At 47.0% G+C, this 136,448-nt stretch overlaps 3 protein-coding genes across 5 annotated transcripts; 2 read left to right on the plus strand and 1 right to left on the minus strand.

The window, feature by feature from the left end:
• Positions 1-27,280: 27,280 nt before the first annotated feature.
• On the plus strand, positions 27,281-100,535 carry LIN9 (lin-9 DREAM MuvB core complex component; the record flags this gene model as incomplete). 3 transcript variants are annotated; one of them, XM_080651138.1, is made up of 15 exons in its annotated part: positions 27,281-27,359; positions 34,265-34,297; positions 36,024-36,118; positions 37,722-37,826; positions 47,965-48,098; positions 49,507-49,632; positions 69,775-69,932; positions 73,277-73,410; positions 76,172-76,291; positions 77,524-77,625; positions 81,772-81,852; positions 89,520-89,645; positions 96,774-96,953; positions 97,106-97,203; positions 99,111-100,535. In XM_080651138.1, 15 exons carry the CDS (start codon positions 27,281-27,283, stop codon positions 99,214-99,216), a joined length of 1,677 nt encoding a protein of 558 aa, XP_080507264.1. In that variant the 3' UTR covers positions 99,217-100,535. The 3 variants fall into 3 exon arrangements, with proteins under 3 accessions (XP_080507264.1, XP_080507265.1, XP_080507266.1); XM_080651139.1 differs by lacking the exon at positions 27,281-27,359 and adding an exon at positions 29,340-29,453; XM_080651140.1 differs by lacking the exons at positions 27,281-27,359; positions 34,265-34,297 and adding an exon at positions 37,041-37,091 and having other exon boundaries at positions 36,081-36,118.
• On the plus strand, positions 56,084-56,585 carry LOC308238733 (U6 snRNA-associated Sm-like protein LSm4; the record flags this gene model as incomplete). Its single annotated transcript, XM_080651056.1, has 1 exon — positions 56,084-56,585. Exon 1 carries the CDS (start codon positions 56,166-56,168, stop codon positions 56,583-56,585), a length of 420 nt encoding a protein of 139 aa, XP_080507182.1. The 5' UTR covers positions 56,084-56,165.
• A 6,124-nt stretch (positions 100,536-106,659) lies between the features above and the next one.
• On the minus strand, positions 106,660-108,380 carry MIXL1 (Mix paired-like homeobox; the record flags this gene model as incomplete). Its single annotated transcript, XM_080651047.1, has 2 exons — positions 106,660-106,947; positions 107,976-108,380. The coding sequence occupies 2 exons, from the start codon at positions 108,378-108,380 to the stop codon at positions 106,660-106,662; spliced, it is 693 nt and encodes a 230-aa protein (XP_080507173.1).
• Between the last annotated feature and the right edge of the window lie 28,068 nt (positions 108,381-136,448).

The raw sequence follows: 136,448 nt of genomic DNA on the forward strand, positions 1-136,448 counted from the left end.
TCAGATGCGCTGGGTGACAGACCACGTCAGCACACGGTTCTGTGGAGGCTGCTTTACACGCGTGCACCAGGTGGCCTCATGCTACGACTGTACATCTGACAACAGCACTTAAAAATGCTCACCCTTACGTCCTTGAAAGCCTGGGTGGTACCTTCTGGCACTTTCGACCTTTTACAGAAAGGGAGTGTGGGCCTAAGGGTGGAGTCACAGGGTGAGAAGGCCGCAGTGTGAGCTGTGGTCTCGAACCCCAAAGCTGCCCTGGACTTGTTTGCACGGGAGACAAGGACATACTGTTCCAGACAGCGAAGGAGAAGCAGTTCCACTTTCTCTGAACTGAGCTTTATGTACTAGTGAGTGAGGATAACAGCGGCCATTTCTGAACTGGGGCTCTGTGGGGAGCTGAGTCTGGCCACGTGCAGTTAGTACGCAGGCCGTGCAAACCAGGTGAGGTGCTCGGTCTCAGATGCAAACACAGCAATCAGCTTGAACACAGTGGAGTTCTTATGTCGTCAGCGTCCTCGGTGTTTATGGACCCTTAGCACCTTTGACCTGAGACACACACACACACACCCCAAAATCAGCCATTCAGCAAGGCTCTCAGGCTCCCTGGATCCCGAATATTCTGTATCCTTTGCCCTTTTTATCAGCACAGAGAGGCAGTTGCCCTCACAGCACCCGATTAAACGGCCTTTAGGGTGGAGTGATCGCTTAAAGGGTTCCCTGTCATCAAAACTGATTTCAAAGAGATTCTCGTTTCTCTTTGCTTCTAAACGTGGGAGTTGCCACATCATGTTCCAGTATTCACACGTTGAAACTTGACACCTTAAAAAACTTCGAGGCCTGCCCGGCCGCCATGGCTCAGTGGTTGAGCGTCACCCTATGAACCAGCAGGTCACAGTTCGATCCCCAGTGTGGGGCGTGCAGGAGGCAGCTGATCAATGATTCTCATCATTGATGTTTCTCCGGCTCCCTTCCTCTCTGAAATCAGTAAGAGTATTTTTTAAAAAAGAAAATAGCTGCTCCTTTAGCATCCCAGAGCCGTGGAGGCTGCAGCAGAGAGCTGAGTGTGGGGTGACCCTCAGCACAGCCTAGGCAGTCCCAGAGGGAAGGCCAGTGGCAGCCTGGCCCGTGTGTTAGCACAGTGTTCACGTAGTGTGTGCGAGCTCTGTGAAGTATTCACACTGAAAGCCTACAGTGCACTGGCCTTTGGTTGGTTGGTTACTGATTTTAGAGAGAGGAAGGGGGGCAGAGAGACACATTGATCAGTGTGGGAGGCACTCCGGCTGGGGCTCGAACTGCAGCCTTTTGGTGTACGGGCAGCACTCCAACAACCGCCGGCCAGGGTGTGCGCCGGCCGCGTGTCCTCTCACTGTGCAGGTCTGAGTGTCTGGAATGGTTTATCTTCGACCTGCTGGGCTGGCTTTTCTTGTTTTTGTTTTATAAATTTATTTATTCTTACTCCTCACCTACGGATATTTTTCCATGGATTTTTAGGGAGAGTGGAAGAGAGAGGGAAAGCTCGAGAGAGAAACATCGATGTGAGAGAAACATATGGATTGGTTGCCTCCTGCATGAGCCCTGATCAGGGCCCAGGCCAGGGAGGAGCCTGCAACCAAGGTATGTGCCCTTGACCGGAATCAAACCTGGGACCCTTTGGTTGGCATGCCGACACTCTATCCACATGGCCAAACTGGCTAGGGCTGGCTGGTTTTATTTCACTCCAATATCCCCCACATATGTTAAGGATTTCACATTTCCCAAAATGGTGTTCCTTCCTTTCCCTTAAATTCTGTGTTTCAGTTCCCAGAAGATTGGGATTGATTTATTTACTAGAGGCCTGGTGCATGAATTCATGCATGGGTGGGGTCCCTAGGCCTGGCTGGCCATCGGGGCTGATGAGGGTGGGGGGGTAGGGAAGGACAGACAGCCGACGGAGGGGAGGGGCTGCGGGAGTTTGGCCAGCTGTGGGAGCACACTGACCACCAGGGGTCAGCTCCTGCATTGCGCATCTGACCCCTGGTGGTCTGTGCATCATAGCAACCCGTTGATAGGTCGCTCGGTCGCTTAGGCTTTTATAGAGAGAGGTTCTTTTCATTTTAAGGAATGGTGTCTTCACCCTTCTGCCAAGGGCCCTTCACACTGTGCCTCGTTTAGGGCTAAAGCTGGTTCAGGGGTCTGGTGCAGTGATAGCACCCCACTGCCTCCTGGCTTCTGCTGGTGACTGCCTGGAAGATGAGACAGCAGCCTCTGTTTGCCCCTTTTTCTGGCTTACGAGAGCAGGGCCAGCTTTCTCCGTTTCCTAGTCTCTCAGTGGTCACTATGGGGGTGCTGCTGCCTGCCTCCACTCCCCAGCCCTCCAGAGCCAGTTATGGGCTCAGCTGGTAGGCAAAGGCTGGGCCCCTAAGGGATAATCCTGTATTCCTGGTCGTCTGAGCCAGGGCTCCCACCATCACACCCTTTCAGCCAAGCCTCTCTGACTGCGGGAAGATGAACCAAGCCATTGGGAGTCCCTGAAACCTTGGGTACCTAGCCTACCTCTGCGTGGTGTGGAGGATGAGTGCTAACCCCGTGAAGTTCTTCGCACTGTTCCTGGCCTCAGTGACCCCTCAGTAGTTCTCAGCCATTATTACTAAAACCCCAGGGGGGGTGTTGATAGTGTAGGAGTCTCCAGGTAAAAAGGAGAAACCAGGGACCAGGACAAGAAACAGTCCTGTGAGTCGCAGGGAGCTGCTGGGCAGTCGTGGAGAAAGCCCAACGCTGGCTCAGCGAGAGATCTGCCCCCTTTTAACTTCCTGGGAAACGGCACAGTGACACTGGCCTCAGCGCGGCTTCCTCCCGGTCCCCCCATCACCCATGTTGACTGAAGGGACCAAACTCTCCAACACTGTCCCCAGGCCCAGCCCCACTGGTTGGCAGGCCTGTGGGGCTCAGAATAGCGCTGCTGCAGCAGGTGCGGGGCTAACTTTAGCCACGCGGTCCCCTCCCGGGCCAGGCCGGGCTGCTTGGATTTGAATGAGCTCGTGTGCAGCATTGATTAGGAGCCAGTAACAAGGCTGCGTTGTGATCTGTGTCTGCCTAGGACTTCCAGGCATTCCATAAATAGTGTTTAAAGAGAATTTTGTTTCTGTGAATCCACAAGAGCCCAAACTATAGAGCCAGCAGGCAGCCAGGCCCGTGGGGTGCTGAGGACAGCCAGAGGCAGCACTGGTGGAGGCCGGGAGAAGCAGATGGCGATCCCAGCTCCCGCCTGGCCCTTGCTGATAGCGGGCAGGTGGCCATCCTCGTATCCTGGGCACTGACCTCTCACTGCTCTTCAGCAACACGAAGGAAGAGAGCCAGCCCTGAGCTCCTGGTCCAGCCTCTGAGCCACTCCAGCAGGAGCGGCTGTGTCTCGATGCTGTGGAGGAACTGTGAGCAGGAAGAAACTGACCACATGCCAGTCAGGACCTCCTGGCCCCTTCTGTGGACACAAGCTCAGAGGAGACTGTCCAGGTCCCAGCACAGCTGCAATTGAGCAGGGTAAGGACCCGTATTTCCTAGAATGATGTTCGTTCCCCGTCACTCCCAGACAGGAAATTCCCCCAGAAAGACAGCCCCTGGGGGCCGGGAGATCTGTGCCCCAACCGCCTGTGCCGTTCTCCACGCTGATGACTAGTCACTGAAGGAAGCTGAGGACCAGAGAAGACATTAGTAGAATGAGGAGACCAGACGCAAGTTCTCCGCCTCCTAAGCTGGGCCGTGAACGCATAGAAGATGCTCGGTGGTCATTGGGGAATCTGCCACAGGAAAGGAAAACCCGACAACAGCAGCTCCAACAGGAAGGACACACGTGACCCCTTGCCAAGAAGTGGACGGTGGCAGGATTGGCTCATCAGCTGGTTTTCCTCTTGGTCCTCCCTCCGCAGTTGCCAGGTGGCACCTGGACTCCTGGCATCAGCATCCAAAGGCAGGAGCGGGGGAGGGAGCTACCTGCTCATCCTGCCATTTGTACCAGAAAAGCACTCCATTGTCCCCTGGACCCAGCTCGGTGAGGGCTGGGACAGGCCAGTGGCCCGGCTGCAGGGCGCTTGGGCGTGGAATGCCTGGTATTTTAGCCTGTTGGGGGGAGGTGGGCTCTGCCTTTAGGACCCGGAGGGTCAGGGAAGGCTGAGTGCATGACTTCCTGGAGGTGAGGGCAGCTTCCCACGGGCACTCCGTCTGGGCTGGGCGCTGGGTCCATAGCCCTCAGGTCCTCGGTGGCTGAGTGCGAGGACTTGCAGAAACACTGTAGAGTCCCTCCCTCCTGTAGAAAGATGTCAATCACCCCAGGAATAGGCACAGTTGCCCAGAATAGTCTGGCGGTATCGAGTGCTGACCTCAGATGGGGTTCAGCGACACCCTGCGGCTGGCGCCGGACACCCCTGGGACAGGCCGCTCAGCCTTTCCTCCTCCGCGGTTTGTTGTGAACCCGTGTCCTTGCCCAGAGGACGGTCCTGCTCTGCTTGCCTGGAGTCGAAAGCCTTTGCCTGATTCCATTCCTTGGGGTGTTGCCCAGAACACCGGGAAGCAGCGCCAACTGGCTGTGCCCCGCTCAGGTCTCCCGGGGCCGCAGCCAGGTCGTGGGCACCTCCCGCAGCTTCCCCAGGGCAGGACCTGTGCCAGGCAGGCCCTGCTCATGACAGCAACGGAGGAAACCTCGAACGCCCCTGCCAAGCTAACGGGCGCTTGACAAAACACGTCTACCTCCATTATGTTGAACAAGCACAGCTTGGGATCAGAACCATTGATCTTTCTCCCACTGCCCTTTACAGATTGCTCAGTGAGACTCCTGTCACTGGTGAAAGCTCAGGCCCTGCCTTCCCCTCTGTGACTCCAAGATTCATACAGTTTCAGCTCAGCAACCGGAACGCCCGGGGCAAGATAACAGTCCTGTCTGAGCTTGTAGCCTTACCATGGCCCTCCCTCCCTCGGCTCCGTTGGACCTGCTTCAGGCTGGAGAAAGGGAGGAAAGGGAGGCAGTTGCTCTCTATTTCTCAGCCTCTCGACTTCCTGTCCAAGTTCCTAGCCCATTTCAGGGCCCCGGGGAAGTGGGGGGGGGGCGGGCAAAGGCTGGGGAATAGGAGCCTGGAGCCTGGAGCCTGGCCCTGGCAGGCACGTGACACTGGCTCTTGGGATACTCTCATCAGCGTTTCAGGGGTCCCCCTGGGCTCCTCGAACCTGGCAGGTGTGTGTGTGTTGTGGTCACCTGTGCAAATCTTAACACCCAGGCATTTGCCCACAGCTTCGTGCTTCCAGGCCCCCCTGGTCACCCACGTCCCTTGCCCGGACCATGTCTAGGAGGTGGCCAATCCGCGTCCTGGAGCTCCTCAGACCCCTTGCAACACACACTGCGTTTTGAAGTCTCCGTCAGCTTTCCCCTTGACAGACCTGGGTGCACTCAGCCCAACACAAGCGCTGGCCAGCCCAGGCACCGGGCGGCTTTCTGCTGGCGCCTCCCACGGCCTTCCTCTGCGGCCGCTCCCGCACCTCAGCCAGGCCGGCTGCCACCCCCAGCCGCTGGGCCTTCACTTCCAGAACCGGAGACACAGGGCGGCCTGCCTTTCTGACTGGGAAGTTGGGTTTTAAGATAAAATGGTGGACCCCAAGGGGAGGGAATCTGTGCGCCCTGCGGGCTGGTTAAGGGGAAGAGGGAAACGGGGGACAGGTCCCCACTGGGAGACCATGGTGAGGCCCTGGAGCCTTGGAACAGCTCCACGTTGGCCCCAGCTGCCGAGAGTGGCTGCTCGCACAGCGATGAGCTGGAAGACTTGAAATGAAAAGGGGCCGATCTGTCGTTAACAGCAGGAAAGGGGAAGCAAGGGAGCCGGCCCACGCCCAGCCCTCCAGGGGGTGGAGGAGTAGGGGCCGCTCGAAGGCCCCCCGGAGCAGAAGCCGCTGGGGCCTGCAGGGGGCCGGGGCCGGGCCGCGCAGTGGGAAGTGCAGGATGGCTTCCCAGCGAAACTCCCTTCGCTTAAATCCGTGGCCTCAGCGCCCTGAGAGGCTGGCGAGCACCGAGGGCCTCTCCCTGTGGGGCGCTGTGTGCTCTTCCTGGCCCGGCCGGGATGGCGTGCCCGTGCCAGGAGCGGTGGGGGGGGGGGGGGGGGGACCCCCCTGGGAGGATGGGGCTTCCTGGTGGGAGGTGAGGGGTGGTGGCGGTATCTGCCTCCCAACCGTTGGCCACGGTCCCTTCTCCGCAGTGTCTTCATCCGCAGACGGTCCGCTCCCATCCGGCCCGTGAGGGAGGCCCCGCGGACAGATGCCGCTTCCAGCATAAAACGGGCCTCAGGAAGCCACGCGGTGCGGGGCGGGCCCGAGTCCTCCTCAGCCCTGCGTGCTCCAAAGGTGACAGACTGAACCCAGCCTCTCCGGGTCAGGAACACTCCTGGGCCCTGGGCCGGAAGCGGAAGCCCCGCTCTGTCAGGATTTGAACCCAGCCTCTCCGGGTCAGGAACACGCCTGGGCCCTGGGCCGGAAGCGGAAGCCCCGCTCTGTCAGGATTTGAACCCAGCCTCTCCGGGTCAGGAACACTCCTGGGCCCTGGGCCGGAAGCGGAAGCCCCGCTCTGTCAGGATTTGAACCCAGCCTCTCCGGGTCAGGAACACTCCTGGGCCCTGGGCCGGAAGCGGAAGCCCCGCTCTGTCAGGATTTGAACCCAGCCTCTCCGGGTCAGGAACACTCCTGGGCTCTGGGCCGGAAGCGGAAGCCCCGCTCTGTCAGGATTTGAACCCAGCCTCTCCGGGTCAGGAACACTCCTGGGCCCTGGGCCGGAAGCGGAAGCCCCGCTCTGTCAGGATTTTGCCTCAAGCGCTCAGCCAAGTGCCATAGTTTCCCCCTGGAACCCATCAAAGCGCGGAGTGAGAGCCATTTACACCCAGAGCTGCAAATGCTTTCCTCTCCAGTTCGAAAACAAAACCACCAAGAAATGATTTGGGAGAAAATCTTGAAAACCAAGCAAAAAAATTAAATCGGCTTTTTCTTATTCCACGGAACCCTCTTGGAATTACTGTTATAGAAATGATTCCTATTTAATAGAAAGCAAGCAAGTTAATGGGCACGTGCCCTAAGGTGCCAGGGACTCAGGAACTGAATCTGAGCACCCGTCTTCCCCAGCTGCCCTTCATTTCTCTGCCGAGACAGTAACAACGGCCTGTGCTTGTAGCACAACCGTCCCACTGGCATTAAGTCCCATGGCGAGAGAGGTCTTGAACCCTCAGCCAATTTTCCTCATGAAATAGGGTCTCAGCTCCCCAATCTGTAAACGTCAGGGCCTCCGCACCTCGGCTCCCCTTTAGAATGAAATACCTGACCCAGTGAGTTGCAGAGACCGGGGATGGAAAGCCAGGAGGAATGGGAAGATACAATGCGAATCGAGAGCGTGAACTGTGGCGTCTCAGGTTCTTGTTGCCTGGCCAGTGTTTCCTGCCCTGGCATTTTTCCTCATCACGGGTTACTGGGTTGTAGCTGGAAGCAACTTGGAGCTATTTAACTAGGGGTTCCACAAAGGGGCTCTGGAATCTATGAAACCTCAACTTTTTTTTAACCCTCACCCAGGGTATTTTTTTGATTGATTTTTAGAGATAGTGGAAGGAAGGGAGAGGGAGAGAGAGAGAAGATCACCAATGTGAGGAGACGCATTGTTTGGTTACCTCCCCCACGCGCCCTGTCGGGAGCCAGGGATCGAACCTGCAGCGCAGGTACGTGCCCTTGACTGGTAATCGAACCTGAGACCCTTTAGTGCACGGGTCAGCACTAACCACTGAGCACACGGCCGGGGCGTGAAGGGCTTAAAGATTTCCTCAGTGGGAAGTTCAGTGACTCTGGGTGTGTTTTCCCATCAAAGGAATCGCAGCAACATGTGCGGAGCAGTGCAACGGAACAGGAGGGCAGAGGAGGGCAGGGACCTAAAGAGCCAGGAGCTGAAGTTAGACAAAACTTCGTGCACGTCGTTTGGGAGGACAGCATGCCGTAGGAGAGGAATCAGGACGACCCGGGAAGAAATTAAGTAAGAGAAGGTGCTAAACCACTTTGAGAAGGTAAAAATGCTAATGATTAATGAGATGTAATGTAATCTGAACACAAAGGCCCACGGAAGGGTTGGAATGAAGAACTAAGGGAGTAGGAGACAGGCAGGTGCCAGCGCGGGAGTGCGGGCCAGGAAACGCACAGACGGGATTAAATGCCTGCTGTGTCCGCTCGTGCAGGTGGCACGATAAATCCAAGAACACTTGTGACCAAGGTCCAGGGCTTGCTTTCAAAGGCCATTGGTGAGCGCTCCGTCCTGCCGAGGATGCACGTGAATGTTGGTTGAATCAACTAGCAAACTGGTTGATTGAGAAGCAAATTGTGGGGTCAGGACTATCGGGTCTGGAGGGTGGAGACAGGGGGCCGGCACAGTGGCTGGAGGGGCTGGGTCCTGACAGTCACAGAGCATTTATTTGGTCACAGGAAGTGGGAGAGATTTGGACCTGGTGGGTGAATTCTCCATGAGAGAAGCCTGGCAGTGGCTTCAGGCCATACTTCCTATTGTTATGCTCCAAAGACAAGTACATGACTGACTGCAGTGGAATTTGGTGTGTGACTAAGTGTTTAATTTGAAAAATGCAAAATATTCCATTCACATAGAAAAGTATGTGCGCTTGAGAGTGCCTAATACTAGTGTAATCCTTGCGCCATTCATTTCAATGTTAAAGTATTACATGTCTCCTTTTCCCCTGATTGACACCCCCCGCCACTCCCTCCCCAGTGAGCAGTTTTTGTCTTTTTAAATTAATGAATGGGCACCATCTAGAAGCCTTACTGAAGGCCTTTGAGCTTAGTGCTCTGGCTGTTGAGAAGTCAGAGTTGTCAATAATTACCAAATCATAATCTAATAATCAGAGCTAGCTACTAGTAATATTTTGACATGTTTCTTTCCAGTCTCGTTTTTATATAAAATGTTTAGGTTGTAACTTTACTGTATGTTTTGCAATTTACTTTTCTAGAAGGAGTTTTTAAAAATCCACCACCTTCAATTCACTCTACAGTATATTTTGAGGTCTGTCCAGGTTCAGTCTTCTGAGCTTTCTTGTTGCTAACACTTTGGTTTTTGGAACTGCCCATGCTTTGGGACTCTGAAGTGTCAGCATTAATGCTCTTTGTTCTGTGATTCATGATGGCAGTGCGCACCACCTGACTCAACCTTACACTCTGAGCTCCAAACAAGCAAATGACATCAGGGCAGCACCAAGGAAATATTGGCTGAATAGATGAGTGAATGGATGAGTACCTGGGTTAACAGGGATGTTGATTGCTTGAGGCTCACTAAGGAGACCGTTTTAAGGTCAGCCAGCTTTGTTCAAAATTAGATATTCTTTCTCTCCCCTCTCCTCCCCTCTTCCTGCCCCTCCCTCTCTCTCATGGTTATGCACACGTGGCCAAACAGAATCATATCTACATTATGACTCTCATTTTCACATGACCTTGATTCTTCTCTCAAAAATGGACTTTCTGGGCACTCACCTCCTAGAAACCAGAAGGCCTGACTTGGCACCCAGGCCAGCTCTTAGGAGCCTCTTTCCCTCTGCACTGACTAGCTAGGTCACCCATAAGACTCAGTTCAAGCATCGTCCTGCCAGAAGGGCTTCCTGACCCCGCATGCAGCCTGTACCCTGCACCCTGCACTGCGCAGTGCATCCGGTGCGCGTCACATTCTGCCGTTGGCTTAGGCCTCCCTCACTAGCCTGGACCCGCTAGCTGCAGGGACTTTGTCCTCCGTGCCTCGTACTTAGGAGATGCCCGTAAATGTTCCATGGATGAAAACGGAGGTGATCTTGGGCAAGTCACTAACCTTTCTGCGCCTCAGTCCCTTCCTCTGTGAAATGCTGGTGATAGTGAGGTGACGAGGGGGTGGAATGAACGTAGAATATGAAGCGGCTTGTGAAGCGTGAGCACCAAAGGGCGGTCTCCCGCAGCAGCATTTACGGAGGGCAGGCGTGTCAGGAGGCTGCCTGACACAGGTGAGACCACAGAGGAGTCTTGGATGTTGAGTACTGTCACCAGCCGCCTAGTACATGGTGCAAGGCAGGCACTGCGTGAGGTGCCTCATGTATCTGATTCTTCTGCTCTCATTACATCCTGATAACGTGGGTTCAATTACAATCATGCTTTCGCACGAGGAACAGGCACGTAGCTGTAAAGTCACCCATTGAGGTCACCGTGGTGGTCTGTTGTGTCGATGCCCCGTGTGCCATGCCTCCCAGTGTGCATGCTCCTTCATCTTGCGTTAATGACTTGGGCTCACTTTACCCAGAGGATGTGGCAGAAGTGAGCGCTGGGCCGTGCCCAGGCCTGAGCTCGAGGCCAGGGAGCTGCTGTCTCTTGCTCTTGGAAGCCCTGAGGCACCACATACGGAATCTGGCTACTCTGAGGAGCGGCGGAGACCCCAGGCCTGCATGGAGAGAGAGAAGGGGGCTCACGATTTGATCATCAGATGCATTACAATATAGTTGTGTTTATTTCTAATAGAAACGTCCACTGAAGAGCCTCAGTTCTGACCACAAAGAAACACAGATGGAAAGCCGTCATTTTACCGCGTCAACAAGCAGCTGAGCTACCTGCTCACTTGGAAGCAGGTGTATCTGCTCACCTCAGCGACAGCGAATAACCGACATGGTCAGTTGCTTATTCAAAGATGAATCTGATTACCCCAAAGTGAAACAGATCGACACATTTTGGAAGGCAATCTCCAAGAAAACAAGTGGTGTCCACTTGTGTTGTCTCTTTTGTGCTGTTCCCTCATCGAGCATTAAAAAGAGCCGAAGGAAGGGAGGCGGCATCAACGGGGCATGTTAGTGCATGAAATGTCCAAGATCTTTTCTGAGGGGACTTCTGTTTCCTGTCATGACAGGGACCATGCATGCTCTCCAGCTATAAGGAAACTGAGCAACACAGAAGAAACAAAAGTTCTTCTACATTGTACTGTCAGCAACAAAAACCCGTATCCTTGAGAAGGAAAAGGAATGAAACGAGCCTCGGGCCACCGAGGCTTTCTGCCTGGAGACAGCTCCCCGATCGCTGTGGTGCAGGAAGAGAGGAGCAGGCAGCTCCCATCGTGGCAGCTTCACCGCGTGGAAGGACGGAAACTGCTTCCAGGAGGCTGGAAACGAATGTGCGAGGCAGAGCAGCGGAGAAAGGAGCGTGGAGAAAGGGCCCAGGAAGTCTGCACTGGGAACCTTTGAGTCTTGTGCCGTGTATCTAACATGACACCCTACAGAGCCAGGCAAAAGTCATTAGGGGAGATGTTGGGCAGTTCCCAGAGCTCACACTGTCCTGAGAGATATGTGAGTTCTATCTTAGGATGGCCATGCTGCTCTAATAAAACACCACAGACTGGGGGGCTCACAAACAACAGAGATTTAGTCTTCACAGTTCTGGAAGCTGAGAAGTCCAGTATCAAGGTGCCAAGATTTGGTGTGCGGCCAGGGCCTGCTTCCTGGTTCACAATGCCTACCTTCTCTGTGTTCTCATGGCAGGGGGCAGAGGGGCGCTCCAGGTTTCCTCTCCAGGACCCTCTCCAGTGCCGTTCGTTCACAAGGCTCCACCACCAAATGCCATCCCATGGAAGACCCCGTGTCAACATCAGGATTGTGGCGAGTTACAACCATTTAGTCAATGGCAAGTTCCAACCAATCAGAGAAAAGGAAATAACACAGAGGTATAGTCAATAAGTCAATAGAGAAGAAAAAAAATGGAATCATAAAAAATAATCAAAAGAAAGCAAAAACACTAAAAAACAAAGAATAGATGAGACATACAGAAAACAATCAAATGGCAAACTAAAATTCAACCATATGATAATTACCCTATTTAATAAAAAGCTAATATGCAAATTGTCCCCTTGGGAGTTCAATCAGGACACCAGGAGTTCGATCGCTTGCTATGACATGTGCTGACCACCAGGGGCAGCGCGGAACACAGCAGTGGGGCACAGAGGGAGCAAGGGAAGGAGGAGGTGGGGAGGCCAGGGGGCGGGGAACCTGATCCGTCCTGATCGCTGGCCAGGCCTAGGGACCCTACCTGTGCACGAATTTCATGCACCGGGCCTCTAGTGTTAAATATAAATGATCTAAACATTTCAACTGAAGTCAGAGATTGTCAGGCTGATTAAAAGAGCAAGACCAAACTGTGCACTAAGGAAGTGTACTTTGAATACGGACACAGAGTTTCATCCATTTAAAAAGATAAACAGTAGTTTTGCTTCCCACAGTTTCAGTTACGAGTGTCAACTGCAGTCTGAAAATATTACATGGAAAATTCCAGAAATAATTCAAAAGTTTTACATTGCCCACTGTTTTGAGCAGCATGATGAATCTTGAGCCATCCAGCTCTGACTTGCCTGGGAGGCGAATCATCCCTTTGTCCAGCCTGTCCCGCCCAGTAGTCACGTAGCAGCCACCTCAGCTACCAGGTCAGCTGTTGCAATATACAGTGCTGGTTTCCAGTAACCTTATTTCACTCAATAATGCCCTAAAGTGCAAGAGGAGTGATCTGGAAATTTGGAATGCCGAAGAGAAGCCATAAAATACTTTGAGTGGAAAGGTATGTAAGTGTAGGGAAAAAGAAAGCATCGTATGTGTAGAATTGGTACTCTCTGCACTTCCAGGCATCCACTGGGGGGTCTTGAAATATATCCCCTGCAGATAAGGGAGGACTTCTGTACTATGCAGACACTAATCATAAGCAATCTAAGTTAATACCAGATAAAGTAAACTTAAGGAATACTACCAGAGATTTTTAAAAAATCATTTTATAATGACAAAAGGGGCCATTCATCAGATAAGAGCCCTAAACATGTATTTTCTGATAACAGAAGTTCAAATTATAGGCAGCAAAAACTGGCAGAACCGAAAGGAGAAATAGACAAACTCACCATTACAGATGCATATTTCAACAATCACCTCTCAGTAATTGATAGAACAAGTAGAGAGAAAATCAATAGGCCAAGATTTGAACATGATCCATCAACTTGACCTAACTGATTGCAAAATACACATTCATTTCAAGTGCAAAGGTAACATTCACCAAGATGGTCCATATCCTGGGCATAAAATAAGTCTCACATTTAAAAGGACAGAAACAGCCCTGGCCAGTTTGGCTCAGTAGATAGAGTGTTGGCCTGTGGGCCAAAGGGTCCCAGGTTCGATCCCAGTCAAGGGCACGTACCTTGGTTGCAAGCTCCTCCCCGGCCCGGGTTCTGGCCAGGGTGCGTGCAGGAGGCAACCAATCGATGTGTTTCTCTCACATTAATGTTTCTCTGTGTCTTTCCCTCTCTATTCCACTCTCTCTGAAAATCAATGGGAAAATATCCTCGGGTGAGGATTAAAAATAAATAAATAAATAAATAAATAAATAAATAAATAAATAAATAAATAAGTAAATGGACAGAAACAATATTGAGTATGTTCTCTGACCACAAAAGTATCTAGAAATATCACTACACATCTGTCAGAATGGCAAACAAACAAAAAATGATAGTACTACTTGCTGATTAAGATACAGAGCAACTGGAGCTCTTGGACATTGCTGATAGGAGCAGCAAATGGCAGGCTCACTCTGGAAAACTATTCGGTAGGTTCTGATAAAGTTAAACATACACCGACCATATGACCTAGACATCTCACTCCTAGGCTTTTAACCAAGTGAAATGAAAACACATAATCACAAAAAGACTTGTACACACATGTTATTCCTGGCAGCGTTATTCAGAATGCACCAACACTGGACACAATCCACACGTGCACCACACACAAGTACCTAACCAAATTGTGGTATGTCCATGCAGGGGAAAACTAGTCAGCAATGAAAAGGGTTAAACTGGTACCGGTGACTACATGGATAAATTTCAAAGATATATTGCTGAGCTAAAGCATCAAGATCCCCAAAGGAAAGAAAACAGATCTGTCCACCCAGCCTGGCTCAGTGGTTGAGTGTCGACCTATGAACCAGAAGGTCACAGTTCAATTCCTGGTTGGGGTACATGCCCAGGTTGTGGGCTGGATCCCCAGTGTGGGTGTGCAGAAGGCAGCTGATTGATGGTTCTCTCTCATCAGTGATGTTTCTATCTCGCTCATTTCCTCTCTGAAATCAATAAAAATATATTTAAAAAAAAGAAAAAAGAAAGAAAGCAGCTCAGTGGCTGTCCAGCACTGGGAGGGTTGGGATTGTTTGCAGAGGAGAATAAGTGAAACATTTTTGGTGATGGAAATGTATGGTGATGAATACATACTAGTAGGTGTCAAAATTCACCAAACTACACTTAAAAGTGCACATTTTATAACTATAACTTTTACCTCAATTAAGTTGGTTTTGTTGTTATTGTTTTTTTTTTTTTTATTTTTTTATTTCAGAGATGAAATGAGAAGGAGAGAGAATTAGAAACATCAATGTTGAGAGAGAATCACTGACCAGCTGCCTCCTGCACCCCAATCAGGGACAGAGCCCGCAACTGAGCATGTGCCATGACTGGGAATTGAAACATGACCTCCTGGTTCATAGGTCAACGCTCAACCTCTGAGCCACACCAGCTGGGCAAGTTGATTTTTTTAAAATTGCCAAGATTTTACTTATTTAAGACTTATGCACGTTACTAATATATGTTATGCTTCAATTTAAAAATTCTTAAAATTGATTGTGGTACCAACTATTTGTAGAAATAAATAAGACCAACATTCACCCACATTCCCGCCTCCTAAGTAAACTGAGCTGTTCTAACCTTCCTTCCTGGCCCCCACCCTTTGCACCTATGCAGGTTAGTTGAACCACAGCATAGAAATACAGGTTAGTGAGGCCTCGGGCTCCAAGGAACCCGGGCAGCCAGGCCCCAGGAAGGCGGGGAGTGAAACCAGGTGGCCTCCTCCTCTCCCAGCACCCCTCCCCTGTGAGGCCACCCCTTTCTCTTCCTTGTGGACTGGCTTCTTCTGCTTTTTCTAGCCCCAGAGCAGGAAACATGGGAAGAGGAAAGGACAATTTCTGCCTTATTTTGTAGTTGCCTGGAAAGTGACCCCATTCTACAGTCCCTACCGGAGAGGCGCGGTGGCGTGGCCCCTCTCCTGCACTGTCATCGGTAGCCGAGTGTGAGGAAGGAAATGTGGGGCGGCCCCAGGGAGAGGCATTGTAAGCCCGCAGCATTGGCTGGGTGCTTGCTGTCTGATGGGCCATGCGACCCTCCGCTGCAGCCAGCTCATGGGCATTTAGGACCCAACAGACTCGAGTTAACATTTCTTTTTTTTTTTTTTTTTAATGTATTTTATTGATTTTTTACAGAAAGGAAGGGAGAGGGATAGAGAGTTAGAAACATCGAAGAGAGAGAAACATCGATCAGCTGCCTCCTGCACACTCCCTACTGGGTATATGCCTGCAACCAAGGTACATGCCCTTGACTGGAACCGAACCTGGGACCCTTGAGTCTGCAGGCCGACACTCTATCCACTGAGCCCAACCAGTTAGGGCTCTTGTTAACATTTCTGAAATAACTGCTGACAACTGTGATGTGCAACAGGTTTCTATCTCTACCTCTCCCTTCCTCTCTGAAATTAATAAAAATATATTTTTTTAAAAAAGATACATCAGTGATGAGAGAGAATCATTGATCGGCTGCCTCCTGCATGCCCCTTACTGGAAATCGAGTTGCAACCCCAGGCTCGTGCCCTGACCAAATCGAACTGTGACCTCCTGGTTCACAGGTCAATGCTCAACCACTGAGCCATATCAGCCAGGCACAACATCCTTTAATGGTGGCACTAACCTTTACTATCCCCACTCCCAGGATTTGACTTTGTTGTTTATTTAATACTAGAGGCCCATTGCATGAAGATTCGTGCAATAGGCCTTCTTTCCCCTGGCTGCCGGCACCGGTTTTCCACCCGCACCCAGGACCCAGGCCTTCACTCCAGCCGCAGCGGAGAAGCCAAGCCTCTTCAGTCTTCAGTCGTCTTCAGTCTCCAGTCTTCACTGTGTGTGTGCGTATGCAAATCAACCCTCCATCTTGTTGGGTTAATTTGCATACTCACTCCTGATTGGCTGGTGGTTGTTGCAGAGGTACAGTGAATTTGCATATTTCTCTTTATTAGTGTAGACTAGTGGCCTGGTGCATGAAATTCGTGCATGGGAGGTCCCTCAGTCTGGCCTGCACCCTCTCCAATCTGGGATCCCTATCGCAATCCAGAACCACTGGCTCCTAAGTGCTCACCTGCCTGCCTGATGCCCCTAACTCAGTGGTCAGCAAACTCATTAGTCAACAGAGCCAAATATCAACAGTACAATGAATGAAATTTCTTTTGAGAGCCAAATTTTTTAAACTTAAACTTCTAACGCCACTTCTTCAAAACAGACTCGCCCAGGCCGTGGTATTTTGTGGAAGAGCCACACTCAAGGGGCCAAGGAGCCTCATGTGGCTCGCAAGCCATGGTTTGCTGACCACTGCCCTAACTGCTCCCCTGCTGGCCTGATGGCCCTAACTGCCCTTCCCTCTTTGTCTGATCCCCCTAACTGCCTATCTGCTCTCGCCTCCTGGCCTGATCCCCCTAACTGCCTATCTGCTCTCCTCTCCTGGCCTAACCCCCCTAACTGCCTATGTGCTCTCCCTTCCTCTCTGCGCCTTCAGACCCTGGAGCAGGAGTGCTGAGAGCTCTCTGCCAAGGCCCCACCCCCATCCTGACGCCCCCCCTCCAGCCTCATGTCCTGGTGGCGCAAATCCCCACCCCTGTCCTCACCCACCGGCTCCTGTGTGCGTGCACCTTTGGCCGGTTGTGACTGGGACACTGTTAAGACCAATTAGCATATTACCTCTTTATATATATAGATTTTATGGGGAAGGCAGAATGGAGTTTCAGAGGCTCCACTTACCCTTTTCCCTTTCCCCATTACAGTAGCTCTTACCGCACAGTCCAAGGACTCAATGAGGGGGCTTACTCCAAATGCCAGGTTCTAGTCTCAGAGCCTGGAGAAATGACCATCACGTGTGTCCCACAGACCCCTGGACCGCCTAAGCCAGACATCAATCAGGACTCCATTGGTTACCTCCTGTCTCCACCCCATCTTTAAAGGGGGGATTTGATGACGAGGCGGGTGGCTATCAATGTCAACTCAGACTCTGTGTTCAGTCCTTAGCATGTCTGGGCCTTACCTTCGCTCTGTCAGGTACCAAAGAAACAGGTTCCTGGAAGGATGCGGGATCATCGCAGTGCACTGGCCTGGGACCTGGGACCTGCTGGCTCTTCACTCCATGCCTGCCGGAGTGGCACACTTCCTACAATCAACAAACCTGCACTGACTCGTCATGATCACACAAAGCCCAGGACTTGCGTTAGGGTCCACTCAGCACAGAACAGCTTTTCACAGGCTTAGGGTTCAGTACTCACAGCAGGAGAAGCGATGCAGTAACAAGGGCCAGGGGACTCGGGCGCAGGCTTCTGTGTCCTCCCACTGCTGGGCCACGCAGGATGCTTTTGTCTCCAGCTCTCAAACCATCATTGGCATGCGTACAGGAAGTCCAGACGGACTTCCCTTAGCGTGAGCCCATCATGCAGGCAGAGTCCAGCTCCATGGCCAGCCTCATTGTTGTAATCCCTGAGACTCCACTGAAAGCGACAGCCACTAAACGATGCTGACAAGCTGGTAGGTCCGGCTCTGCAGAGAATCGCAGGTCAGACTGTCACAGAACCTCATCTCACGTTTCCTCCAGCCCGGCCGAGGCTCGCCATCGCGCTCCAGTATGCAGGACCCCAGAGCAAAGAGTGCCCGTTACAGGAGCCCCGCGCTGGTGGGAGTGGCCTGGGAGAGCAGCTCTGCCATGCGCAGCCGGTGCCTAGGAGCAGCCCGGGAGAGTTGGCATTGGCACGAACGCTGTGTCAGATCTTAGGGCGCAGCAGCTGGAGGTTGTCAGCCAACCACACTCCTCACAGCGGGAGGTCTGAGCCATATCTCCATAGCTACCAAAACCCACCTCAGGAAAAGTTTTTAAAAGCTCCCCCAACTTTTGTGTGGCCCTGTTTCTCTCTCTAGGCTTCCCTCTTGCCACATCTTAAACGCTCCAGCCACCTCGAACTACTTAACGCTCCTGGAATAAGAGTTATGTCCTTTCTCACCTTGGGCTTTTGCCCGTGACCCTCTGCCAATAATATTACTTTCTTCTCCCAGTTCCTTTTCCTAACTTCTCCTCAGTCTCAGGTCTCAGTCAGAGACCATACGTCCCTGAGAAACCTTCTTGCTCCCTCCACTCACTCTGCTCCTACAGCATCCTGTCCTCAACCCTATGATAGTACTCCTCACACTAACTGTAATCCTATGTAATAAAAGGCTAATATGCAAATAGACTGAATGGCGGAATGACCGGTTGCTATGACGTGCACTGACCACCAGGGGGCAGACGCTCAATGCAGGAGCTGCCCCCTGGTGGTCAGTGCACTCCCACAGGGGAAGCACTGCTCAGCCAGAAGCTGGGCTCATGGCTGGTGAGTGCAGCAGCAGTGGCGGGAGTTCTCTGGCCTCCATGGCAGCGCTAAGGATGTCTGACTGCTGGCTTCAGGCCTAAGCTGTCAGTTGGACATCCCCCAAGGGCTCCCGGACTGCGAGAGGGCACAGGCTGGGCTGAGGGACCCCCTCCCCCAGTGCACAAATTTTGTGCACCAGGCCTCTAGTTACTTACAGAAGTTGTGTCTTCCATTAGATGATGAAATCACAATGTTGCATTGAATTTTACCTAGCCCCTGCCATAGACTAGGTAAATATTTGCTGACCAACTACTGGGTAATTCTACCCTATTAAATTGCTTAGAATACTGGGGGTTAAGAAGAGAAAGCAAAGTCAATTATTATCTGGCTGTTAATGTTTCCTTACATCCCATTGGCACATACATGTTCGGAAGGAACAATCTTTCTGTTCTCAAAGATTATTGGCATGTGTACCAAGAAGTCCAAAACGGACTTGGGGTGGGCTCTCTTAGAGTGAGCTGATCATGTAGGCACATTCCAGCTCTTTCTGGGTTAGAATCCACAAATCCACTGTGTTGAGCCATGTCATCTTTCTGGTTTGGGCAGCTCTGATGACAAGGCTCTTTGGGGATCCTGTTTGCATGTGCTCCCTAGTTGATACTCCCATTCATTTAGAAAATTCTGGACAGTGATTGAGTGTGTTCCTGTATGGGGAAATATGTCTCTCCACTTCCCTTCCATGGGATAACCATAATTTTTTCATATTTTATTACACAAGGTATCTGATGAAAGAGGTTGCTATTATTCCCTAACAGAGGTGGCGGTCTTCCTTAACGTTGGCTCCATTTTGCAGATTGAAAAACAGAGACCTCCACAAGTATCCTGAGATACACTGATAAGTTTTGCCAAGCATAGTATCTTTATTTTATCTATCTATCTATCTATCTATCTATCTATCTATCTACCTATCTATCACCTATCTATTTATATTTCAGAGAGGAAAGGAGAAGGAGATAGAAACATCAATGATGAGAGAGAATCATTGATCAGCTGCCTCCTGCATGCCCCACACTGGGGATCGAGCCTGCAACCCTGGCATGTGCCCTGACCATGACCTCCTGGTTCATAGGTTGACACTCAACCACTGAGCCACGCTGACTGGGCATAAGCATAGTATCTTTAAAGGCTGTGTCTTAGGAATACAATTAACAGCATTGAGTTATGGGTACCATTTAGGGAAATAGGATATAGGAAAGAGTGGCAGGGAGCTGGTGTTTATGTGTTTGTGTGTTTTTTTTTTTTAGGGGGGCGGGATCTGGGTCAAGTATTTTACATAAGTGATCTCATTTAATTTTCACTACCATCTCAGGAAATAGGTGTAAGGGTCCCTCCTCTGTTTTTTTTTTTTTTTTTTTAGATCCAATGATGCTTTTACCTGGATTCCAGGAGAAACAGGTATTTGATGCCCCTACTAGGGGTTGGGCTATTCTAAAGAAACAGGATCTCTTGCCCTGGCCTCTGTGGCAAGGTTGGTTGTGTGGTAGTCAATCAATGTTTAGCTCCCACACTGATGTGTCTCTTTCTCTCCTCTCCCTTCCTCTCTCTCTAAAAACCAATTTTTAAAGAAGAAAGAAACAGGATCTCCCAAGAATGCAATTTGCATCTTGGGTCCACAGGAAGAGCAGAGGCTCCTTCTAGCATAGTTTGCAGAATAGTAAGTAGAATGTTTAGCAGAAAAGACAGAATAGGAAGGAAAGCAGTTTGATATTGTTTATAGCTATTGTTTAAAGTGGCCCAGCAAAGTGTCTCTGACTTTGCAACTTCATTACATGCCTTAGAAAAGTGCTTACCAAAAATTATAGATAAAAACATATCTTATTTTCATATTTTAAGATTTTTCTTGTAACAGCTTTATTAAGATACTAGAGGCCTGATGCACGAAATTTGTGCAAGAATAGGCCTTCTTTCCCCGGGTTGCTGGCACCGGCTTTCTTCCGGCACGTGGACCCAGGCTTCCCTCGCAGCCCTGGCTTCGTTCAGTAGGATGTTGATCTAATTAGCATATTACACTTTTATTATCATGTAATTGACATACCACACAATTCACCTATTTAAAATGTATAATTCAATGGTTTTTAGTATATGTAGAGTTGTGCAGCCACTAATCTACTTTCTATTTCTATGGATTTGCCTATTCTGGACATTTCATATCAATGAAATCAGACAATATGTGGTGTTTTGTGACTTCTTTCACTTAGCATACTGTGTTCTTCAAGGTCCACCTATGTTGTACTATGTATTAGTACTTCATCTCTTTTTTTTAAATAAATCTTTATTCAGATTATTTCAGTTGTTCCTCTTCCCCCCCCCCCATAGCTTCCCTCCACCTGGTTCCCACCCCACCCCATGCCCTTACCCGCCCCCCCACTGTCCTCATCCATAGGTGTACGATTTTTGTCCAGTCTCTTCCTGCACCCCCCACACCCCTTTCCCCCCGAGAATTTTCAGTCCACTCCCTATCTATGCCCCTGATTCTATTATATTCACCAGTTTATTCTGTTCATCAGATTTTTTATTCACTTGATTTTTAGATTCACTTGTTGATAGATATGTATTTGTTGTTCGTAATTTTTATCTTTACCTTTTTCTTCTTCTTCCTCTTCTTAAAGAATACCTTTCAGCATTTCATATAATACTGGTTTGGCGGTGATGAACTCCTTTAGCTTTTTCTTATCTGTGAAGCTCTTTATCTGACCTTCAATTCTGAATGATAGCTTTGCTGGGTAGAGTAATCTTGGTTGTAGGTTCTTGCTATTCATCACTTTGAATATTTCTTGCCACTCCCGTCTGGCCTGCATAGTTTCTGTTGAGAAATCAGCTGACAATCGTATGGGTGCTCCCTTGTAGGTAACTAACAGTTTTTCTCTTGTTGCTTTTAATATTCTCTCTTTGTCTTTTGCTCTTGGCATTTTAATTATGATGTGTCTTGGTGTGGTCCTCTTTGGATTCCTTTTGTTTGGGGTTCTCTGCACTTCCTGGACTTGTAAGTCTATTTCTTACACCAGGTGGGGGAAGTTTTCTGTCATTATTTCTTCAAATAGGTTTTCAGTATCTTGCTCTCTCTCTTCTTTTGGCACCCCCATAATTCTGATGTTGGTACGCTTTAAGTTGTCCCAGAGGCTCCTTACACTATCTTCATATTTTTGGATTATTTTTTATTTTTGCTTTTCCGGTTGGGTGTTTTTTGCTTCTTTGTATTTCAAATCTTTGACTTGATCCTTGAGATCTTCTAGTCTGCTGTTGGTTCTCTGTATATTATTCTTTATTTCAGTCAGTGTATGCTTAATTTCTAGTTGGTCCTTTTTCATATCCTCGAGAGTCTCACTAAATTTATTGACCTTTTCTAGAAAATTCTTGAAAAACCTTATAACCATGGTTTTGAACTATTTATCCTCCATTTCTTTCATTTGTGACCTGTTTCTTTGTCTCTGCATTTTGGCTGCTTCCCTGTGTTGATAGAGTGGCTTTGTGTGCTAGGTGTCCTATAGGGCCCAGTGGCTCAGGCTCCCCAGTTACCTGAGGTGGACACTCTTGGTACACCCTGTTGTGGGCTGTGTGCACAGTCTCGTTGTAGTTAAGCCTTGATTGTTGTTGGTATCACTGGGAGGATTTGACCTCCAGGCCAACTGGCTGTGAGAATCAGCTGTGTCTACAATGGGAGAACTTCTGTACTGGAGACACCCTTATGAGGCAAGACTTGTTTCAGTGGGGCTTTGGTGCTCACTGAGTCTGCCCCCTGAGTGTGTCCCTTATGGATCTGAGGAGTTGTAATCTGGATGGTCCCACTCTGATCACTGGGTACACTGGCTTTTGGATCTCCAAGGAGGTGCTAATTTAGCCTCTGCCTGAGGCCACCCAGCAGGAGCTACAGAGAGATCTGCAGATTCCTCTTCTTTATTTGAGGTTTGGAGGTGCCCAGATGAGGCCCAGCTGTGAGGCAATGCAAGCTGCTGCGGGGCCTTGGGCCTTCTTTTGGATGTTCTGGGTCTGTCTGACCCAGCTGCAGTTTGCTAGGTAATTTTAGATTTCAAGGGACCAGGCCATTCATATGCAAAAGCCTCTGCACACACTTGGGTGGGGAGGGGCCTCAGGGCGGAGCAAACAGCAATGGCTTCCCGTCAGCCCTGCCCTAAGAAGCCTCAGGTCTCAGTGTCCCTCGGTAATCGCTGCAGGCACCTCTGAGAGAAAGCTGCCCTCGAATTCCACCCGATGCCAGACAGTTCAGTTTCTCCCCTTATGAGTCTGGGTTTCTAGAGTCTCGCCTGGAACTGGAGTTCAGAGCAGCAGTCGGGAGCTTGTGTCTCCCTCCGAACTGAAAAATCCAGCCGCATACTCAGTTGCCAGTGCTTTCCGCATGCACACCTCCGTACCTCTGCACTTTACTTCCACAACTCCTCTGAGTCTCAGTGTGCTTTTCTCTTTCCTTCTAGTTGTAGAATTTCCACTCAGCCAGCCTTCCTGTGGTTCTGGATGATGTCCATTTTCTCTTTTAGTTGTAATTTTGAAGTAGTTGTGCGAGGCAGCAAGTTCAGGTGTTTACCTATGCCGCCATGTTGGTTTCTCTCCTCACTTCTTCTTATGGCCCAATATTCCATTATATGAATATACATTTTTCAATAGGTGCTTTTATTATAAAAGTAGTAAGAATGTTACTGTAGAAAAGTGATAAATACAGATATAAAGAAAATAAAACCACTCATAATCCTATCATCCAGGGCTAGCCACAACTGGCTATCTTTCCTTCTGGATTTTTAAAATATGTTTTTATTGATTTTACAGAGGAAGGGAGAGGGAGAAACATCACTTGCTCAGCTGCCTCCTGGACGCCTCCTACTGGGGATACAGCCTGCGAACCAAGCACTGCCCTGACCAGGAATGGAACTGGGACCTCTTGGTGCATGGCAGGATGCTCAGCCAATTGAGCCACACTGGCCAGGGCTCATTCTGGACTTTAATCATGGGTGTATATTTATAACTGGGATCATATTGTAAGTACTGCCTGTGCAAAAGAGAATTTTTTGTGATAAAATATACATAAAATTTTAACCATTTTTAAGTGTACAGTTTATTTGCATTATGTATATTCACGTGGCTATGCAACCACAACCACCTCCCATCTCCAGAACTTTCCCATCTTCCTGAACTGAAACTCCATACCACTAAAGAGTAATTCCCCACTTCTCCCTCACCCGTTACCTAAGGTGGACACCCTGGGTGCACCCCTTTGTGGCCTGTGTGCGGCCCCAGGTAACCACGTCTTCTTCTTGCCTCTGTGATGTTGACCACTCTGTGGCCTCATGTAAGTGGAATCATAGAGTATTGGTCTTCTGGTGGCTGCCTTATCTCCCTTAGTATGATATCCTCAAGGTTCATCCGTGTTGTAGCGTGTGTCCGTTTCCTTCTTTTTAAGGCTGAATAATATTCCATTGTATGTGTATCCGCATTTTGTTTATCCATTCATCCACTCAGGGACACGTGAGTTACTTCCACCTCTTGACTGCTGTGAATAATGCTATGAACAAGGGTGTTCGAGTATCTCACAACCATGCTTTCAATTCTGTTGATATATACAGGCATACCTCGTTTTATTGTGCTTCGCAGATGTGTTTTTTTTTTTTTTTTTTTTTTTTGTACAAATTGAAGGCCAGCTCCTCCAAGCAGTAAGATGGCCTGGAACTGAACCCACAATATCTCCAACATATGTCCATATTCAGAAGTGAAATTACTAGATCAGATGGTAATTCTATGTTTAATTTTTTGAGTAACTACTACAGTGGCTGCACCATTTTACATTCCCACAAGCTGTGGACAAGTTTCAATTTCTCCACAACTTTGCCAACACTTGTTACTGTCTCTCTGATTATAGCCACCTCAGTGGGTGTAAAGTGCTATCTCATTGTGGTTTAGATTAGTACTTCCCTAATGACTAATGATGTTGAGCATCTTTTCATGTGCATATTGGTTTACTGTATCTTCTTTTGAGCCTTTCCCCATTTTTGAATTGGATTATTTTGGATATAATTCCCTTATATATTTTAGGTATACTACTAGTAAGTCCCTTATGAGATATATGATTTGCAAGTATTTCCTCCCATTCTGAAAGTTGTCTCTTTGCATTCTTTTTAAAAATATATATATTTTATTGATTTTTTTACAGAGAGGAAGGGAGAGGGATAGAAAGTTAGAAACATCAATGAGAGAGAAACATCCATCAGCTGCCTCCTGCACAACCCCCACTGGAGATGTGCTCAAAACCAAGGTACATGCCTTGACTGGAATCGAACCTGGGACCCTTAAGTCCGCAGGCCGATGCTCTATCCACTGAGCCAAACCGATCAGGGCTCTCTTTGCATTCTTGATAATGTCCTTTGGGGCACACAAGTTTACACAGAAATAACTCAATATTTGATAAATTGGCCACAGGACAGGAAATGATCAAACCTGATATGCCTAAAATGTAGCTGCTTTTTTTATGGTGTACTTTTATATAGATTTTTCATGGCTTAGTGTCCTCGTCCAGTTTTTTTTTTCTTCTTAAGCAATGACTCTTATGCAGACATGTCATTGGAAACTGGAATACAAAATTTAATATTTAACAGCCCTGTGATGGATGTTATCCTAACATCACAGAGGGAGAAAATGAAGCGAGGAAAAGTGGGCCAGATTCCTGATTCTATCACCTGGTGGATGTTGTCCTTGAACAAGAAACCAGGTTTTGGGGAGAATCAAGTAAGGCGATGATTTTAAAACCCCTCTCATAAAAATCCAATAAAGAACCTCTTTGAGAATAATAGCTAAGGGCCTTGTTGCAGTGGCACAGGTAATAAGTGGTAGGCCTGCTGCTGGGATATAACTTCAGGCCTGAGTGTGAAAACCCACTGAGGAGGGTGTTTGTCTAAAATACAAATTACCGGGAGTGGCCTGAAAATACTTTAGACAGCAGACCTGCTATTGTGTGTGAAACCTGCCTTAGGATTAGCCTTGGTTTAATGATACCTCGCCCATGGGTTACATTCAAACTTTTACTTCCACTCCCCTAACCGACTTTGCTTTTGTTTCTATTTTTTCATTTTCAGAGGGTTGACCTTTTCTTGTCTTCAGCTCCAATTGATAGTATCCTACTTCCTCCCCACCTCACCCACTACGCCCACCCCAGGGGCCGACAATAGGGGTCAATGGATTTTACATTCTTAGAAAGGAGATCAGAATGTGTTGGGTAACATTTAATTTTTAAACCTCTGCTCACATCCTGCCTCCCCGCCACCCGCCAGGAGCACCCAGTTACCCAAGGCACAAAGTTGGCATCACTAATAACATCCCCTATTCGGAAGCGGGTAGCAATAGCTAACATTTGAGGCAGAATGGCTGCTAGAAACTATTACATAAGGTTTTTTTTCACCCATCAACTCATTTAATCCTCAAGACAACCCTGTTATTGTCTGCATTTCACACACGAGAAACTGAGGAATTAACAAACCTGAGGTTATACAACCAGCAGCCAGAATCCCAGCCAGGCCTCGGACCCAGGCCCCGCCTGCCCCTCACGCCTCCTCCTGGAGGCCTCCAGGCTCTCCTCTCGTCTCACCCGACCCATCCCGCACGGTTCCGTTCTACTCACACGTGGGCACGTGCACCGCCTCGTGAAAACCCGACCCCCGGTCTCGGGCTCCGACAAGCGCCCCTCCCTGCTCGCGGGCCGGGCCGGGCCCCGCAGCCCCGCCTCAGGCCCCGACCCGGGGACGTGGCCCTCGGTACCGCCTGACGGCACCCCGTCCCCACCCCGCAGACCCCAGGAGAGAAGGGGACTCAGCAACCGCGGCGGCGGGAGTCGTGGGGAGGCGGCAGGGCTCGTTTCCCGACAGCGGGACCGAGGGACGGCGCGTCTCTCCGGCTTCTGCAGACCTGGCTGGGTCCTCGCCGGCGCCCACCCCGTGTGGTCGGGGTTCCTGGGCCCCGCGCGGCGACGGACAGTCCGAGTCCTCCCCGCGGGACCTCCGCACCGGCCCGGCCCCCCCGGCTCCGCAAGCGCTTCCCGCGCCCCGGCGCGAGTGGACGCCAGGCTGAGCGAGGCGGCCCGGAGCTGCCCCTCGCCTGCGGAGCCGCGACCTGTCCAGGTCTCTCTTCCAGGCGCGGGTCCACACTGGGAAGCGGGTGTCCCGACCGGAACCCCGAGTCCTGGACGGACCCGCGGCGGGCTGCGGCCTGAGCCCTCCCCCGCCTTTCCGGAGAAAGGGGGGCGGCGACGCCGGAGGAGCGTGGGTTTGGGGACCCGTGGAAACGGACTCCGAGCTGCTTTCCCTCGGGTGCCGCCCCGGCTCCAGGGGCTCCCCGCCGCCGGCCCACAGGTGCCGCCCCGCCCCGCGCCCCCTCCCACCGGCGCTCCCTTCCCCTCGGAGCATACAGCCCGCAGCTCCCGCAGCTGCAGCGCCGGCCGCGAACGGCGCGCCGGGAGCGAGCCCGGGGCGGGGGCAGGGGGGCGGCGGGACTCAAGAGCTCGCGCGGCGACCCCCGCGCTCCAGCTCCCGCGGCGCGGCCTCCCCTCCGGCCGGGCCGGGCGCAGGGGCAAGGCTGCTCCACCCGCGGCGCCCCCTCCGCAGCGGCGGGGCCCGGCCCTCAGCGCCCTCGGCCGGCGCGGCGGGAGCGGGGAGCGGGGAGCGGCGGGCGGCGGACGGCGGGCGGCGGCGCTGCGGCCGCGCTCGCATTCGAACCTCCCTCGCAGCAGCCTCCGCCCCACAATGCACCGCGGCGGGCAGCCTTTGAAAAAGCGGCGCGGCTCGTTCAAGATGGCGGAGCTCGACCAGTTGCCGGACGAGAGTGAGTAGCACCGCAGAGCACCCCCTCCTCCCGCCGGCCGCCTGCCCGCGGGCGGCCCCGGCCGCGACGGGCGCCCGTGCCCTCCGCCCGGCAGGTGGGCGGCCCCCAGCCCCGCCGCGGTTCCCCGTCCTCCCCCCGGCGGCCGCCGCGTCGCCGCCTTTGTTATGGTGTCTGTGTGTGGGTTTCTGGGGTTGCGGGAACGCCAGGGCCGGAAACCGAGAGCCCGGGGCCCAGCCCGTGCGGGGCGGAGGCGGGGGCTGTCAGGCTCGGGGGCGGGCCGAGGCGGGAAGGGGGCCCCTGGCCGGGGACTGTCCTCCCGTCAGCCCCTCGCCCGGCGCGGAGGGACGCGGCGGGTTATGTAACTCGCTGTCCCGGGCGGAGGGCTCGGCGGAGGGGTCCCAGCCCCCGCGCCGCCGCCGCCGCCGCCGAGCGCCTGTCGCATCCTGCCCCCAGGCCCTGCGGTCCCCGCCGCCGCACCCGGTGTCCACCGGGAAGTGTTTCCGTGTCAGAGGCTGGCCTCCCCGGGACCACAGGTGGCCGCCCTCCCCCGGGGCGCCAGGGCCCGGCGGCCCCTCCCCGCGGCCCGTCCCGCCGGCTGCTCTGGGCGACGGCGGCTTCAGAGTCGCGGGGACCTTTCCCCACGGACGTGACCCGCGCGCGGGGGCGCTTCCCGACCCCACCCGCCTCACGGCGCCCACCTGCCCGGACCTGCGCGCTCGCTCGCGTCGAGCAAGTAAACAAGGCGAACCCCCGCGCGCTGTGGACTCGGTGGTGCGTGTAATGCGCGTGTTGTGTGCAGCGTGGGAAGGGCAACCGCCTCAGGTCATCACTAGGAGGTCCTGCCCCACTCACTGCCCCGTTATGGGCTCTGTCAGTCCTGAGAGTTGGCAGGAAAGGGCCAGTCACTGCTAGGTCTTACCTGTGCCGGAGGCAGGTGCCACTGAGGACGAGAGCCACGCTGCTTCCGTGTGATGTGCGCTCACCTGCTCCCAGGTTAAAGGTCGGTGCCGGGCGTGTGCTCGGACCCGGGCTGAGCCGCAGGACGGACATGTTTCCCGTGGCCAGGGCGGCTGTGGAGCCCTTCAGACGTGGCTGGAGTGACAGGAGCTGAATTTTCAATTTTATGTAATTTTCGTTCTGTTGAATTTCAGATAGTCACACGTGGCTAGCGGCCACTGGGCCGGGCAGGGCGCAGCTGTGGGCACCCAGGAGCTTTACGGCGTGGCCAGCACGGTTGATGGTGATGTAGGACGTTCCCCAGTGCCGAGGGGCCCACGAGCGCCGTGGGCTGTCATCTGAGGTCCTCGCCATCTTGGCCGTAAAGATTCTTTATCACCTCTTAGAAGTGGCAACCACGAGAGCCGTTATCTTGGTTACTGTAGTCATTCTGTTAAAATGAGAGGTGTTTTAAGTGGTTTCCTTACAACTGTCATTGGAATATTTGCGCCTCAGCGGTGTTACTTCACTTGTTACTTTGTGACATCGCGGGCCACGGGGTGGGGTGGGGCGGGCGTGTGTGTGGTAGATCTTGTTTAGCCAGCCCACAGCTTCCGGAAAGCAGGGATTGCCTTACCTGGCTTGTCACTCTAACTTAAATTCACATGCTTGTCACAAATCAGTCCACAGAAATACTTCATTTAAATGGAGTTGAATGTAGGGAAAGAGGCATTATTAGTAAAATGAGCTGAAACTTGAGAAGGGACACAGGGAATAGTGATAGGTCCCTTTGCCAGTTTTAGTCAAGGGTACTAGCTAATAAACTAGCCAGTAGCCGGTCTAGCATCATCAATGCCAAAAGCAAACCAGCTGCTGGGTGCATTTGCTCATTTAACCCTCATTTCAGTTGCGGTAAGTACTCTTCCTCGTTTGATTTTATGTTTGAGGAAACTGAGGCTATCTGCAGCCCAGGTCTTCCCTTGGGAGCTCCTGTTCTTGATATCTCTTGCCTGTTTCACATCTCCTCTTAGATGCCTGAGGCCCCTCAAACTTCACGGGTTCAAGATCCACCTCATAATCCCATCCCAGGAGAGAGACCCTTCCAGAGGTTCCTGTCTTAATGAATGGCTTCACTATGCGTTCAGCTGAAACCTAGAGGTTATATTTGGAACTTCCCCCTTTTTTACTTTCCCTATTTAAGCCTTTACTAAGTCTTGTAACTTTTGCCTTAAAAAAAATTCTGTCTACTTCTCACCACACCCCCGTCCACGCTGTCAGCATTCATTCCTTGCACTAATGATTTCAGCCTCTCAAAATCTTCAGACCCACCCCTGCCATCCCACCTCAACCTGCACACATTAGAGTGACGGAATAGATAGGTATATGCCACCCTGCTGCCTAAAACACCTCCATGATCTGCCCCCCCTCCCCCTTGCCCCCCCCCCCCCCCCCGGCTTTATTTGATAGCACTGTCCTCTCGTTCTGATCTTCTTCATTCCCTACACTCACCAGGCAGGGCCTTTGCGCCTGCTCTTCCCTCCACTTGGCATGCTCTTCCTTCCCGTCACTTCCGGGTCACTGCTGCTTACCCTTTAGGTCCCTTTTTACGTGTCTTCAGATGCTTTTCCTCTCCTCCCTGACAAAGATGACATCTTCTTATCCAATCTTTTCATACCGCTATGTCACTTCTGAGTGGCAGCTGTCACAGTTGCAGCTTTACATCGGTCAGTGTGGTGGTTAACTCTGGTTAGAAGTTGCACTAGAGAAGGTGCCATTACAGTTTGCTTCATTCCAGTCCCATGCATAGCACCTGGCTGGCTTCTCTGACTTTTTTCATACCATGCCCCTTGCTAGCTACTCCTCTAACTTGGCCTCCCTCCCTCCCTCCCTCCCTCCCTTGAATATGCTAGACTTTCTACCTCAGGTTGTTTTTTTTTTTTACCTGCTGTTCTACCAAACTCTGGTTTGACTTCCTGCTCTCGCATGATTGGTCCCTTTCAGATCTTCCCTCCTCCGAGAACCCTTCCCTGACTGCCCTGTGTAAAGTCACTCCCCACACTCAGCTCACCTCCTTGGTTTCCTTTATAACAACTGCCCAAATGTGATTATCATTCTGTGTGGTGGCCTACTGTGTGTCTCCTCCCACTGTGTGCTTGCCTACTGTGTGTGCAGGCTCCCGAGAGCAGAAGCGTTGCTTATCTTTTCCTTCCTGGAACCCAGCCCTTAGAATAGTGCTGTCACTCAGCGAGTATTTGTTGAATGAATGAATGAACATATCCAGTTAGAGCAGGATTCTAACTTAAATTCACATGCCTGTAAAACCTATGTTCTTAACCTAATAGTTGTGTGTTTTTTTATTGACAAAAGTCATACTAACAGCATGATAGAAGAATTGGCCATGTACTATGGGCATTGTTCTCTAAATACTTTTCCGTGTATTAACTCGTGTAATCCCCATTTTACAAATGATGAATCAGCTGCACAGAGAGCTTAAGTGACTTGCTTAAGGCAACAGAGCAAGAATGTGGAAGAGCCACGATTCAAATACAGCTAGTCTCAATCTGCTCTCAGCCACTCTGCAACGCTTTTTCTCAAAAAAGGTAAAAGGTGAAAGGAGATAGGTCAGAACCCCCAGATAGAGTTCCTGCCTTCATGGAGCTGGAATGGCTATCCTTGCTGCTCACACCTCTCCTTCAGATCTCTGCTCAAATACCATCTTTAGAGAAGCTAATCATGAGCATTTTATAGAAAAATAGTCTTCCCTCCTCGCCCACTCCACATTCCCTGTTCATGTCGTCCTGCATTATTTGGCTCAGGTGGTGTTTGCCTCCCCTCACTAGAATGTAAATTCTGTGAGAGCCGGGGCTCCAGCTGCTTTTCATGCTGTCCTGCCCCGTGTTCCTATAAGCAGGGACGGGTGCAGCTGGCAGTCCATACATACTCCCAAATGAGTGCAAGACCACTTCTTGTTCTCAAATGAGCCGTATTTCTCATGGTAGCCACGCTGCGTGGGTGTGTCCTGCCCACCACCACTGTTTCTGTTGTGTTGTGTTGTTTGAGGTTTCTTAGCAAGACTTGACAGCATTTCTCCCCAACTTCTCCCCCACAGCTTCACTGCCTTTGGTCATTAAACTTCAATTTGCCACACAGAAGCTGTGAAGTTGTCCTGTTAACCATTCTCCACATCTGGGCAAGAGGGTAGAGTGAAAGCAACAGTGGCTTTGATGTTATGGGTTGTCTATTCTACTGCCCAGTGGAGGAAAAGTCAGTTGAGGTTTAAGGATCTGAGATGCATCAAAATGTTTCATAGCCAGAACGGCAATACTGTATCTGTTGCTTCTCAGTTAAGGTCTGTTTGTTTATGAGTCGTAACTCACTGCTACTTTTGTTAAACACCGAGAATCTTTCTTCACTGATTTCTGTACTAAGTTCATGTTCTTTCTTTATCCCCTGAGATTATCTTTTATTTATCAGTGTTTATATGTGTAGTGGCTCCTTAAAGATGTTTACACACATTTTGAACATGCCATTTAAAAAATTGTCCTTTCTCAATGCAAATCACTGACCACATTTCAAATGACTTCACTGCTGTCTGACTTAGATTGTAGTCTTACAAATATAAATGGATGTCATAGTAACTGAGATGAGAAAGTAGCTGGTTATGAAATAAAACAAAATTGAAAACTAGGAATGATGAATAATTTGACTAGTAAAAGAAAATAATAGGGGTTCTAAACAGAAGATTTGTTCATCTATAATTCTATGAATAACTTCAGTTTGGAGCATAGAAAGGGTGTTTTTCCCTCTGTTAATTTCTTTTTATAATTGATGTAACATTGTATTGTTTTAGGTGTACAACATAATGATTTGATATATATAAATGTATGTGTGTATATATATACACATATATATACTAGAGGCCCGGTGCACAAAATTTGTGCAGGGGGCTTGGCCCCGCCGCTGCTGCGGTAGCCCCCTTCTCTGCCTCGGCCTCAGCCCCGCTGCGGCAACTTCGTCCAGAAGGACATCCGATCTAATTAGCATATTACGCTTTTATTATTATAGATATACTAGAGGCCCGGTGCACGAAATTTGTGCATGGGAGGGTGGTGCCCTCAGCCCAGCCTGCACCCTCTCCAATCCAGGACCCCTTGGGGGATGTCTGACTGCCGGTTTAGGCCCGATCCCTGGGATCGGGCCTAAACCGGCAGTCGGACATCGCTCTCAATCCTGGACCGCTGGCTCCTAATTGCTCACCTGTCTGCCTGCCTGGTCACCCCTTACTGCCCCCTTGCCAGCCTGGTTGCCCCCAACTGCCCCCCTCTGCTGGCCTGGTTGCTCCTAACTGTCCCCCCCCACCAGCCTGGCCACCTCTTACTCCCCTCCCCACCGGCCTAGTTGCCCCAGTGCTGGCCTGGTCGCCCCTAACTGTCCCCCCCGATGGCCTGGTTTTCCCCAACTGCCCCCCCTGCTGGCCTGGTCACCCCCAACTGACCCCCCCTGCCGGCTTGATCGCCCCTCACAGCCCCCCTGCCAGCCTGGTCGCCCCATGCAGCCTGCTGTTCAGTCGTTTGGTTGTCCCTCACTAACCCCCCTGCTAGCCTGGTCGTAGGTAGCCATCTTGTAAGGGCTTGAGGGTCAATTTGCATATTACCTCTTTATTATATAGAGCAAAAGTTATTACCACAGTAAGTCTTGCTAACACCCATTTATACCCATTGTTACAAGTTTTTTCCTTGTGATGAGAACTTTTAAGATCTGTTCTAGCAACTTTCAGATACAGAACATAGTATTGTTAACTATAGTCACCATGCTGTACATCACATCCCCAGGATGTGTTTGTCTTATAACTGGAAGTCTGTACTTTTCACCTATTTCCCCCATCCTGGCAGCCATCAGTCTCTTCTCTGTACCTGTGTGAGTTTGTTGGTTTGTTTGATGCCACATATAAGTGACAGAGATCACCCTTCATTATTTTTCAGATGACTTAGACTTCTTTGCAGCTCACACGTTCAATTCAGAGATTTTCAATTTAGTGCTCTCCCTTTTTCATAAAAATCCTATCCTTTATTCACACCAGAAGCTCACTGTTTCTCAGTGAGCCTGTGGTTACCTGCACCAGAATCCCCTAGTGCAGTAGTCGGCAAACTGCGGCTCGCGAGCCACATGCGGCTCTTTGACCCCTTGAGTGTGGCTCTTCCACAAAATACCACGGCCTGGGCAAGTCTATTTTGAAGAAGTGGCATTAGAAGAAGTTTAAGTTTAAAAAATTTGGCTCTCAAAAGAAATTTCAATCGTTGTACTGTTGATGTTTGGCTCTGTTGACTAATGAGTTTGCTGACCACTGCCCTAGCGACCTTTATTATCGCACAGGCTCTTTGTGTTGGAGGAGCGTCCTGATTATTCTAATACTCACTAAAGTTTGTGTTAGCCAGTGAACCCTCCACCTCTAAGCTAGTCCCCCTTGCCTTTCCTGAACCCCTTTGCAGCCTGGATCTTGAAGTGCGGCACATCCCAGCATTCTGCATGTCCAAGGGACTTGCTGCCTGCTGCGACAGTGCCGGGGTCATTTTGGTTTTTCCCACTGTATTGCCACTCTGATCTTTGCCTCAGTAAATGTCAGTTCCCTTCTCTTTTCCTTCTCCAACACCAGCACACTTCTAGATGAAGATGCAAAATAGTGTCTGTCCTTAAGTCGTCTTCATTCCCCTCTTTCTACATATTCTCCCTAGGAAAGGTCTCCACTTCTCACAACTTCTGTAAGACTCCCAGATGTCTCTCTCCAGTTCTTCCTTACCTTCTGAGTTCAGGTCTATAGCTTGAATTGTCTACTAGTTATTTCTAATTGCACACCCACCATCACTTCAAACTCAACATCGCTAAAACTAAATGGATTGCTTTTACCCCCAAATCAAGTTCTTTTTCTCTCACTTTGATTATGAAATAATAGTGATTTGTTTTAATTGCAGGCTCTTCAGCAAAAGCCCTTGTCAGTTTAAAAGGTAAGGGTCCCACCATGATTCTGTAGGTATGGCATAAGCTAGAGGTTTAATTCATTGAATGAATGTGGGTTAGTGTTTCTCTCTTCTAAGTTATGATTCATTATAGCTTTTCAATACTGGTTTCCACTGTTGACAATTTTACATTCATATGCCGTTATAAATTGGTCCTTGGATGTTAGAAATTACTAAGAATTTTTTTCCCCCTAGAATTATTGATTAAAGAACTTTCTTATTAGATTTAAAACATTTATTTTTTAAACATTCATTAAACAATTATGCTAAGCTGTATTTTTTAAAAATATATTTTATGGATTTTTTACAGAGGAAGGGAGAGGGAGAGAGAGTTAGAAACATTGTTGAGAGAGAAACATCAAGCAGCTGCCTCCTGCACACCCCCTACCGGGAATGTGCCTGCAACCAAGGTACATGCCCTTGACCGGAATCAAACCTGGGACCCTTGAGTCCACAGGCCGATGCTCTGTCCACTGAGCCAAACCGGTTAGGGTGCTAAGCTGTATTTTCGCATAATAGCTTATTTTTTAAGAATCTTGCCTTTAAGTAATAATGCAAATCTTTTAAAAATAAAAGAACAATTATAATTTCCTTTTCTGAGAAAAAAAGATAATGTTCCTTGGTCTTGCTATTTTTTTCTGTAAGTAGTACATTAGACCAACCTTCTTAATATAGCTCATTTTGAAATTTTACCTTTTGAACAAGATTCTACTAGGTAAGTACATTTGTAACTAAGCTAGATATTCTAAGGTTCATCAGTCCTTTTAATTTTTAAAACTACTGTGTTGTGCTTTGAATTGGTGATTTACCAAATTAAATCTGGCTTGAGAACACTTACCTTCCAGAGTTACCCTAATTTATTTGCCTACCAAGATCAACCCCATCCTACCTTTTTTCTTTTGTACTTATTAAAAAAGTATTTCATTATTATAAAATACTTAGTACTTAATAAAAGTGTTTCATATTCTTCCTCAATATTAAAATCACTTTTCTTTAAAAAATACATGTATCCATACACACACACACACACACACACGATAAAGTTTCTTATAGAAAAAAATTAGAAAATGCTGATGAGCAGCTGGAAGGAAATGAAGCTAACTGCATTTGGTATATCCATCCCAGGGTTCTGTGTTTCTCTCTGTATAAAGATATCCTTTTTATAAAAGTTAAACTCATCCTTCTTTTCATAGTATGTCTAGTCAGCCACTTGATTGAATCTCTCTGGTTGCATACAACTCAAGAATTAAGGAAAACAGAAACACCACACATTTCCTTTTTTGAATATCAAGGTTCATATATTGAAGTAGAAAACATTTAGAAATATGCTCTAAATTCAAGGTTAGAAGAAGTTTTTTTCTTTGCCTGCTTTCGATTAGATTGCATTTATGAGATAGTTCTTGGAAAATTAGAGTAGAGGGATTACTAAAAACCAAGAAGAAAGAAACCACACATATTTTAATAAGAAAATTTAATATTTTCAAGATGCATTGCCTTGCCAAGTTACTTAGAGTTTGACAAAAAAAAAACCAAAACACAACAAAAACACAGATGAGACCTTTCATTTGTAATAAACTAAAGTTATGATCAGTGTATTTTTTTTTCATCTTGGTAAATATTTCAGTTATATTGCTATTATTAAAAAGGCAATGTTCATAGTATGAAATCCTTTGAACTAAACTTAAATCTTATTAGTAATAATTATTTATTACAGAGGGAAGCTTATCTAACACATGGAATGAAAAGTTCAGTTCTTTACAAAAAACACCTGTTTGGAAAGGCAGGAATACAGGCTCTGCTGTGGAAATGGTAAGGAATTAGTTTTTAGAATATGATAGCTAAATTGTTTGTATTATTGTCATGTGCAAGTTCTTACAGCACAGTAAAAATTTTCCAAGGTTTCCCCCCACCTTTAAGCATTTGAGGTTTGGTGTTTTTTTTTAATTCATTGATTTGAGAGAAAGAGAGAAACATCAATTTGTTGTTCCACTAATTTATGCATTCATTAGTTGCTTCCTGTATGTGCCCTAACTGGGGCGGAGGGTGGGGGGGACCGAACCCACAACCTTAGCATATCAGGAAGGCACTCTAACCAACTGAACTACCCCACTAGGGCAAGCATTTGAGTCTTTCAGTGCCATTGAGCAGTATATGATCATATGTAAGTAAATAACCTGTAGTCGGTGATAACCTGGTCATTATGAAGCATTTGTTAAATAGGCAAAAACAAACAAACTCCAACTACCCAAACTCGTGCTTTTGTTAGCTAGTAAACTGTGCATGGCTCCGGTCCCTACAAAAAGGTACATAGGTAAGTGGTAAAAGAGTAACATCTTGTGTAGGGCAAGGCTGCGCTTAGGGGTGGCAAGTAGAGGTGAGCATGTAGTTGGCATGACTCATGGTTTGGAGGACCTCTGCTCCTCCCCTGCCTAGGAGGCTTTAGGGGTCAGTCCTGAAACCAGCCTGGAGCTGGGACACACAGCAGTGGTCACACTACCTGGACAGGTGACCACAGTGAGTGTGCAGGGCTTCCTACACTCCCGTCCGGTCTGTCACCATCATTCTCTTCCTCCTCTTGGGAGGAAGCAGGGGAGAAGGGCTTCCAGTCAAGGGCTATGGAGTGTTGAGACTCTCAGTGGATTTAATTTCAAGATCCTAACCTCTAACCTTGACCCGATTGGATGCTGCCCATATGTTGCTAGCTCTCTGTACCTCCCTCCCTTCTAAATAGGCATGAAGCTCTGTCTTGAATAGTGGAAGAAGGATTTGAAAAAGGATGCAGGTACTATGGGATATTATTTCTGTTCTTTTAATGAGACCTCTGAACCTAGAATGGACTGTAAAATTTTTCATATTATACACCCTTAAATATATGATGTACTTTGGGCACTTCAGTTTTTTTTTAGTTCTACAGGCATTTATCAGGTATCTGTTATAGGTATCTCATATTTTTATCTATAAATGGAAATTCAGTTGACAATTTTTGATCTCAGATCTAGTGTATTATATACATTTAGATTTACCCTCTAGAGTGGCCTAGTAACTGCCCTAGCCCAGCCCTATGCAGCAGCATATGTGATACACCTGGCTGGCGTTAACCCAGACACCAACAGAATAAGAACTGGAATTTCCAGAACTTATTTTCCGGTTTTCATTCAGAGCTGCTAGTGCACTAATGAGATTTGGGGTCTAACTTAATCATCAGCTAGGTGTTTGATTTGTAAACATTTCACATAAATATGTATCTCACTACTGTCTAAATCTGAGATCATTTGTACTTCGTATTACCTATAACTTATCCTTCTGTGCTGATAATCTGGAGTTAGCTGTACTTTCCAATATAGAATTATATTTTGGGACAGAAATGGGAAGTGTTGAGTCTTTTCATGAAATAAAATAATTTATATCATAGCCTTTCAGAAATTCAAAGCGAAGTCGATTCTTTTCTGATGAAGATGACAGACAAATAAATACAAGATCACCTAAAAGAAACCAGAGGGTTGCAATGGTTCCACAGGTATGTGTGTGCTAAAATTTCGTTTCATGTGATAGGAAGTGAGCAATTGCTCAGTGTAATAAGTTTATATTTATAGTACATTTTGAGTAACAAGTTCTTTTCTTTAAATCAGTGCTCCAACTCAACTATTGTAGTTACCTAGAAAATGCCATTATTTTATTGATGGACTTGAAACCAGAGTAGAAAGCCAGTCCTCAGTCTTACAAATACACACTTTCTTATAAGAATGGAGATAGTGGACATTAAGCAAATGGGTTTGGCAATATGGAATCAGTTTGGAATTTGGCATGGAGATGAGAGAGAATTTTACTTTATCACTGAGGGAAGCATGTTGAAGAAAGACTTCCTTTATCCAAAAGAGGAACATATATACCATGAAATAATATCTCCTTTTCACTTTGGCATTTTTTATTTGTATTTTTTAAATTATTATTATTTTTTAAATATACTTTTTTTTTCAAATTTTTATTAAGGTATTATATGTGTACATATCTTACCATTGCCCCCCCCCCACCCCACTCCCATACATGCCCTCACCCCCCAATGTTTTGCATCCGTTGGTTACTCTTATATGCATGCATACAAGTCCTTCAGTTGATCTCTTATTTCCCCCACCTCTCCCTAACCTTACCGCTGTAATTTGACAGTCTGTTTGATGCTTTACTGCCTCTGTAACTATCTTTTTGTTCATCAGTTTATAATGTTTTTCATTATCCCCAAATGAGTGGGATCATGTGGTATTTTTCTTTCATTGACTGGCTTATTTCACTTAGCATAATGTTCTCTAATTCCATCCAAGTGCCTACAAATGGTAGTAATTCCTTCTTTTTTATGGCAGCATAGTATTCCATTGTGTAGATGTACCATAGTTTTCTGATCCAGTCATCTGCTGACGGGCACCTAGGCTGTTTCCACATCTTAGCTATTGTAAATTGTGCTGCTATGAACATAGGGGTGCATATATCCTTTCTGATTGGTGTTTCTGGTTTCTTAGGATATATTCCTAGGAGTGGGATTACTGGGTCAAATGGGAGTTCCATTTTCAGTTTTTTGAGGAAACTCCATACTGTTCTCCACAGTGGCTGCACCAGTCTGCATTCCCTAAATATAATTTTATTGATTTCAGAGAGGAAGGGAGAGGGAGAGAGAGAGAGAAACATCAATGATGAGAGAGAAGCATTGATCAGCTGTCTCCTGCAGGCCCCCTCTCCACTGGGAAACGAGCCCACAACCCGGGCATGTGCCCTTGACTGGAATCGAACCTGGGACCTTACAGTCCACAGGCCGATGCTTTATCCACTGAGCCAGACTGGCTAGGTCTGGCATCTTTTAAAAAGTCATGGTGGACATGTAAGAATCAAAGCAATGAATGAAAATTGGGTAAGGAAATATTAACTTCAAGAATAATGTGGCCCAAGCCGGTTTGGCTCAGCGGATAGAGTGTCAGCCTACGGACTGAAGGGTCCCAGGATCGATTCCAGTCAAGAGCACATGTCCAGTTGTGGGCTTGAACCCCAATAGGGGGCATGTAGGAGGCAGCCAATCAATGATTCTCTCTCATCATTGATGTTTCTATCTCTCTTTCCCTCTTTCTTCCTCTCTGAAATCAATAAAAATATATTTAAAAAAAAGAATAACGTGATTTTTCCCCCTATCAAATTTTTAATTTTTGAAAGTCATTCCCTACTTCCCTGTCATTTTTGTTTGTTTGTTTTGTTAATCCTTACCCAAGGATATTTTGCCATTGATTTTAGATAGAGTGGAAGGAATGGAGGGAAGGAGAATGGGAGGAGGAGGAGGGGAGGGAAGGAGGAAGGGAGGGGGGGGAGAGGGGAGAGAGAGAGAGAGAGAGAGAGAGAGAGAGAGAGAGAGAGAGAGAGAGAGAGGGAGGGAGGGAGGGAGGAACATCAATGTGAGAGAGACATATCAATTGGTTGCCTCCTGCACGAGCCCCTACAGGGTGGGTATCAAACCTGCCACCCAGTTATGTGCCCATGACTGGGAATCGAACCACTGAACGAACACCACCGGCCAGGGCTCATTTCCCCCCAAAAGGGTTAAAGGCTTTTCAGAATGGTGGGTCATAGTAAAGGTGATTCTTCTCAGCCAGGGATTGGCATCAAAGGAATTAAAGGAGTGAACAGCAATATGCCCTACCACACACATAAAACAGCCTACATTCCTTTATGATAATCTCAAACAGTAAAAATGTTTATGTTCTGTAAAAGGAACAAAAAGGTATTTTGAAAAATGTTTAATGACAATAACAAATGTACATAAGCATCTAAAATTCAGTTTAAAAAACGGAAATAATACTAAATGTGCATAGTTTGACTCAGTAGATGTTGGATACAAGGTTGAATGAATATAAGAAATAGTTAAATAACTTTTCCTTGTATTGACTTTAGGAGAGGTGTGCTATTAGGATAATTTGAATAACAACTCTCTAAATGTGGATTGTTTTAAAACTTCTGTTTTTCCTGTAGCTATTTCTTAGGAAAATTTCCAAGCATTCAGAAAACGTGAGTCTTTGTGACTATAAAGCCATCCTGCTCAACTCATCCACTGCCTTCCTCCCAGGCACATCGTTCCTTCTAGGACGACCTTACAGAGGCCTTTGTGCCTCTGAGCATGAGACTTCTGCATCTGTCGTTTCTAGCCTTAACATGCCTAGTTCTTTCAAGTTTTATTTACATGACATGACTTGTTCCTTTATCCTCCTCTAAATTCTTGTATTCTGTCTCTGTGTTGTTGTTTTTTGTTGTTGTTGTTGTTAATCCTTATTTGAGGATAGTTTTTCCATTGATTTTTGAGAGAGTGGAAGGGAGAAGGGAGGAGAAGAGACAGAGAAGAAAACATTGATGTGAGAGAGCCACATCAAGTGGTTGCCTCCCACACACCCCCCAACCAGAGCGGGGAACAGGCAACCTAGGGACCTGCCCTTGACCAGAGAGCCCTCGACCCTTGGGTTCTCTGACTGACACTAACCACTGAGCACACTGGCTGGGGCATATCCCTTGATTTGTTTTTTAAGTTTGCCTTTATTATTGAGAGTATTACAGGTGCCCCCCATTGCCCCTCTCCTCCCACTCCTACCCCTCCCCAGCATGTGTGTTATGTTGATTCGATCTTTAGCAGTCCTGATGAGATAGGTTACTATATCATCTCCCATTTTTCAGATGAGAAAACATACACTGAAGTATCTTGCTCAGGGCCACAAGCTAGGAAGTGAAGGCTGCTACTAAAGTGGCAGACATCCTGTCTCCAGAGCCCTGCTTTTTTATGTTTCAGCAGTTTTATTGAGATAGAATTCCCATATCATACCACTCACCTATTTAAAGTGACACGCAATGGTTTTAATATAGGCACAATTGAGCAAGCATCACGGCCAGTTTTAGAATGTTTTCATCACACCAAAGAACCCTGTACCCTGCACAGTCACTTCACTTTCCATGTGTTGAATAAAACGTGTAATTGCTACAACAAGGGTATTAACATTGAAGCTTTATTTATTTATTTATTTTTTATTATTATTTTTTTAAAATATATTTTATTGATTTTTTACAGAGAGGAAGAGAGAGGGATAGAGAGTTAGAAACATCGATGAGAAAGAAACATCGATCAGCTGCCTCCTGCACACCCCCTACTGGGGATGTGCCCGCAACCAAGGCACATGCCCTTCACCGGAATCGAACCCGGGACCCTCCAGTCCGCAGGCCGACGCTCTATCCACTGAGCCAAACCGGTTTCGGCTAACATTGAAGCTTTAGAAGATAGTGCCAAAAAAGTCAATTCATAAAAGTTGGAATAATTTTTATTGCCACTAATAGTTTGAATATATTTTCCTATACTCAACAAGGGATCTTTAATACAGTTTTACTATATCCAGTGAGCCATTTAAAAATCTGGGTCAGTAACTCAAAGGAAAGAAAAATAACACTTTTTCTGATAATAATAATTTATAGTAAATTGGTTATTATTTATGCTTAACAACTCCTAACATATATAGATAGAAACATCAGTGATGAGAGAGAATCATTGATTGGCTGCCTCCTGCACACTTCCTACTGGGGATTGAACTTGCAACCTGGGCATGTGCCCTGACTGGGAATCGAACTGGTGACCTCTGGGTGGATGCTCAGCTGCTGAGCCATACCCGGCTGGGCGGGCATTTTCTTACTAGTTTGTAAGAATTTTGTATATATTAAGAATGTTAGCCTTTGGGCTGCTTATATTGGCTGTACTTTTCTTCAGAGTTTGTAGGATTTTTTTTTTTTTTAGTTTTTTTTTTTTTCACTTTGTTTCTGTATTTTTCACCATGCAGGATTGAATAAAAATTTTAAAAGTCAGATATAACTATCTTTCCTTTTTATGATTTGCTGAGTTTATGCTCAGAAAGACCTTCCCTAGTATAAAATTTATAGTTCTAGAATTCTCTCAAATTTCTGTTTTTAATCTTCATAGTTGAAAGTATTACATATGTCCCTCTTTTCCCCCTTTGACCCATTCTAGCCCACCCCCACTTCTCATATTTCTTATATAATTTTATTTTTTAAATGTTTAAATATTCGGTCCATCTGGAATTTATTTTGGAGTAAGGAATGGGGTAAGACTGCAACCTGATTTTTCCCAGAGGACCACTTGTCCTGGTCACATTTCCTGAGTAACCCGTCATTTACACATTGGGTTAGTGTGCTGCCTGCAACACGAGGCAGACTTCTGTATGTATTTGGGATTATTTCTAGGCTTTCTCTGTGTCTCCTGTCTCTGTGTGCTAGTATCAAATTGTTTTAATATTGCTTTATATTTTCGTTAAATGTCTACAAGGCATTATTGCTTATTCTGTTTTTAGATTTTCCTAAATATTCTTGTACATTTTTTTCCATGTAAACTTTAGATTCAACCCGACTAGGAAAAACATCTTGATCGAAGTTTTGTTGGTATTACACTAATATTATAAATTTATGGGGTTTGACATATGTTACATTGAGACTGCCTATCCACGAACTGGTTGTAGTTCCACCTATTTAAAAACCATAATGTCCCTAGTTTTAGAATGTTTTAGCAGACTTCAAATTTTTTTTCCATGACAATCTTGCACATTTCTTAAGTGTATTCCCAGGTATTTAATACTTTTGTTCTTGTCGTTTTTGCTGTCATAAATAGGATATTTCTTCTGTTTTATTATCTAACCAGTTCTTATTTATATATTGAAAAGATAGTGACTTTTTAAAGATATTTTTATATCAAGTTGTATTCACCCACATTATTAAATTATCTTATTATTTTTAACAGTTATAGTTAATATTCTTGAGTTTTCTGGGTCAGTCATATTATCTACAAATAATGGTAGTTTTATCTTCTCTTGACAATTTTCTTATCTAATTGGCTAATTCCATCAAAACAAAGTTAAAAAGTGGTGACAGTCAACATCTTTGACATATTTCTCACTTTAATGAGAATGCTTTTAATATTTAAATACTGAATACTGACTGACCTTTGTATTGGAATGGAGAGAAATGTGTTGTATAGGTTAAGAAAGTACCTGTTTTTATTATCTTGGTCAGTCTAGGTAAAGGTTTGTCAATTTTTTCTTTAATTCTCACTTGAGGATATGCTTTCATTGATTTCAAGAGAGAGTGTGGCAAAGAGGGAGGGAGAGAGACAGAGAGAGAAAGGGAAACATCGATGCATAGCAACCTGACCTGGATATGTGCCCTGACTGGGAATGGAACCTGTGACCCTTTGGTGCACGGGTCAATGCTCCAACCAACCAAGCCACACTGGCCAGGGCTGTCAATCCATTTTATTTTATTGATTTGAGAGAGAGAAACATGGATTTGTTGTTCCACTTATTTATGCATTCATTGGTTGCTTCTTAGTATGTGCCCTGACGGGGGATCGTACTCTCAATCTTGGTGTAGGAGAATGCTCTGACCAGCTGAGCTACCTAGCCAGGATAGGTTTGTCAATTTTGTTGATCTTTTTAAAGAACTTTTGATTTCATCAAATTTTTTTTCTATTGTTTTTCTGTTTTTTATTTCATTTATTTCTGTTCTAATCTTGATTATTTTTTTTCTTCTGCTTGGTTTGGGTATTATTTGTTCTTTTCTAGTTTCTTGAAGTGGAAAGGTAGGTTGTATATTTGAGATCTTTCTTCTTTTCTAATATAGGCATTTACCCTATAGATTTTCCTCCAAGCATTACTTTAGGTGTTTCATTTAACTTTTAGCTTATTGTGTTTTTTCAGTCGTTTCCTCTATTTCTATTCTATTAAGAACTATTTTAATGGATATTGAATTTTGTCAATGTCTTTAGCATCAGTGAAAGTGATCATAAGAGTTTTATTGATTTATTAATAATGGCAAGTTATATTAACAGTTTTTTAATACTGGACTCTCCTTGCATTTTGTTTTGCGTGTTTATTTATAATCATTGCATTTTTGACATAAATTTCAGTTGGTTGTGCTGTATTCTTTTGATGTTCTGATGGTGTTTATCTGGTAACATTCTTTTAAGCTTTTTAAAAATTGAGATATAATGATGTAAATATTATATTACTTTCAGGAGTACAATATAATGATTGATATTTGTATATATTGCAAAATCATTGCCACAATAAGTCTGGTTAACATTTGTCACCACAGTAACAAATATTTTTTCTTATTTTGAGACCTTTTAAAATCTCTTAGCAACTTTTAAATATGCAATACTGTATTAACTATAGTCATCATACTTTGTATCCCATCCCTATGACTTACTAATTTTGTAATTGGAAGTTTCTACCTTTTGACCTATTTGGCCCATTTCCCACCTCCTACCTGTGGCAACCAATCTGTTCTCTGTATCTGTGAATATGGACTTGTTTTTCTTTGTTCGGTTTAGATTATACATATAAGTGAGATCATATGGTATTTGTCTTTCTCTGTCTAATATATTTCACTTAACATAATACTCTCAAGGTCCATCCATGTTGCCGCAAATAGCAAGAGTTCGTTCTTTTTTATAGCTGAATAATATTTATGTGTGTGTGTGTGTGTGTGTGTGTGTGTGTGTATGTATCTGTGTATCACATTTTCTTTATTCTTTTATCCATTGTTGGACACTTAGGTTGCTTCCTTGTCTTGGCTATTGTAAATAATACTACAGTGAACATGGGGTATATCTTTTCTTTTTATTATTACATTTATTGGGGTGACATTGGTTAATGAAAAGAGGGGGTATATATCTTTTCAAGTAGTGTTTCATTTTCATCTGATAAATGGCCAGCAATGGAATTACTAGATCATATGGTAGTTCTGTTATTATTTGAGGAACCTCCATACTATTTTCCATAGTGGCTGCACCAATTTACGTTCCCACCAATGGTACACAATGATTCCCTTTTCTCCATGTCCTCACCAACACTTGTTATTTCTTTAACAATAACCGTTCTAACAGGTATAAGGTGAGATTTCATTGTGCTTTATTTTACATATATATTTTTATTGATTTCAGAGAGGAAGGGAGAGAGAGATAGAAATATCAATGATGAGAGAGAATCATCGATTGGCTGCCTCCTGCGCACCCCCTACTGCGGATAGAACCCGCAAGCTGGGCATGTGCCCTTGACTGGAATCGAACCAGGGACCCTTCAGTCCGAAGGCCGACGCTCTATCCACTGAGCCAAACGGGCTGGGCTCATTGTGCTTTTGGTTTGTATTTCCCTGATGGTTAGTGATGTGGAGCATCTTTTCGGGCACCTGTCAGCCATCCGTACGTCTTTGGAAAAATGTCTATGTAGATCCTGTGCTCATTTTTTAAAAAAATATATACTTTATTGATTTTTTTACAGAGAGGAAGGGAGAGGGCTAGAGAGTTAGAAACATCGATGAGAGAGAAACATTGATCAGCTGCCTCCTGCACACTCCCTACTGGGGATGTGCCTGCAACCAAGGTACATGCCCTTGCCCACAATCGAATCTGAGACCCTTGAGTCCACAGGCAGACACTCTATCCACTGAGTCAAACCTGTTATGGCCTGTGCCCATTTTTTAGTTGATTGCTAATTTTTTTGCTGTTGAGTTTTAGAAGTTCTTTTTTTTAAATTTATATATGCTTTTATTGGTTTCAGAGAGTAAGGGAGAGGGAAAGAGGTAGAAACAATGATGAGAGAGAATCGTTGATCGGTGGCCTCCTGCACACATCCTACTGGGGATGGAGCCTGCAACCTGGGCATGTGCCCTGACTGGGAATTGAATCATGACCTGGTTCATGGGACTACGCTCAACCAACTGAGCCACACTGGCTGGGCTCAATGCCTTTGCTTTTGATGTCAAACCCAAAAAGTCATCACTTAGACCAGTGGTCGGCAAACTCATTAGTCAACAGAGCGGCAAACCGCGGCTTGTGAGCCGCGGTTTGCTGACCACTGACTTAGACCAATGTCAAGGAGCTTGTTGCCTATGTTTTCTTCTAGAAAGAATTTCAAGTTTTACATTCAGCTTTTAAATACATTTTGAGTTAGTTTTATGTGTGCATAAGATAGTAATTCAGTTTCATTCTTTTGCATGTATTTTTCCAGTTTTCCAACACCGTTTTTGGAAGAGACTGTCCTTTCCCCATTAAATATTCTTGGCTCCTTTGAATTAATTTAGCATATGTATGCGTTTATATCTGGGCTTTTCTCCATTCCATTGATCTATGTGTCTGTATTTTTTTGCCAGTAGCATACTGTTTTGATTATTGTAGCTTTGTAATATAGTTTGAAATCAGGGGGCATGATGCCTCCAGCTTTGTTCTTCTTTCTCAAGATTGCTTTGGGGATTTGTGGTCTTTGTGGTTCCATACAAATTTTAGGATTGCTTGTTCTACTTCTGTGAAAAATGCTATTGGAATTTTTTTTAAAATATATATTTTATTGCCCTAACCGGTTTGGCTCAGTGGATAGAACGTCGGCCTGCGGACTGAAGGGTCCCCGGTTCGATTCTGGTCAGGGGCATGTACCTTGGTTGCGGGCACATCCCCAGTGGGGGGTGTGCAAGAGGCAGCTGATCGATGTTTCTAACTCTCTATCCCTCTCCCTTCCTCTCTGTAAAAAATCAATAAAATATATTTTTAAAAAATACATATATTTTATTGATTTTTTTTTTACAGAGAGGAAGGGAGAGGGATAGAAAGTTAGAAACATCGATGAGAGAGAAATATCGATCAGCTGCCTCCTGCACACCTCCTACCGGGGATGTGCCCGCAACCAAGGTACATGCCCTTCACTGGAATCGAACCTGGGACCTTTCAGTCCACAGGCCGACGCTCTATCCACTGAGCCAAACCGGTTAGGGCGCTATCGGAATTTTAATAGGTATTGTATTGAATCGCTAGATTGTTTGGGTAATATGGACATTTTAATAATACAGGGTGGGACAAAAGTAGGTTTACAGTTGTGTGTACATGAAACAATTCTTCGTATGTGAAACAGTTTATTCTTGTATTATTTATTAATTATTGTATTATTTTCCATACGAACAACTGTAAATCTACTTTTGCCCCGCTCTGTATTAATTTTTGCAGCCCATGAACACAGAATATCTTTCCAAGCATTTTTAAATTTCACAGAAATAAGTGATGTTTTCTGAGGTTTACTTTTATTATACGTGGGCAGATTTCATTATTTATGTACATTGTCTTTATTTTTTTCTTCTTCAGTGATTTGAAACAATTTAATAGCATTGGAGCCCTGGTTTAATAAGAATTCACTGGAAACCATCTGGGCCTCGTGCTTGCTTGTATGTTTTCTCTGTGACTCTCAAGAGCGGCAAAGTTCTCTTACTGGTCTTTTCTGGCCCGAGAACTCTAGAACTATTTCTCACAAGCGTCTTTTTCCTGCTTGCCTTAATTGAAATTGTACTGTAGTGCAAACATGTTGGGGACCCATAGTTCACCTACTTTGTCAGAATGTTATGAAACCAGAGGCTTTAATTAACTTTGTTAGAATTCATTAGAATGCTTATTAAATAATAACAAAAATTTCATGTTGGATATTGTTGAGTCTTTTTGAGTACTTAACTACAATTTACCTTTTTACAAATGTATTCAATGTTATAGATGCTCATTTTTACTTAATGGAAATGTAATTGATCTCTGTTTCTTTATTGTATAGAAATTTACAGCAACAATGTCAACACCAGATAAGAAAGCCTCACAAAAGATTGGTTTTCGATTACGTAACCTACTCAAGCTTCCCAAAGCACATAAATGGTGCATATACGAGTGGTTCTACTCAAATATAGATAAGTGAGTATCATGAATTAGATCATGAATATTACTGGAACCAAAAATTTAAGTTTTTCAAATGTTATAAGCTATAACCTTTCCTGTAGGTCCATTTTGATCCTATTTTGTCCTAAATTCCTTTTTCTATTCTTTATTCTGCTTTGATTTGTTTCCATTTCTCATAGTTTTCTTCCCCTTTTTCTCTTTTGAGGAAGAAGTTATTATACATTTTAGTGTAAAATAAAATGAAAGTATAATTTTTATATTATAATTTATAAAGACTGACAGAACCATTTGCAATGAATGGGACTTGTTTAATAAATCCTCAGATTTTAAGTGCTAGTATAATAGTAGAGAAATAGTTGATTCAATAAGATTTTTAGACATACAGTCTTTCTTATTTGGCAGTACTTAGGCACTTTAGTTACACATAAATGTTTAAATAAAACGTTAAGAAATGTGGGTGAAATCTATTCAGTAACAGTGTTTACTGATGATTTCTCATCCATCACATTCTATTCCCTGCCGGTCACTGGTGGTGCTTTGCTGGCTACTTACCTTTACTTCTACTTTCCAAGCCAGTTGCCTACTCTGCATCCGGTGAATCTCATGAATGTTCATATTTAAGCCCAAGACCTTTGTTAAAAATATATATTTTTATTGATTTTTAGAGAGAGAGGAAGGAAGAAGGTGAGAGAAAAAGAAACATTGATGTGAGGAGAACCATCAGTTAGCTGCCTCCTGCATGCCACCTACTGGGGATCAGGCCCGCAACCCAGGCATGTGCCCAGACTGGGAATCGAACTAGCAACCTTTTGGTGCACAGGACAACATTCATCCAACTGAGCCACACCGGCCAGGGCCCAAGACCTCTGCGTACCATTGCTGGTTCTTGATTGCCCAAACCCAAGAATAGAATTATTTTTGTCCACAGATTTTCCATAGGTATATAAGCAGGCTCTGAGGGTGTCGGAGTGTGATCTGAGTTCTTGAATTCCATTCTAACTTTCTGGAGTGCTCCAGTTTTCTAAAACTGGTTTATTCTCAAAGAAGACTCCTTGGTGATGGTGTTACTTTTGGGACAGACACTTTGTAGCTAACATTGCTTATTCTCGCCAGGTGCAATGCCAGAGCCAGGATAGCCCCGAGGATATTCTCCTGTAGGACATTTAACAACATCAGTGTCTCCTGGGCCTCTGAACACAGGCCGTAGTTCCCGAGTAACTCTTACACATTATTTGTTCCACAAAAGCCAAGAATTTAATGTAGTTTTAGTCCTTTCAATGTGTATCTGATGTGTATATATTTTGTGTAAAAGTTTGCATTTTGTGATTAGTTTGATGTTGAAAATTGAAATGCATATTTAAATTTTTGTCTCTTAAGTAACACATTGTGTATTAACCATTAAAATACCATTTCTATTTTGTAGACCGCTCTTTGAAGGTGATAATGATTTCTGTGTATGTCTAAAGGAATCTTTTCCTAATTTGAAAACAAGAAAGTTAACAAGAGTAGAATGGGGAAAAATCAGACGGCTTATGGGAAAACCACGGAGGTAATAATGTTTTGTTTAAAGTAAAATCAATATGTTGGGAGTGTCATTACTGCATTGATTTAGGTTTACAACAAAATTGAGGGGAAGGTGTAGAGATTTCCCATATACCCCCTTGCCTCCACACAGGCATAGCCTTCACAGTGATCAACATCCTCCAACACAGGTGTACATGTCTGACAACTGATGAACCTACATCAACACGTCGTAACCGTCCAAAGTCCATAGTTTACATTAGGGTTCATTCTTGGTGGTGTACATTCTGTGGGTTTTGAGGAATATATAAGGACATACACCCACCATTATCATCATACAGAGTAGAGTCACTGCCCTAAAAATCCTCTGCTGCACCTGTCCGTCCCTCCCCTCCATCCAACTCCTGGCAGCCACTGACCTTTTTTTTTAGTTGAATATATTATTTTATTTCTGTCCTCATAGTTCTGTTGCAAAATTTGAAATTGTTTTGGACTATTAGTTTTTTTTCTCTTTTTTTATTGTTTAAAATATTACATATATTAGTACATATATCTCCTTTTTTTTCCCCCCATTGACCTACCCCATTGACCTTCCCCCAGCCTCCCCTACCCCCTGTTGCATGCCCTCATCCCACCCCCCTGGTGTCTTGTGTCCATTGGTGTGCGTATATGCATGCATACAAGTCCTTTGGTTGATGTCTTTCCCCCCATCCCCAACACTCCCCAGCCTTCCCGCTGTAATCTGACAGTCTGTTCGGTGCTTTACTGCCTCTGTATCTATCTTTTTATTCATCAGGTTATAATGTTCTTTATTTTCCATAAGTGAGTGAGATCATGTGGTATTTTTCTTTCATTGCCTGGCTTATTTCACTTAACATAATGCTCTCCAGGTCCATCCATGCTGCTGCAAATGGTAAGAATTCCTTCTTTTTTATAGCAGGGTAGGATTCCTTTGTGTAGATGTACCATAGTTTCCTAATCCACTCATCTGCTGATGGGCAGTTAGGCTGTTTCCAAATCTTAGCTATGGTGAATTGTGCTGCTATGAACATAGGGGTTCATATATCCTTTCTAATTGGTGTTTCTAGTTGCTTAGGATATATTCTTAGAAGTGGGATTACTGGGTCAAATGGGAGTTACATTTTTAGCTTTTTGAGGAAACTCCATACTGTTCTCCACAGTGGCTGCATCAGTCTGCATTCCCACCAGCAGCGCACGAGGGTTCCTTTTTCTCCGCATCCTCGCCAGCACTTGTCAATTGTTGACTTGTTGATAATAGCCATTCTGACAGGTGTGAGATGGTACTGCATTGTTGTTTTGATTTGCATCTCTCTGATGATTGGTGACTTTGAGCAGGTTTTCATATGTCTCTTGGCCTTCCTTCTGTCTTCTTTCAAAAAGTGTCTATTTAGATCAGTTGCCCATTTTTTGATTGGGTTGTTTATCTTCTTTTTGTTAAGCTGCATGAGTTCCCTGTAAATGTTGGAGATTAAACCCTTATTGTTGATATCATTGGCAAATATGGTCGCCCATGCAGTGGGCTTTCTTGTTGTTTTATTGATGGTTTCCTTTGCTGTGCAAAAGCTTTTTATTTTGATGTAGTCCCATTTGTTTATTTTCTCTTTAGTTTCCATTGCCCTAGGAGCAGTATCAGTGAAGAAATTGCTTTGGCATATGTCAGAGATTTTTCTGGCAGTGGATTCCTCTAGTATTTTTATGGTTTCCTGTCGTATGTTTAAGTCCTTGATCCATTTTGAGTTTATTTTTGTGTATGGTGTAAGTTGGTGGTCTAGATTCATTTTTTTGCATGTATCTGTCCAATTTTCCCAGCACCATTTATTGAAGAGACTGTCTTGACTCCATTGTATGTTCATGCCTCCTTTGTCAAATATTAATTGAGCATAGTGATTTGGGTAGATTTCTGGGTTCTCTATTCTATTCCATTGGTCTATATGTATGTTCTTGTGCCAGTACCAGGCTGTTATGAGAACAGTGGCTTTGTAGTACTGTTTGAAATCTGGTATTGGGATCCCACCTACTTTGTTCTTCTTTCTCAGGATTGCTGTGGCTATTCGGGGTCTTTTTTTTTATTCCAGATGAATTTTTGGAGAGCTCTTTCTAGGTCTGTGAAATATGCTGTTGGTATTTTAATGGGGAGTGCATTGAATCTATAGATTGCTTTGGGTAGTATGAACATTTTAATGATGTTGATTTTACCAATCCATGAACATGGTATGTTCTTCCATCTGTTTATGTCTTCCTCTATCTTGTTTTTAGTGTCCTGTAGTTTTCCGCGTATAGGTCTTTTACCTCCTTAGTTAAGTTCAGTCCTAGGTATCTTAATTTTTTTGGTGCAGTGGTAAATGGAATTGCTTTTTTCGTCTTCCTATAAGTTCACTATTGGTGTATAGAAATGCCATAGATTTCTTGGCGTTAATTTTGTATCCTGCTATGTTAATGAATTCATTTATTAAGTTTATTAGTTTTTTGATGGAGTCTTTCGGGTTTTTTATGTACAATATCATGGCATCTGCAAATAAGGACAGCTTTACTTTTTCTTTTCCAATTTGGATGCCTTTTATTTCTTCTTCTTGTCTAATTGCAATGGCTTATACTTCCAGTACTGTGTCGAACAGGAGTGGTGAGAGTGGGCATCCCTGTCTTGTTCCTGTTCTTAGGGGAAATGGTTTTAGTTTTTGCCCATTGAGTATGATGTTAGCTGTGGGTTTATCATATATGGCTTTTATTATGTTGAGGTATGATCCTTCTATTCCCACCTTGCTGAGAGTTTTTATCAAGAAAGGGTGTTGGATTTTGTCCAATGCTTTTTCTGCATCAATTGATATGACTGTGATTTTTATCTCTCAATTTGTTTATGTGATGTATCACGTTTATTCATTTGTGGATATTGTACCATCCTTGCATTCCTGGGATAAATCCTACTTGGTCATGGTGTATGATCTTTCAGATGTACTGCTGGATCCCGTTTGCTAGAATTTTGTTGAGGATTTTGGCATCTATGTTCATGAGGGATATTGGCCTGTAATTCTCTTTCATTGTGTTGTCTTTATCTGGTTTTGGTATTAGGGTGATGCTGGCTTCATTGAATGAACTTGGAAGTGTTCCTTCCACTTGAATTTTTTGGAATAGTTTGAGGAGGATAGGTTTTAGTTCTTCCTTGAATGTTTGGTAAAACTCCCTGTGAAGCCGACTGGCCCCGGGCTTTTGTTTGCCGGAAGCTTTTTGATGACTGCTTCAATTTCTTCCATAGTTACTGGCATATTGAGATGTTTAGATTCTTCCTGGTTGAGTTTTGGAAGGTTATATTTTTCTAGGAATATGTCCATATCCTCCAGGTTGTCCAATTTGTTGGAATAGAGTTGTTCATAGTATTTTTTCTTTTAACAATCCTTTGTATTTCTGTGGGGTCTGTTGTTACTTCATCTCTTTCATTTCTGATTTTGTTTATTTGGGTCCTGTCTCTTTGCTTCTTGGTGAGCCTGGCTAGAGGTTCATCAATCTTGTTTATCCTTTCAAAGTACCAGCTCTTGGTTTTGTTGATCTTTTGTATTGTTTCTTTGGTCTCTATGTCGTTTATCTCCGCTCCGATCTTTATTATTTCCTTCCTTCTGCTTACACTGGGCTTTTCTTGTTCCTCTCTTTTTTTAACTCTTTGAGTTGTAGGGTTAGGTAATTTATTACCATTGTTTCTTCTTTTTTTGCAGTAGGTTTGTAGAGCTATGAACTTCCCTCTCAAGACTGCTTTCCCTGTGTCCCATAGATTTTGGATTGTTGTGTTTTCATTGTCATTTGTTGTCATGATGTTTTTTATTTCTTCTTCGATCTCTCTGGTAACCCAGTCATTGTTTAATAGCATGCTGTTTAGTCTCCATGTGTTTGATTTTTTTGGATTGTTTTTATTGTCGTTGATTTCCAGTTTTATGCCACTGTGATGCTTGATATGATGCTTGATATGATTTCTATCTTCTTAAATTTGAAGAGACTTTGCCTGTGACCCAATATATCGTCTATCTTTGAAAATGACCCATGTGCACTTGAGAAGAATGTATATTCTGTGACATTGGAAAGGTAAAATGTTCTGAAGATGTCAATTAATTCCATCAGGTCTAGTGAGTCATTTAGGATTGATGTTTCTTTGCTGATTTTTTGTTTAGAGGATTTGTCCAGTGGTGATAGTGGGGTATTAAAGTCTCCTAGTATGATTGTATTGCTGTCAATCTCTCCCTTGATATCCTCCAGGAGTTTTTTTATGTATTTGGGTGCTCCTGTATTGGGTGCGTATATGTTTACCAGAGTTATTTCTTCTTGTTGGGTTGCTCCCTTTAGTATTATGAAGTGGCCTTCCTTATCTCTTGTCATGTCCTTCACTTTGAGATCTAATTTGTCAGATACAAGTATTGCTACCCCAGCTTTTTTTTTCATTTCCATTCGCCTGAAAAACCTTTTTCCATCCTTTCAACCTCAGTCTGTGTGCGTCCTTTTTTCTGAGGTGAGTTTCTTGTAGACAGCAGATATATAGGTCTTGTTTTCTTATCCAATCCATTACCCTATGTCTTTTGATTGGGGAATTTAATCCATTTACATTCAAAGTTATTATTGATAGGTGCTTATTTGTTGCCATTTTTATTCTTTACCCCTGTATTCCTTCTTCGCTTCCTATTTCTTTTTTTTACAGCAGACCCTTTAGCATTTCTTGTATTGCTGGTTTGGTGGTAATAAATTCCCTTAGTCTTTTTTGTCTGTGCAGCTCCTGATTTCACCTTCAATTTTGATTGATAGCATTGCTGGGTACAGTATTCTTGGATTCAGACCCTTCCTTTGCATGACTTTGTATATTTCATTCCATTCCTTTCAGGCCTGATGAGTTTCTGTTGAGAAATCAGTTGCTAGTCTGATGGGGCTTCCTTTGTATGTAACTTTCTGTCTCTCTCTGGCCGCTTTTAAGATTCTTACGTTGTCGTTGGTGTTTGCCAATTTAATTATAATGTGCCTTGGCTTCAGTTTTCTGGGGTCATTTTGCTTGGGACTCTGTGAGCTTCTTGGATTTGTGTGGGTTTTTTCTTCCCTATATCAGGGAAGTTTTCTGTCATTATTTCTTCAAACAGGTTTTCCATTCCTTGCTCAGTTTCCTCTCCTTCTGGAACCCCTATAATGGGGATATTGTTTTGTTTCATGTTGTCCAAAAGTTCCCTTAGGCTCTCCTCCTGCTTTTTAATTTTTTTTTCTAGAAGCTGCTCTACTTGGGTATTTTTTCCCATCTTGTCTTCTAGCTCACTGATGCGGTCCTCTGCTTCTTCTAGTCTACTCTTGATGCTTTCTATTGAGTTCTTTACAGCAGTGATGTCATTTTTCATTTCTTCTTTGTTCTTCTTCATTTCCTCTTGGTTCTTACACATATTGTCGAATTTGTCTTCCATTTTTTTCAGTCACTTTATGACCATTTCTCTGAATTCTTTCTCTGGCAGGTTGCTTGCCTCCATTTTGTTTACTTCCTTTTCTGGTGATGCCTGCTTTTCTTTTATATGCGGGCTGTTTCTTTGTCTCCTCATGGTCTCTCTTCTCCGGGTGTCTGGTTATGTAGTTCTCTCTCTTGCTTGATTTAAAAGCACAAAATACAACACAACCAGGTACAATGCACAGGGCATTGAACAGAAATGTATTCACGATATTAATAACCCCAAATAAAGGTGACCACCAGAGAAAGGCAAATTAGAGGATAGGAGAGAAAAAAGAAGAGAAAGAAAAAAAAAGAAAGGAGTGCAAAAATGAAATTTGGAAAAGGAAAAAAAAGTAAGAGAGAAAAGAAAGAGAATACGAAAGAAGAGGGGAACAAACTATATATACGGGGAGAAAATTCCAATAGAACAGCCACTAATCCCAACAAATTCCAGCTACAAGTACCTGGAGATGAATACAAACTACAAACAACAACTAATATCAAGTGAGGTGAGGGAAAACAGAAGCAAAACACAAACAAAACAAAACAAACATAAAGAATCAGCAAAACAATCTCACAAACAAGCATAAAAAATCGATATAATCAACAATCAAGCAAACAACAACAAAAGGACAGAGAGAAAAACAATTTTTTGGATAGTGAAGACAGAGAAGAGAGGTGTGTATGGACTTGGAGCAGTGGATTGGAAATTAGATATATAAGTAGGGTGAAATTTTAACAGGGTAAAAAGAAAAAATAGGGAAAATCTACAGCAGGAAAAGGGTAAGAGAAACAGGACAACAAAAGGGGAAAAGTTAGGAAGAGAGTGATGGCATAAAGGTAAAGTTGAGATAGAGTAAAATGATGCTAAAGGGAAGATGAAAATAGAATGTAGAACACTAATCCCAAAGTAAAATAAAGAGAAAATAAAATGATGCTTTTTTTTAAAAAAAGGTAAAATAGTAGTAGTAATAATACTGATTGAAAATAAAAATGTAGATTCCATTCAGTCTAGTGGCGCGTGGCGGGGTGGCTACTGGCGGGCGCGTGAACGGAGGCGGCCGCGGCGGAAGTGACCGGCGGGCCAGGTTCCTGCTGCCACCATGCTCCCGTTGTCACTGCTGAAGACGGCTCAGAATCACCCCATGTTAGTGGAGCTTAAAAACAGGGAGATGTACAATGGACACCTGGTAAGCTGTGATAACTGGATGAACATCAGCCTGCATGAGGTGATATGCACATCTAGGGATGGGGACAAGTTCTGGCGGATGCCCGAGTGCTACATCCGCGGCAGCACCATCAAGTACCTGCGCATCCCCGATGAGATCATTGACATGGGCAAAGAGGAGGTGATGGCCAAGGGTCTTGGCCGTGGTGGCCTGCAGCAGCTGAAGCAGCAGAAAGACCGTGGCATGGGGGGTGCTGGACGAAGTGTGTTTGGTGGCCATGGCAGAGGCGGGATCCCAGGCACTGGCAGAGGTCAGCCAGAAAAGAAGCCCGGCAGGCAGGCGGGTAAACGGTGAGCTGGCCCTGCATCCCCCAGAGACTTAAGCCCTTTCCCAATAGGCTGTATATCTGCTCCAGTCCATGAGTCTGTTCAGAACAGAAAAAAAGAGGCAGGTGTTGGGGGACCCCACCTGTGCATTTTGTGGTACTTTTTATGTTGTCTTTTTTTTTTTTAAATTTTTAAATTGATTTTTGATAGAGGAAGGGAGAGAGAGAGAAACATCGATATGAGAAAAACATCGATCAACTGCCTCCAGCATGTACCCTGACTGGGGATGGAACCCGCAACCTGGGTATGTGCTCTGATTGGGAATTGAAACTGCAACCTTTTGGTGCACAGGACAATGCTCCAACCAACCAAGCCACACCGGCCAGGGCATTAAGCCCTTTTTTTTTTTTTTAAAGCCAGCATTCTACAGTTGGAAATATTATTTGGTTTTGATTTTGTGAAGTCGCAGCCAGCTTGATTCCTGGAAGGTTCTGTGTGTTAATGCATCTGTAGAGCCTTCCCCCTTGTGTTAACAGGGGCATTTTCCAAACAGGTTTGTTTTGTATCTCTCGTTGGACCCCTGTGTGGAAAACGGATGGGAAGTTTTCATTTTAAGGTCTTTACACTGAGGTTGACAGTCCAGGGAGTTTTCCTGAGACAGACCTGAAACTGTCTTTTCAAAACAAATCCGCGCAGACATGTGCCTCAGATGCTGTTTTGGGGCCTTGGTTGGGCCCTGTTCCTTTGCCTTTCTCCCTCTTTTGTCACAAAAATAAACACAAAACAACTACAAGCAAAAAAAAAAAAAAAGAAAAGAAAAATGTAATAATTAAAAAGGTAAAACCAAGTGAGGAAAAAATTAGTTTCTTAAGTAAAAGATGAAAAGAAAATAAAATGTGCAGTAGTGAAGGTCATTCACTTCCTCTACTGTTCCGTTTGGCACGCCTGTTTCCTAGTCAGGACAGTACTGCAGTTCCCTGCATTCCACTGCTCCTCAGTGTTGTAAGCCAGTCCTGATTTTTAAGCAGGCAGTGTGTCTTAATTTCTTGTATTTCTTTATTTGTGTTTACACAAGAGTCAATTTGTGATTCAGCCCCTGGGTGGCAGTGTTTCTGGATTGACCTCCGGGTCTATAGGTCCTCTCTAGCCAGTGCTTAGATCCTGCTTTCCCTGTGGCACTCAATACCGGCTAGTGGGAGTGGGTTGCCCCAGAGCTGGTTCTCTGATGGTTATTCCCCGCTCTGATCCCCAGGTTCCAGAAAAACAACTTTCCCCTCCAGTCTCTTAGGCTGTCCCCAATTGGGTGATCCTATGTAATCAGAAGCAAGGATTTGAAGGAAAAAGAAAAAAACAAAAACAAACAAAAAAAAGAGCCAGCGTAAGTGTGCGAACTCCAGGGCTGCGTGTAAGTCTGTGCAGTCTCTTTTTCCCCCCTTGGGTCTAAGCAGCTGGCACACTTTTAAAATTTTTAGGCTGTCCTTTTGCGTCAGATCAAAATGGGTTGCTTTTAAGAGTTCCTTTCTGTTAGCAGCTCTGAGGATCCCCTTCCACATTCACAGATCATGCCAGCCCCAACAGCCACAGAATTTCCTAGGCGCAGACTTCTCCTGGTCCTCCAGCTCTGTTTCTCTCTCCTGCCGGGAGCAGAGAACTCACCTTATCCCAGGTGAAATCTGACCTTTCTGTGGTGGAGTGTAGAGCTCCTCTGAATCCGTGTGTTTGCGCCAATTGGGGACCAGTGTTCTGGGGTTCGCAGCTGTTCGGTGGGTGCTGCAGTTGTAGATTTTCAGGCTTCCGATAACATCCACTTTCCCCTTCAAGATGGCACGGTCTCCGCATCCGAGCTTGTCGCTCCGGGAGGGAACCCAGCAGCAGCGGGGGCTGCCTGGTCAGGGGAGCCCTGTCCAGCAGTCCCCCACCGTCTCCTGGAGTATAGCTGGCCCTCAACTCACCAACAGACATTCCCCGTGTGACCCTCAGCTGTTCTTTCTATCTGCTCCGGGACAAGGCTCCGGACACATCTGTCTATTCCGCTGCCATTTTTTCCTCTCTGTAACATGTTTCTCTGTTTCAGACTATTTGAACTCAAAAGGTAAACTTCCTTTTTTTCCTCAGGCCTGTTTTCTATTCTTGTTTGGTTATAGGCCCCTTTCTAGTATAGATAGTCTCCCACAACTGAACGAGATAATATTTGTAATTATCCACTCATCAGTTTTCAGGACCATCGGCCTCTGTTGGCTATCTCTTCATACTTTCTAAAGGCAGGAAAAATTAACTATAAAGACCACCAGGTGAATAATCAGCTGGCATGTCGCCACTGACCTTATCATCTCCCTAGTTTTGCATTTTCAGAATGTCATGTATGGGGATCATAGAGTATGTAGCCTTTTCAGACCAGCTTCTTTCACTTAATAACTCATGGCTTGGTAGCACATTCTTTTTGGCCGTGAATAATGTTTCGTTATCTAGATGTATACCATTCACTACTAAAGGACACCTCATTGCTCCAAGTTTTGATTAGGAAAAAAGCTGCTATAACCATCCACGTGCAGATTTTAGTGTGGACCTAAGTTTTCAACTCATTTGTGTAAATGCCAGGGACTGCGGTTGCTGGATCATATGGTAAGAGTATGTTTAGTTTTATAAGAAACAGATGAATTGTCTTCCAAAGTGGCTGCACCGTTTTGCTTTCCCACCAGCAGTGAATGAGAGTCGAGCTGCTCCATAGCCTGGCCAGCACTTCTGTCAGTGTGTGGACCTTGGCGTTCTAATAGGTGTGTAGTGGCATCTCGTTTCATTTGCGTTTCCCTAGTGACATATGATGTGGAACATCTTTTCATATGTTTTTTTTTTTAAATAAATCTTTATTCAGATTATTACAATTATTTCTCCTTTTCCCCCCCATAGCTCCCCTCCACCCATTTCCCACCCCACCTTCTGCCCTTACCTCCCCCCCACTGTCCTCATCCATAGGTGTATGATTTTTGTCCATTCTCTTCATGAACCCCCCATACCCCTTTCCCCCTGAGAATTATCAGTCCACTCCCTATCTATGCCCCTGATTCTATTATATTCACCAGATTATTCTGTTCCTCAGGTTTTTAATTCACTTGATTTTTAGGTTCGCTTGTTGATAGATATGTATTTGTTGTTCATAATTTTTCTCTTTACTTTTTTCTTCTTCCTCTTCTTTAAGAATACCTTTCAGCATTTCGTATAATACTGGTTTGGTGGTGATGAACTCCTTCAGCTTTTTCTTATCTGTGAAGCTCTTTATCTGCCCTTCAATTCTGAATGATAGCTTTGCTGGGTAGAGTAATCTTGGTTGTAGGTTCTTGCTATTCATCACATTGAAAATTTCTTGCCACTCCCGTCTGGCCTGCATAGTTTCTGTTGAGAAGTCAGCTGACAGTCGTATGGGTGCTCCCTTGTAGGTAATTAACTGTTTTTCTCTTGCTGCTTTTAATATTCTCTCTTTGTCTTTTGCTCTTGGCATTTTAATTATGATGTGTCTTGGTGTGGTCCTCTTTGGATTCCTTTTGTTTGGGGTTCTGTGGGCTTCCTGGACTTGTAAGTCTATTTCTTTCACCAGGTGGGGGAAGTTTTCTGTCATTATTTCTTCAAATAGGTTTTTAGTATCTTGCTCTCTCTCTTCTTCTGGCACCCCCATAATTCTGATGTTGGTACGCTTGAAGTTGTCCCAGAGTCTTCTTACATTATCTTCAACTTTTTGGATTTTTTTTTTTTGCTTTTTGCTTTTTCGGTTGAGTGTTTTTTGCTTCTTTGTATTTCAATTCTTTGACTTGATTCTTGTGTTCCTCTATTCTGTTTCTGGGTCTCTGTATAATATTTTTTATTTCAGTCAGTGTATGTTTAATTTCTAGTTGGTCCTTTTTCATATCTTCGAGGGTCTCGTTATATTTATCGGCCTTTTCTAGGATATTCTTAAAAAGTCTTATAACCGTGGTTTTGAATTCTATATCCAGTCATTTGTTTTCCTCCATTTCTTTCGTTTGTGATCTGATTCTTTGACCCCGCATTTTCACTGATTCCCTGAGTTGGTAAGGTAGATATTTGTGCTAGGTTTCCAATATGGCCCAGTGGGTCTGCTTCCCCAGTTAACCTGAGGTGGACACTCTTGGTGCACCCCTTTGTGGACTGTGTGTACAGCCTTGTTGTAATTAAGTCTTTATTGTTGTTGGTATCACTGGGAAGAATTGACCTCCGGGCCAGTTGGCTGTAAGGATCAGCTGTGTCTATGCTGGGAGAAGTTTGGTGCTGGAGACAGCCTTATAGGATTAGACTTGCTAAATTGCAATAGCCTCTGTGCTCAGCTTGGATGGGGTGGAGTCTCAGTCTTGGCTTCCTGTCAGCCTTGCCCTTGCGCGCATGTGCGCTTTCAGTCCTCCGCCTTCCCCAGCTCGAGTCTCCGCCTGAGAGTCCAGACTCCCCCCACAAGAGCGTGGGTCCCCAGGGGCTCGCCTGGAACTGGGGTTCACTGCAGTCAGAACTGGGGCTCAGTGGAGTCAGGATCCTCTGACTCCCTTCCACTAGGGAAAGCCTGTGGCAACCTCCGCAGCCTTTGTGCACACTGGCCCGCGTGCGCCTTCAGACTTCTGCCTTTCCCAGCTCGAGTCTCCGCCCGAGAGTCCAGACTCCCCCCGTAAGAGCGTAGGTCCCCAGGGGTTCGCCCGGAACTGGGGTTCAGTGCAGTCAGAACTGGGGTTCAGTGCGGTCGGAGGCTTCCTTCCCCCTTCCGCCAGAGAAAGTCAGCCAGGCTCTCAGCCGCCCTTCCTCTCTGCGCGCACAAAGCCCCTTTGCCGTACCTCCAATTCTCTGTGAGGTTTTCTCTTTCCTTCTAGTTGTAGAATTTTCACTCAGCCAGCTTTCCTGTGGTTCTGGATGGTGTCCTTCTGTCTTTTAGTTGTAGTTTTGAAATTGTTGTGCGAGGCAGCAGTTTAGGTGTTTACCTATGCCGCCATCTTGGTTTTCTATCTTTTCATATGTTTCTTTGCCATCTACATTTCTTCTGTGGTGATATTTGTTTTCTTTCTTTCTTTTTTTTTTTTTCAAATTTTTATTAAGGTATTATATGTGTACATATCTTACCATTGCCCCCCCCACCCCACTCCCATACCTGCCCTCACCCCCCAATGTTTTGCATCCGTTGGTTACTCTTATATGCATGCATACAAGTCCTTCAGTTGATCTCTTATTTCCCCCACCTCTCCCTAACCTTACCGCTGTAATTAGACACTCTGTTTGATGCTTTACTGCCTCTGTAACTATCTTTTGGTTCATCAGTTTATAATGTTTTTCATTATCCCTAAATGAGTGAGATCATGTGGTATTTTTCTTTCATTGACTGGCTTATTTCACTTAGCATAATGTTCTCTAATTCCATCCAGGTGTCTACAAATGGTAGTAATTCCTTCTTTTTTATGGCAGCATAGTATTCCATTGTGTAGATGTACCATAGTTTTCTGATCCAGTCATCTGCTGACGGGCACCTAGGCTGTTTCCACATCTTAGCTATTGTAAATTGTGCTACTATGAACATAGGGGTGCATATATCCTTTCTGATTGGTGTTTCTGGTTTCTTAGGATATATTCCTAGGAGTGGGATTACTGGGTCAAATGGGAGTTCCATTTTCAGTTTTTTGAGGAAACTCCATACTGTTCTCCACAGTGGCTGCACCAGTCTGCATTCCCACCAGCAGTGCACGAGGGTTCCTTTTTCTCCGCATCCTCGCCAACACTTGTCGTTTGTTGATTTGTTGATGATAGCCATTCTGACAGGTGTGAGATGGTATCGCATTGTCGTTTTGATTTGCATCTCTCGGATAATAAGTGACTTTGAGCATGTTTTCATGTGTCTCTTGGCCTTCCTTCTGTCTTCTTTTGAAAAGATTCTATTTAGGTCCGTTGCCCATTTTTTTATTGGATCATTTATCTTCCTTTTATTAAGTTGTATAAGCTGCCTGTAGATGTTGGAAATTAAACCTTTATCAGTGATACCATTTGCAAATATGTTCTCCCATACAGTGGGGTTTCTTGTTGTTTTGTTGATGGTTTCTTTTGCTGTGCAAAAGCTTTTTATTTTGATGTAGTCCGATTTGTTTATTTTCTCTTTGGCTTCCATTGCCCTAGGGGCAGTATCACTGAAAAAGTTCTTTTGGCTTATGTCTGAGATTTTGCTGCCTGTGGATTCCTCTAGTATTTTTATGGTTTCCCGTCTTATATTTAAGTCCTGTATCCATTTTGAGTTTATTTTTGTGTATGGTGTAAGTTGGTGATCTAGTTTCATTTTTTTGCATGTATCTGTCCAATTTTCCCAACACCATTTATTGAAGAGACTGTCTTGACTCCATTGTATGCTCATGCCTCCTTTGTCAAATATTAATTGCGCATATTGGTTTGGGTCGATATCTGGATTCTCTATTCTATTCCATTGATCTATATGTATGTTCTTGTGCCAGTACCAGGCTGTTTTGAGGACAGTGGCTTTGTAATACAGCTTGAAATCTGGTATTGAGATCCCTCCTACTTTATTCTTCTTTCTCAGGATTGCTGTGGCTATTCGGGGTCTTTTTTTATTCCAGATGAATTTTTGGAGAGTTCTTTCTAGGTCTGTGAAATATGCTGTTGGTATTTTAATGGGGAGTGCATTGAATCTATAGATTGCTTTGGGTAGTATGGACATTTTGATGATGTTGATTCTACCAATCCATGAACATGGTATGTTCTTCCATCTGTTTACATCTTCCTCTATCTCTTTTTTCAGTGTCCTGTAGTTTTCCGCATATAGGTCTTTTACCTCCTTGGTTAGGTTTATTCCTAAGTATCTTAATTTTTTTGGTGCGATGGAAAATGGGATTGCTTTTTTAGTCTCTCTTTCTGTAAGTTCACTGTTGGTGTATAGAAATGCCATAGATTTCTTGGCATTAATTTTGTATCCTGCTACCTTGCCGAATTCATTTATTAAGTCTGTTAGTTTTTTGATAGAGTCTTTCGGGTTTTTAATGTACAATATCATGTCATCTGCAAATAAGGACAGCTTTACTTCTTCTTTTCCAATTTGGATGCCTTTTATTTCTTCTTCTTGTCTAATTGCAATGGCTAATACTTCCAGTACTATGTCAAACAGCAGTGGTGGGAGTGGGCATCCTTGTCTTGTTCCTGTTCTTAGGGGAAATGGTTTTAGTTTTTGCCCATTGAGTATGATGTTAGCTGTGGGTTTATCATATATAGCTTTTATTATGTTGAGGTATGATCCTTCTATTCCCATCTTGTTGAGAGTTTTTATCAAGAAAGGGTGTTGGATTTTGTCAAATGCTTTTTCTGCATCAATTGATATGACTATGTGATTTTTATCTTTCAATTTGTTTATGTGATGTATCACATTTATTGATTTTCGGATATTGAACCATCCTTGCATTCCTGGGATAAACCCTACTTGGTCATGGTGTATGATCTTTCTGATGTACTGCTGGATCCGATTTGCTAGAATTTTGTTGAGGATTTTGGCATCTACATTCATGAGGGATATTGGCCTGTAATTCTCTTTCATTGTGTTGTCTTTATCTGGTTTTGGTATTAGGGTGATGCTGGCTTCATAGAAGGAGCTTGGAAGTGTTCCTTCCTCTTGAATTTTTTGGAATAGTCTGAGGAGGATAGGTTTTAGTTCTTCCTTGAATGTTTGGTAAAACTCTCCTGTGAAGCCGTCTGGCCCCGGGCTTTTGTTTGCCGGAGCTTTTTGATGACTGCTTCAATTTCTTCCATAGTTACTGGCATATTGAGCTGTTTAGATTCTTCCTGATTGAGTTTTGGAAGGTTATATTTTTCTAGGAATATGTCCATTTCCTCCAGGTTGTCCAGTTTGTTGGAATAGAGTTGTTCGTAGTATTTTTTAACAATCCTTTGTATTTCGGCGGGATCTGTTGTTATTTCACCTCTTTCATTTCTGATTTTGTTTATTTGGGTCCTCTCTCTTTGCTTCTTGGTGAGCCTGGCTAGAGGTTCATCAATCTTGTTTATCCTTTCAAAGTACCAGCTCTTGGTTTTGTTGATCTTTTGTATTGTTTCTTTGGTCTCTATGTTGTTTATCTGTGCTCTGATCTTTATTATTTCCTTCCTTCTGCTTACACTGGGCTTTTCTTGTTGCTCTTTTTCTAACTCTTTGAGTTGTTGGGTTAGGTAATTTATTACCCCTGTTTCTTGTTTTTTGCAGTAGGCTTGTAGAGCTATGAACTTCCCTCTTAAGACTGCTTTTGCTGTGTCCCATAGATTTTGGATTGTAGTGTTTTCATTGTCATTTGTTGTCATGATGTTTTTTATTTCTTCTTTGATCTCTCTGGTAACCCAGTCATGGTTTAATAGCATGCTGTTTAGTCTCCATGTGTTTGATTTCTTTGGGTTGTTTTTATTGTAGTTGATTTCCAGTTTTATGCCACTGTGGTCTGAGAAGATGCTTGAAATGATTTCTATCTTCTTGAATTTGAAGAGACTTTGCCTATGTCCTAACATATGGTCTATCTTTGAAAATGACCCATGTGCACTTGAGAAGAATGTATATTCTGTGGCTTTGGGGTGAAATGTTCTGAAGATGTCAATTCCATCTGGTCTAGTGAGTCATTTAGGATTGATGTTTCTTTGCTGATTTTTTGTTTAGAGGATTTGTCCAATGGTGATAGTGGGGTATTGAAGTCTCCTACTATGATTGTATTACTGTCAATCTCTCCCTTGATATCCTCCAGGAGTTTTTTTTATGTATTTGGGTGCTCCTGTATTGGGTGCATATATGTTTACCAGAGTTATTTCTTCTTGTTGGATTGCTCCCTTTAGTATTATGAAGTGGCCTTCCTTATCTCTTGTTATGTCCTTCACTTTGAGATCTAATTTGTCAGATATAAGTATTGCTACCCCAGCTTTTTTTTCAGTTCCATTTGCCTGGAAAACCTTTTTCCATCCCTTCACCCTCAGTCTGTGTGCGTCTTTTTTTCTGAGGTGGGTTTCTTGTAGACAGCAGATATATGGGTCATGTTTTCTTATCCAATCCATTACCCTATGTCTTTTGATTGGGGCATTTAATCCGTTTACATTTAAAGTTATTATTGATAGGTACTTATTTGTCGCCATTCCTATTCTTTACACCTGTGTTCCTTCTTCGCTTCCTATTTCTTTTTTTTTTTTACAGCAGACCCTTTAGCATTTCTTGCATTGCTGGTTTGGTGGTAATAAATTCCCTTAGTCCTTTTTTGTCTGTGAAGCTCCTGATTTCACCTTCAATTTTGATTGACAGCCTTGCTGGGTACAGTATTCTTGGATTCAGACCCTTCCTTTGCATGACTTTGTATATTTCATTCCATTCTCTTCTGGCCTGATGAGTTTCTGTTGAGAAATCAGTTGCTAGTCTGATGGGGGTTCCTTTGTAGGTAACTTTCTGTCTCTCTCTGGCCGCTTTTAAGATTCTTACTTTGTCGTTGGTATTTGCCAATTTAATTATAATGTGCCTTGGCGTCGGTCTTTTGGGGTTCATTTTGCTTGGGACTCTGTGAGCTTCTTGGATTTGTGTGGGTTTTTTCTTCTCTATATCAGGGAAATTTTCTGTCATTATTTTTTCAAATAGGTTTTCTATTCCTTGCTCAGCTTCCTTTCCTTCTGGAACCCCTATTATGCGGATGTTGTTTTGTTTCGTGTTGTCCCAAAGTTCCCTTAGGCTCTCCTCCTGCCTTTTAATTTTTTTTTCTAGAAGTTGCTCTACTTGGGTATTTTTTCCCATCTTGTCTTCTAGCTCACTGATGCGGTCCTCTGCTTCTTCTAGTCTACTATTGAGTTCTTTACAGCAGCAATGTCATTTTTCATTTCTTCTTGGTTCTTCTTCATTTCCTCTTGGTTCTTGCTCATATTGTCGAATTTGTCTTCCATTCTTTTCAGCCACCTTATGACCATTTCTCTGAATTCTTTTTCTGGAAGGTTGCTTGCTTCCATTTCGTTTACTTCCTTTTCTGGTGATGCCTGCTTTTCTTTCATATGCGGGCTGTGTCTTTGTCTCCCCATGGTCTCTCTTCTCTGGGTGTCTGGTTATGTAGTTCTCTCTCTCCTGCGTCAATTTAAAGGCACAAAATACAGCACTACCAGGTACAACACACAAGGCACTGAACAGAAATGTATTCACGATATTAATAACCTCCAATAAAGGTGACCACCAGAGAAAGGCAAATTAGGGGATAGTAGAGAAAGAAGAAGAGGAAAAAGAAAGAAAGAAGAAGAGAAAAAAAAAGGGGTGTCAAAATGAAATTGGGAAAAGGGAAAAAAAGAAGAAAAAAAAGTAAGAGAGACAAGAAAGAGACTAAGAGAGAAAGGGAAACAGACTATATATATTGGGCATAAAACTCCAATAGAACAATCACTTATCCCAGCAAATGCCAGCAACAAGTACCTGGGGATTAATACAAACTACAACACCAACTAATATTGAGTGAGGCAAGGGAAAACAGAAGCACTAAACAAACAAAAAAATAAACAAAAGAAGAATAAGCAAAACAATCTCACAAAACATAAAAATTCAATATAATCTACATTCAAACAAACAACAACAAAAGGACAGAGATAAAAACAATTTTTTGGATAGTTAAGACAGCGAAGAGAGAGGTGTGTATGGACTTGGAGCAGGGGATTGGAGATTAGATATATAAGTAGGGTGAAATTTTAAAAGGGGGTAAACAGAAAGAATAAGGAAAATCTAAAGCAGGAAAGGGGTAAGATAAACAGGACACTGAAAAGGGAAAAGTGAGGAAGAGAGTGATGGCATAAAGGTAGATTTGAGATAGAGTAAAATGATGCTAAAGGAAAGATAAAAATAGAATGTAGAACACTAATCCCAAAATAAAATGAAGAGAAAATAAAATGACAAAAAAAAAAAAAAGATAAAATTGCAGTAGTAATAATGCGGATTGAAAATAAAAATGTAATAATTAAAAAGGTAAAATCAAGTGAGGAAAAAATTAGTTTCTTGAGTAAAAGATGCAAAAAATGAAAATAAAAAAATAAAAAATAAAAATAAAATGTGGAGTAGTGAAGGTCATTCACTTTCTCTGTTGTTCTGTTTGGCACGCCTGTTTCTCAGTCCGGACAGTATTGCAGTTCCCTGCGTTCCACTGCTCTTCAGTGATGTAAGCCAGTCCTGATTTTAAGCAGGCGGTGTGTCTTAATTCGTATTCCTTTATTTTTGATTACACAAGAGTCAATTTGTGATTCAGCCCCTGGGTGGCAGTGTTTCTGGATTGACTTCCGGGTTTATCTATGGCCTTTCTAGGGAGTGTTAGAGCCTTCTTTCCCTGTGGCACTCACTACCGGTTTGTGGGAGTGGGCTACCTCAGAGCTGGCTCTTGGATGGTCACTCCCCGCTCCAATCCCCAGGTTCCAGAAAAACAACTTTCCCCTGCAGTCTCCCAGGGTGTCCCCAACTGGGTGATCCTATGTATTGGGCTTAGTAATCAGAAGCAAGAATTTCAAGAGGAAAAAGCCCAAGTGTGCGCACTCCGTGGCTGCGCGTAAGTCTAGCACACCCCTGAAATTCTTAGGGTGTCCCTGCACTTCAGATCAAAATGGGTTGCTTTTTAGAGAGCCCTTCTGTTAGCAGCTCTGAGGACCCCCTTCCACATTCACAGATCACGCCAGCCCCAGCAGCCGCCGATTTTTCTAGGCACAGACTTCCCTGGTCCTCTAGCTCCCGCAAAACGCGCGTTCCTCTCTCGCGCTGGGACCAGAGACCTCACGTTATCCCAGGCGAAATCTGACCTTTCCGTGGTGGAGTGTAGAGCTCCTCTGAACCCTTGTGTTTGCGCCAATTGGGGAGCGTTGTTCTGGGGCTCGCAGCTGTTCCGTGGGTGCTGCAGTTGTGGATTCTCAGGCTTCCGATAAGCTCCACTTTCCGGTTCCAGATGGCGGCGACTCCGCGTCCAAGCCCGCAGCTCCGGGAGGGGACCCAGCCGCAGTGGGAGCTGCCAGGTCAGGGGAACCCCGTCTAGCAGTCTCCCACCTTCTTCTGGAGTTCAGCTGTCCCCCAACTTGCCAACAAACACTCCTAGTGCGACCCTCAGCTGTTCTTTCTTTCTGCTCCGGGACAAGGCTCGGAACACGTCTGTCTATTCCGCCGCCATTTTTCTCCCTCGATATTTGTTTTCTTAAAAGTTTAAACATACACTGGCCGTATAACCCAACCATTTCACTCTTACGTATTCACATAAGAGAAATGAAAGAATATGTTTATATACAAAAACCTGTACACAAATGTTCGTATCAACTTTGTTGTAATAGCCCCAAACTGGAAACAACCCAAACACGCACCAATAGGTGAATAGATAAACAAATTGTGGTGCGTCCATAGAATAGAGTACTGTTTTCCAGTAAAAAAGAATGAACCATGGATACATGACAACATGGATGAATCTTAGAATAACTGTTAAGTGAAACAAGTCTGACAAAAGAGAGCATACTAGATGATTCAATTTATGTAAAATTTTAGAAGATAGAAATGATAATGATGGAAAGCAGCTCAGTGATTGCTTGGGAAGTGGGAGTGTGGAAGTAGGAGGAGTGCAGAATAAGGATAAGAAAGTGGCACAAGGAAGCTTAATGGTGACCAATGTCTTCATACTTCATTATCTCGACTGTGATGATGGTTTTATGAATATATATTTTGTGGCATGAAATCTGTGTTTAAATACCTTTGGTTCTTCATAGGATTTGAAAATATAAGTAAGACAGGCCCTAAAGATAAGAGTAAATTTAGTATTCATACTTCAAGGCAGGAAGAATGAGTAAACGTTTACACGGGCACGTCTAATTTTTAATTCCTGTATTAGTAGGCTCACTGGGTGACAGGGAAAATGTCATGCTCTTCTTAATAGAATATTAAAATTGAACTTTTTCCTTAAGAGAAGACCTGGGATCCAGCTACAGTTTTGTCAAAGGATGTGAACAAATTCTTCTGCTTTGTAGGAAGGAATAATCTAGAGTTACTTATATATCTTTGAGTCTTGCAAGGCCCAGTTTTTAATAAGATGTTTGAAAAGAAATTATTACTTCTGCAAACCCATTTTAAATACAGTACTCAAGAATGAGAGGAAGAAAGAGAACAATGAGATGGATGGCCTGGTTTAAAGCTTTTGTGTAGGGTAGTTATTTTATATTATTTTTATAATTTATTCTAGATGTTCGTCTGCATTTTTTGAGGAAGAAAGATCAGCATTAAAACAGAAACGGCAGAAAATCCGGCTCTTGCAACAAAGGAAAGTTGCGGATCTTTCACAATTCAAAGATCTCCCAGATGAGATTCCTCTGCCCCTGGTTATTGGAACCAAAGTTACAGGTTAGTAAAGACAAGCTTACTAATATTTTGACTTTTAATTTTTCTCCAAAATAAACTCCATTAGAGAAATGAAAGATTAAACTATAGTTCTAAAGCAATATACTGTAGAGATGACTGTTTCTTCATCTGTGAATTGTTTAAATTTCAAAATTTAAAATTTTATTTTTTTCCTTTTTTTAAAGCAGTCTTTTCTGTGTAGTCTACAGACACCATTGTTCTTATGATCCTTGGGTCTAGATATAGTCCATTTCTAATCTATAATAAGAAAAGCATAATATGCTAATTAGACCGGACAGCCGGATGTCCTTCTGGACTACCTTTTGGACCACCACACTATGACACCCACTGGCGCCAGGCCAGCCAAGGCAGGTGCGATGCGATTGGTCGGGGGCCCGGCCATCGCCCCATGATCACCCTGCAGAGGGAGGCCCAGGCCTTCGACCGGCGGGCTGTGGCTGGTGGGCGGGGCCTCCCTCTGTGGGGTGCGATCAATTGCCCCAAGGAGGGAGGCCCAGGATACCCCACGCTGGCACTACGGTGGCTGGGTGGGGCTTCCCTCTGTGGGGGTGACTCATCGCGGAGCTCTGGCTGGGTGGGCAAGGGCCTACCTCTTTGGGGCGATCGATCGCGGGGCTCCCAAAGAGGGAGACCCAGGCCACCTACCGGCGGCCTGCGGCGGGTGGGCAGGGCCTCCCTCTGTGGGGGCAGTTCATCACAGGGCCCTGGCTGGGTGGGCAGGGCCTACCTCTTTGGGGTGATCTATCGCGAGGCTCCCGGACTGTGAGAAGGCACAGGCCGGGCTGAGGAATCCCTCCCCCCTCCCCGCCAGTGCATGAATTTCGTGCACCAGGCCTCTATAGTGATTTAATAAAACTAAATTATTCACTATGTAGTTTGCTCAAAATTTTGTAAGGGTATAAATTTTATCAATTTATAGATGTGATTCTGTATATTCTTCAGTTATAACAGGGAGGGAAAGTACTGCCAAAACCAAGTTTAAATTAATCTTCAAGAATCTGGTAAACTAAAATCACAACTTACGTAGTACAAGAAATAGCAAGGTGATAAGTGAGTGGGTGGGTTAGTAATTGAGAAATGTCTGGACTAATCAGGGACTGTTTTCTGGGGGAAGGGAGCCTAAGCTTTTACTTTTTGCCGGACTCTCTTAGGTATTCCCCACCCATCCACGTAGTTTCCCGTTAGCCCAGGACTCACGGAGAGCTTACTTCAGCCCTTTAATGGCTCTCTAGTGTCCGGATCTCTGTTAAATTTCTGGCTGTCCTGGTGCTCATGTCAGCCAGGACTCTCGCATGGACTTACAGAGCTGTGGGTTTGCTTATTCTTTCCTGATTTAGTTCATCACTTTTCACTGGCAGAGTCACAGGCTTTTACGTATAGGTCCACATGGACTCTACTCCCTGTGGCTACAGCACTGCTGGTTCCATGAGCAGCCATCGCACGAGTAAAGCCGTTCTCACCCACCAGTTGGTGGGGGTGGTGGGATGTGCATAGCCTTCTGCACAAAGGCCACTGACTTCCAGATTTTACTGAATCTGTTACAGTGTTAACACTGAACGTTTCCTCGTTGGTTTTGCATTTGACCCATTTCCACTTCACTGAAATGCCTGTGTATAGAGGTTTACGCCTGTTTTGTGGAGAAGAATCACCAACCTCGTCATGTGTCATACTGGGAGTCCTTTTCTGTATTTATGCTTGCTTATTCAACTTTATTTATTACTTATATCTCCTGTATATCTGTGCCTTTTCCCTTCATTGATCTGTCAGACTCCTACAATTGTGTTTTGTTTGTTTTTTAAGTTTTTTTTTTTTTTAATAAATTTTATTGATATTTCACAGAGAGGAAGGGAGAGAGATAGAGAGCTAGAAACATCGATGAGAGAGAAACATCGATCAGCTGCCTCCTGCACACCTCCCACCGGGGATGTGCCCGCAACCAAGGTACATGCCCTTGACCGGAATCGAACCCGGGACCCTTCAGTCCGCAGGCCGACACTCTATCCGCTGAGCCAAACCGGTTTCGGCTACAATTGTGTTTTTTTAAATCAATAGATTCTTTTAAACAGTCTTATGTTGAATATTTATGTTCTGTTAAAGTGATACTGTGTATTGTACTTTTTTGTCCATATGCAATATGTCACTTTGCCTAGTTTTTTTAAAAAAATATTTTTATTGATTTCAGAGAGGAAGGGAGAGGGAGAGAGAGAGAGAGAAACATCAATGATGAGAGAGAATCATTGATTGACTGCCTCCTGCACGTCCCCCACTGGGGATGGAGCCCACAACCTAGGCATGTGCCCCGATCGGGAATCGAACTGTGACCTCCTGGTTCATAGGTCGACGCTCAACCATGGAGTCAACGCTGGCCAGGCTCACTTTGCCTTACATGCCATTCTTCTATTTTTCACTCAAAAGAGGATTTTCCTGGTGTTATTTCAGATTGGATTTAAATAATAGTGACACAAAAATGCATCTGTGTGAGGGGTCCCCGAGACTAACCCCGACCTGGTGATTCACTAGAAAGAGTCAGAGTGCGCAGCACGTAGGGTCTTGGCTTATCACAGAGAAGGATACAAAGCAAAATTGGCGAAGGGAAAGGTGCATCGGGCAAGTCCAGAGGAAACTGGTGCCAGCTTCCACGAGCCCCCTTCCTGTGTGTCACGCAGGACTCGCCTAGTCCCTCCAACAACAGGTTGTAACAGCACGTGAGGCACTCGTTAGATTCAGTGCTCCAGGTTTTATTGGGGGCTGGTTGTGTGGGTACTCTTGCATAGCACATACTGGAATTCCAGACTCCCAAAGGAAAGCGAGTATTCAGCATAAACCACATGGTGTTTACAAACGTCCCAGGCACAGGAAACCACCTTTATTAGTAGAGGAACACTCTTGAAATTGAAGTTCGCGGATGCCCATCTTGCAGTCAGGCCTTTCCAAGGATAGCAGTTTCAGGCCTAGAATATTCATTCTTCACAGCATCCCTGTCTCTTTTTCTTTTTTTTGAAGTTGAACTCTACCGGTTGTTTCATTCATTAGTATAATAACTGAATTCAGAGTTTAAAGCCGTGATTTTTAAAATCTTTTGTTTTTAGGTTGGTAGATAGGTGATTTCATTCATATATCAAAAGAGGGATCATCATTTATAGTTTATTGTTTCAAACATTTTTTTTTTTGTTTCTTTAAACAAAAAAGTGTGTAAATTTTTTTGAAACTATAACAGACAACAATACTATTCTTTCTATGTTTCAAATTACATGCTTGGAGCAGTTTTAGATTTGACAGTTCTTTGTATCTTCCAAACATAATGCCTTTTTTGGTTCTTTTCTCAGCACGATTACGTGGTGTTCATGATGGTCTGTTCACTGGGCAAATAGATGCTGTGGATACTTGTAATGCTACTTACAGAGTAACTTTCGATAGGACAGGGCTGGGAACCCATACTATCCCTGACTATGAAGTTCTTGTGAGTATTTCATAATAGATTTGTATGTTATGCATAGTAAATATGTTATGTAGAATTTTCTTAGAGATTGTGCTGTATGATATAACCAAGATTGCAGGTCACTGAGGAAAAGATCCTTAGGGTTCCAAGCCCCGCCTATGGGACCCTGGGACACAACTATACTTAAGCATTCCACATTGTTGAGAATCTGCCATTTTTCTATTATACCTTAACCACATAGCACTTTTGTGTAACAGAACTCGTCACTTCTGACTAGAATAAGCTCTACAACACCTTTGTTTCAGCTGTTTTGTTATAGTCCTCTTGCAAAATGATTTTTAAGTCTGAGGTAACATCTTTCACTTTAAAATTTGTTCTCCTGTTTATCCTCAGCGTTATATAGGGTAGGTGTTAGTTACTCCCACTTTGTGCGTGATTACACTGAGACATTAGTAACTACAAATCACTGTAAGTAATTTAGTCAAGGCTCTGGAGCTGGTTTCCTGATGGGCTGAGAGTAGAATTCAGATCTTTTGAGTTTCTGATACAGTCCACTAAACTACTGGGCCTTTATTTCATGGTCATACTTGATTTAATCATGTCATGAAAATTATACACCTTTCCAATAAGTTAAAATAATTTTAATAAATCTCTACAATCTAACAAAGCTTTTAAAAAGTGAATAGTGAACTTTAAAAAAATGTTATTGATTGATTTGAGAAAGAGAGAAATAATTTGTTCTTCCATTTATTTATGCATTCATCGGTTGTTTCTTATATGTGCCCTGACTAGAGACTGAACCTGCAACCTTGGTGTATCGGGACAACACTCTAATCACCTGAGCTCTACCTGGCCAGGGCTCAGTAATGAACTTTCTTTTTTTAATCCTCACCCAAGGATGTGCTATTATTGATTTTTAGAGGGGGAGGAGGCATCAGTCAGCTGCCTCCCCTATGCACCCCAACCAGGGATCGAACCTGCAACCTAGATATGTGCCCTGATCGGGAATTGAACCCGTGACCTTTTGGTATGTGGGACAATGCTCAACCAACTGACCCACACCAGCCAGGGCAATAATGAACTTTTTATAACAAAACTGGTGCCCCAGTGCACGGATTTGTGCACATTGAAAGGAAATTAATTAGAAGGTGGCCGGTGGGGCGGGACTGGGCTAGACAGGCTGGACATGCCCTGGAGCCAACCTCCCGAGGTCCCTCCTGGGCCAGCTGCACCTGGGGCGGCGCTGTGGCTCAAAGGGCATCTGCAGAGTGAGCGGGGTCCCTCCGGCAGGTGGGGTCCCTTGGCCTGGCCTGTGGGGATTGGGCCGAAATGGGCTCTCTTGACATCCCCTGAGGGGTCCCGGTTTGCAACAGGGCATTTCTCAGGTAACACACCCCAGAATCGGGCTCCCTCCTCACTGGTTCTGGGGTGCGTCACCTGAGAACTGCCGCTGCCAAGTCACCGCAGCTTGTCAGCTCCTGCATTGAGCGTCTGCCCCCTGGTGGTCAGTGCGCATCAGACCTACTTGGCCGGTTGGACAGTTGCTTAGCCTTTTAATATATATAGATTGTTTGCCTCTAAGCATCTTGGAAATTAAATTGTTAGCCTTTAGCCTCCCTTTTTAAAAATTTCTTTGTTTAATTTGACTTTTAAGGCTTATGAGCCTACAATTAAAAATCAAAATTTCTGCCCTAGCTGGTTTGGCTCTGTGGTTAGAGTATCGGCCTGTGGACCGAAGGGTTGTGGGTTCAATTCCAGTCAAGGGCATGTACCTTAGTTGCATGCTCGATCCCTGGCCCTTAGGCATGTACAGGATGTAACCTACCGATGTGTCTCTCTCACATCGATGTTTTTCTCTCTCACTCTCTCCCCTCCCTTACACTTCTTTAAGAATCAATGGATAAAATACTCTCAGGTGAGGATTAACAACAAAAACAAAATAAATAGCCCTAACCGGTTTGGCTCAGTGGATAGAGCGCTGGCCTGTGGACTGAAATGTCCCAGGTTCGATTCCGGTCAAGGGCATGTACCTTGGTTGCAGGCACATCCCCAGTAAGGGAGTGTGCAGGAGGCAGCTGATCGATGTTTCTCTCTTATCGATGTTTCTAACTCTCTATCCCTCTCCCTTCCTCTCTGTAAAAAATCAAAATATATTTACAAAAACAAACAAAATAAATAAAAATTTCTTTATCTCCTTAGTCCAAAAATAGAAGAATCTTCCTTTTCTGATATGTACTTTTTAAAAACTATGACTATTTATTGTGAGGGTTTCCTTATCCAGCATAATTTTTAGAGAGGACAAATAAGAGAGAATGAAAATTTGGACTGACTATAGAGGAAAGTATACCAACCATAAGTTTTCTCATTGAAGGATGAAATCTTTCAACCTTCCTTTCCAATAAAGGAAAATTGTTTCTGCTTCATTAATGTAATTTCCTTTATGAGAACTATTTTTCTCTGGCCCGAGAGTTCACTTTAATTACATTAGGTAACATTTAGATGGTCTTTAACACACAGGCAGCATCTTTGATCCTCTGTTTTGGTCTTTTGGTTTTTTTCTTTTCTTAATTCTTCTTGTTTTGTGGGTTCACTTTCTTGGTAGTCAAGTAGTATTTTCATACTCTGACTTAAGTTCTAGCCCTTTGATCTTTGTAGGATAATATATTCTCTGAAAAACATTATATTTCTGCATGAGTGTATATCATGCAGAAATATAATGTGTATGAGATTAAAACGATTGGCAAACTTCTACAAGTCTACGGACTTTTCTCTTTTCCCATAGAGTAACGAGCCTCACGAGACAATGCCCATTGCTGCCTTTGGACAAAAACAGCGGCCTTCTCGGTTTTTTATGACTCCACCACGGTTGCATTATCCTCCTCTTCTCCCGGCACCCACTACGGTAACGTTTTTAAAATGTCATCAGTAATTTAAATGATTATTATCAACGTGAACTATGTTTTTATGAAATATACATCTATTACAGCAACCTTAGGAGGGGCCCACATAATTTTGAGTTGTCAGATTTTAAATAAAATAAGCAAACAGTTGCTTCAACTGGAAATATTTTTGTATACTTTTTAATACAATATTAAATATAAGAGAATTTACTCTTTATCTAAATACTAGTGGCCTGGTGCATGAATTCGTGCATATTGAAAGGAAATTAATTAGAAGAAATATTTTAATATCGCTATTCGCCCTTTCTCTATAATAGAAGTGTCAACCGAATTCACAATCGACAATGACAGATGGAAACACATGCGTGCGATTGGCATCAGCGAGAGCTTTATATGTATCACACATGCACGAGTCAACTTAGCCTTTTATAGATATAGAATAAATTTGCTTAATTAGACCTGCTCTCTGATTTAGCTAAACTTTTTCCAGCCCAGTGAAGCACCCCAACTTCTCTTTCAGGTAATTGTCAGAAACACAGCAGTAAGTATCAACATGAAGCAGATTATTATTGTAGATCACACAGGGAGAACAAAGGGTAAAATATTGAACTGCAGCAGTGTTTGACTATATTCTGCTCAGTGAGAAAACCTGAAGTCATTTTCAAGGTCCACCATTTCTTCTTTTCAGTCAGGTCAAGTTTATAAGCTTTCAAATCTCCATTTTCTGGCTAATGAAAAGAAAATAGAATTCTACCAAGTCTCCTATCTACCTACTCCAGGACTTCTGTCAGGATCAAATGAGATGAGGCATGTGAAAACGCTTCACAGACATTTGGTTAAAGTGTAGTGTGTTCCTGGAACTCCAAGGAGGCTAGTTGCTAGGGAGAGGAAGCCGGGTGTTGCTAAATGACGTCATTACCCGGCACCCACAGCGACCATTTCTGGGCTGGGCTGGGCTATGGGCTGCATTTTGCGCCATGGGGTTTCAGCAGCATCGGTTGCGATTTGGTGGGCTTTTGCTCCAGGGTGGTGGCGGGGCCAGTGTTCCACTTGGGTGAAGCCGAGCCTGCGGTGCCGTTTCTCTGTGTGTGTCACAGCAGTTCCTGCATTGAGCATCTGCCCCCTGGTGGCCAGTGCACGTCATAGTGATCGGTCGGAAGGTGGGAAGGACACTTAGCATATTAGCCTTTTATATAGATAAAAGTGGTTAAATGATTCCTTTTTATTTCTGTAGGATAATGATCCTTTATTAGGACAGTCACCTTGGAGAAGTAAGATTTCAGGCTCTGATACTGAAACGTTGGGTGGTTTTCCAGTAGAATTCCTTATTCAAGTGGTAAGAATTTTTCTTAATATCTTGACTCTTTGTTAAAAAACTCAGTATCTTTTGTGTTATTGAAGTTGTAAGTTTTTCTAGGACCAAATATTTAAATTTTTTTTTATCATTGTATTGGTTTTAAGAACTTCATTATTTCCATCAAAGCTTAAAAATAAAAATTTATAACAGCCATAAAAGACTTAGAAGTCTTTGGGTGTTGGGGGGGCTTTTATTGGGTTTGGTTCTTATCATTTTGTTACGTTAAGGACTCTTCTATTCTCGCCTATCCTCTGTGAAACTTTGAGTGGTTAGCTGTTAATAACTTGTATAAGTATAAATCTTTTATTTGGTTATCTCAATGCATCTTGCCAACTCAACAGTTATGATGTGTTGGCTAGCTTTTTGGTTAGGAAGAACTTCCTTTCTGAGACTAGAAATATTTATTCAACTACGATCTAAGCCTAAATTGAAACAAGTATAGAGTTATTATATAGAACAGTTTTCCCAGATAGCCTCTTAAGAATGTAATGAGACGTTTGTTTTGAAAATTAGGTTAAATACATTATTTCCTTTGAGTCATTGTTTAATAATATTTGATTTGTTTCTTTTTTGCCTTTTTTCAAAAGAAAAACGACTTTGGCTTAGGATAGTCTTTATAAATAAAACAGTTTGTATATACTGTATATATATTACGTTATAAAACAGTGTTACCTTAAAATTCAATGTTACCTTTTGCAATTCACTGTTACCCTTAAATTACTGATGTTATTTCAAGGAAAAGTCTTGTCATTTGTGTGCATGTGTTTAGCATTTTGTATTCCTCAATCATATGCTATTAAATTTCCTAACAATATAGAATTTTATTATGCCTTTGGCTTCAAAGGTAGAAAATATATTTTTATATAAAAATCTTAAATTGTGAAAAGAGCCAAAGCTTATGCTTTTCACAAATAGAATACTGTTTCCCCCCCCCCCCCCCTTTTTTTTTTTAAAGACATGCTTTCTTTAGTTATATAATATGTCATGTTTAGGGAGAGAGAAATACCAACCAGCAGAGGGAGCCAGAAACAGTATTACTGCACTGCTTCTAAGTATTGATATTTTTATTGATGCTTAGATGTTTGGTTTCAGTGCTTAATTTTTTTAACTTTAAAATCTGTGTCTAACACCTAGTTAAAACACTGCTTTCATTAATATTTTAAGCTATCTGAGAGGTAAAAACAAGAGTCCTTTTATGTATTTGTCTTGTAATATGTAAGGTTTTATGAAACTCAGGTTTACTCTTGTTAATATTAAATTTTGAAGTATATGAATATGTTTTTGTTCTTTTATTTCTAATATTTTTCTTATGGCAAAATAAACAAGATTAAAATTTTTTACAAGTTTCATAATTCATAGTTTACAATGAATTTTTTTTGGGGGGGGAACTTTTTATTCCTAGGGTTTGGGATTTGGAGGAATCTAAAAAGACTGATCCACTTCTATTTATTTGTTATTTAAGATTTTTGTTTTGTTTTGTTTTAGAGAAAGAGGGAGAGAGAGAGAGGAAATATCTATGTGAGAGCAGAACATCTATTAGTTGCCTTCCATACTTGCCCTGAATGGGGGTCAAACCCACAACTCAGGAATATGCCCTGACCAGGAATCGAACTGGCAACCTTTTGGTGCAATGGATAACAACCAGCTGAGATGCTCAACCAACTGAGCCACTCTGGCTGGGCCTGATCTACTTTCTTACAGAGAACTCAGTTTTGAAAAGCATTAAAAGGAAACAGTGATTTTCTATCAAGAACAAATAAGCAATACAAAACTGAAACAAACAAAAAAGGGGAGAGAGACTGTGCCTTCAACCCATTTTTAATGCTTCTAACTCCCTAAAATCACACACATTTCCATAAAAACTCAGCAACTTAGAAGTGAAGGCAGACGAATCCAGAGCTCTGGACCCACTGAGCAGTAAATAAAGGTCTATATGAACACGTGTGTAACATACCTCATCAGGCCCTCTGCCAATGTTTAAGAATTTTTATCAAGCTCTGTCCCATGTGTCTCGGTTGGTTGGAGCATTGTCCCGTGCACCAGGAGTCATAGGTCAGGGCACATGCCCAGGTTGTGGGTTCGATCCCTGGTTGCGTACACGGGAGGTATTCAATCTATGTTTCTCTCACACTGATATTTCTCTATCCCTCTCTTTAAAATAACTTTTTATATCAAAAATTTAAAGCACATAAAAGCAGACGGAATTGTTTAATGTACTTCTTTGTACCCATCATTGGCTGTAACAGCTATCAACAACTCCTGGCTAATACCAATCAATATATTAAAAAATAAAAAAAACTCCTGGCCCATACTGTTTCATCTTTACTCCTTTTGTGTTATTTGGAAGCAAATACCAGACAGCATTTATCTGTAAATATTTTATTATGTGTCTCTAAAAGGTAAGGGCTCTTTTTATAAAAAGAAACACAACTATAATATTGTTACATCTAAAAAGTTAAAATATCTTACTAGTATCAGATATCCAGTCAGCATTTAAATTTTTCAGTTGTCTCTTAAATGTTAGATGCTCTGTTTCCCCTTACAATTTATTTGTCCATAGAGTCTCCCAGAGTCTGTTTTTATTTATTTTTTATGTCCTTCGAGGATATTTTTTTCATTCATTTTCCGAGACTGGAAAGGAGGGGGAGAGAGAGAGAAACTTCAGTGTGAGAGGGACACATTGACTGGTTGCCTCCCCCATGTACCCCTCAAGGATGGAACCCGCAACCCTTCCGTACACAGGCCAATGCTCTAACCACTGAGCAACGCCGGCAGGACTCCCACTGGATTTTGCTGGCTGAATCCTTGTGGTATCGGTCAACACGATCTGTCTTTTGCGTCTCATTAAAATTGCTTATTGGATATAGAGTTTTGATTAGATTTGGGTTTTCTATTTGGTTGGTTTACTTGTTTTATGAGACTACTTTTTTATCTCTTTTTAAATATAATGTTAGCTGGTACTGTTTATCAATGCCCAGATCCGCCATTCATTAGGATTGTAAAATGGTGCTATTCTCATTCCATTATTTCTTCAGTTATTAGTTGAAAGAGTTCTATAAAGAAAAATTTCCCCTAATCTATTATTTGGTTATCTAATGGTATAGTTTATATAGGAAAGGCAGGATAAATGCTTGATTTTTCTCTTTCCCCCCATTTTATAAAATAATGTGTTTAGTCACTAGCATTCTCTAACAGTGGTTATTTTTTTAAAGTATTAATATGAGCGCATGGATTTTAACACATTTGTGCTTTAATCCCTTGCAGTTATCATTCTTAGTGGTTCATCAGTTGTCCCATTTTGGGTTAGTGAGAGCTTTTCCAGGTGGACTCTGTAGTCCTTTTGACATGTCCTAGTTGCAGTGGATTTTAAATATTTTCCTGTCAGCCAATCAGATTTATAAAATAAAACTAGAGGCCCAGTGCATGAAATTCGTACATGGGAGGGGCCCCTCAGCCCGGTCTGCATCCTCTCCCAATCCGGAACCCCTCGGGTAGGGGCCCTGGGGGCCTGGCCGGCGATCAGGGCCTATTGGGGCTTTCCTTCCCCCGGCTGCCGGCAGCTGGCCCCACCCCCGCCACTGCCACTGCTAGCCATCTGTGCAGCACTGCCCTCCCGCCACCGGTCGCCTCCCTCTGCGGGCGATAGGCGTAAGGTGCGATCACCTGGCTGGCCTGGGCCTCCCCTGCGAGGCGATCGCTGGCTGGCCCCGCACACCCACCACAGCATCACTGGCTGGTGGCCTGGGCCTCCCGCTTTGGAGTGACCGATCGCGGAGCCCCCCCATCGATCGCCCCGCAGAGCGTGGCCTGGGCATCCCTTTGCAGGGTGATCGTGGGACCATGGCAGGGCCCCGTGACCAATTGCATCGCACCCTCCTTGGCTGGCCTGGCTCCAGTGCGTGTCATAGCGTGGTCATCCAGAAGGTCATCCAGACGGTCGTTCTGCTGTTCAGCCGTGCGGTCGATTTGCATATTATGCTTTTACTGTTATAGATGTCTGTGCTATATTTATATTGAAACACTGAAATCTGCTCAAATATCTTAGTGAAAAATTGGAAATTTGATGTCTAACTGATACACTTCAATGCCTTTATTTGATCCAGAACATCTCTTATTTCTCTGTAGACCAAATTATCAAAAATTCTCATGATTAAAAAGGAACATATCAAGAAATTAAGGGAAATGAACACTGAGGCAGAAAAATTGGTAAGGATGTTTTTCATTTTTCTTTGCTTGTCTACTTTTAAAATGGTGGGGGCTTCTATATCTAAGGATTTTTAAATATTTTATGGAAGAAAACTTGGAGATAAATGTTTATTTTACTTTTTAAAATATATTATTGATTTCAGAGAGGAAGGGAAAGGGAGAGAGATAGAAACATCACTGATGAGAGAGAATCATTGATCAGCTGCCTCCTGCATGCGCCCCACTAGGGGTCGAGCCCACAACCCAGGCATGTGCCCTAACTTGGAATCCAACCTTGACTTCCTGGTTTATAGGTCGATGCTCAACCACTGAGCCACACCGGCTGGGCGAGATAAATGTTATTTTTAAATCTTCATTTGTTATCATTAAGAATTCCAAACTGGATAAAAAATAACTCTGTGATGTATAAAAGAGACACATTGAATATTAAAGGACTCTCAAAGGGTAAAAATGTAAAGGTATGAAAAGATATACAGTGCAAAGTTTTAAAATAACAACAGAAGATCTTATAGCTATACTAGAGGCCCGGTGCACGAAATTCGTGCACGGGGGGGTGTGTCCCTCAGCCCAGCCTGCACCCTCTCCAATCTGGGACATCCTTCTCACAATCCAGGACTGCTGGCTCCCAGCTGCTCGCCTGCCTGCCTTCCTGATTGCCCCTAACCACTTCTGCCTGCCAGTCTGATCACGCCCTAACCACTCCCCTGCCAGCCTGATTGATGCCTAACTGCTCCCCAGCCAGCCTGATTGCCCCCAACTGCCCTCCCTTGCAGGCCTGGTCCCTCCCAACTACCCTCTCCTGCGGACCTGGTCCCCCCCAACTGCTCTCCCCTGCAGGCCTGGGTCCCCCCCAACTGCCCTTCCCTGCAGGCCCGGTTGCCCCCAACTTCCCTCCTCTGCTGGCCTGGTCACCCCTAACTGCCCTCCCCTGCAGGCTTGATCACCCCCAACTGCCCTCCCTTGCAGGCCTGGTCCCTCCCAACTGCCCTTCCCTGCTGGCCTGATCGCCCACAACTGCCCTCCCTTGCAGACCTGGTCCCTCCCAACTGCCCTCCCCTGCTGGCCATCTTGTGGCAGCCATCTTGTGTCCACATGGGGTGGCCATCTTTGACCACATGGGGGCAGCTATCTTGTGTGTTGGAGTGATGGTCAATTTGCATATTACTCTTTTATTAGGTAGGATAGAGGCCTGGTGCATGGGTGGGAGCCGGCTGGTTTGCTCTGAAGGGTGTCCCGGATCAGGGTGGGGGTTCCTTTGGGGTGTGGGGTGGCCTGGGTGATGGGCCTGTGGTGGTTTGCAGGCCAACCACGCCCCCCGGCAACCCAAGCGGAGGCCCTGGTATCTGGGATTTATTTATCTTCTATAATTGAAACTTTGTAGCCTTGAGTGGAGGCCAGGGCAGGCCAGGGTGGGCGGGAAGCTTGGCTTCCTCCATCGCCAGGGCAACCCAAGCCTCCTGCTTGCTCTAGCTCCGTGGCTGCCGCCATCTTGGTTGGGTTAATTTGCATACTCGCTCTGATTGGCTGGTGTCAGGGCAATAGATATTACAGTACATAAAGAGGTATCTTCCTAATGATAAAGGTATAATTCAAAATTAATAATTTGTAATTTATATGTACTTAATAATTTAGCCTCCAGATATATAAAGCAAAAATCACCAAAACTCAAAGGAAAAAGACAAAGCCACTATTGTAATGGGACAATTTCCATAGCCCTCTTAGTAACGAATAAAACAAGTAGTCAAAAAATCAATAAGGATATACAGATTTGAAAAGTACAGTGAACAAACTTGATTTTATTAACATATGTACAATATTATACCTACCAACTACAGAATGCTATTCTTTGGAAACACACATAGAATATTTTTTAAGAAAAATATATTTCATTGATTTTTTTACAGAGAGGAAGGGGGAGGGATAGAGAGTTAGAAACATCGATGAGAGAGAAACATTGATCAGCTGCCTCCTTGCACACTTCCCACTGGGGATGTGCCCACAACCAAGGTACATGCCCTTGACCGGATTTGAACCCGGGACCCTTCAGTCCGCAGGCAGACGCGCTATCCACTGAGCCAAACCAGTTAGGGCCACACATAGAATATTTACAAAAATTAATTATATGCTGGCCCTGAATCAGATTTCAACAAATTTCAGGATGTTTAGAATTCTCCAGAATGTTCTCTGATCACAATGCAAATAAGCTTAGAAGTTAATAACAAAAGGATGGCAAGAAAAAATGCTTGAAAAATTTTAAATGCAGTGCTAAACTATTGATCAAATAATTAAGTTATGTTGGAGACTAAGAAGATGTTTTGAATTGAGATGACAAAGGTTAATATGAAATTTACAAAGAAAATAGAATGTTGGTCTGGTAAAGTCTCCTTGAATTTTGGAAAGCTCAAGTGTTTATCTCATATTTTACCCAGCAAAAGCAAAAGTTTAAACTTTCTGCTTGTAAAGTGAAAGGGAGAGGAAATTACTTTATATTATATTAAAATACTTTAGTCACTTTTATGGTACAAGGACAGATTTCTCAATCATATACCTGAGGAGTTTTCTTATCAGGTTCATTCATAGTTAAAGTTTGAGCTCCCATTTCTTGGTCAAATTACATAGTATATTAAAGTCAGTGAGTTTGTCTAAGATTTTTTAAAAAAATATTTTTATTGATTTTTTTACAGAGAGGAAGAGAGAGGGATAGAGAGTTAGAAACATCGATGAGAGAGAAACATTGATCAGCTGCCTCCTGCACACTCCCTACTGGGTATGTGCCCACAACCAAGGTACATGCCCTTGACCGGAATCGAACCCGGGACCCTTGAGTCCACAGGCCGACGCTCTAGCCACTGAGCCAAACCGGTTAGGCATGTCTAAGATTTTTAATTTCACTATGCCTTCTCTATTTCAGATTATTTAAATATTTAAGAAATACTCCTAGATCATTCACATAGAAATTGTGTGTGTGGAATTTATTAAAATAGATTTGAATTGCCTCAGCAACATATAAAAATAGATATGGAACTAATAGTCTCAGTCTCTAATAATTGCTTTTCCACTTTGAAAATTTGTCTTGTCACACATGGACATTAACAACTCAAGAGTAGGAAAGGGGGATGTATTGCTAAGAGTTCTGACTACCCCTTTAAAACATGTGCCAGTGGTTCTGGGAAACAGCATACTGTGTGTTCTGTGCTCCTTCCCTTTCTCATAGTCACTGCTGCAAAAGCTGGTTTTCTTGCTCTGAATCTGTTGTCACATTGTCCTTAGCATGTTTGTTAGGTGTCTTTTATTTTGAGGATCATGAATCTATGCAGAAATCTTCTTAACAGTTAACCAGTCTTCAAAATAGAATCCATGTTGTATGTCACACTTCACCTGCACATGATCACCTAAAGCACACTAGCTGATTATAGGAGGGATTGATAGAAAGCCATAGTAATAAGAGTAACATATTTAAAAGGGCAGGGTTTTTAAAAATAATATCTTTATTAAAATATTCACATACCATGCAATTCACCTGTTTGCAGTAAGTGAACAGTTCCGTAGTTTTTAGTTTACAGTTCAGCTCACTCTATCTCTCCCCCTTCCTCTCTGTAAAAAATCAAGTTGTGTGGTCATCACTATCAATTTCAGAGCATTTCCATTATCCCCAAAAGAAATCCCATACCTTTTAGGAGTCACTCCTCATTGCTCCTTAGTCACTTCCCCCACCCCATACACAGGTAACCACTAACCTAACTTCTTTCCGCCTAGTTATTAACGTATCTAACATATTAGCCATTTCCCAACTTTGTACATTTTGATGTTTCTAGGTCTCTCTCCCCCTTCCTTACTCACTGAAATCACTAAAAATATATTTAAAAAAAGAAGAAAAACAAAACAAAAGACCTGTTGAACACAAAAGTTGAGGATCAGGGTTTTTGACACCCGCTAATGAATTCTGTACTGGATGATACAGAGCCTTTAATTCTCTTTTTTATTTTTTTTAAATACTGGAGGCCCAGTGCACAGAATTCGTGCAAGGGGCTTGGCCATCACAGATGCGGCGGCTTGCATTGGCCCTCACATTCCCGGCTTTGTCTGGAAGGTCGTTTGGCTGTCCGATCTAATTAGCATATTATGCTTTTATTACTATAGATACTTTTATTGATTTCAGAGAGCAAGGGAGAGAGAGATAGAAACATCAATGATGAGAGAGAATCATTGATGGGCTGCCTCCTGCACACCCCCCACCGGGGATCGAGCCCTCAACCCAGGCATGTGCCCTTGACCAGAATCGAACCTGGGACCCTTCAGTCCGCAGACCAACACTCTCTCCACTGAGCCAAACTGGCTAGGGTAGAGCCTTTAATTATTTTGATTTTGATTAACTAGTTCTGAATTATATACTTACAATTCTACCAAATTATATACTTATTTATCCTCAAGAGAAGATGTGGTCAGATGCTTAATTAAACTCAGCACTGTCTTCAGTAACCCCATCCATCCACAGGGAAGCGAAGTTAAATTTACCAGGTCCTGTTGATCCTTGCACTCTGATAAAATACTAAGTTTTTGGATGGTACAGTGGGCTAAAGCTACAGAAATGGAGGCTTAGGTAGGGAAAGCTGAGGAGGCACCAGTGGTAAACTAAAGGGAGGGTGTCCAGGATGTGACTCCAGGCTGGTCTGGAACGACCCCTTCCCTTCTCTCCTGTGACATTCCCTCTCCTCCTCTTTCAGTACATGAGTTGCCAGTGGCGGAGGGATTCTGACCCATGCAGTCTGGCTTCAGACCCTGCATGCCTACCACTTCCTGGCTGTGGCAGACGGGCCGCAGATTCCTCCTATGTAAAATGGGGATAATTCTAGTGCCCTTTTCATGGGGTGGTTGTGATGATTCAATAAGACCGCATTAAATACTGAGAATAGTGCCTGGTATTTTATTTTTATTTATTTATTTGTTTTGAATTAATTTTTTTATTTTTATTGTATTTTATTGATAAATAAGTATATAAGTTTTACATATGTCTACTTTTTCCCTGATTGATCCCTACCCCTAGCCATTCCAACACTGGTCAAGCCCCCAACGCCCCAGTGTCTGTGTCCATTGGTTATGCTAATACGATGCATACAAGTCCTTTCGTTGCTCTCTAACTCCCCCACCTCCCCTGCCATTTGTCTCTGGATCTATTTTTGTTCATCAGTTTATGTTGTTCATTATATCCCACATATGAGTGGGATCATGTGATATTTATCTTTCTCCGACTGGCTTATTTCGCTTAGCATAATGCTCTCCAGTTCCATCCATGCTGCTGCAAATGGTAAAAGTTCCTTCTTTTTTATAGCGGTGTAGTATTCCATTTATTCCATTGTGTAGATGTACCTCAGTTTTTTAATCCACTCTTCTGCTGATGGGCACTTAGGTTGTTTTCAAATCTTAGCTATGGTGAATTGTGCTTCTATGAACATAGGGGTGCATATATCCTTTCTGATTGGTGTTTTTGGTTTCTTGGGATATAATCCTATAAGTGGGATCACTGGGTCAAATGGGAGTTCCTTTTTTAACTTTCTGAGGAAATGCCATACTGTTTTTCACAGTGGCTGCACCAGTCTGCATCCCCACCAGCAGTGCACGAGGGTTCCTTTTTCTGACAGGTGTGAGATGGTATCTCATTGTTTTGATTTGCATCTCTCTGATGGTTAGTGACTTTGAGCATGTTTTCATATGTCTCTCAGCCTTCTGTGTGTCCTCTTTCGAAAAGTGTCTATTTAGGTCCTTTGCCCATTTTTTGATTGGATTATTTATCTTCCTTTTGTTAAGTTGTATGAGTTCCCTGTAAATGGAGATTAAACCCTTATCAGTGATAACATTGGCAAATATGTTCTCCCATGCAGTGGGCTTTCTTGTTGTTTTGTTGATTGTTTCTTTTGCTGTGCAGAAGCTTCTTATTTTGATGTAGTCCCATTTGTTTATTTTCTCCTTAGTCTCTCTTGCCCTAGGAGCTGTGTCTGTAAAGATATTGCTATGACATATGTCTGATATTTTGCTGCCTATGGAGTCTTGTAGGATTTTTATGGTTTCCCGTCTTACATTTAAGTCCTTTATCCATTTTGAGTTTGTTTTTGTGTGTGGTGTAAGTTGGTGGTCTAGTTTCATTTTTTTGCATGTATCTGTCCAGTTTTCCCAACACCATTTATTGAAGAGACTGTCTTGACTCCATTGTATGCTCTTGCCTCCTTTGTCAAATATCAATTGAGCATAGTGGTTTGGGTCGATTTCTGGGTTCTCTGTTCTTGTTCCCTTGGTCTATGTGTCTGTTCTTGTGCCAGTACCAGAGTGCCTGGCACTTTAGTCAGCTCTAATTAATAATGTTAGCCATCTTCGTCACTATTAAGTCATTAAAACATTTTAATGTTGTGTGCTTATTAAGTAAGACATTAACTTAGCTTCAATTTTCTCATCTGTAAAATGACAGGCTGCATTAGATGATCTCTAAGGTTTCTGTTAGCTCAGATAATTGTAATGTTGTGATGGTGTTCGTGTAAGTAGTTTATCCCTATTCAGTCTAGGTATACTGTACTTGCCTTCCTTAGCCATACTTCTAGATGGTGCAGTTGATCTGGTTTCTTGGAAATCCTCTGAAAAAAATAAATGGGGTTAAATTTGGCTCCACTGGAGGCATTTCATTGCAGCATTTGTAGCTGGAATGGAATGGAGACTGTAATTTGTTGGAGGTTCTGTAAAGAGAGAAAAAGAAATGAAATCAAAGTCCCCTTACACTTACTAATGGGAAGCAAATATGGAAGGATGGCACTGATGGGAACTGTTCATATTTATTGACCATTTTCTTCTTCCCCTCTTAAATATATATATTTATTAATTTCACTGAGGGAGAGGGAGAGAGACCTAGAAACATCAGTGATGTGAGAGAATCATTGATCGGCTGCTTCCTGCACACCCCACACTGGGGATTGAGCCTGCAACCTGGGCATGTGCCCTGACTGGTTATCGAACGGTGACCTCCTGGTTCAACCACTGAACAACGCCAGCTGGGCTATATTGAGCTTTTTGATGTGGGGGGCATGTGTTATTTCATTTTATCTTTGCCATAATCCCATCTAGTATATATTCTTACTATCCCCATTTTGCAGATGAGGAGACGGAGCACAGAAAGATTAAGGAACTTGCTTAAGGTCACACAGCTAGTAGATTACTGACTTGGGATTTGAACACATATACTCCAACTAGCATCCATGATTCATCATTATGCTATATTGAATTGATTCCTGATGGAGAATCAATTAAGTTTAAATAACTAAAACCCTTTAAATGAGTACATACCATTTTTTACCAACTTTTTATATTGAAAAATCCCAAACTTAGAAAAAAGTTGAAAGACTAATATAAGGAACATTATAGAGAATCAGCAGTTTTGCTTCATTTCGTTTATCTGTATAAGATTTCCTTTTTTAAAAAGTAAATAGCAAACATGATGCTCCTAAGAATAAAGACAGTCTTCTAAGTAACAGTGCATAGTGTTGTTACGAAACACAGGAAGTACGGCTTTGAGTATTGACAATTCTAATACCTTTGGTTTGTGTTGGATAAGTCAGATCTCTTATTAGATCATTGAAATTGCACTGCTCAAAAAAATCCTTATCAAAATCTGGTTTTCTCCTCAGAAATCATATTCCATGCCCATTGGCATTGAATTTCAGCGGAGATATGCAACCATCGTTCTAGAGCTTGAACAGCTGAACAAGGACCTAAACAAAGTTTTGCATAAAGTTCAGCAATACTGCTATGAGGTAGGTAATTTACTTGAATTTCCCTTGCGGATCTGTGCCCTCTATACTTTTCTTTGAAGCTTAATACTGTTACACATTTTAGAAAATCCAAAGTAAGCCAATATCTTCATAAAACCCTTTAACAGAACCGTATTTCATATATATTTTTATTCCTTACAGTATCAGTGCCAAACAGTGCTTTGTATCCAGTGAGCTATCAATTTTATTGATTTTGTTTGTTTGGATTACAACTGATATAGGTCTCAAAATTTTTTAGAAAAATAGTTACTCTTTTAAAAAAATTTTATTGATTGCTTTTAGAGAGAAAGAGGAAGGCGTATGGGGGAAGAGAGAGATTTGTTGTCCCACCTATTCATGCATTCATTGGTTGATTCATTGGTATGTGCCCCGACCGGGGATCGAACCCACAACCTTGGCATATCAGGAGGATGCTCCAGCCAACTGAGTTACCTGGTCAGGGCAAAAAATAATAACTTAATTCTACTCTCCCAAAGACTATATTTTGGTTTATTTCCCCTTAGTTTTTTAATATATATACTAGAGGCCCAGTGCATGAAAATTCATGCACTGTAGGGGGATCCCTCAGCCTGGCCTGCCCCCTCTCACAGTCCGGGAGCCCTCAGGGGCTGGGGTGACCCGGCGATCAGGGGAAGGCGATGCCCCCATCACACCTCTGCTGTTGCCACTGCTGGCAGTGCAAGCCTCGGCTGGCCCTGGGTGGCTGGGCAGCCTCCACCCGAGGCTTGCCTGCGCCTCGGGCCGGCCCTGGACGGCTGGGGGGCTGAGGGCGGGTCTGGCTGCGCAGCGTGCCTGCCACCCCCTTGGCAGGGCTGAAAGGACTGGGGGACTCCGGCGGGGCTGAGGGGACTGGGCGCTGCCCAGTGGCTATGGGCACCACCGTTTTTGTGACGGCGTGATAGTCAATGTGCATATTCCCTCTTTATTAGATAGAATGCTTGTTATCACTAAGTTATGATCATGCTATGTATACAATTTTGTTTCTCCCTCCTTTAAACTTTACATTAGAACTGTGGATTGTTGAACTTCAAACACATAAGTCATAGGGTTATTTGTGAATTACCATTATCATGCACATAAAATTATATATATGGCCCTATCTGGTTTAGCTTAGTGGGTAGAGCGTTGGCCTGCAGACTGAAAGGTCCCAGGTTCTATTCCGGTCAAGGCTGCATGCCCGTGTTGCAGGCTTGATACCCAGTGCAGGAAGCAGCCAATCAATGATTCTGTCTCATCATTGATGTTTCTATCTCTCTCTTCCTTCCTCTCTGAAATCAATAAATATATTTTTTAAAAATTATATACATGAATGTGGTTCAACAGTTCACCTAAAGTGTGAATTAAATGATTGATATGCATTTAGTATGCTCTTGCATTTGCATTCTTAGAGGTTTTATGTTTCCAGTAAGCCACCTTTATTTGTGATATGAGATTCTTAAACCATTAGCTTATTGGGATACTAGCCTCATAGATAAGTCCCAAAGATCTGCCATAGGTGATACTGTCAATCCATTATACTTGAACTTAGGGAAGTGAACTGTGGTTACCAACTGCTAAACTGTGAGTATATTTTACTCATTCCTCTGGCCGTTAATTGCCATTTACTTTTATTTTTCTGCTAGTTATCACTTACCTGCAGAGCACAATGTGTTGTCCTGCAAATAGATCCTCTCTGGACTAGCAGCTGTCCACGAGAGGTGCCACCAAGCAGATAGTGACGGTGCAGGCAGCCCGGCTGGTGTGCTCAGTGGTCAGAGCACAGCCCATGCACTGAGGTCTGAGGTTTGATTCATGGTCAGAGGCATGTTCCTGGGTTGCAGGTTTGATCCCAGGCCCTTTGTCAGGGTGTTTTCAGGAAGCAACCAATCGATGTGTCTCTCTGACATCAGTGTTTCTTTCTCCTCCCCCTCCTTCCCTTCCTTCCACTCTCTCTAAAAATTAATGGGAAAAAATATACTTAGGTGAGGATTAACAACAACAACAACAAAAAGATGACACATAACAAAGCTGATGATACATGCAGAAGTGGGTTGCCCATCAGTCTTTTTGTATAATTTCATTATGTACACAAGGCCATTTGTGATAGGCTCATTTTCTAATGAAGTAAAATTACTTAATTTTCAGAAAACTTTTGTGGAAGTATAATTTGACTTTAATATAAGAACATATCAGAGGGAACACTTATGACTAAGAAGTTGTGTTCCTAAGTACATACTATATATATGTGAACAGATATTTACCAAAAGATATACACTAGAATGTTCATAGCATCACTGTTCATTTTAGCCAAAAATTAGCAATCACCCAAATACTCATTAATATTAGAATAAATCAATAAATTGTCATAAAATTATACAATGGAATATTCTCAGCAATGAGAATGAATGAACTCAACTACATGCAACACATGGATGAACTCACAAATATAATGTTGAACAGATAAAATCAGACACAAAAGCATATATATATATAATGCATGATTTCATTTACCAGTATGTAAAACTCAAAAGCTAGTCTATGATGCTAGAAGTCAGAATGGTGGTTACCTTCAGAGCATTACACTGGAAGTTGGTGTTAGGAGGGCCTCTGAAGTAATGTTCTATTTTTTAATCTAGATGCTGATTTCTCAGGCGTTTGATTTATGAAAATTCATTAGTCCATATACTTTATGATTTGTGAACTTTTATGTAGTGATGTATATTCTTCCATTAAAACTTTTTTTAGAAAGTGTTGGAGGACTAGGCTACTCACTGCAGCTTTATTGGTAATTGCAAAATATTAGATAGAACTTAAATGCCACCCACAGGGGATTGGCTAAGGAACATACGGTGTAACCACACGTGGAGTGCTCTGCTGCTATGAGAATGAACCCAGAAGCTCTCTGTTTGCTGATAGGGAGTGTTCCAGGATAGAGAAGTAAAAAAAGGAAGGTACATGAAAGTACATACAGTAGGTTTCCTTTGGGGTAAGCAGAAATACACAGAAATAAAATAGACATGCCTCTGCTTAGTTTTTCCAAAACACACAGGAAGGATAAAGCAGAAAGTCATTTGGGAGTGGAGTAGGGATAGAGGAGTGAGGAGGAGTGACATTTCTTTCCGTGTTTGTTTCCTCAGCAAATACAGGTAAACTCTAAAATGGAATGCAAACAAATGAGCCTAACTGTATGTCAGGAGTAGCGTGAACACACTGAAGGGGGCAAAGGCAAATCCAAATGACTTGAACATAGTATTTTGACTATATAGCCTTAGTTTAAAGGTAAGCCAAATGTTTAACGAATACTGAACGCTCGTTAATAGGCTTTCTCTCATAGTGGTAAAGGATTAGCAATTCTGAAACACTATCCTAGGATTAAGCAAATCCTAATATATAGAAACCCAGGGTCTGTAACATCCAAAACGACCGAAGGCCCGACTGACTGCCAAGGGGGCTGCGGCTCAGGCCCGAAGAGAGGCCTGGAGAGAGAAGCAGGGTCTGAGCCATAGCCTCCGTGGCAGCTGTTGATCAGCCCTTGCCTCTCTCTTTCTCTCGGGGCCTGGCCAGCAGCCGCGCCTTTCCTTCTCTTGGGCCTCCGCTGGGGCTGCTGATCAGCCCCATCTCTCAGATCAGGCCCATTGATAGGCCCGGAGACGCTGACTGGCATAGAAACCGACCATTCAGAACCAAATTTGGGTGAAGTGTGAGGAGCCAATGGCTGCCTAGGAGGTGGAGCTTTTGACGCTGACTGGCATAGAAACGGACCAATCAGAACCAAATCTGGGTGAACTGTGAAGGCAGAACGTAAGGTGGGGGCTGAGGAAGGGTTTTAAGGGCAACAGTTGTTTGGTGTAAGGTGTAAGAAAGCGGTTCAATTTTTTAATGACCGGTTTGGCAGTATAGTTCATATGGCTGGGTATCAGTCCAGATATAGGGATTATGTATTTTTGTCTGGCAAGAGCATCTCCTCCTGATGAAAAAGGATCCCCCCCCATTTAAGCAATCCTATCCTATATAATCTATACTACTAAAAGGGTAATATGCTAATTAGACTGGGTCGACAGGCCAGCTTCCTGATGTCCGACTTCCTTCCGGACAAAGCCATGGTGGTGGGGGCCAAGGCAGAGGCTGTAAGGGGTGGTCAGGTCGGCAGGGGAGGGCCGTTGGGGGCGAGATCAGGCTGGCAGGGGAGGGCAGTTGGGGGTAAGATCAGGCTGGCAGGGGAGGGCAGTTGAGGGTGAGATCATGTCGGCAAGGGAGGGCAGTTAGGGGTGATCAGGCAGGCAGAGGCAGTTGGGGGCGAGATCAGGGAGAGCAGTTGGGAGCGAGATCAGGGAGAGCAGTTGGGAGCGAGATCAGGCCATCAGGGGAGGGCAGTTAGGGGCGATCAGGCAGGCAGGCAGAGGCATTTAGGGGGCGATCAGGCAGGCAGGCAGAGGCAGTTAGGGGCGATCAGACAGTCAGGCAGACAGAGGGGTTAGGGGCAATCAGGCAGGCAGAGGCAGGGGCGATCAGACAGTCAGGCAGACAGAGGGGTTAGGGGCAATCAGGCAGGCAGAGGCAGTTAGGGGCGATCAGACAGTCAGGCAGACAGGGGTTAGGGGCAATCAGGCAGGCAGAGGCAGGGGCGATCAGACAGTCAGGCAGACAGAGGGGTTAGGGGCAATCAGGCAGGCAGAGGCAGTTAGGGGCGATCAGACAGTCAGGCAGACAGAGGGGTTAGGGGCAATCAGGCAGGCAGAGGCAGGGGCGATCAGACAGTCAGGCAGACAGAGGGGTTAGGGGCAATCAGGCAGGCAGAGGCAGTTAGGGGCGATCAGACAGTCAGGCAGACAGAGGGGTTAGGGGCAATCAGGCAGGCAGAGGCAGGGGCGATCAGACAGTCAGGCAGACAGAGGGGTTAGGGGCAATCAGGCAGGCAGAGGCAGTTAGGGGCGATCAGACAGTCAGGCAGACAGAGGGGTTAGGGGCAATCAGGCAGGCAGAGGCAGGGGCGATCAGACAGGCAGGCAGGTAGGTGAGCGGTTAGGAGTCAGCGGTCCCAGATTGCGAGAGGGATGTCCGACTGCCGGTTTAGGCCTGATCCCACAAGGCCTGGGCCTAAACTGGTGGTTGGACATCCCCCAAGGGGTCCCCAGTTGGAGAGGGTGCAGGCTGGGCTGAGGGAATCCCCCCTCCCCGTGCACGAGTTTCGTGCACCAGGCCACTAGTGATTAAATAAGTATATGAGGATAATGGGAGCCAAGTCTCTCCCTATTGGAGAAAGGACTTATCAAGAAGGGGAAGACTAGAACGAACCCATTGGTATGCGACTAGAATAGGAAGAACCGTATGAATTCCTGGTTCATTTTATTTTTATAATATGGGTATAAGTAAGTGTGGATGTGTGCTGAGAGAACCTAGAGCTGTGACACCCTGATAGCACTGAGCATACCCAGCATCCAAATCTCAGTGTCTAAGCACAGCTCTTTAATAAAAGGAAGCAGCACTCCTTGGAAAAGAGACTGACCCCAGAGCTGGAAGATGAGCCTGGACCATCTTATTGTGTCAGGGAAGTAAAACGTGCCCCCAGATTATGGGGACATAGCAAAAGATACCAGTTCAACAGGATCCCCGCTGGTCAAATCTGGGACAATTTGAGCTTCAGCGTAAGTAATTATTAAGAAATTATAACCCATTGAATAAAGTAAGATCCATGAGTCCACTAATATTAATTATTTCTTAAGGAAAAATTCTTAATACTTAATAGTAAAATATCAATAAACATAGAAGGAATGATAAGAATAGAAAGACACCATTTGTCAACTATCATAGTAATATTTGGTAAAGATGAGAATCATCAATAGATGCTAAAACTAGTGGGTAAAAGTTTGATGAGGAACATAATCTTTACAAAGCCTCACATTATCTCTTCACAAATACTTATTAATTACTAAGGGGCAAATCCTTTACTTTGGGGAAATCTGCAGACACTTAACTACCTGAACCAAGTGATCAGATAACATCACAGTAATGGGACAGGTCACCCTCAGGTGCCTCCTAGTCACGATTCACAGAGAAGTCAGCACGTTGTGGTATTCCTGCCCAAACTGCGTAAACTCAGTGTAGTCATGAGGAAACACAAACCACATTGAGGGATGTTACACAAAATAATTAGCTGGTACTCTTCGGAAATATCAAGGTCATGAAATAAAGGAATCTAAAGGGACATGATAACCAAAAGCATTCAGGGGGAAAACAGCTATGTGTGAGACATCATTGAGTCAATTAAGAAATTTGAATATGGACTATTAGAAAATGAAATTATATCAATGTTAAATTTCCTGAGTGTGATAACTGGACTATTCTTTTTTTTTTTTTAATATTTTTTATTGATTTCAGAGAGGAAGGGTGAGGAAGAGAGAGAGAAACATCAGTGATGAGAGGGAATCATTGATTGGTTGCCTTCTGCACGGCCCTCACTGGGGATTGAGCCTGCAACCTGGGCATGTGCCCTTGACTGGAATTGAACCCAGGACCCTTCAGTCCACAGGCAGATGCTTTATCCACTGAGCCAAACTGGCTAGGGCAACTGCACTATTTTTAAAAAATATATATTTTATTGATTTTTTACAGAGAGGAAGGGAGAGGGAGAGAGAGTTAGAAACATCGATCAGCTGCCTCCAGCACACCTCCTACTGGGGATGTGCCCGCAACCAAGGTACATGCCCTTGACCGGAATCGAACCTGGGACCTTTCATTCTGCAGGCTGATGCTCTATCCACTGAGCCAAACTGGTTAGGGCTGTACTATTCTTATGTAAGAGAATATCCTTGTACTAAGGAAATAATGAGTATTTAGGGATAAAAAGTATAAGGGAAAAGAATTATATATACACAAACAGAGAAAGATCAAATGTTAAGTCAAATGCAGTAAGCCATAACCAGTTAGTGAATCTGGGTAAAAGGTTATCTAGAGTTTTTGTTTTATTTTCTTTAGAGAACTGTTATAGGAGAAAAAGACTTCTAAGGTAAGAGTGCACATGATTTTTGTCATAAATGCTAGTTTTGTAAAAATCCAAATCTGAAAACGGTACAAGCACACAAATGACATGGCTTTATGAAAGTGCATCTTACGTGTCATTCTTGTGTCCAGCTTGCTCCGGACCAGGGGCTGCAGCCTGCAGACCAGCCCACGGACATGAGACGGAGGTGTGAGGAGGAGGCGCAGGAAATCGTTCGGCATGCGAATTCCTCCGCAGGGCAACCCTGTGTTGAAAATAAAAACCTGACTGACCTCATCTCCAGGCTTACAGCTATTTTATTACAAATTAAGGTAAGTTTCAGAGAAAATGTTTTCTTAATATCGACACCTAAATGGACTATGCTAATTTGTTGCTAAAAACTTATAATACATATGTTAGATTGGGTATTTTTTTGTCTGTAGTTGAACTATAAATTAAACTTTGAAATATTTTTTCCTTTTAGTGTCTAGCAGAAGGAGGAGACCTGAATTCCTTTGAATTCAAATCACTTACAGATTCATTGAATGATATCAAGAGTACAATAGATGTTTCTAATATCAGGTAATTCATGAGATGTACCCTAATCATTTTTATATTAAATCCAGTGATTTCCAGTACTAGTTTTAAGAATTATGCATATTTGTGAAGTACTTACATAATTTGTATCCTTTAAATACATTGTAAAAGAGCTTTTCAGTTATATCCAGTCTATTGATAGAATAGAAACTTCACGTGGAATCCTATCTAATAAAAGACTAATATGCAAATTAACCATCACTCTGCTACACCCACAAGCCACGCCCACCAGCCAATCAGGAGCGAATATGGAAATATACCCAACCAAATGGCTACGGCCACAGAGAGCAGGAGGGAGGCTTGGGTTTCCCCAGCAATGGAGGAAGCCAAGCTTTCCGCCTGCCCTTGCCGGCCTAGGCCTCCACTCAAGGCTACAAAGTTTCAATGATAGAAGATACATAAACCCAAACAGAAATGGCGGCAGCCATGGAGCTGGAAAGAGCAGGAGGCTAGGGTTGCCCGCGGCGATGGAGGAGGCCAAGCTTTCTGCACACCCTGGACGGCCCAGGCCTCGCTTAAGGCTACAAAGTTTCAATTATAGAAGATACATAAATCCCAATAGAAATGGCTGCCGCTTCGGAGCAAGCAGAAGGCTTGGCTCCGCTCCAGGCTACAAAGTTTCAATTGTAAAAGATAAATAAACCCCAGATACCAGGGCCTCCGCTTGGGTTGCCAGGGGGCGTGGCCGGCCTGCAAACCACCACAGGCCCATCGCCCAGGCCGCCCCATGTCTCGAGGGAACCCCCACCCTGATCCAGGACACCCTTCAGGGCAAACCAGCTGGCCCCCACCCATGCACCAGGCCTCTATCCCATCTAATAAAAGAGTAATATGCAGATTGACCATCACTCCAACACACAAGATGGCTGCCCCCATGTGGTCAAAGATTCTGCCCCCATGTGGACACAAGATGGCTGCCACAAGATGGCCAGCAGGGGAGGGCAGTTGGGGGAGACCAGGCCTGCAAGGGAGGGCAGTTGGGGGGACCAGGCCTGCAGGGGAGGGCAGTTGGGGGTGACCAGGCCTGCAGGGGAGGGCAGTTAGGGGTGACCAGGCCTGCAGGGGAGGGCAGTTGGGGGGGACCCAGGCCTGCAGGGGAGAGCAGTTGGGGGGACAAGGCCTACAGGGGAGGGCAGTTAGGGGTGACCAGGCCTGCAGGGGAGGGAAGTTAGGGGAAAACAGGCTGGCAGGGGAGCAGTTAGGCATCAGTCAGGCTGGCAGGGGAGTGGTTAAGGGGTGATCAGGCTGGCAGGCAGAAGCGGTCAGGGGCAATCAGGAAGGCAGGCAGGCGAGCAGTTGGGAGCCAATAGTCCTGGATTGTGAGAGGGATGTGCGACTGCCTGTTTAGCCCCGATCCCACCGGGGATCGGGCAGTTGGACATCCCTCGAGGGGTCCCAGATTGGAGAGGGTGCAGGCTGGGCTGAGAGACATACACCCCTGTGCACGAATTTTGTGCACCGGGCCTCTAGTTTTTATATAAAGGAATCAGAAAATATATAATATTTAGTTTTTTAAAAAAATAGATTTTTATTGGTTTCTGTGGGGAAGGGAGAGGGGGAATTGGACCGTTGACCACCTGGTTCATGGGTCCATGCTCAGCCACGGAGCCACGCCAGCTAGGCTCGGTTTTGGTTTAGCACGGAGGCTCAGCAGAGAGGCAGAGAGAGTACCTGGTCCAAGGGCTCGTCCTCTTTCCATCACTCCTCGGCTCCTTGCTGCTTTCGAGTATATGTTTTCAGTTAGTGCTGACATAGAATTAGGGCTAATGTGAAGGGTAGAATCCTTATCTTAGCTATTTCCTAATATTCTTAGCAATTTTCCTTTTTTTAAAAATTGTTTTTAATATTGTGAAATAAAGCAGTTAACCATGTTTCTTCTTTCTTTTCTTTAGTTGCTTTCAGAATAATGTAGAAATCCATGTTGCACATATTCAGAGCGGCCTGAGCCAGATGGGAAACTTACATGCCTTTGCAGAGAATAACACCAACAGAGACTGAGCAGAAGATTTAATTATGCCAACTGCATAGGACATTGTTTTCGAGAAGTTCTTTTCCTTCATAGAGGCTTCCAACACCAAATCACCTAACTGCTGGGAAACAAGGGAAACTTGTATCTCCAAATAAGGCATTTTAATATACTGTACTGCTTCTTAAACCAGCATTGCTGACCATCAGTATATTTATTTTTCTTTTATTATTCAGCTGCAGTAGCATTGCTTGTATTACATATGTTTATTAGCAAGTAGTTTTTAAACTGGAAATGTCTGAACATACTTTCATGGAGGAATGCATTGGCCATTTTTTAATGTGCATGAATTCACATTAATGTACACGTGCAGACAACTGTAGTGGAGAACATGGAGAAGCGGTCTTGTGCACACGTATGGCCATGTAGGAACTGCATCTGGAACACGGCAGCTCCAGTTCTTAGTCGGTCACCACCTCGGTCTTCAGAGAACATCACGAGCTGTGGGAAGCCCTGGAGGGAAGGCAGCACTGGCAGGAAGATGGGAAACAGGCTGTGCGAGTATAGATAGCATATACTTGCAGTGTGACCTGGTTCTGTAGATCGTTTTATAATAATAAATATTTTAATTTATCATAATTTATAAAAGAAACCTTTGTTGTTTGTCTGTTGAAAGAAAATGAAGGAGCAGGAAAAAAACATTACTTGCAAAATGCTGAATCTCAGCAAGTGGATTTGGCATGTCTTTCCCCATCAATTCAGGGCAAAAAGTGCTATTGTTACGAGATTTATTAAAAAAGAAAAGACTGATAACTCACTATTTTCATATTTTTTGTTTATTTGCACAACTTTTAGACCAAATTACTAGTTAAAACCCACAATATACCATTTATAAAGTAAAAAGATTTTATAAGGAAAACAACACCCGCGCTGTGAAATACAGAGAAAAGGTTTGTATTTGGTTGTGGTTTTTTTTTTGTTTGTTTTTTTAAAGAAAATCCTAAAATAATAATCTTGTAAAAAGTGTATTTGGAATTCTCTGTTTTAATATAGAATATTATAAAGTCAAAATATAATAAATTGTTTTCAGATTTGGAATTTAAGATATAGCTGTAGAAGTGGCTTTAATTCTTTTAGATGTCTCATAAAATGAGACTTTTATATATTAATGTATAAAAAAACGAGATTATTTTCCATTTTAAATTTTTGTATAGTTTAAAAATGCTTCCATATTCTGTGCCACTGCAGAACTTTAGTGCAGAGTTTATATTTAGCTCAACTGTTATGTTAATTAAGAAAAGTATAAATCTTTTATTCTTAATATTTGTAATTCTAAATAAATTGATCTATGAAAATTAATATTGTCTACATTTTCATCCTATCTAATAAAAGGGTAATATGCAAGTTGACTGTCACTCCAACACACAAGATGGCCACCATAAGATGGCCGGCAGGGGAGGGCAGTTAGGGGTGACCGGGCTGGCAGAGGAGGGCAGTTGGGGGGAACCAGGCCTGCAGGGGAGGACAGTTAGGGGCGACCAGACTGGCAAAGGAGGGCAGTTAGGGGTGACTGGGCTGGCAGAGGAGGGCAGTTGGGGGTGACCAGGCCTGTAGGGGAAGACAGTTGTGGGGGACACAGGCCTGCAGGGGAGGGCAGTTGGGGGGGATCAGGCCTGCAGGGGAGGGCAGTTAGGGGGGACCAGGCCTGCAGGGGAGGGCAGTTAGAGGTGACCGGGCCAGCAGGGGAGGGCAGTTAAGGGCAACCAGACCTGCAGGGGAGGGCAGTTAGGGGCAACCAGGCCAGCAGGGGAGGGCAGTTAAGGGCAACCAGGCCTGCAGGGGAGGGCAGTTAGAGGTGACTGGGCCAGCAGGGGAGGGCAGTTAAGGGCAACCGGGCCAGCAGGGGAGGGCAGTTAAGGGCAACCAGTCCTGCAGGGGAGGGCAGTTAGGGGCAACCAGGCCTGCAGAGTAGGGCAGTTAGGGTCAGCCAGGCCTGCAAGGGAGAGCAGTTGGCGGGGGGGGGGGGGGGGGGCAGGGGGACCAGGCCTGCAGGGGAGGGCAGTTAGGGGCGACCAGACTGGCAAAGGAGGGCAGTTAGGGGCAACCAGACTGGCAAAGGAGGGCAGTTAGGGGTGACCAGGCCTGCAGGGGAGGGCAGTTAGGGGTGACCGGGTCGGCAGAGGAGGGCAGTTAGGGGCAATCGGGCCGGCAGGGGAGCAGTTAGGCGTCGATCAGGCTGGCAGGGGAGTGGTTAGGGGGTGATCAGGCTGGCAGGCAGAAGCAGTTAGGGGCAATCAGGCAGGCAGGCAGGCGAGCAGTTGAGAGCCAGCAGTCCTGGATTGTGAGAGGGCAGTCAAGCATCCCTCTAGGGGTCCTACATTGGAGAGGGTGCAGGCTGGGCTGAGGGACACTCGCCCCCCCCCCCTCGTGCACAAATTTTGTGCACCGGGCCTCTAGTTTAATATAAGTTGATAAGTATTCCTTCTATTTAAGAAGTTCTAAGGAATTATAATATCTATTCAATTTTATTTTTAGGGGAAACAGTACAGATTAATTACTAACTTGTTCTGAATAATAAAACCATCCAATCTTATTTTAAGGAGTTTTCCCATCCCTGAGGAAAACACTAAGTAAGTGAGTTACTTGGCTTATACAGACCGAGTAAAAGGTCACTTTAATGTATTCTGCCTAGCATGAGGTAAGGATTTTCTACATTAAAAATATTTTTATTTGTTTTAGAGAGGAAGGGAGAGGGGAGGAGAGAGAGAAAAAACAATGATAAGAGAGAGTCATTGATTGGCTGCCTCCTGCACACCCCACACTGGAGATCGAACCCACAACCTGACCAGGAATCAAACAGGCGACCTCTTGGTTCTGGGGTCAACGGTCAAACAATGAGTCACAACAGGCAGACATACATTTCACATCTTACATTTCTTAAGGCTTACTCGTCACACTTAAAGTATACCTCATTTTGCACATAGTTAAGTGCTGTTGTCTTTCAGTGCCATCATGTTGATGGCAGGAACGGTGCTAAGAATGTATTTGAATTTTATTTCTGTTTAGGGAAGAAGAAATCCATGTAATCCAAAGCAGTCATTTTGGGTCGCTGAGCATCACTTTGAATGATGCTGCCACTGCCTCCCACCTTTCTGGAGCTCTAAAGAAAGCCCTCAAAGCCAGGTTGAGTGAAGAAGCAAGCACACCATGTGTTAGATTTGGTTCTTAATTACTTCGTTAGTTTAAAAATCAGATTCACTTGCTACCATTCAGAATCTACCAAAAGATGTGCCTATTACATATTTTCCCTCGAATTCATGCACTGTTCTCCTTCTTTATTATCATTACCACTCTCAGCGCCCCCTGTCATCCCTAGCCTGGCACGCAGTTCACTCAGCCCTCCTCAAACGCAGCCATCGTTAAGTGATATTTGTAAAATGCAGAATTGGTCCTGTTTCCATCTAAAGTCCTAGGGCTCTCAGGACAAATGCAGAATTCTTGCAAGACCTGCAAAGCCATGCGTGGCCTGGCCCGCCCTCCCCACTTGTCAGTCCTACACCTGACTCCACAGTGCCGCTGCGTTCCTCTCCTCGTCACCTTGGTCCCCATCATCCTACAGATCTTACCTGCAGCATCCGTTCTCAGAAGCTTCCCTCGACTGCAACACATCTTCAGGCCTTCAAGCACCTTTCCTCCAGCACGTTGGCCATTTTACATTTCTTTTGAGTACATGCTGTCTTCGTTGCTCAGTGAGGGGAAGGACTCTGGTTTTCTCATCATGTATTTCCAGGCCCTGGTAAAGCATCTGTTCATGGGCACCAAATATTTGTGGAATAAATGAACAAAAAGAGCTTCAAAAGAGCTCTAAGCAACGGGAGTGCCACTGGAATAAAAGCATGGTCTTCCACGATGATTGCGTTGAAAGATGAGACAGTGGTCAGACCTAGAGATTCTGATTAGGGGTTCCCTTTGAACCTATGATGTTATCACTAGTCTGGATTAAAAAGGCCAGGCCAGCAGGAGGCCTTGTATGAGAGTGGATTGATGTGGACTGAGTCAGTCTCAGGTTCGAGTCCCGGCAGTCCTCTATTAGCTGGGTGGTTGTGAACCACTACTTGAATTAAGTTTTTTTATCTTAAAATAATAGTCCTTATTTGGCAATTGTGAGGACTAAACATATGATGCCTGTGACACATTTAACAGACAGGATCTCTTAAGAGTTTGATAGAGGTGCGGACTAGAAGATCCCACAATTTTTAAAAATTAAAAATGTAACAAAATACTTTAAATTGTTTGCTGGGGAAAACAACATAACAATATAAATGCAATAATATAATTAATAAGCTAATTACAACGTTTACTTTTTTGGTTTTATTTTGATTTTTCATGCTGAAAGTGCTAGGATATATGTAAGAAAGTGGTTTAAACATTTAGAATTCTCATTTAAAGAGCTCAGAAAACTATGAAAATCTATGAAATACTTGGAATTCATATTGACAGAGCTGGGAAATGTTTAGGAATGTGTTTGAAACTCATGGAATACATGTCGATAGAGCTGTGATATCTGTTGGGAAATGTAAAACAGTAATCATTCGTGTTTAAAGTGCTTTTTAATGTGTACCACAGTGTTTAAACCACATAACTTACACTGAATGAGCTGGGATTTATGTATGAGAGTGGGTTAAACACTCAGAATTCACATGGAGAGAGCAGGGAAATGTTTAGGAATGTGTTTGAAACACTTGGAATACATGTTTGTTTTCTCTTTTTTTTCTTTATTGATTAAGGTATTACATGTGTCCTTATCGCCCAATTGCCCCTCACCCCCCCACTCACGCCCTCAGCCCCCTGGTGTCTGTGTCATTGGTTAGGCTTATATGCAGGCATACAAGTCCTTTGATTGATCTCTCCCCCTTACCCCCACCCTCCCCTGCCTTCCCTCTGAGGTTTGACGGTCTGATCGATGCTTCTCTGTCTCTGGATCTGTTTTTGTTCATCAGTTTATGTTGTTCATTATATTCCATAAATGAGTGAGATCATGTGATATTTATCTTTCTCTGTCTTATTTCACTTAGCATAATGCAATCCAGGTCCATCCATGCTGTTGCAAATGGTAAGAATTCCTTCCTTTTTATAGCAGCGGAGTATTCCATTGTGTAGATGTACCTCAGTTTTTTAATCCACTCACCTGCTGATGGGCACTTAGGCTGTTTCCAAATCTTAGCTATGGTGAATTGTGCTGCTATGAACATAGGGGTGCATATATCCTTTCTGATGGGTGTTTCTAGTTTCTTGGGATATATTCCCAGAAGTGGGGTCACTGGGAGAAATAGGAGTTCCAGTTTTAGTTTTTTGAGGAAACGCCATACTGTTCTCCACAGTGGCTGCACCAGTCTGCGGCAAGGTTTACTTTCAGATGTGATCCTTGGTGGACTGTAAGTTCAAAGTGCTATGTCTTTCAGTGAATGTGTCTCATTTGGCCGTGTCGCCATCTCCCAGTCACTGACGGAAGCTCTCAGCTCTGGCTACCCCGCCAGGGCCCTGAGCACACTGTCTGGCACATAGCCAGCACTTAACACGATCATCGCCATGTGATCATCTCATTTGCGGTTTCAGATAGTTTCTAGGTTCAGAAGTCACGTTTCTACTAAAGCCTGAACTATCTCCTTGTTGCTCTTGATAGTGGATTTGGAACTCTGGGAAGTGCAAGCCATTTGAATAATACCTCTGTGAATATCAGGGCAGCGGCATGTAAATCTCCAGGACATGGCACCTAGCTCAGACTCTTGCAGGAGCCAGCAATCAGGAGTCCTGGCCCTGGCTTCTCTCCAGCTTTCTCCAAAGCGCAGTTTACAAGGAAACCTCGTCTCTGGTTCCCTCACACAGTTTCCTTTGGCCCTCAGGAATTTGAAAACCCTCAAAATATTAAAACAATGATTTATCTCAGGCTAACTTAGAAACAGTCATTTATATACATTCTTAATATATAAATTGGGAAAGAGAAATCTGAAAGGAAAAACTCATGTGATTAAACTTTGAACAAGCCAAAGATATGTTTTTAACCAAGTTAAACTTCTCAGCACAGCGGCCTGCGGACACGAGATTCCTGGCTGAAACTGCATTTGCAGAGACTTTTTTCTTTTCAAAATGCTTTTCATGGTCACGTGATGTATACTGATCACCTGGGCAGCAAAACGCTGTCTGAAGGCCAGAATGCATTTCAATAGAATCACAGTGAAACATTGTGGGAGACATTTAATAACCCAGGACTGGCATAAACGCACAGTAACAAGTGCTGAGGTTAATTACTGTTGGAGCGATTGAAGTAACAGGGCGAAATCGGATTACAGAAAATTTCAGGCTTCAGAAAGAAGGGGTCTCCAGGGTTCTGAAAGAGGTGTTTGTTTGGTTCCAAAAACGGAAGGGAGTGTCTTTGAGAAGGCGGCATAACTGTGGGTGGGTGACCCTAAGAGCTGCGTGACTGTGCTGTGGGTTATGGGTGGCAGTCGTCTGGAAGGGTAATGGGAGGTTTTCATAATTTGGTAGCAATTTCTGGAGAGAGTACTTTTTTTTTCTTTACTTTTACACATGTGGTTTTATTATCTTTTGGGTATGTGAGTTAAGTCAATTAACTTTCTTTACAGTTATTTTAATTTGATTCTGAGAATGTTTAAATCTTATTCATTTTGCAGTAATTCGCTTTTTCTAAACAACTTTTAGCTTTACTTAAAAAAACTATACATTGAGTTTTTACAGAGATCTGTTTGTTAAATTGTGAAGTATTTGACACTTGTCTTAACAATTTTAAAAACCAGGCACAAAACTCTGTATTTTAATCCAGCAGTCCAAAAGTGTACTCCCACTTTGCAATTTACCCGTCTCATCTAAAGAGGGTAGTTCTTTAGAAGTTGAGAACCTAGACACAGGGAGCTCGCGGAACCACCTGGACAGAGTCCTGGGAGCCACAACTGAGTGTGGAGATGCGGGCCGGATAGGAAACAGTGAGCCGTGGTGACAGGGTGAGGCTGGAAGGCGGTGGGTACAGTTTAAGGTATAAACCTTGGAGGAAGCAGGAGAGGAGGGCGGTGGTCAAGCAGAAAGGGAACGGAATCGAGCCAATCGAGCCGAGGCATTCTGCGAAGAAGAGACTGCGTTCTGAAAAACCGACCTAAGAAAGAACAGGACTGGCATGAAGTTAGCAGGGACGGAGACCGAATTGAAGGAGCCGATCTGGAGTGGACAGGTGAAGATGAAGCCAGAAGTGGCGGGGAGGGGAGCGGGCTACAGAGAAAACCTGGGCCTGGGCGGAGCTTCAGAGGCAAAGGGGAGGAGCCTCCACAGGTGACAGGTGACTGTCAAAACCACCGAGATGAACATGGATGTGTCCTTAACATGAAGCCAGAAAGGACAGGGCTCCGGTGTCTCCCGGGCTGCCGGTCGTGGCTGCTCCGAGAGTGTCCTGGATTCTAGGTCCCTCAGGAGCTCGCGAAGGCGGAGACGAGGTGCTCCTCCCAGGAGTCCAGCTTGGAGGCCACGTCCTCAGGGAGCGCGCAGGGGTCGCAGTTCTGGCCTTGGGAGCCAGGGTCAGAGGGCAGGCAGTTCACATCGACCTGAAGAGGCGGCTGCGGCTTCAAACACGACGCTCCGCTGCTGGTGCCGGTTCCGTGAGCCTCGGGGTGGGCGAGGAGCGCGGGCCGGGCTGCGGGCGGCAGGGACTTCCCGCTCTGGCGCCGCGACTTGGCGCGCCGGTTCTGGAACCACACCTGCAGGAGGGCAGGCCGGGTGAGGCCTGGGGCCGCGGCTGCCTCCAGGGTTTGCCCCGCGTCCCGGGAACCGGCCGGCTCCTCCCCACGGGGGACCAGAAACAGAAGCGCGCACTAGAGTCTGAGAGGGAGACCTACTGTGCGTAAAGGCGATAGATGTTCAAATAACGCAGAACACCAACGTTTAAGATGCCTGTACTCCCTGTTAAGTGAGTCAAGGACGTGTGTGCCAGGTGGGCGTCCCCTCCTGCTCTCCCGGCAGATCCTGTAGGTGCGCTGCTTAGGGACCCGGGGCGCCCGAGCCAGGCCCCCCGCGGGGAGCGCTCCTGCCGGAGCCGGTGCGCCCAGGCGGAGGCCTCAGCAGCACGCAAGCTCCAGAATTCTCTCTCAGTTAAGCACCAAGTGCACCTTGACCAGAATTTTCAACTTGTGGTAAGCTCATTTGGTTCCAGCTTGACCGCAAAACGCTATGTCCTTTGCACCCGAATTCCAGACCGAGTCCCTGCCGGGCAAGTGGCCCAGGGCCCGCGGTAACTTGGTGACTCAGCCCGCCCTCTGCGCCTCCCCCCCTCCCCCGGAGGGAACCCCGACTGTGCCGCATCGCCCTCTTTCTCCAGGAAAAAGTGCGGAAACTCCCTGCCGCCTGCGGCCGAGGATTGACTTTCTGACTATTTCAAGGGGCCGGTCAGCCACCGCGGAGGGGCCTCGCCATTACGCTCCACACGCAGAGACGGGCGCGCGCCAGTCACTTCATTCCAGCCTCAAGGCCCCGCCGCGGTGGGTGCTGACAGGGTCCCTAACGACACCAGTGATAGATCCTCCCTTCCCCCAACTGATGGACGGTTTCAACCAGGACGCGGAGGCCCAGGGAAGTCCTTGCCAACAATCCTAAGTGAGCGGCCGCGGCTGCTGCCCTGGGAATCCCGCCGCCAGCCCTCCGCTCCGCGCCCCGCCCCGCAGCCCGCGCCCCGCCCCGCAGCCCGCGCCGCCCGCCCTCCGCCCCGGCCCCGCGGCCGCCGCCCGCTCACCTGGATCCTGGACTCGGGCAGCAGGGTAAGCGCGGCCAGGCGCTCGCGCAGGTGGATGTCGGGGTACGCTGTCCGGCGGAAGACCAGCTCCAGCAGCCGCAGCTGCTCCGGGCTGAACGCCGTGCGCTTGCGGCGCTGCGACGCCGACGGGGCGGCCGTGACTTTGGGGGGCGCAGGCGGGCTCAGGCCAGCGGGGGCCGGCGCGGAGGGCCCGGGGCCCCGCCCCAGGAAGCCGGGGAAGGGGGCAGGGGCGCAGCGATCCGGGCCGGGTCCCGAGGGGTGCGCGGGGAGCAGGGCGGCGGCGGGGCCCGGAGGCGGCGAGAGGGTCCCGCCGTGCGTGGGCCGGTACACGGGGAACGCGGCGCTGTCCCCGAACCGGAGCTGGCGGGACCCCGCTGTGGCCATCGCTGCCCGACCCCGTGTGCACCGCGAGGGGCACGGACTGCAATTATACGGCCCCAGGGCCCAGGGAGGGGCCGGGTGCCGGGCGATCAAAGGGTGCACGGAGGGAGGCCCGTGGCCCTTGGGGTGTGAGCCCGCCCTCGGCCCCGCCAGACACCGGCGGGGAGTAATCGCTTCCGCCGACCGTGGGGTGCGGGAGGGAGGCGTGAACTTGGGCCCGGAGGCCCCCTCCGGCCCCTCCCTGTCCATGTGCCCGCCGGCCCGTGCGCCGCAATCAACATCCCAGGGGAGGTTTGCTCCGGGAGGGGCGGCGAGGGCCGGAGCGGGCAGAGCGCCCCCGCCCAGGGTCCGGCCACCCGCCCGCACCGGGCCAGGCCGGCCTCTCTCTCCCCGACCCGGTGGCGAGCCTGCCCGCCGTCCCGCGGGTCATCAAAGGCGTCTGTTTACACCCCGCTACGTGCCAGACCCGTAGAGGCTGGTCAAACAGCCGGCCCGACCCCCGCGAGCCTCCCACACATGCTGATCAGAGGAGGGGTGCAGATGAGGGGCCCGAAGGGGGGCAATGACACCTGGGGAGGGGGCGACCCTTTTGCCTGGAATGTCCGCGTGGGCCTGGGAATAAGGGTCCCTTAGGCGCGCAGGGTGGTCACGTTTAGCAAACGCAGGACGGGGCCTTTCCGGAGGCGCCCCGCTATGCTCCAGACGGGTCCAGGGGAGGACGCTGAGGGCTCCGGGGGGGTGTCCGCGCCCCCTGCCTCTGCCCCTGGGCTTCCTGGCAGGGTCCCGTCTTGTCCTGAGGTGCAGTATGGCGATGGTGTGTGCCTGCGTCCCCTCCTGGATTATCAGGGTGAGAGGGCAGCGCCCCGCTTCTCCCTGGAGTCTGCGGAGCGTCTGCCTGGCGTCCCCCGCATTTGCGCCCCCCGCGCCCCGCCAGCCCCCCTGTCCTCTGCAGAGTCGGCTGTAGCTGAACCCACAAGACCACGCTTCCTGCTCCCAGAACCTGAGCCCTGGTTTCCCCGCACCATTCACGGTCCATGACCCTCAGGGGCCTCTGTTGGGAGGGTCTTTCAGGGTCCCCGTCCTGCCGCCAATGATTCTAGAATGCTCTGAGGCAACCTCAGGAAGAGCTCGGGTGTCCCCCCCTCCCCCCGCCCCGGACATTCTCGGGGCTGCGGGAGGAGTTCCGCGCTGGACTTTCTCCGGGGGGTGTGGTGTCCCGGACTGCAGCCCAGACCCCCGCCCAGCCCCGAGGCTCGGAGAGGCCGCCTGACATCCACGCCTGTTGCTGCACCCACCTCCCGCCACGCCTCTCTCTCTCCCCTGCCCCTTCTTCCTTATGCCCCCGCCTGGTCCCTGGGGACATTTAGGCAGAAGGTGGATGGGATGGGAGGCAGTCATTCTGTCACCAACTCACAAGCTGTTTCTGAAGTGTCCCTGTGCTAGGCTGTGCTTTATGGGTGTTTCTATGAATTAGGTATTTGTGCCCCATTTTTTTTTTACAGTGAATTTATTTATTTGTCAATCCTCACTTGAGGATATTTTCCCATTGATTTAAAAAAAAAACATATATTTCTTTATTTCAGAGAGGAAGGGAGATGGAAAGAGATAGAAACATCAATGATGAGAGAGAATCCTTGATTGGCTGCCTCCTGCATGCCTCCTGCATGCCTCCTACTGGGGAACGAGCCCCCAACGCAGGCATGTGCCCTTGGCTGGAATTGAACCGGGGACCCTTCAGTCTGCAGGCCCTTCACTGAGCCAAACCGGTTAGGGCTCCCATTGGTTTTTTAGAGAGAGTGGGAGTGTCTCAATTTTATAGACCAGGAAATAATCCACCATCTAGACAGGCCAATGACACCAAAGCCACTGCTGAGTTCCTTGTCATGTTAGGTAGAAGGTGAAGGCCCTGTTCCTCTCCGTGGGGGCGGGGTGTGTGTGTTTCAGGCTCATTAGGTTCCCAGTCACCTGCGGTGGTGATGGAGCCAGATCTAGGCAGACCTGAATTCTGTTGCTATAGTGATGGAGACCAGGAAGCCAACCCCCGGAAGAAGCCAGAGGTCTTGGCTGCTGGCTGTCAGCTGAGGTTTAACTACCAGGGATGGTCCAGCAACCCAGAAGCTCTGCCAAGGGTCAAGGGTCACCGGTGTGGGAATCTGCCAGGCCCCCAGCCAAGTCTCATCCCTCCGCTGTGCTCACTGGGGGGCCCCAGTGGGCCAGGAACAAGGACCTGCCCAGACGATGAAGGCCTGGCCACACATGGAAACTGGAGATGGTTTGACAAAAAACATCTAACCAAGTGTGAACGACAGTTTTTCTCTGTCTTTTAAACTGGTGATAAGACATCCCAGCATTTCTGTTGTGGCATAATAATGACCCAAACGAACTAAACAAGCATGTTTTTATGGCTTTTCCTGGGAGTTTGTGTGGCATTATAATCTTCTGCATTGCACTAGATCCCAGCCTTACTCCTCTCTCCTCCTTTTGCTGAAAATGGAGTTTTAATCGTTGTGCTTGTGTGTCCCTGACCAACACCCTTGTTGGTGAGGAAAGCGTGGAGACCCAGGGCTGGAATTCGAGTGAAGGGTTGAGAGACTGTTTTATTCCCTTTGATGCGCCTTTACTATTATTTTTAATCGTATGTATGTATTAGTGTTATAAGTACATTTTTAAAGCCTAGTTTTTTGATGACTAAATGCAATGTGGGATTTAGAGTCAGATCTTTAAAAAACAAAAATGGATATTAGTGCCTGGCCGGCGTGGCTCAGGGGTTGAGCGTCAACCTATGAATCAGGAGGTCATGGTTTGATTCCTGGTCAGGACACATGCCCGGGTTTTGGGCTCAATTCCCAGTGGGGTGTGCAGGAGGCAGCCGATCAATGATTCTCATCATTGATGTTTCTATCTCTCTCTTCCTCTCTGAAATCAATAAAAATATATTTCTTTTAAAAAAAGGACATTAGAGAGAAAACTGATGAAATCTGGATTAAAAAGAAACAATTAATTTTAATTTATTTATTTTTAAATATATTTTATTGATTTTTTACAGAGAGGAAGGGAGAGGGACAGAGAGTTAGAAACATCGATCAGCTGCCTCCTGCACACTCCCCACTGGGGATGTGCCTGCAACCAAGGTACATGCCCTTGACCGGAATCGAACCTGGGACCCTTCAGTCCGCAGCCCGACGCTCTATCCACTGAGCCAAACTGGTCAGGGCAGAAACAATTAATTTTTAAAAACAAGAGCGGAGGAGGCAACGTAATGGCTTTCCCAATGCGCGTGGGACTTGTGTGATGAGCGGTAGCTCACCAGATGTGAGCCTCCGCAGGTCCTCCACGGCTCTGATGCGTCCACCCCAAACTCAAATCAGTTCCGCTCCTCGTGGGTGTGACAGATGCCCGTGAAGTCGGGCGCTTTTCACTAAACGCCACGTCTAGATTCCTTACTCAGTTCCCTGCCGCACGCGTACAACGAACAACTTGTTGCTTCTTCCCTACCTGTATCCCACGTTGGACAATGGAAAGAGCCCAGTCCTTGGCAATATCTGAACAAGCAATGATCGCACGTTATTTTCCCCAAATAGAGGAGCTGTGGGATTGAAGCCGTTTCCCAGAGGCTCCGTGAGTGCTTTCTTCCACCGCAGCGAGCCAGCGCAGGACTTCCGAAGAGCCCAGTGAGCTTCGCGGCCCTCGCCCACCCCGGGCTCACCGGCTCGCCACGGGATTTGCTTTTGGCCAGAATTTATACTTGGCCTGTCGGTCTCGTCTGTTGAAATAGACGCGGTGGGAAGGCCTGGTAAGATAGAAGGCAACCCTCGGAGCTGCTTTCTGTAGGAGGAGGGAAGGCCAGTAAATAGAAGTCAGGATACACTGCAAACGCAGCAGCTTGAAACAAAAGAGGTGTTGTCTGGAGCAGGCTGCGGAGGAGGGAGCCATGCGGGGCCACTGGCCGCTTCTGCTCCTCATTTCCCACCGTGGTCCTGACTCCCCGAATCTCTGAGGCCTGCCTTTCCTCTCTAAGTGCTAAGTACCCTCTTCCCCAGGCCTCTTTGTTGCTCAGCGAGCCCTCCGCCCTGCCCCACGGCCTGGGTTGTGAGCCTGGTTGTTTATTGGAGAGAAAACCAGGAAAGGCAGCCCAGGGGAGTCGACGGCTCTGCTTTCACCTTGAGACCCCGCAGCTGTTTGCCCCTTTGATCCTGGCCTCACTTTGATTTCGTCGCTCCTGCCTGGGCCTCCCCAGTCCCCAAAGTGTATTTCAGATCCAGTGGTTACAGAGGTTGAGAGACACCCCCGGAAGGTATTGATGTGTCCGGAAAGGGATAAACCTTAAGAAGCGTTCTTTGTTTAGTGAAACCCCTACATTCACATAACGAACTCGGAATAGATTCTGAACCCAACAGGTTGAGTTTCTTAAAATGATTCCTTTTCTTCATTCAGGTTTTTCTACCCAAAGCCTCTGTTTGAGCCTTTCGCGACCCCGGTTCACACAGCAAACCAATACAGTTAAAGGAAGTTTTCAGTTTTAGAGAAAGGAAGACCTGAATTTTCCTAGTTTGTGTCTCCACACTGGACAAAGAACTGAGACAGCCAGCAGCATGTTTGATCATCACACCCACCGCTTTGTGGCTGCTTCCTGGAACATTAAAACGTCATAATGGACCGAGCATGACAAACAAAGGTTGGTCTCCCCTGAAGGGTCTACGGAACAAACGCTTTATTCTGGTAACAAAGAGAAGCAAGCAAGTATTTATGCTGCCTTTTCTGACGCCTGTAACTCAGGCTCAGCCGGCGATGAAGAAGCGTCTCCCTGTGGAAGGGTAATGATGAACGAAGCAGGAACGCTAGAGCTGGAACCCCCCACTCCGCCACCGCTGATGAAGCCAGGAGCCTAAGCGAGGACCACACGCAGCACCTCGGAGCCCTTCTTGCCAAATGCAGAACCAGAGGCGAATCCAGCAAAGAACCCTTCACCCTGGAGGCCTGTCTTCTCCCCACTGTCCCGTGCACGTTGCTGGGGGCTCTGGGATGAGTTCTGGGGGACCTCCAAGAATCACCTGATCTGTTGTTAAGCCTCCCATGACATGAAGGTGCTGGAAATCATGTCAGCCCAGGTGGCGATGAGCCCTCCGTCGAGGGGCCTTAGAACGGTTCCTTTGGAAGTCTGGGACAAGAGACTCCAAGCTGAGCTACGGGGCACACCCCCTGGTGCAGCCTCTCTGGGGCGGGGTGTGCTTTGGGGTGCACGTGGCTGTGGGAGCCCACCCCGGCCCTGTGCTTGGTCCTGGCCCTGGGCAGGAGTGGGTGGAGGTGGCAGGGGTCCTCTCCCAGGGCGCAGAGCTGAGGCGCCCGCCCAGCAGCCTCCTAGAGGAGAGAAGCCTCCTATGGGTCACAGCAGCCCGAGGACCAGGCAGTCTCCTGCTGCCTCCGGTCGGCCTGAGGGAGGGCTTCCCGCGGCTCAGCCCTCGGGGCACTGAAGGCGGCGGGCCTTTGCGGGCACTGAAGGCGGCGGGCCTTTGCGGGCACTGAAGGCGGCGGGCCTTTGCCGGGCACTGAAGGCGGCGGACCTTTGCGGGCACTGAAGGCGGCGGGCCTTTGCCGCGTGGTTTCACGGAGCCTTCCTTCCCGTGGCTCCGCAGGGTGAGGGGTGACTGGAGGAGGACATGAGTCCAGGAGGTTTGAGGTCATTGGAATCAGAGCCTTTTGACCAAATCCAGGGTTTGTGCTCCCCCTTTAGGCCATCCCTCCTCACCTCTCAAATCCCAACACCCCACCACTGGGCCTGCTCATGGGTAACGTGGTCCTCGTCCTGATTCGGGGTCCAAACCCCGCCCACCTTGTAAGACCCAGTTTAAGTCCTCCTTCCCCTGCAAACACAGATTTCTCTCCAGGCCTGCCCTCAGCTGCCCTCACAGTTCCAGAGTTCCCAGTCATTTCATGTGAGTCCTATTTCTGCAGAAATCAGACATAAACCACAGACAAAAAGAAAAGAACTATCCTATATAATAAAAGCTTAATATGCAAATTGTTCGACCGGGAGTTCAACTGTTGCTATGACGGGCATTGACCACCAGGGGGTGGCGCAGAACATGGTGGGCATTGGCGATGTGGCGCTGGCAGTGGGTGGCAGTGGAGGCGCTGCTGGCCCCAATGGGCCTCGATGAGAGCAGGACCACGGCGGGATAGTGGAGCAGGTGAGCAGGCAATGCCAGGTCAAGGTGGGTATGAGTGGGGGCCCAATCGTCCTGCTGATCACCCTGCAGACAGCGGGGCCACTGCCTGGCTGCCAGGCACTGAGGGAGTGGGCGGGGGGGGGGGGGGGGCTGCCCCGACCCATTGCTCCACAGATGGGCGACCAGCCGCCGCAGGCCCTGATCGCCTGATTGGGCCAGGCCCCGGGCTGGGATGGGGAACTGGGGGTGGGTGGCGGCAACCAACCTCCCATGGTACCCGGGTGTGGGGCTGCGACCTCTCACCAGCTACCTGGGGGCCAGGGTGACAGGACAGAGGTGTGATGAGAATGTGGGGTGAGAGTGTGGGGTGTCTGCTGAGCTGGCTCTCACTCCCCCTGCTACCCTCCCCTGGATGCCAGGGCTCACACGCTGGGGAAGCCGGGCGTCTGTGAGGAGCCCGCCGGGGAGCCACCCTGCAGCTGCCAGGACCACAGGGGCTGGACGGGCTCCCTGTGGGTTCATGTAGGAGCCGGTCTGCAAGGCTGGCCAGGAGAGGGTGCGCTGCCCAGAGGCCCATGCTGAGCCCCGGCCCACCGCATCCGGCCGCACTCACCGCGTCTCCGTGTGGGTGGGGACTTGGGCATGGGGACTCAAGCAGAGGAGGCCCTTGGGGGCCTGAGGGCCCAGGTGCTGCCCAGGGCCCAGTGGTCAGCTGAGACCTGCCCTTCCACGCCAGACGCTCATGCTTTGATTGATAGAGACCACGCCCTTGCACGGATTTCGTGCACCAGCCTCTAGTGAATAACTATGAGGGCAGCTGCTATCAACCCTTTCATGTAACCTTTCTCTGGGTGTACATGTAGGTATGTGTGGGTCCACACACATGTGCACGTGTGAGTGTTATGTAAACATTTCATGAAACTAACCTTGTCTCCCTAACCTGGATGTACTCTCCTTGTGGGCAGGACTGTGGAGTATGGTTCCATGCCCCTGGGGCCCAGCACTCGATACAAGGTACTAGGCGCTCAGTGTGTAAGGACTGACTCATTGGAAGCGACCTCAGCTGACAATCCAAGGGCGGTGCGATGCCCATCTGCGGGGGCGGGGGGGTGGGGGGCGGCGAATGTGGAGGGACGGCCACACGCTCCCTCTCACGCTTTGACAGCGCCTCTATTTATGTGCAGCGACCACTCGAACTCCTGACGTCTGCTTCCAGGTTGGGAAGGACAGGATATGCCCAGGAAGCCCCAGGTCTGGCAAGAGGCTGTTTGGGGAGCATCTGTCTCAGACCCTAAAAGGCCTCCCCTGGTTTGAGCCCCACAGCCTTTCCGACATCAGGGATAACAGGGAGCTGTGCTGGAACTCAGTCCCCAGCGCCCAGCCCAGTGGCTCTCCCCTCCTCCCAGCAGTCGCCAAGGCTTCTGACCTGAGTTAGATGGCGTGGGGTTCTGCCCCATGGAGCAGTGTGGGTGTGAACACCCCAAAGGAGCCCTGACCCCAAGACTAGGTCAGGGTCTCCTGCAGGCGCTCCCAGCCCCCACCTGTGCGCCATCACCCCTGATGGCCCCTGCCTGTCCCCTTCCTGGGGGACTGTCAGGAGCTGCAGCTGACTGGCTGTGCACTCCCCGCACCAGCCCCGCATCTGGTCATAACACGCTGCTCAGGGGACACGCCATGTGAAGGAACCGCAGGGCCTGGGTGCCCCTGTCGCTGCTCCGAGCCCAGGCAGGCCGCCCCGCGCGCCCCCCCCCATTCCCTCCCCCCGCAGGCAGGTGCAGCGCCGCCGGTCATGTTAGTCCTTCTCACTCGCGCCCTCACGGGGCCTCTCTGAACTTGGGTTCCCTCCGCGGAACAGGCCTCAGGGGAGCTCCCTGGCCAGAGGGCTCGTGGTGATGGACACGCCTCAGGCACCCCTGGCGTCTCCTGCGTCCAGTGAGGCGGCCGGACCTTGGTGCCACTGGCTCTCCACACACTCCTGCTGCGCGGCCTCCCGCTGGCCGGCTCCCGGCAGGCACCCATGTGCACGTCTGTCACATCTCACACTGCTCCCAAGTCCCTGTTTCTCAGGTGCGCTCCGGGGGCCCAGGGGTGTGCTGCGCTCCGGGGGGGGGGGCCCAGGGGTGTGCTGCGCTCGGGGACCAGCCCACATGCCGGGCACAGGCAGTGCTCCACCAGGCGCCAGGTGTGAGCTCCCGGGTGAGAGTTGAGCCCAGCACCCGGGTAAGATGCTGAGACACGGGAGAGCTGTCTGGTTCCGCGGCACTTTCTAGAAGACTCTCAGTGGGGCTGCTGTCAGCCCTGCAGGCTTCTGTCAGCGGGTTTATCTCAAGAGGAACTGGAGGGCTCCGCCGGGCACCTGACCGCGTGCCCGGGAGCCTCAGTGTTGTCAGCAGTGAAATGGGGAGAGTGGTACCTGCCTCCACCTTCCTCCTGGGCCTTTGATGGCTGGAACTTTCCACTTTAAAGGCTCAGATGAAAGGCCCTGAAGAGATGAAAGGGCCGTGGTTTCTCAGGTTTTCCAGCCTGGGCGAGGCGGCTGGAGGAAGTGGTCAGCTGGCAGGTACTTGCGAAGCTGAGGTGCCGGCTGGGGAATTAGCATGCCAATGAGCCACACCTAGGAGGCGAGGCCTCTGCAGGGACAGAAATCTGTCCTTCCAGGAGGAGGGGACTTGGGGTAACCGAGCTGAGAAAACTGGGCCTGAGGGATGGAGGCCAGAGAGCAAACCTCTGCCAGGCCTCAGATTCCTCATGTGCAGAGGAGGAAGCTGCGTACGGGCGGGTCCCCAGACTTGGCTGCAGATCATCACCGCCCAGGGAGACCCTTTAATTCCTGACTCCCAGCTGCCCCTCAGATGACAGGAATCTGAGCCTCTGGGGTGGGACCCTGGCATCAGACTAGTTTAAACTGCCCCATGATCCCAGTGTCAGCCATGAGGACTGAAAGAGAGGAGTCTAGAATTCTGTGGAATAGAGGACTTCTAGAATTCTGTGGAAGAGAGGATTTCTAGAATTCTGTGGAAGAGAGGATTTCTAGAATTCTGAGGAAGAGAGCATTTTTAGAATTCTGAGGAAGAGAGCATTTCTAGAATTCTGTGACTTATCCACTAATCAGAGCTCACTTTCCCACCTCGGGAGGAGTCTCTGGGGGATGAGCCAGGGAATTTGGAAACTTAACCTGCACAGCCGAGTCCTGGGGAGCACCTCTGTGTGCGGAACTGTTATTAATATAGAGGGGCCCCACCCTAGCCGGTGTGGCTCACTGGATAGAGTGTCACCCGCAGACTGAAGGGCCCGGGTTCAATTCGGTCAAGGACACGAACCTCGGTTGCAGGCTCGATCCGGCTCTGGTTGGGCACATGTGTCTCTCTCACATCAATGTTTCTGTCTCTCCACCTCCCTTCCACTCTCTCTAAAAATCAATGGAAAAATATCCTCGGGTGAGGATTAACAACAACCAAAAAATATATATTATTTTATATAATATATATAATTATTTTATATAAATAAAATAAAAAAATCTTTCCAGTACTCTTTTAGTCTGGCTTTAGTCTCTTCTTTGACAACTTCTTTTTTAAAAAATAGAGTTGCCAGTAGATAATCCCAGAGGCTAATAGGAGTTTTCGGTGTCTTTGTTTCTATGGCCCTCCTCGTGGAAACTGGTGGACAGCCGAGAGAGGAGGGGAGGGAGGAGGCACAAAGTCTCAGTCATCAGAGTTGGGAGACGGTTCAGCCTCGGTCTGGTCTCTCCCTTTCTCTGCCTCAGAGACTCCAGTCCACGCTTGTCCCGGAATCCTCACCGAGTTCTGATGGGCTCGGGCCTGCCAGGCCTGGGGGTGCACCTCCTCGTAAAACGCAGTTTTAGTAAGAACCCCCCACCCTCAATAACTGACCAGGTGCTCATCCTCAAACTCCCCCAGTGATGTCTGATCACTCTGGCCTGTCTTCAGCAGGAATTCTCCTTATCCTGATGTAATCTTATTAATTACCTCTTTTTTATGTTTTAATACTAATTACCTCTTGATACTTCTCCATCCACGGTCCACCACGCTGCTCCTTGGCTATGAAGTCTCACTTGCTCATGCTATACTTGGAGTTGAGGAGTGGAGACCAATCTCTCCCTCCCCTGCAGAATTCGGTGGTAGTGGTCCCTAACTCTAACAAGACTGTCCTGAATAAAACCCTGCCATCTTTTTTTTTTTTTTTTTAAGTAGGTTTTTATTGGTGTCAAAGAGAGGAAGGGAGAGGGAGAGACAGAAACATCAATGAGAGAGAATCACTGATCAGCTGCCTCTTGCACGCCCCCGACTGGGGATCAAGTCCACAATCTGGGCATGTGCCCTGACCGGGACTTGAACTGTGACCTCCTGGTTAATGGGTTGACACTCAACCACTGAGCCACACTGGCTGGGTTCTTCCACAGGGGTGGGGTCTTGGCCTAACCCTTAGCTGCTCTTTTTTTTTTTAACCCTGCCATCTTAACAAGTGTCATGAATAGTTGTTTCTTTAACACAGAGGCCACTTTAGAGAGGCGAAGACCTCAAGGGTGAGCACTTCCCACATGCCGTGCAGAGGCCTCTGGACCGGAGCGGCGCCAGCGCGTCTGCCCAGACAGCGAAGGGATGGAGAAAGATCAGGTGCGGTGCAGGGACTGAGGCGACGGGCAGAGGCGACCCCACGCCAGAGAGTGTTTCACGTGCACCAAGGCCTTTGGCACCCGTCCTTCATACTTGCCCCCTCGCTGATCCCCCCACAGCCGAGGCTCCGTAACTGGCCCGAGGTGCCTGGTTGTCCGTGACGTCACAGGCAGACAGAAGGTGCCCTCGACGGCCCAGGCAGCAGCTTCGGCCCCCCCCCCCCCCCCGCCCCCGGCTGGGAGGTCACATGTTCCCATCTGGCTTCCAATAAAAACCCTTAGGATGCAAGACATTGGGCTTTTCCTACTGAACCTCTCCGTGGACGTGACCGAGAGTGAACTGCATGTACCCATGTTGCAAACCTTCCTAGGAGGCTTGCTGTCACACACACCTGCTGAGAGGGAAGGGGGCTCGGTACAATGCAATCCAACCCTCTCCAGCCAGTGAAGGAGGAGGAGGCCCGTCTGCGCTGGGCCAGACACTCCCCTCCATGCTCTGCCTGTATTACCTCGACTAATTCCCCACTGACCTGTTCTCCATGTGCCTCTCGTCCATGTGACAGCTGGGGAAACTGAGGCTCGAAGCGTGCAGATGGCCAGCCCAGGATTCTGCATGCAGCTGGAGTGTGGTGGGGATGCATGTGCCCACACCTGCAGACCCCACACTCCCCTCCATCGCCCCGCAGGAGGACAGACAACACAAGAGGGTGTGGGTCAGCTGGGCTGAGGGGCTCAGGCCAAGTGTGGGTTCTTCCGCAGGGCCCGGGTCTTGCGCTAACCCTTAGCTGCTCGGTTTCTCATCATGTAGAGTGGGCACTGGGAAGTCATCTCAATGTGATGACTCAGACCCAGCAGCCTTGGGATGGGGGCATTACCCAGCATGTGGCCCCTCTGCCCTTCCTGGGGGTGCGTGAGAGGCTCCTGCCCGGTGAGTTCATCCACCCCAGGCTCTGGAGGGTGTACTCCCTGATTAAATCAACTGGGGTACATTGGCTTGAAGGAAACCGATGTTCCCCCACCAAAAAGAATTTGTAGCGCAACATGTACTGTTGTGGGAAGAGGTCCCCCATGAGATTGTGAAATGAAAACAGCAAATTGCCAAGCAATATATAGACAAGCACATTTGTATGTTTTCTAAAGGCTCTGCACTGAATATGTATGTGTGTGTTTGCATATGCATAGGAAAATCAGGAAACTCTTACTGTGGGAGGTGGGACTGGGAGTGTAAGTGTGGGGGAGGGGAACTGTACTTCTCACCCCATACCCTGTAATGCTGCGTGAATATTTCTTTTTGCCACAAATATGTGTTATTTTGCAATTCACTAAAAGTAAATATATTAGAAAGCAGTTGATAAAGAATATGTCTTTATTAAGGATTAATATTAATTATTCTTGATGAAATACAAGAATACTTAATACAAGGCAGCGGAGGTATTAATTATAACTGCTATTATTAGTAAGGATTAATCAATAAATCCATAAGAGGCCCTGGCTGGGAGGCTCATTTGGTTAGAGCTTCGTCCTGATACACCAAGGTTGTGGGTTTGATCCCTGGTCAGGGCACTTACATCAACCAATGAATGCATAAATAAGTGGAAAAACAAATCAATGCTTCTCTCTCTCTCCCTCTCAAATCAATAAATAAGAAAATTAATAAAAATGAAATAAAATAAACTTTGTAAGAAATAAAAATAATCAGAAGAAAATATTGCCTGGTCCCCCGCCTGGCTTGTGACTGTGGCCTGGTCTCTGGGGCGCCTGGTCTCTGGGGCGCTGGGCCGGGGCCACACGCTGACACAAGAGCAGCTTACAAACTGTTGGTTTAAAAAATGAGAGAGATCTGTCTGACCTGGCACACAGCCCTGTGCGGAGGGGCAGGCACACTCGAGGGCGTAGTTTAAGGTCCTTTATGAGGAGGGCTTTATTTGATTAGCACCTTTCCACCTGCCTCAGCCAGAATCCTGCTGTCTGACACCTGGAAGCCGACACCTGGTCCCTGCGGCTGCACCCTCACTTTCCTGGGTGTCGGGACCCCCGCTGCGTGGAGATATGCGGTGTGACTGCCAGTGAGGCCTGGCCGCACAAGGCTGCCGACCTGGTGTCCTTATGGGGCCGAGTCTCCCCTCGAGGCATTTCTGCTTTTCTCAGCCTTGGGGACAAGAGCCTGGTGACCCCTGGGTGGGGCCAGGGGCTCAGGATGTCCTCCATCCCAGGCCAGGTCACCCATCCACCCAGCCCTGTGGAATGGTCACGGAGACCGAAGGCAGTCTGTAATGACCTGTTCCCACAGACCCCAAAGGTCCCAGGCTCAGAAACCATCTCGTCAACACAACCCCAGGCGCCGCCTGCATCTGTGGCCGACGATTCAAAGTGCTCCCGCGTGTAGATGTGCAGCATCCGAAGGCGGCATCCTCGCCCTGGAAGTTACGCTCAGACCCCACAGCTTTGTTACTAATCACGTGCCCTGCGTTTCTCCTTGTATGACATTTGAGATACTTAAAACCATTGGGCAGATCTGCTGCTGTATCTATGGATTTCTTTCAGGCAATAGAAGGGATGCAACACAGGGTTCACCTTAGGAAGAGGCTTTGAATCTGAGATGCACGCGCTTGGACCTCCAGGTAGGTCCTCCTGACAGGGACCCTGTCTGTTTGCACACCCCGTAGTCCCTGCACCTGGAATACATAGTACGGCAGGTGCTCAGCAAATACTGCTGAATGGATAACTTAACTCTGAAAACAACCGGAGAAAGTTAGCACGGGCCCCTCGCTCTGTCCTGTGCAGAGAGCAAGTGCCAAAGCATTAAAACAGCGGCAGTTCAAGGCCACATTTACAATAACCTTGTCACTTTAGAGACTGCGGGAGGGTTTGAGGCCTGAGTTCCATTGGCGCAGTGAACTTAATTTAGGGAGTGTTCTCTGAAGGGAAATAAAGATCAGAAAGAAATGCTTACAACCTAGTCACCAATCTCATCCACTGAATAAACGTTTACTTCGTATCTGCTGTGTGCCAGACACCAGGACGGTAGCAGTCACAGTAGCTATAGCAGCCCCACCTCACAAATTCCTATAATAGGCTTTGAAAAAAAAGATTGCTTAAATACAAGAATAGTAGATTAGTTTTAATATGAGAATAGAAGATTCATGTATTTTTTGTTTTTTTATTGATTTTTTTTTAATATATTTTATTGATTTTTTTACAGAGAGGAAGGGAGAGGGATAGAGAGTGAGAAACATCGATGGGAGAGAAACATCGATCAGCTGCCTCCTGCACACCTCCTATTGGGGATGTGCCCGCAACCAAGGTACATGCCCTTGACCGGAATCGAACCTGGGACCTTTCAGTCCGCAGGCTGACGCTCTATCCACTGAGCCAAACCAGTCAGGGCTTTTTATTGATTTTTGAGAGAGAGAAGAAGGGGGAGGAATAGAGAGGCAGAAACATTGATGAGAGAGAAACATCGATCGACTGCCTCCCACAGGCCCCTACTGGGGATCGAGCCTGCATCCCGGCATGTGCCATGACTGGGATCAAACCAGCCACCTCTGGGTTCATAGGTAGATGCTCAACCGCTGAGCCACACTGGCTGGCTCCTCAGTGGCATTTGAAAAATAACGCCCTTATACGATCAGAAAATTCAAAACAACACAGAACGGCAGAAAACGCAGGGTAAAGCCTCCCTCCTTTATCTCATGTATACTAATTTCTTTCGATACACATATTTTAACCCAAAAGATCCATAGTATACGCATAGCTCTGCACCTTGCCTTTGTAATATAGTCACATATCTTTTTAATTTATAGATTGATTTGAGAGAGAGAGAGAGATTTGTTGTTCCACTTATTTATGCATTCAGTGGTTGCTTCTGGTATGTGCCCGGACCGGGAATTGAACCTCCTGGTTCATAGGTCGAAGCTCAACTCCTCCGCCATGCCAGGCGGGCAGAGTGAAGCATTGTTGCGGTCTCCCCGTGCTGGGATCTTTGCTAACAGCTCCTAGGACCCCACCACATGGATACGCCATTATGTAGGCTGCTTGTCCGTCACTGCTGGGCCCTTTGGCGGCCACTAATGTCCTTCCTGTTGTAAGCCCTGCTGTAATAAACACCCTGTGTCTGTAGCTTGGGACCTTTTGAGGGACTCTGTGCAGCCCTCAACAAGAGACTATTCAAATCTCACTGCCGCCTGGTCAGCCCAGGCCAAGCCAGGGGCCTGGGGAGGTGACTTCTCTCTCCAAGGCAGCTCTGCTGGGCGGGCGGGAGCGCCACCAGGAGCCGCTGCTGAGACCTCAGGAGGTGGACAAAATTTTCTACAACAAACATGTATTTTTTAGTTTTTTTAAAAAAGCAACCCAGACTTTCTTTTTTCTTTCTCTCTCTCTCTCCTCTCTCTCTCTCTCTCTCTCTCTCTCTCTCTCTCTCTCTCTCTCTCTCTTTCTCTCTCTCTCTCTCTCTCTCCTTTCTTTCCTTTTTCCTTTCTTTCTTTTAAATCCTCACCCAGGGATATTTCCCATTGATTTTCAGGGGGAGTGGAAAGAGAGCGGGAGAGACAGAGAGAAACATCCATGTGAGAGAAACACTTCGTTTGGTTGCCTCCTGCATGAACCTTAACCAGGGCCCAGGCTGGGGAGGAGCCTGTAACCCAGGTACGTGCCCTTGACTGGAATCGAACCCGGGACCCTTCGGTCTGCAGGCCGATGCTCTAGCCACTGAGCCAAACTGGCCAGAGCTAGACTTTATTTTAAACAGCTTATGGCACGTCCTGGAGGGAGGGGGTCAAACCTTCCCTTCGCACAGGGTCCTGGAGTGGCTGTGACCCACAGCACCCGAGGTGGCTGTGCTCTGTCACGTGCTTGGAGGTCTGGGGACAGACCTCTCTCACCCCCTGGCTGACTCAGGACCTGGAGGCTTCTATAAAAATCGTGACAATAAAACCCCTGACATTTATGGAGATTTTTTTTTTCATTTCACAGGGAAAAGCTTCTCTTTATGTTATTTAAAGGGGCGAGGAAGGCCTGGCCGGTTTGGCTCAGTGGATAGAGCATTGGCCTGTGGACTGAAGGGTCCTGGGTTTGATTCTGGTCAAGGGCACATGCCCAGGTTGCAGGCTTGATCCCCCCGAGTAGGGGATGTGCAGGCAGCAGCCAATCAATGATTCTCTCTCATCATCGATGTTTCTCTCTATCTCTATCCCGTCCTCTCTGAAATCAATAAAATATATTTAAAATCAATAAGTAAAGGGGAGAGGAGGACTTTGTTCCACTAGAGTCTGCACAGCTGGGGGCGGGACAGGCTGCGTGCACACTCCCGGGAGGACAGGGCCACACCGGCGCTCTTCATGTGCAGCACGTGGCGCAGGGCAGAGTGAGCTGCTGCACTGCTGCTGGTTTGCCTCTGGGGGTCCTGGTCGGCTGGAGCAGTCCCCCGGAATTTTCTTTTCAATGACAAGATGGTTTTCAAGGCAAAATTGTTGGTCAGAATGTAGTGCCAAGCAGCACTAGCATATATTTACTCACTCGTATGCACATGGTATCACCCATGGATCAGCTCCAGCCTTTCCGCCGCATTGCTGCTGACACCGTCATTTACCGCCCCCCGCCCCCCACGCGGTGTTCACGGTTAAGAACTGGTGCGTGGCAAGTAACTCCGCCAGGAGTCACAGAAGCCACACGTCCCCGCTGTGCTGACACGCTTCCTCCAGCGCCGGGGAAGGCGTACATGTGAACTCACACACCGAGCGGGTTTCTGAGACTAGCATCGTGCGCGTTCGCATCGGGCCGGATAAATGGCTTTGTACCTCTTAGCACAGAAAAACAGCATTGGGCACGCAGAGCCACGGAACAGCAGACAAAGCCAGAAAATCACCCACACTGGCCGCTGACCGGCCCACGGACACGATGAAATTCCGTCAGACAGATTTCCAGTGAGGCTTGCTGTCTCAAACGGGCCAAGGAAAGAGACCCCAAAGGCGTGGTTTCCACACGGGCTTCCTCAGGCTGTAGCCTCCTCACGTGGCTGCGAGGTCTGCACGCTCTCCCAGCGATTCTGCAAACATGGACCCGCACGTCCTGGGTGCCAGGGCTGGGCAGGCCTGCGGGTCCCTGAGCCGCCAGAAGCTCCCGCCTCCGCGGGGGGGCTGGGGAGAGGTGAGCAGAGCCATCACCCAGCCCCGAGGGACCTCTGCCCGGCTCAGCCTCCCGCTCCCCTCCCCACTGAACTCTGGTGCTTGGTGCTTTTTTATGTTAATTAAGGCTCCAAACACCCTCCTCCAGAAGTCTTCCCAAACTGCACCTACACCTGGACCCCCTTCCAGTCACCATCAGCTCTAGGTCCCTATTTGCAGGTGCCAATGTCCTGGGGTGTCCTCCCTTTTCTGGAGCAACCCAAGGCGCCCAGGCAGAGTGGGGAAATGGAAGAGCCACAGCCAGGTCCTCCAGGAAGCTGGTCAGGCTTGCTGGCCACCAGGAGCGCCACCACATGGGCAGGTTCGGGAAGTTGTGTGTGTGAGTGTGTGTGTGCGAGTGTCTGTGTGATTGTGTGTGTATGAGTGAGTGTGTGTGCATGTGCGTGAGTGTGTGTGCGTGAGTGTGTGTGTATGATTGAGTGTGTTGCGTGTGTGTGTTTGTGTGTGTATGTGAGTGTGTGTGCATGTGTGTATGAGTGAGTGTGCATGCGTTGCATGAGTGTGTGTTTGAGTGTGTTGAGTGTTGTGTGTTTGTGTGAGTGTGTATGTGAGTGTGTGTGCATGTGTGTGCTGTGAGTGTGTGAGTGTGTATGTGAGTGTGTGTGCATGTGTATGCTGTGTGTGTGAGTGTGTATGTGAGTGTGTCAGTGTGTGTTTGTGTGAGTGTGTGTGAGTCTATGTGTGTGTGCATGTGTGTGCTGTGAGTGTGTGTGCATGTGTGTGCTGTAAGTTTGTGAGTGTGTGTGTGTTTGTGTGAGTGTGTGTGAGTGTGTGTGTGTGTGAGTGTGTGTGTATGAGTGTGTGTGTGTGAGCGTGAGGAAGGAAGCACAGGCCGGCTCTGAGGCCCAGCCCCAGTGAGTGACAGACCTCCCAGAAGCTGGATCTCAGCCTGTAGTTCTAGTTCTGTGCTCTTTCAGGAGCAGCCCTCTCGCGTGGCTGGTGGCTCAGTGGTTAGAGCGTTGGCCACAGACCCAAGTGTCAGGTTTGACTCCCTGTCAGGGGCACTGCCTTGGTTGCAGGTTCAATCTGGACTGGAGGCAAACAGTCAATGTAAAATATATATTTTACTGATTTTTTACAGAGCGGAAGGGAGAGGGATAGAGAATTAGAAACATTGATCAGCTGCCTGTTGCACACTCCCTACTGGGGATGTGCCCGCAACAAAGGTACATGCCCCTGACCGGAATCGAACCTGGGACCCTTCAGTCTGCAGGCCAACGCTCTATCCACTGAGCCAAACCAGTTAGGGCGAGTCTTGGGTTTTTTAAATACACCTTTCTATGTCTTTGATTCCTTTTATTACACTAATTTTTGCTTGTGAATCTGAAAAAAAATACACAACTCTAACAAACGCCCTTACGAGTGTTTTGCATGTGAAGGCCAGAGAGGAATGGTAATAGCAGCTGTACAAGTCCTGTCTTTCTTTTCCATACGTTTTTATTGATTTTAGAGACAGAGGGAGGGGGAGGGAGAGAGAGAGGGAGAGAAAATCCCCGATTGGCTGCCTTCTGCACACCCCCTGCTGGGGACCCAGCAGGAAACCTGGGCGTGGCCCTGACCAGGCAGCGGACCAGCGACCTCTTGGCCTGGGATGGCGCCCAGCCGACAGAACCGCACCAGCCAGGGCCGATTCCCAGCTCATCTGTTCCGATATTTTATAGTTTCTAACGCACGTTCTCAGCTATGAGTTCATTTAGGCCGGTCAGCATCTTGTGATGGGACCCAAGCAGAAGCAATGTCTACTTCCTGCAGCTAAAGAGACAGAGGTCCAGACCGGCCCGTCGCAAGAGCTAAAAGTGACAGATCCAGCCCTTCCCTGAGCTGCTCGGCTGCTCTCCCGCCTCTGCTGCGCATCTCTTTGGGGTGCTCCTCTTCCTGCACGGCCCCCCCCCACCCCCAGGATCTCATGGTCTTTACAGGGGCTGACAGCACTCCCTCCCGCCAGCCTCCCCTCCACACCCTCCCGCCACTGCTGCCGAGTTATTCACCATCCCCCCCTGCGTACCTTCATGAGCCCCCACCCCGCCCCCGCCCCGGGCAGCCTCGGACCAGCCTTCTGGGCCCTGCATCCCTGCCCCGGCCTGCGTCTCCTGTTGCTCCTCCCGGAACAGAACCTGCTTTGGTCAAGGCCAACCAAACGCGCCAGGGCAGCAGCAAATGGCATTCCTTCTGCCTGGCACGGCTTCACAGAGTTCAGTGTAAAGATGCACAGTGACCAATCAGAGCATCTCCTCTCTGAAGCCACGCCACACCTCCCGGCAGCTCGCCGTCCTCTTTCCACGTCAGAGAAACCTCGGTACCTACCGCCCGGCGGGAGCGGCAGGGACAGTCTGCGAACAGGGCGGTAGCCCCGGTGCAGGCCCGGGACAGAGAGCAAGGACGGTGCGGGCCCGGGGCCTGCCGCACACTGGACAGCGCGCGTCCTTCCTCGGGGCAGCGCTGCACAGCTCCAGCGCGCGGGGCCTAACGCAACCCCGCCCAGTGTCCTCAATTTCTTAATGTTTAAAGGTAAGTTAGAAATCTGGGTGGTTTTATACTAAAATTCCAGCTTTTAAAATGTTAGCAACCGACTCAGATTTAAAGCACTGTAGGGCAAGCATTTTTTTTTTTTTTTTTTGCCATTTGCATGTATTTATTTAGGTAAGAAATCAGGAAATACATTTTTATAATACACATAGAAACACACACATTAAATGAATAAAAGATAGTGACCGAAGGTGAGCCCTGGCCGGCTGGGTAGCTCAGTGTGTTAGAGCATCGTCCAGATCCTCCAAGCTTGTGAGTTCGATCCCCGGTCAGGGCACATACACATACAAGAATCAACCAATGAACACATGAATAGTGGGATAACATACGGATGTTTCTCTCTCTCTGTCTCTCTCTCCCAAATCAATCAATAAAAAATTTTTAAATGACAGATGGTGACAGAATTTAGTGTTTATAAATGAGATAATAATGTTAATAATTCAGAGAAGAAATTAAAAGTGTACTTAAAAGTTTGAGACCATGCTTTACAATATTTTATAACAAATAATAAAGTATTAAGCTTTTAAAGAAATACATTACTTAATCGTTTTTCAAATGATTTCAAGACACTCTCTTATATGGACATGAAAAGTAAAACAGTCAGAAACTTTGGTCAATAAGTATTCAGTCCACAGTAGCTTGTGAAGTTTACTTTTTTATTCTTATTGATTTCAGAGAGGAAGGGAGAGAGATAGAAACATCAATGATGAGAGAGAATCATTGATCAGCTGCCTCCTGCACACCCCACACTGGGGATCCAGCCCACAACCCGGGCATGTGCCCTGACGGGGAATCGAACCGTGACCTCCTAATTCATAGGTCGATGCTCAACCACTGAGCCATGCCAGCTGGGCAAAAGTTTACTTTTTTATATAAAAATTTTTCAATTTACACTTGTTCTTATTATAGAAACAGAAAGAAACTAGCATGCCAAATATATTTGAGGAGTCTGTAAATTACATAGCAAAAACAATTACTTTAAAAAGCCTATGAAAATGTGCACCACGCAACATCTATAGTAACTGAGCAAATGTAAACCATATGATTATTAACTCTTCTGGAAAACACACCATTTTTTAAAATATATTTTATTGATTTTTACAGAGAGGAAGGGAGAGGGATAGAGAGTCAGAAATATCGATCAGCTGCCTCCTGCACACCTCCCACTGGGCTGTACCCGCAACCAAGGTACATGCCCTTGACCGGAATCGAACCCGGGACCTTTCAGTCCGCAGGCCGACGCTCCATCCACTGAGCCACACCGGCCAGGGTGAAAACACACCATTTAACTTAGGGGCCAGCTCTTGTAAGCCACGTAAAGGACAGGACTGTGCAGGCTATCCTGTGAGCCTCCAGTGTGAACTCTGCTGCTTTTTAAAAACTGTTCTTAGAGAGAGGAAAGAAGGGAAAGAGGGAGGGAGGGGAAGAGAGGGAGGGAGGGAAGAGAGGGAGGGAGGGGAAGAGAGGGAGGGAGGGGAAGAGAGGAAAGAAGGGAAAGAGGGAGGGAGGGGAAGAGAGGGAGGGAGGGGAAGAGAGGGAGGGAGGGAAAGAGAGGGAGGGAGAGGGAGGGAGGGAGGGAGGGAAAGAGAGGAAGGGAGGGGAAGAGAGGGAGGAAGGGGAAGAGAGGGAGGGAGGGGAAGAGAGGGAGGGAGGGAAAGAGAGGGAGGGAGGGGAAGAGAGGGAGGGAGGGAAAGAGAGGGAGGGAGGGGAAGAGAGGAAAGAAGGGAAAGAGGGAGGGAGGGGAAGAGAGGGAGGGAGGGGAAGAGAGGGAGGGAGGGAAAGAGAGGAAGGGAGGGGAAGAGAGGGAGGAAGGGGAAGAGAGGGAGGGAGGGGAAGAGAGGAAGGGAGGGGAAGAGAGGGAGGAAGGGGAAGAGAGGGAGGGAGGGGAAGAGAGGGAGGGAGGGGAAGAGAGGGAGGGAGGGGAAGAGAGGGAGGAAGGGGAAGAGAGGGAGGGAGGGGAAGAGAGGAAGGGAGGGGAAGAGAGGGAGGAGGGGAAGAGAGGGAGGGAGGGGAAGAGAGGGAGGGAGGGGAAGAGAGGGAGGGAGGGGAAGAGAGGGAGGGAGGGGAAGAGAGGGAGGGAGGGAAAGAGAGGAAGGGAGGGGAAGAGAGGGAGGGAGGGGAAGAGAGGGAGGGAGGGGAAGAGAGGAAGGGAGGGGAAGAGAGGGAGGAAGGGGAAGAGAGGGAGGGAGGGGAAGAGAGGGAGGGAGGGGAAGAGAGGGAGGAAGGGGAAGAGAGGGAGGGAGGGAAAGAGAGGGAGGAGGGGAAGAGAGGGAGGGAGGGGAAGAGAGGGAGGGAGGGGAAGAGAGGAAGGGAGGGGAAGAGAGGGAGGGAGGGAAAGAGAGGGAGGGAGGGGAAGAGAGGGAGGGAGGGGAAGAGAGGGAGGGAGGGAAAGAGAGGGAGGGAGGGGAAGAGAGGGAGGGAGGGGAAGAGAGGGAGGGAGGGGAAGAGAGGGAGGAGGGGAAGAGAGGGAGGGAGGGGAAGAGAGGGAGGGAGGGGAAGAGAGGGAGGGAGGGGAAGAGAGGGAGGGAGGGGAAGAGAGGGAGGGAGGGGAAGAGAGGGAGGAAGGGAAGAGAGGGAGGGAGGGGAAGAGAGGGAGGGAGGGGAAGAGAGGGAGGGAGGGGAAGAGAGGGAGGGAGGGGAAGAGAGGAAAGAAGGGAAAGAGGGAGGGAGGGGAAGAGAGGGAGGGAGGGGAAGAGAGGGAGGGAGGGGATAGAGGGAGGGAGGGGAAGAGAGGAAAGAAGGGAAAGAGAGGGAGGGAGGGGAAGAGAGGGAGGGAGGGGAAGAGAGGGAGGAGGGGAAGAGAGGGAGGGAGGGGAAGAGAGGGAGGGAGGGGAAGAGAGGAAAGAAGGGAAAGAGGGAGGAGGGGAAGAGAGGGAGGGAGGGGAAGAGAGGGAGGGAGGGGAAGAGGGAGGGAGGGGAAGAGAGGGAGGGAGGGGAAGAGAGGGAGGGAGGGGAAGAGAGGGAGGTAGGGGAAGAGAGGGAGGGAGGGGAAGAGAGGGAGGGAGGGGAAGAGAGGAGGGAGGGGAAGAGGGAGGGAGGGGAAGAGAGGGAGGGAGGGGAAGAGAGGGAGGGAGGGGAAGAGGGAGGGAGGGGAAGAGAGGGAGGAGGGGAAGAGAGGGAGGGAGGGGAAGAGAGGGAGGGAGGGGAAGAGAGGGAGGGAGGGGAAGAGAGGGAGGGAGGGGAAGAGAGGGAGGGAGGAAAGAGAGGGAGGGAGAGGGAGGGAGGGAGGGAGGGAAGAGAGGAAGGGAGGGGAAGAGAGGGAGGGAGGGGAAGAGAGGGAGGGAGGGAAGAGAGGGAGGGAGGGAAAGAGAGGGAGGGAGGGAGAGAGGGAGGGAGGGAAAGAGAGGAAGGGAGGGAGAGAGGAGGGAGGGGTAGAGGGTGGGGGGAAGAGAGGAAGGGAGGGGAAGGGGGGGAGGGAAGAGAGGGAGGGAGGGGAAGAGGGGAGGGGGGGAGAGGAGGAGGAAGAGGGGGGAGGAAGAGGGAGGAGGGAGGGAAAGAGGGAGGGAGGGGTAGAGAGGGTGGAGGGGATGAGGGAGGAGGGGAGGGGGAGGGAAGAGAGGGAGGGAGGGGAGAGAGGGAGGGAGGGGAAGAGGGGAGGGAGGAAAGAGGGAGGGAGGGGAGGGGGAGGAGGGAGGGAGGGGAGGGGGAAGAGAGGGAGGGAGGGGAAGAGAGGGAAGAGGGAAGAGGGAGGGAGGGAAGAGAGGGAGGGAGGGGAAGAGAGGGAGGGAGGGGAAGAGAGGGAGGGAGGGAAGAGAGGAGGGAGGGAAGAGAGGGGGAGGGGAGAGAGGGAGGAGGGAAGAGAGGGTGGGAGGGAAGAGGGAGGGAGGGGAAGAGAGGAGGGTGGGGAGAGGGAGGGAGGGAAGAGGGAGGGGGAGAGGGAGGGAGGGGAAGAGAGGGAGGGAGGGGAAGAGAGGGAGGGAGGGGAAGAGAGGGAGGGAGGGGAGGAGAGGGGGGAGTGGGAGGGAGGGGAGTGAGTGGTGGGAGGGGAAGAGTGAGGGAAGGAGGGTGGGGAAGGAGAGGGAGGGAGGGGAAGTGAGGGAGGGAGGGTGGAGGGAGGGGAGGGGGAGAGGGAGGGAAGAGGGAGAGGGTAGGGGAGGGGGAAGAGAGGGAGGGAGGGAAGAGGGAGGAGGGAGAGAGGGAGGGGGAAGAGAGGAGGGAGGGGAAGAGGGAGGGAGGGGAAGAGAGGGAGGGAGGGGAAGAGAGGGAGGGAGGGGAAGAGAGGGAGGGAGGGGAAGAGAGGTGAGGGAAGAGAGGGGGAGGGAAGAGAGGAGGGAGGGGAAGAGAGGGAGGGAGGGGAAGAGGAGGAGGGAAGAGGAGGGAGGGAAGAGAGGGAGGGAGGGAGAGAGGAGGGGGGAAGAGTGGAGAGGGGAAGAGAGGGAGGGAGGGGTGAGGGAGGAGGGAAGAGGGAGGGAGGGGAGAGAGGAAGATGGGAAAGAGGGAGGGAGGGGAAGAGAGGGAGGGAGGGGAAGAGAGGTGGAGGGGAGGGAGGAGGGGAAGAGGGAGGAGGGAGGGGGGAGGGGATGGAGGGAGGGAGGGGAAGAGAGGGAGGGAGGGGAAGAGAGGGAGGAGGGAAGAGGGAGGAGGGGAGAGGAGGGGGGGAGAGGGAGGAGGGGAGAGGGAGGGGAAGAGAGGGAGGGAGGGAAGAGAGGAAGAGGGAAGAGGGAGGGAGGGGAAGAGGGAGGAGGGGAAGAGAGGGAGGGAGGGGAAGAGAGGAGGGAGGGAAGAGAGGGAGGGAGGGGAAGAGAGGGAGGGAGGGGAAGAGAGGGAGGGAGGGGAAGAGAGGGAGGGAGGGGAAGAGAGGGAGGGAGGGGAAGAGAGGGAGGAAGGGGAAGAGAGGGAGGAGGGAGGGAGGGGAAGAGGGGAGGAGGGAAGAGAGGGAGGAAGGGGAAGAGAGGGGAGGGGAAGAGAGGAGGAGGGAAGAGAGGGAGGAGGGGAAGAGAGGGAGGAAGGGGAGAGGGAGGAGGGAAGAGAGGGAGGGAGGGAAGAGAGGGAGGGAGGGAAGAGAGGGAGGGAGGGGAAGAGAGGAGGGAAGGGAAGAGAGGGAGGAAGGGGAAGAGAGGGAGGGAGGGGAAGAGAGGGAGGGAGGGGAAGAGAGGGAGGAAGGGGAAGAGAGGGAGGGAGGGGAAGAGAGAGAGAGAGGGAGGGGAAGAGAGGGAGGAGGGAAGAGAGGAGGGAGGGAAGAGAGGAGGGAGGGGAAGAGAGGGAGGAGGGGAAGAGAGGGAGGGAGGGGAAGAGAGGGAAGGGAGAGGGGAAGAGAGGGAGGGAGGGGAAGAGAGGAAAGAAGGGAAAGAGGGAGGGAGGGGAAGAGGAGGAGGGGAAGAGGGAGGGAGGAAGAGAGGAGGGAGGGGAAGAGAGGGAGGGAGGGGAAGAGAGGGAGGGAGGGGAAAGAGGAGAGGGGAAGAGAGGAGGAGGGAAGAGAGGAGAGGGAAGGGGAGGGAGGGAAGAGAGGGAGGAGGGAAGAGAGGGAGGGAGGGGAGAGAGGAAGAGGGAGGGAGGGAAGAGAGGAGGGAGGGGAAGAGAGGGAGGGAGGGAAGAGAGGAGGGAGGGGAAGAGAGGGAGGAGGGGAAGAGGGAAGAGGAGGGAGGGGAGGGGAAGAGAGGGAGGAGGGGAAGAGAGGAGGAGGGAGAGAGGGGAAGAGAGGGAGGGAGGGGAGAGGGAGGGGGGAAGAGAGGAGGAGGGAAGAGAGGGAGGGAGGGGAAGAGAGGGAGGAGGGGAAGAGGGAGGGAGGGGAAGAGAGGAGGGAGGGAGAGGGGAGGGAGAGGGAGGGGGAAGAGAGGGAGGGAGGGGAAGAGGGAGGGAGGGGAAGAGAGGGAGGGAGGGGAAGAGAGGGAGGGAGGGGAAGAGGGAGGGAGGGGAAGAGAGGGAGGGAGGGGAAGAGAGGGAGGGAGGGGAAGAGAGGGAGGGAGGGGAAGAGAGGGAGGGAGGGGAAGAGAGGAGGGAGGGGAAGAGAGGGAGGGAGGGGAAGAGAGGGAGGAGGGGAAGAGAGGGAGGGAGGGGAAGAGAGGAGGGAGGGAAGAGAGGGAGGGAGGGGAAGAGAGGGAGGGAGGGGAAGAGAGGGAGGGAGGGGAGAGAGGGAGGGAGGGGAAGAGAGGAGGAGGGAAGAGAGGGAGGGAGGGGAAGAGAGGGAGGGAGGGGAAGAGAGGGAGGGAGGGGAAGAGAGGGAGGGAGGGAAGAGAGGAAGAGGGAAGAGGGAGGGAGGGGAAGAGAGGGAGGGAGGGGAAGAGAGGGAGGGAGGGGAAGAGGGTGGGAGGGGAAGAGGGGGAGGGAGGAGAGGGAGGGAGGGGAAGAGAGGGAGGAGGGAAGAGGGAGGGAGGGGAAGAGAGGGAGGGAGGGGAAGAGAGGGAGGGAGGGGAAGAGAGGGAGGGAGGGAAGAGAGGGAGGGAGGGAAGAGAGGGAGGGAGGGGAAGAGAGGAGGGAGGGAAAGAGAGGGAGGGAGGGGAAGGAGGAAAGAAGGGAAAGAGGGAGGGAGGGGAAGAGAGGAGGGAGGGAAGAGAGGAAAGAGGGAAAGAGAGGGAGGGAGGGGAAGAGAGGGAGGGAGGGGAAGAGAGGGAGGGAGGGGAAGAGAGGAGGGAGGGAAGAGAGGGAGGAGGGGAAGAGAGGAAAGGAGGGAAAGAGGGAGGGAGGGGAAGAGAGGGAGGGAGGGGAAGAGAGGGAGGGAGGGGAAGAGAGGGAGGGAGGGGAAGAGAGGGAGGGAGGGGAAGAGAGGGAGGGAGGGGAAGAGAGGGAAGAGGGAAAGAGAGGGAGGGAGGGGAAGAGAGGGAGGAGGGGAAGAGAGGGAGGAGGGGAAGAGAGGGAGGGAGGGGAAGAGAGGAAGAGGGAAGAGAGGGAGGGAGGGAAGAGAGGGAGGGAGGGGAAGAGAGGGAGGAGGGGAAGAGAGGGAGGAGGGGAAGAGAGGAGGGAGGGAAGAGAGAAGAAGGAAAGAGGAGGGAGGGGAAGAGAGGGAGGGAGGGGAAGAGAGGGAGGCAGGGGAAGAGAGGGAGGGAGGGGAAGAGAGGAAAGAAGGGAAAGAGAGGGAGGGAGGGGAAGAGAGGAGGGAGGGAAGAGAGGGAGGGAGGGGAAGAGAGGGAGGGAGGGGAAGAGAGGGAGGGGAAGAGAGGAAGAAGGGAAGAGAGGGAGGAGGGGAAGAGGAGGGAGGGGAAGAGAGGAAAGAGGACAGAGAGGGAGGGAGGGGAAGAGGGAGGGAGGGGAAGAGAGGAGGGAGGGGAAGAGAGGGAGGGAGGGAAGAGAGGGAGGGAGGGGAAGAGAGGGAGGAGGGGAAGCGGGAGGGAGGGTAAGAGAGGGAAGAAGGGGAAGAGAGGGAGGGAGGGGAAGAGGGAGGGAGGGGAAGAGAGGCAAGAAGGGAAAGAGAGGGAGGGAGGGGAAGAGGGAGGGAGGGGGAAGAGAGGGAGGGAGGGGAAGAGAGGGAGGGAGGGGAAGAGAGGAGGAGGGAAGAGGGAGGGAGGGGAAGAGAGGGAGGGAGGGAAGAGAGGGAGGGAGGGAAGAGGGAGGGAGGGGAAGAGAGGAAGAAGGGAAAGAGAGGGAGGAGGGGAAGAGGGAGGGAGGGGAAGAGAGGAAAGAAGGGAAAGAGAGGGAGGGAGGGGAAGAGGGAGGGAGGGGAAGAGAGGGAGGGAGGGGAAGAGAGGGAGGGAGGGAAGAGAGGGAGGGAGGGAAGAGGGAGGGAGGGGAAGAGAGGGAGGGAGGGGAAGAGAGGGAGGGGGAGGGGAAGAGGGAGGGAGGGAAGAGGGAGGGAGGGGAAGAGAGGGAGGGAGGGAAGAGAGGGAAGGGAGGGGAAAGAGGAGAGGGAGGGGAAGAGAGGGAGGGAGGGGAAGAGGGAGGGGGAGGGGAAGAGAGGGAGGGAGGGAAGAGAGGGAGGGAGGGGAAGAGAGGAAGAAGGGAAGAGGGAGGGAGGGAAGAGGGAGGGAGGGGAAGAGAGGGAGGAGGGAAGAGGGAGGGAGGGGAAGAGGGAGGGAGGGAAGAGGGAGAGGGGAAGAGGGAGGGAGGGGAAGAGAGGGAGGGGAGGGAAGAGGGAGGGAGGGAAGAGAGGAGGGAGGGGAAGAGAGGGAGGGAGGGGAAGAGGGAGGAGGGGAAGAGAGGAGAGGGAGGGAAGAGAGGGAGGAGGGAAGAGGGAGGGAGGGGAAAGAGGGAGGGAGGGGAAAGAGGGAGGGAGGGGAAGAGAGGGAGGGAGGGGAAGATGAGGGAGGGAGGGAAGAGAGGGAGGGGAGGGGAAGAGGGAGGGAGGGGAAGAGAGGGAGGGAGGGAAGAGGGAGGAGGGGAAGAGGGGAGGGAGGGGAAGAGGGAGGGAGGGAAAGAGGGAGGGAGGGGAAGAGAGGGAGGGGGAGGGGAAGAGGGAGGGAGGGGAAGAGAGGGAGGGAGGGAAGAGAGGGAGAGGGAAGAGGGAGGGAGGGGAAGAGAGGAGGAGGGGAAGAGAGGGAGGGAGGGGAAGAGGGAGGGGGAGGGAGACAACAATGGAGAGAGAAACTTCAATCAGGTGAGCCCCAGCTGGGGATCAACCTGGCCACCTTTTGGTGTGTGCCAGCTGCCCCGAGGAGAGCACTGGCCAGGGGCTCGCTACAACCACACGTGT

This window comes from Plecotus auritus, assembly GCF_963455305.1.
Source record: "Plecotus auritus genome assembly, chromosome: 14".
Classification (NCBI taxonomy): Eukaryota; Metazoa; Chordata; class Mammalia; order Chiroptera; family Vespertilionidae; genus Plecotus; species Plecotus auritus.